This window comes from Balaenoptera musculus, chromosome 14 (genome assembly GCF_009873245.2).
Source record: "Balaenoptera musculus isolate JJ_BM4_2016_0621 chromosome 14, mBalMus1.pri.v3, whole genome shotgun sequence".
In the NCBI taxonomy this organism is placed as follows: Eukaryota; Metazoa; Chordata; class Mammalia; order Artiodactyla; family Balaenopteridae; genus Balaenoptera; species Balaenoptera musculus.
This window is the reverse complement of record NC_045798.1, coordinates 64,174,058-64,312,421: the sequence shown is the minus strand read 5'-3', so window position 1 is coordinate 64,312,421 and position 138,364 is coordinate 64,174,058. Positions and strand designations below refer to the sequence as shown.

At 37.4% G+C, this 138,364-nt stretch overlaps 1 protein-coding gene across 5 annotated transcripts; it reads left to right on the top strand.

The window, feature by feature from the left end:
- The first annotated feature begins 27,281 nt into the window (after window positions 1-27,281).
- Window positions 27,282-129,409, top strand: SMAD2 (SMAD family member 2). 5 transcript variants are annotated; one of them, XM_036874876.1, is made up of 12 exons: window positions 27,283-27,598; window positions 27,926-28,009; window positions 54,778-55,066; window positions 86,961-87,050; window positions 88,104-88,297; window positions 89,105-89,239; window positions 91,621-91,695; window positions 115,384-115,437; window positions 116,630-116,842; window positions 119,929-120,066; window positions 120,250-120,394; window positions 123,639-129,409. In XM_036874876.1, exons 3-12 carry the CDS (start codon window positions 54,831-54,833, stop codon window positions 123,760-123,762), a joined length of 1,404 nt encoding a protein of 467 aa, XP_036730771.1. In that variant the 5' UTR covers window positions 27,283-27,598; window positions 27,926-28,009; window positions 54,778-54,830; the 3' UTR covers window positions 123,763-129,409. The 5 variants fall into 5 exon arrangements, with proteins under 5 accessions (XP_036730775.1, XP_036730771.1, XP_036730773.1 ...); XM_036874877.1 differs by having other exon boundaries at window positions 27,595-27,654; XM_036874880.1 differs by lacking the exon at window positions 89,105-89,239 and having other exon boundaries at window positions 27,282-27,598.
- The last annotated feature ends 8,955 nt before the right edge of the window (window positions 129,410-138,364 follow it).

The window sequence follows — 138,364 nt, the reverse complement described above, 5'->3', positions numbered from 1 at the left end:
GCCCAGCACCAGAATGAGCGCTCCTGCTTAGATTGGTGTGCTTTTTCCAGAGTGGGGTGCAGATGAATCCCCTTCCGCCTCCCTTTGTCTGGCTGTGTGCACATCTCTCAACTCTGGTCCCTAAGTCTTTGTTCATACAGAGCTCCTTAGGGCTGCCTAGGCTATGGCCCTCCTCATGCTGTGATCTGAGTAAAAGGCTATCCACTGGTCACCTGGGCAGGTCTGATGTAGGTGTGTCCCTTGTCATCTCAGTAATTATTTAGCTATAAATATATTATATTATTTATTTTATGCAATTTATATACAATTATATATTTTGTGTATTTATATAATCATAAATACATAAAATGTATAATTGGTATATATTTTATGTATTTATATAATCATAAATACATAAAATATATAATTATATCTTATAATATATTATATAATTATATAAATACAAATAGCTATAGCTAGGTGGAGAGACCTCTGTAGTTGGTTATTCTCATCTATCACACATTGATTAGTACCATTTTCACTTTCAGGGAATGATTGTTATCCAGGCTCATCCACAAAATCAGGGGGTGTATTACTGATATCCCTATGAACCAAAGACAAGCAAACATAGATAATCATCACTTTAGCTCTTCCCAAGTTGATATCATAAATTCATATTCTTCACAGAACAACACAACTTCTAATGGTGGCCACACTTCTCCATAAACTTCCAAGAACAAGAGGGAGCCCTTGGGCTGAGTACCAGCCTACCTATGCTTGTGCCTGCTCCTTTCTGCACAGTGGGCATGTCTTCCCCACAGAGCAGGCAAGCATTTGGCTGCTGGCCGATGCATGTACTTTTTGGCCTAGAAAATATGGCTACTAATCCCATGGGATAACACTTGTTCTGGGTGTTTTCAAGGAAAGTAGGGAAATATTTGGAAAAGGTGAGCAAGGTCACAAGCAATATCCTCTTGTCCCTAGGCACGACTCTGTGCCTTTGGTCTGTGTTGGCTAGGCCTCTGCTTTGCAGCCCTGCCCTGGTCTGAGTGCCTCCCTTTCAGACAAATGGCAGCAAGGTGCCTGCCATGGAGGAGGGCAGTCTTGGAGCAGTGGAAGGTCCCAGAGAAATGCAGTCTGAAGATAAGGCTTGAGGTACCATGGCAGCAGCCATTCGATTCCTGAAAGGACCAATAAGAAGTCAAGTTTCACCTTGATGTAAGAAGACCTTAGACACTCTGGAAGTAGAATGGCTTATTTGGGGAGGAAATGGGATGCCTGTGGAGCTTACCTCAAACAGAAGTTGTGTGACACTGTCAGGAAGAATGTGGAAGGAATTCTTTTACTGGGCAAAACATCAGACCATAAGACTTTTGAGGTCCCTTCCAACACTGAGGTGCTAGATTCTGTGGCTTGATACTATGGCAGTTTATCGGACTTGTATGTGGAAAGTATCCAACACTTGTATGTGTGTGTGTGTTTGTATATCCTGACCATTCACTGTTAAAAATCCTCCCAATTGTAATCTTGAAAGGAATAGAAAGAAAAGTTTTGGTTGAATGTAAATGAACACAGAATATCATGGTTTTAGAGGTAGATCTTTAAGCACTAGGTATATTTGGCATTGAAAATAGAGCTGCCTTGTTACATATGTGCTAACATGGAACAACAGTCAAGAAATATTAAGTGAAAACAAAGAAAGCAAGGGGCAGCAGTGTAAGTAGCATACCTCCATCCATTTTTAAAATTTTATAAATATAATGTATAAAAATACATACATAATATAAAATATATATGTTATCTATATATAATATAAAATTATATATATACTTGTGTATTCATGGAATAACTCTGTAAAGATACCCAAAAATCTGTTAACAGCAGTTGTGTCTGGGGAAAACTGAGAGGCTGAGTGTGTGAAAGACAATTACTTTCCACTGGATTTGGGCGGGGTAGACAGGATTTTTTTTTACTTCTGTGCAATATGCTTGTATTACCTATCAAAATAATAATAATAACAAAAAAAAACTTTAGCTGCTCTACTGAGAAACCCCAGTTAGTGGCAGGTGCAGGGGGCTCTGAAAAGGGCAGCCTTTGGGGGTCCCAGGGAGGTGAATGGCTCTTATTTAAATACAATTCATCCCTGCCCAAGTTTAGAAATCATCTGTGGTGAATTCTGGGTGAGATCAGATTAGTCTGAATTTAAGCCGCCCTCAAATGGATCATAAAAATGTAAAGGGTTTCATGAGTGCTGATAAGTAAACAAGTGGTGTCACCGTGGGTTGTGAGCATTTTCCTCGAATTCTTGTACACCTGGATGAGCAGCCGTGACACCCGGGTGGGGTCCTCATTCTGCCACCAGCCAATGATGTGACCTTGGGCAAGACCCTCTGCTCCTCTCGGCCTCCTGGAGAAGTAACGAGCTCACAAGTTCATTACCTAATTCACTCTGTCTGAACTAGGGTGTGTGTGGAAAAACCACTGCAAGAGCAATAAAAACCGAAGGTTGGTCTTGGGAAATCAGAGAGCATATCAAGGAAACCACAGGGGAGTTGGGCTAAGCCTCGAGAGAATAACCATATCCTGTTTTCTGTGAGTCTCACCGGTCTCTTTATCAGGTCCAGTGAATCACCAGATCTCTGTCCCTCTCCTTCCTCCAGGCACAGCTCACTGCACAGATGGCACTTGGAGCTTCGCAAGCCTCGCGAGGCGGTAAATCTCTTCTCCGGAGCTAATCCTAGTAAGCATATGCTTAATTAAGCAGGGATGTACTGGACTTCCACGATACAGATGATTAAAATCAGTTCAGGAGGTGACTCGTTTTCATCTTGAAATTAAAAAAAAAAAAAGAAGATACCCATATGAGTAAGGTGGGACTAAATTAAGGAGGCCAATTTTGTTAACCTTTGAATTTTTATTTGATCCAGTCGTCCCTCGGTATCCGCCGGGGACTGGTTCCAGGACCCCCGCAGACAGCAAAATCCGTGGCTGTTCAAGCCCCTTATATACAAGGCATCGGACAGTCAGCCTTCTGTATCTGCGGGTTCCGCATCAGTGGATTCAACCTACCGCGGATGTGGAACACGAAGATACCGAGAGCCGACTGTACCTAACTTTAGAGAAATTAATTTTAGCTAAAATACCAGCCTAGATTTTCTTCTGCTTAATTCTCTTCAGTTCTGTTAGATTTCTCTTCCTGTTTGAAATAAAAACATATCTTTTAAAAATGTTTATTGTATTCATTTATTTCAAAGGCAATGTATGCTTTTATAGAATAAAATTGGAAAATACCGAAATATATAATAGAAAAAATAAAACTCAAGAAAGAAAAAAATAGGTGCCATGTTAGCTGGGTGGCCGATTACTCAAGTTACACTTATCCGTGTTAGGAAGTTGTAGTTTCATTGTGCATTAAAAGTGCTCTGATAGTCCGTGTGAGCGCCTCACCCCTGAATGGTGGGAGCCCTTAAGACTTGCCAGTGAACAATATTCCCGTGTCCTTTGGTTAAACACGTATTTTCAGTTGACAAAATCAGACTTTTCAGAAACCAGTTCCCCATTAGGCAGCAGCTGCTCAGGGATTGGAGTGATCTGCTACCTGAACCTGGTACTGCCGAAGGGCACCTGCCCCCACGTGGCCTCTTGGGATGATGTGCTAGCATCCTTTGCTGGGGTCTTTGAGTTTGTTTCTGCGGTCCCCTGACCCTGTCAGCACTGCTGCACTCCCTACCAAAGGGAATGGCTTCACGTGGATCCTTTGCTTGCTGCAAGCTGGCAGTGGAGAACCAGGAGAACACGATTTGTCTAACTGTGCATCTCCTGCTCATCCTGCCTCAGCCTCTCTCTGCGCTCGAAGTAGCCGCAAGTAGGGTTTTTCCTATGTCGCATCCGGGCAAGTGAACTGCTAGCCCCAATGTCCTTGGGCTCCCCCAAATTTATCTGGATGTTTTTAAGTGTCTACCTGGCATAAGTGGAGAGGAAAAAAATCAGTCTTTCTCCTGTGTCCTTCCCTCTTGAGCAGGAAAGGACTGTCTTTGTACCCCTTGCTGTCTTGATATTATATCCTCTTTGTCCTGAAGCCATCCCATCTCAGAGTTTAGTCATCATGGGCAGAAATGGAAGTTTCTTCCACAGGGGAAGAAACTGCATGCTCTGAGCCTTCCTGGGTGAGTCCCTAGTCTGGTTAAATAGGAGCTACAGGAATTTAGAAATCCTGTTTCTTCTGACAAAGTCTGTCTCTCAAGACTTTTTCCACGTTATACAAACCTATTTTGGATATCAGAAGCGAATTATTAACTCTTCCTTCTTCTTATAGTAAGAACTCTATCTGCCCCTCCTGCCCCCTGCCCTCCCAGCTCCTCTCCTTCCCCTTAACCCAACACAGATGGATTTCATAGGCTGCTGAAAGGCAAATGCATAGAACCATTAAGCAAAACAACAACAAACAAACGAAAACCACCACAAACCCCACATAATCAGATACCTAGAAATATTACTCCAGTTACTAAATTTTTAATGTGTAATTTTTTTGGTGACTAGGAAGACTGAGCATTTTAAAAAATGTATCTCATGTTTATATAAATTTGAAATATTTTCTTATTGCTTTAGAATAGCTCTGTATATAATATTAAGTGTATTAATTCTTTGCTTTATTTAATGTACAATGTTTCTACAAAATGTATTTTGGTCTTATGTTTTATGTTGACAGATAATTCATTCTTGCATTTATACTTCTTTCATAATTTTATGCTTAGAAAATCTGTCCCAAGACCATTTAAAATATTCACTTATATTTCATTCACATTTTTAATCACTAAAATTTGTATGATTTTACTTTTTCACTTTAATATATTGGGAATTTATTTTAGGATATAGTGTAAGGTGAAGTTCTAACTTGATTACCACTAAATTGCCAATTTTTCCAGAATCATTTGATGAATATTCTAGAAACATAAATATTTATGTTGCTGTATTTGGTACAGATGCATTAGTTTATGCTTTTCATCACTTAACTTCTTTTAAATGGCAAGCATATACATCCTCTTATATCCAAATGAGTGGTTCCTCTTCTGAGTAATCGCTTTAGAAGATTTCATAACTATTTTAAGGATGCTTTCATTGCTGGAAAGTTTTTGCTGATTTCCTTTGGAAATTTTTTTGGAAGCAGCTTTTGACCCACATAGGAAATCAGTCTTATAACTTAATAATATTTTTTTAAACCTAAAATTGCATACTGCAGCTTGATTTGCCAGATAATGTTGTTGCAAATAACTCCTTCCTGTTCCAAAGAGAAAACACACCTTTGAAGCTCATTGAAGATGGGGAAAAGGATGGACCTCAGCTCTTCTATGTTTGTTTTAAAATTAGTCTTATGACTTTATAGTTGCATTTGATTAGATGTGTGTATGCATGTATACAAATAAGGTTCAATCTTCCTGGTCTGCATAGTTGGCTGTGACTATAAATTAAAGTCCAATCTGACAAGGAGAAGCATAAGAGTCATGTGCACTTGGGAGGAAGATGGCCTTCTAAAGATACTGGCCTCTAAACAGTAAGTGGTCCTCATCTCTCCCTCTGGGAAGAGACTCACTGGACCCTGATCCTCCTAGATTTGAATTCACCAATGGGGATAGCGAGGGATTCTTGGAACAACATGAGCTCTATATGCCAGTAGTAAAACCCATAGTTCTATTTAATTTTTTCTAGGGCCCTACACATGTCTAGCAAAACGCTGACTGAAGAAAAGAAATGCCAAAATTGATATTCCTCTGGATTTTATACGTTTCCCAATTTTCTAATTGCTACAGCTACTGCCAACAAAACACACTGAAAGAATGCCCCATGAGGAGAGGTCTCATAATGCACCACAGGATAGGATTGCAAATTTCAGTGATTACAAACAATTAAAGTGGGCAGCCAACATGTAATTTTCTGTTTAGGCATGGACAGAGAATGAGAAACTACTTACTGGGTTGGAATAGATAGAGACAGAGCTGTTTCCCTTTGTGTAAAAATCATACTTGATCAAGTCGAGATTAAAGCTAATGTGCCCTCTCGCATTAGCTTTTAAAATTGAAGGATGTGGAAATTAGTGAAATTAAATTCACAGCTGCATTAGTTGCAAGTAACAAAAAAATGCTATTTGATCTTGCATAAGCAGAAAAGAGGAATGTTTTGGTTGTGGAAAAATAGAAAGAGTTGAACATCCAAACAATGGGAGAGGCAGGGATGCAGTGGAGCCTCCAGGAACAATTGGAATCATGGTCCCAAAATGACTAGAACCACCTCCCTCTGTTCTGCATTTGGCTTCTTTCCACCAACTGACTTCATTCTGTCTCCCTGCAGACCAGCCTTCTCCACGTGTCAGAGTGGATGTCTGTCCTTGGCTCCTGACTGTTATCATCTCTGCTCTTGGAGAGACACTGCCTGTCATATTGTTTTTAGTTTGAAGTTCAAAAATCCTGCTGGAGGAAGTCACTGCACAAACTCAGGGGCACTGTTCATATCATAAACATTGTAGATTTCAACAATTTCCTCACAGAGGGCCATAAGGTGTCTTGAGGAAGGGACATCTTGTCTAATTTCCACAAAGGTGCCATATGGGCTGGTAGTGGTCCTAGGTAGGGTTCTGATTGGCACAGATTAAGTCAATATCCCCCCACTCCCGGGCTGATCAACTATGGTCATCTAAGAACATGGCAGCCCTTGTGGGATACTTGTAAGTGGAAGAGGAGCAGTTTGTAGAGAAGGGAGATACAGTTCCCTAAAGAAAGGAGGACTTCCCTGGTGGTGCAGTGGTTAAGAATCTGCCTGCCAATGCAAGGGACACGGGTTCGAGCCCTGATCTGGGAAGACCCCACATGCCGCGGAACAAGTAAGCCCGTGCGCCACAACTATTGAGCCTGTGTGCCACAACTACTGAAGCCCGTGTGCCTAGAGCCCGTGCTCTGCAACAAGAGAAGCCACTGCAATGAGAAGCCCACGCACCGCAACGCAGCAACAAAGACGCAATGCAGCCAAAAATGCATTAAATAAATAAATAAATTAGAAAAAAAAAGAGAAAGGAATGTTCTGGGCAGGCAAAATATTAATTGTCCACTATACCACTAAGCCTACCGTACGTTTTCTCTCTCCTTTGAAAAAATTTCTTTTTCCTGTTCTCCTTCTTTACTCTGATAGGGCAATGATTCTGATAGGGCACTGACTGAGGCTCCCTATGTTCCCAGAACCAGGGCAAATACTATTTGTTAAAAGAATACATACATCAGTTCATTTATTAGATGGTTAGTCTGCATATGCAGCATCTTCACTGAATTGATCGACCTATTTTCTTTGGCCTCTATATTATCATATAAGATTCTAACTAGATATTTGTAGTGAGGTGGATGGACCTAGAATCTGTCATACAGAGTGAAGTAAGTCAGAAAGAGAAAAACAAATACTGTATGCTAACACGTATATATGGAATCTAAAAAAAAAAAATGGTTCTGAAGAACCTAGGGGCAGGACAGGAATAAACATACAGACGTAGAGAGTGGACTTAAGGACACGGGAAGGGGGAAGGGTAAGCTGGGACGAAGTGAGAGAGTAGCATGGACATATATACACTACCAAATGTAAAATAGATAGCTAGTGGGAAGCAGCCACATGGCACAGGGAGATCAGCTCGGTGCTTTGTTACCACCTAGGGGGTGGGATAGGGATGGTGGGAGGGAGACACAAGAGGGAGAGGATATGGGGATATAAGTATACGTATAGCTGATTCACTTTGTTATACAGCAGAAACTAACACAACAATGTAAAGCAATTATACTCCAATAAAGATGTTAAAAAAAAAAAAAGATTCTAACTAGATAGCTGCCTTAGGATGGGTACTTGAACTCTCGCTATCTCTGTCTATTCTTCTAAAAAATAGGGAAAATCCTACGTACCCAGACCTATTTTAGAAAGGTGTTGTAAAACCAAAAGAGCAAAATTAATAATGTGAAAGCATTGGTAACATAGGAAATGTGATAATCTGTGCTAGAAAATTAAGATTAATCTTCAGGCATTATTTGGTATCTGACTTCCCTCATCAGAAAATGACAGGTTCTTCTCATTGATTTTGCAATCCAAGTAAGATCCTTAATTACAGGCTTTTATACTTCTATCAGTTGGCTCTTGGAAGAGAACTATGATGTGGCCATTGTTAAGGGGGAATTAAAAACAATGACTGATTAAATTTGATAATCCTATATCACATCAAAAATGTTAGCCTAAGGGGAGATAAATATTTTTCTAGTGCCAACTCATATTGTTCCTGCTGTCATTCTGGACTTGGGTACATTGAAGTACATTTTCCAGCTAAATTCTTTTGTCTTTTCTTCAACTTCATTTATCTTAACTCTGCATCATTTTCTACTTTTTAATCTTATTAATATTATTAATGGCAATAGTTATTTACTGACTCCTACAGGTAATATTAGTAGCTACTTACTGAATATTTTTGATGTGTCCAACACTATGCTTAATGTATTATTCCGATTATTTCTCCCCAAAATCCAATTTGATAAGCACTATTATTACGTTGTTTTAACAGAGTCGGAAAAAGGGCACATAGAAAATTATGGAGCTGGGTGTGTCTGATACCAAAGCACGTGCTTGTCTGGCTAAGTGATGAAGCAAAATCCCTGGTAAACTGTTGCTGGACATCATCATCTTGCACATTTAAAGGTAGGTTCTATGTCACTGCCTTTGTAATTTTTACAACTATCATCATGCTTTGCACATAGCAGGCACTTAGTATGTGCCAGGAACTTTGTTAAGTTCTTTATAGGCATTAACTTGATCCTCATTACAAAACCCAGAGATGTATGTTTTATTATTATCTCTGTTTTGTAGAACTAAAGTAGAAAGCTCAAAGTGATTTGCCCAAAGTGGCCCAGTCAAGGTAGGAGCCCATGTCTTGAGCTTTCCCCCCTCTACTAAATCCCTGTCCTACAATGGGCACCTCTGGGACCCTGCCCTTAAATTCAGAATTTGTAGGCCCAAGCTTGCTGGTTAAGGATGCCCCCATGTCCCAGACCTCAAGCCTCTGAGTTTTTGCTCTAATCTTCTCCCAAAGAGCCTGTTAACCAACCTCCCAACCAGCAGGGTTTTCTAAACAATCTATTGGGTCATATTTCTTACTATTGTTATTCAAAATCTCTATATCCTTTCTAATTTTTTGTCTGCTTGACATAACAATTTCTAAAAGAGGCAGGTTAATGTTCTACATTGTGATTGTAGATTTGTCAATTTCTCCCTATAAATGTATCAATTATTATTTTGTATATTTAAACGTTATGTGGTTAGGTGAGCACAAGTTTATGAATATTATATATTCTTTTTAGATCATTACTACTGTCCTTATTTTCTTTTGGATAGTATTTGCATGGTATATTTTTTCCACCCTTTTATTAACTTTTCTATATGGTTTCGTTTAGGTGTGTCTTATAAGCAACATATAGATGGATTTTTAAATCCAATCTGATAATCTGCCTTTTATTATGTGAATTTAATCCTTTTCTATATATTAAAATTGTTAATATATTTCTTTCTACCATCTTAATTTGTGTTTTCTGTTTACCATATTCTTCTTTACTTCTTCGTCTCCATTCCAGACTTCTGTATATAGATAAAATTTTCTATATTCCCATTCTTAAATCCCCTTTTTTGAGAAGCTATAGATATTATTTTTATTTGTTAAAGTGATCACTCTAAATATTTAATTTGTATGTATTTAACTAATTATTCAATATTTCTACCCTTCTTTAAAAATCATGATAACATGAATACACTTTAGCTATTGCACACTGTGCCTGCAATCTTCTAATTATTGTTTAGAATATTAATTTACCCTCCCTTTGTAAATGTATATAATCAGTTATTTTTATTCTTATTACAGTCAGTATTAATTAAATTTATGCAAACATACATTCTCATTCTGTACTCACCATTTTTTCTTGCATGGGCATACTTCATTTTGTTGCACTTCATTTTATTGTGCTTCACAGATACTGTATTTTTTACAAATTGAAGGTTTGTGGCAACCATGTACAGAATAATTCTATTGGCAAGTCTATCAGCGCCATTTTTCCAACGGCATTTGCTCACTTTGTGTCTGTGTCACATTTTGGTAATTCTTGCAATATTTCCAATTTTTTCATTATTATCATATTTGTTATGGTGATCTGTGATCAATGATCTTCGATGTTACTACTACCACTCATTGAGGGCTCAGATGATGGTTAGCATTTTTTTAGCAATAATGGATGTTTAAATTAAGGTATGTACACTGTTATTTTTAGATATAATGCTATTGCACACATAATAGACTACAGTATAGTGTAAACATAACTTTTAAATGCACTGGGAAACCAAAAAATTTGTGTGACTCACTTAATTGTGATCTCCCCTTTATTTATCAGTCTTGAACTGAATCCGTAACATCTCCGAGGTATGCCTGTGTTCCATGCCTTTGCTTCTCTTTCTTTTAATATTTTCTTCCTTTTTTCTTTCTCGTCTTCATTTTTTACTTCCTTAAATTAAAAAGTTTAAATATCCTCTTTTAGTAGTATTTGTAGATGGTAAACTCTCTCAGATTATGTGGGTGTGTTTATATTTTGTGCATCGTGAATGACAGTTTAGCTAAGCATAAAATTCAGGCTCATCAAATATAGTTTCTTGCATTTTGAGGATATTATTCCATTGTCTTTTGGCCTGTATTGTTGCCAACAAGAAGCATGCTATTAGTCTAATTGTCATTTATTTTTAGGTGATCTATCTTTATCTCTAACAATTCTTAAATTTTTTTCATTTTTTTGATATTTTGAAGTTTTACTGTAAAGTATCTAAGTGTGGATTTAATTTTATTTCTCTTTCTTGATATTCCATACTTGCAAACCAAGAACATGTATCATACCCTAATTCTGGTAAATTTTCAACTACCACTTCTTCAATTATTGTTTCTCCTTCATTCCCTGTGTTCTTCTCTTCTGGAAATTTTATTAGATGTATTGTGTAGTTTCTCAATTTATTCTCCACATTTCTTAACTATTCTTTAAAACTTTTTATGTGTTCTGTGCTGCCTTCTGAGAGAATTTTGTGATACTGTCATCAAATTTACTAATTTGTTCTTTAAAAGTACCAAGTGACCTATTAAGTTTTTAATTTCAAAGTTTATATTTTTATTTAAAATTTTTAAATCAATTCTTCTTGCCATGTACAGCTGTTCTTGTTTTTGTTTGTTTGTTTTTCTGTCTTTCTTTTTATGGATGTGATTTTAGCATGCTAAAATACTTATGTTTAAGTCTTTTTCACAATAGCCTCTAAAATGTATTTCTAATGGAGCAAATTTGTATTTTCATTACTGATTATGATTGTAGTCTTCTTAGCCTTACATTTCTTCAAATGCCTTGCAGTAATTTTAGTTTATAAACTCATTTTGAGAGGGGTATTTGTTTCTTTTTCTCTCTTCCTTATTTAGTAGGTTTGTGATTGCTTCTTACGTTTTCCCCCACCCTCACCCCAGTATCTCAATCTAGGTCTTGAAAATGTGGGTCCTATATATATGTGGTTGGGTTTCCTGCCCTGTAATGATACTGAGGATGCTTCAGATCCAGTCACCAGGCCAGTGAGCAGCTTGTTTTAGTTCCTGGTTGTGGGTCTGTGTTTCTTTCTCCTACCACCCTAGACTTCCCTCCTGCCTTTATAAAAACTATAAGCTCACACATTAGTCAACACAGGTTTCTTTTTCAGCTTCCCTTCATGGTCAGGTAAGTGTTCCTGACTTCAATACTCCATCTCATGTGGAGCACATTTGGTCCTCATTATTCTGCAGGAGTTGAAACCCTAGCCATGGCTACTGCCTCTAGACCAGAAGCCCATCAAGCTGTGGCTTCAGCCCTTTTTATTGCTTGATGTTTCTATTTTGTTTCTGGGTCATGGAGATTTTTATCTTGTTTTTGAACCTGGTTGTGTTATTTTAGTTTTATTTTTTATAGTCAACTATTACTGCTATACTTTGGAGTAAAATGGGTGCTTCAGAATTTGCCAGCTCCACTGGAAATTTTAACTCCGTCATTTTACAGTAAGGAAGGGAAGGGATATTCCTCAGATTGAATGCTAGTGTGTGTACTTATTTATTTATACTTTATTCCATAAATAATTTGAGGAATTTTTATATAGCACCTACAAAATAGTAAAATATAAATAAGGTTTAAGGAAAATATAGACTAGAATAGAATACTAGGATTAGGAGGAAAATATAAAATTCATATATTCACACATGCAGATTATAAGGTCATACACGTTGAGCTGTATTTTTGACTCTGAGCTTCCAGGAGAGCCAAAGTGAACAAACAATTGATTACGTAGTTCTCTCTTTCCATGAAGAAAACCCTTGTCAATTCTTTGAGAGAAGTAAAGTTTTTTCTAGCAACAAATTCTAAAATAAATTTCTTCTGTGTGCATCATCTCCTGTGTGAGCTGAGGTAGATGACGCAGCCAACAACTTGGCTACAACCTAAATTAGCAAGGCTGACTCTTAGAGAGTTTCTCAATGAAATCCCAAGGCATGATGCTCACTCAGCTAGCAAATGGCAGAGTTGAGACAAACTCAGGTATGAGCCTTAGTCAGATGTTCTTCAAATCTCATCATACTTCCTCCTCACTGGGCTCTGAAAAATCTCCATGTATGAACCATGCATTAGATCACTTTGGCCAGCATGAGGCAAGAGGGGAATTCCCTTATTATTTTATTCTTTTATTATTGTTGCCAACAATAGAAACTCCATTCGAACTAGTTGAAGCAAAACAAAATGAAAGTTTTTTTGTTTTTTGTTTTCTTTTTTAGCCACTCTGCTGCATGTGGTATCTTAGTTCCCCGACCAGGGATCGAACCCAAGCTCTCTGCACTGGAAGCATGGAGTCTTAACCACTGGACCACTGGGGAAGTCCAAAATGAAAGTGTTTTTTGGTCATTTATTTAATTTAATTAATTTATTTATTTTTTAACGTCTTTATGGGAGTATAATTGCTTTACAATGGTGTGTTAGTTTCTGCTTTATAACAAAGTGAATCAGCTATACATATACATATATCCCCATATCTCCTCCCTCTTGCGTCTCCCTCCCATCCTCCTTATCCCATCCCTCTAGGTGGTCACAAAGTACTGAGCTGATCTCCCTGTGCTATGCAGCTGCTTCCCACTAGCTATCTATTTTACATTTGGTAGTGTATATATGTCCATGCCATTCTCTCACTTCGTCCCAGCTTCCCCTTCCCCTTCCCGTGTCCTCAAGTCCATTCTCTACGCCTGCATGTTTATTCCTGTCCTGCCCCTAGGTTCATCAGAACCATGTTTTTTTTTTAGATTCCATATATATGGGTCAGCATACGGTATTTGTTTTTCTCTTTCTGACTTACTTCACTCTGTATGACAGACTCTAGGTCCATCCATCCACTTCGCTACAAATAACTCAATTTCGTTTCTTTTTATGGCTGAGTAATATTCCGTTGTATATATGTGCCACATCATCTTTATCCATTCATCTGTCGATGGACACTTAGGTTGCTTCCCAAAATGAAAGTTTTTACAAAAGTTTTATTGAAACCAAACAATCATTGTGAAGAAGGGAGGGTAGATCTAGCTATAGAGAGAACTGACTCTTGGGAATCAAACTGCCAGGATCCTCTCTCCATGTTCTTTCTGCTTCAGTCTTTGTGTTATGCTAACTCCTTCTTTCTCTCAGTGGGGCAGTGTAGGTTGCCATAGGCAGCTGCAACTTTCCAACTCACAACCAAAGAGGAAAGAGAGCACTTCTTCAATGGATTGAGTTGTAACACTCCTTGGGAAGGACTGACTGGTGTGGTTTGGATCACGTGCCCATCTGTGGGCCTCTACTGACATTTATTAAGCACTTAGCATGTGCCAAACCCTATACTAACACCTTTAGGTGGATTATATTTTTTAATCTTCAGAATAACTCTATGGGAGAGGCAGAGGCAAGTGAAAGATAATCATTCTTCCATATGTGATTTTGCCTAGTCTTTGGCCTCTCAGTTCCTTGATCCTTTACCTGCAATGGTCTTACTCTCCACCCCACCAAGTCACACATCCCCATGGTCATACCTTAAACTCTGTCTTCACTGATAACTTCATAATCTGATAATCACTACGTCTGGTACCCTGACTCCAACATTCTTTGATCTCACTGGGTCCTGAAAGCCATTGGTCCTATTACCTTTCACTGTCTTTCAACCCTTTTTCCCCCACCCCCTACATCATGTCCTTAATTCTCTCATTACCTGGCTTAAAAACTATGGTTTGTCATTGTCCTGGTTTGGTTCTCTCAGAAGCTGACCCTCATGTAAGGATTTGAGTGTGAGTAGTATATTTGGGAAGTGATCTCAGAAAGCATTAGTAGGGGTATAGGGACGTCAGAAACAGAAGGGAAGGAACTGAATAAATGGCATTTTTTGAGCAGGTGTGCCGAGCACTCATCAGGGGTTATTCTCCCCTGTCCCACCCAGGGGCAAGGAAACTGGGGGCATCCCATCCAACACTGGTTGAAGATTACTCCTGGGGGCATTGGCTTCCCAGCACTTCTGACCTGCCTGGAACACAGACCAACAGGAAGTTCTCAGATGGAGAGTTGCAGGTGCTTGGTGTAAAACCCAATAACATTCAGTTATGGGGACCACTGGGATTGGGTGGGACATCGATGATGGTTATAGTCACTCTTTTGGATACGCCCCTGCCCAATCTCTGATTGAACCGAACTGCTGAATGTGGCTGGAGAAAAGCATAAAAATGCGCCAATGGGTCTCACATTAAAATGTCCACCAACATAAAGTGAATCATTAGTTAATTCCTTCTAACTTCCAAAACATCAATTTCAAACTTTTTCATCTCCTGTCAAACCTGCAAAATTCCCTTTTATCTCCTCATATTTGATTCTTCTTGTTCCTATTTCACTAAGAATATAGATGTTATCAGAGAGAGCTTCCACGTTTCTTACCATGGCATCTGAACACCTACTATCTATTCATGCACTCTGTCTTCTTTTCAGTTATAATAGATCAGTATTTCTCAATCTTTTTTTTCATCACCACGCTCCTTAAGGAGTTGTTTTAGATATGTTTTCCCCTAACTGTGCCCCCCATGAAATATTAATCCCACAGATATACTGTATATCTGTTTATGTACTATATGTATGTCTGAGCGTTAGACATAAAGAGAGTAAGAACCAATGTTCGTGCCCATGGAGAATGTATACATCAGGTGGACCATCCATGCTGCCATTTTAGGCTAAGCCCTCCACTGTGCACCAGGTCCCATCCTCTCTCACCAACTCAAGGACATCAGTCCCACCAGTATCCTCTCTGTCCTGTACCATTATATCCCCATTTCTACTAGATCATTCACTTCAGCCTATAAAATCTTATATGTTCCATCTTATCTTCCTTCAACCTGAATCTCCCTTCACCGGTCTGTCCTATTTTTCTATTACTCTTTACAAAATAACTCAAATGACGTCTTATATTTGTTGTCCTTACTTTCTCTGCCCCATTCTATCTTTAACCCATTCTAATCAGACTTTCATCCCCATAGCTTTACTAAACCTGCCATTGTCACAATATCAATATTCTCCACCTTGCCATGTCCAAGGTCATTTCTCAGGCTTATCTTTCTGACCTATCAGCAACACTAGGCTCAGTGGATCATTACTCTTTTCTTGAAACAATCATCGCATTCTCCTGGTTTTTCTACTACCATCATACTCTCCTTGGCCAGATTCTCTTCATATGTCTTACTTCCAAATGATAAGAGTATTCTCCAAGTATGTTCCTATGGCCTTTTCCTGCCCTATAATCACTCTCTCTCTTTAAATGAGTTCAACTGGTTCTGTATTTTAAACATGATTCTTCTTTGCCACTTCTCCCATCAAGAGATGGGGCCTATGTCCCCTCTCCTTGAATCTGGGTTCTGTGACTACTTGACCAGTAGAACATGGTGGGAGTGACATTGTGCCAGTTTCCAGGCTCAGGCCTTAAGACACCGGCAGCTTCCACTTTCTCTCAAGACATTCACCTTGGGAGACTTGAGAGGCCATTTAGGCTGCTGGGTTGTGAGGAAGCTGGGCCGCATGAAGAAACCATGTGTGTAGGTGTGCTGGCCAGCAGCCAGCGTGACCCGCCAGACATGGGAGTGAAGATACGTCCACACGATGCCAGCATGAGAGGGATCAGCCCGCCCTCCAACCCTCGGGTTTCCCAGCTGAGACCCCAGATGTCGTAGAATACAGGAAAGCCATCCCCACTGTGTCCTGCCCCAATTCCTGACACACAGAATCTGCGGTTGTTTCATGCTGCTGTGTTTTGAGGTGGCTGGTTACACAACAATGATAAGTGGAAGAAATCATCATTGTAATTACTCCTCATTCCTTTGCCCCTCTCCCAATTCTTTACTTTCACGTGGCAAAAGCCCAACCCTGGCTAATCCTACTATCCCTTTATTCCGCACCTGCAACCTCACAGCTGCATATGCCAGAAATCCTCATCTTACTCAGATTAAGAGGCACAGTCCCTAAAACAGCCCCTACCTGACCCCCCCCAACCCCACCCTTTCCCCACTCTCTCCCTGCTCACTCTGCCCCTCCTTGTTGTGCCTTAACTGGCCTGCCTGGCATGCTCCTGCCCCAGGGCCATTGCACTCACTCTTCCCACTGCCTGAGAGCCTCCTTCCCCAGATCTCCACGTGGCTGGCCCCTTCACCTCCCGCAAGTCTCAGCTCCTATGTTACTGAAAACTGCAAACAGCCCTCCACCCCTACTCCAGCAGGTGTGTTTCCTTCACAGGATAGTGCTTTGCCTGTAATGTTTAATAAATGTGTATTTATTACACTTCCATTGTTCCACCCTGAATTGCACCAGAGGATACAAAGATTTCCAAAGCAAACTTATTTGAAAGACTCTTAGTTGAAGGTCTCTTGGTATAGGGCTCTTTTTAAAAAATTGTATTAATTATAATTGTGCTAAGGAGAGAGATTAGTACTGAGACTCTTTGAATTATTTTGTAGTGCTTGTTGTTCTAAATAAGTAATTCATTAAATATATATGATATATAAAATATCTTTGTGGTTTTTTTCACTTTCTTCATGTCTTACTTGATTTACCATTTAATGCCTGCAAGTGAAGAACCAAGCATTAGGAAACATTTTATAGCCACAGATATCAGAGTAATCTCTTGTATATAGGAGGGTCTAAATCCATATTTATTAAATGATAAAATATAACAATTTAAAACATTACTGTTATTACAGGTTGGTACCAAATTTGAAAATTTTGATTAAAAGGAAACATATTTGCTTCTAATAAGAAAATTGAAAAATAACAAATCATGAATTCTTTTTCATAGTGTATGTTTTTCAACAAGCTCTTGTGTCTGTTTTTTTTTAAGAGGGTCAAACATTGCCTGCTTACTTCTGCTGAATTTTGAACCCTTCCCCTTCAAGTGGTGATCTTTTCTTTACTTGGCATTCTTGTTCAGTGTCACCTCTTTCCCCACCTCCTCATGCCCTCTCCTCTCTCTCTCTTTTCCTTCCTCCTTCCCATCCAGACATGCTCCTCTCACATCTGGGCCTCTGCACATCTACTTTCCTTCACTTTCTTGACTCCCTGCCTGGCTAACTCCTGTCAGTATCATCTTAGCTACAGTTGCCTCTTCTTCTGGGAAGCCTACCCTGATCAAATCCAGTAAGACGCCTCCTCCACAGAATATTAACAGATCCTGCAGGGCAAGGACTGTGTCCTGTTCCTTCTCTTCCCAGCACAGTGCACAGTCCCTAATAGAGGGTTGATTTTCCAGGAACACATAGCTCTGTTGAATGAATGGAAAACTTGGCTCCTTGGCATCATTGAACAGAAGTCACAAAATGTCACTGGAGAGAGAATTGTTTCATTAGTTCAGTGAAATATTTTATATATTGGCAGCCAATTCCAATAGCAGCAAGGCTGTATGTTTGCCAAGCTTTCAATATCCATGAATAATCCTTTATAAAAAGCCTGGCAGAATCTTGTAGACTGATGGACAGCATATTTAGAGCTGGTCAGAAGGGGAGAGGAAATTTTAGAATAAAGTTATGATCTAGAGAGTAGTATAAAAATTTATATAAGAATGTTCATGGCAGCATTATTCAGGAGAGTCGAAAAGTAGAAACAACCCAAATGCCCATCAACTGATGAATAGATAAATAAAATGTGGCATATCCACACAATGGAATATTATTTGCCCACAAAAAGGAATGAAGTTCTGAGGCATACTACCACATCGATGAACCTTGAAAACTTATGTTAATTGAAAGAAGCCAGTCACAAGAGGCCATATACTGTATGAGTCCATTTACATGAGACATCCACAATAAGCAAATATATAAAAGCAAAAAGACCAGATTAGTGGTTGGCTAGGGCTGGGGTAAGGGAAGGGAGGAAGGGGAGTGAATGCTAATGGTATGAGGTTGATTTTGAGGGTGACAAAATGTTCTAAGCTTTGATTGTGATGATCACTGCATAGCTCTGTGAATATACTAAAAACCAGTGAAGTGTACAGTTTAAATGGGCAAATTGCATGGTGTGTGAATTATATCTCAATAAAGCTGTTTTGGAAAAGTCATAGAGAGCATTTGTTGCAAAGTTGTACCTGAGTAGGCTGTAAAAAAATATTTTTCTAAATAATCTTAACTTGTAAGAGTTCTACTTGGTGCTTCCTGGTAAGTGAAAAACCAAATCTCTAAAATCTGGGCCTTTGAACCCCTGTGTGCATAACCCAGGGAGCCCCACTCACTGTGGAGGAGTCACGACTACATGATGCTAAAGATGCCAGCCAAACTGCTACAGCGTGATGAACTCCAGGGAGAAAGCTGTAAGCATAATGAGGAAGAAAACAGCAAAATTACGTGTACAGAGGAAAAGGTAAACGCGTACGTGCAAACTGACAGCTTGCAAAAGCACTATTGTTTTTGTGTAGACTTCTCCTGGCTAGCTGTCCGATTTAGGGAGTCTTCATTTCAGGCACCAATGTAACTGGAAGGAGTGCTGATCTGGGACTTAGGACACCCTTGTTCTAGTCCTGGCTACGTCATTTATTCACCATTCAACAAGCAATTATTGAAAGCCCACTATATGCCAGGCACTGCATCTAGTCCTGTTGACTTAAAGTTCAAAGACACATACCCTACCTCAAGGATCTCACTTTTCAGAGAAAGAGGATAAAAAATATAATAAGTCCTGTGACAGAAAGAAGAGGTAGGACTGAGGAAGAGGCTGATCAGTAAGTTGTATTGTTTCCTGCTTGTTTGCTGTCCCACAAGCATTTCAGCTCCTTGAGGAAAGAGAGCCTTTTCTATCTTAGTCATTTTTTCAAAAACAACTTTATTGAGACACACCATACAATTCATCCATTTAAAGGATACAATTCAATAGTTTTTAGTATATTCACAGATTTGTACAGTCAACATCACAATCTATTTGAGAACATTTTGTTACTCCAGCAAGAAACTCTGTACCCATTAGCAGTTAATCCCTATCCTATCCCCCTCTGCTCTCAGACTTAGCCAACCACTAATCTACTCTCTATCCTTTCAGATTTGCCTGTGCTGGATGTTTCATACAGATGGGATCATACAGTATGTGACCCTTTGTGACTGGCTTCTTTCACTTAGCATAATGCTTTCAAGGTTCATCCATGTGGTTCATTACTTTCCATGGCCAAATAATATTCCATTGTATGGGTATGCCACACTTTGTCCATTCATCAGTTGACAGGCCTTTGATTTGTTTCCACTTTTTGGCTCTTATGAATAATGCTGCTATGAACAATTGTGTATGTTTTTAAGTGAGTATATGTTGCCATTTCCCTTGGGTATACTCCTAGGAGTGGAATTGTTGGGTCATATAGTTACTCTGTTTAATCTTTTGAGGAACTGCCAGACTGTTTTCCAAAGTCCACTATTTTACATTCCTCCCATCAATTTATCTACATCTTTGCCAACACTTGTTATTTTTTGTCTTTTTGACCATACATCCCAGTGGGTGTAGTCACCTCAGTCAATTTTGCATCCTTAGTGCCTCAAAGAGAATCCAGTACAGGCAGATGCCAATTTATTTGTTGAGCAAATTTGAGAACATTTGTCATTTGAGGTTTCCCAAAATCTGACCCCCTTTCCTTTCTGGGGGGTAATCTAACGATTATTGGAGTGAAGCAGATCCCATTTAAAATATAGGTCTCAAAAAATGTCAGCTCCTTACTTTCCCAGACCTGCCTGCAATTAGAGCAAGGAACGTATGTTAAGCTTAGTAAACCGAATGGATCTGCCACAGGCTTCAAAGAGGGAGCCCTAGTAAAACAAAGTAGGTTTGGTGGAGGATCCATTCTGGGGGCAGTAACAGGCACTGCAGTGACATCTGGTTTCCAGGAGCAATAGTGCTGGTAGCGCCAGTGGTGGATGGTACCTGTGTCCAGTGCTACTGAACTGCAAGTGTAAGCCGAGGTATCCTGTTTTGAATGGTGGTGGTCACCGCCCTCAGTGTGTTGTGCTGTGATGTTGGTTGTGATCCTAGCTGCTGCCCGGACTTCCTTGTTCTTGCTTACTGCCTGAGCCTGTTTCTGCAGACTTCCCAGCAACTTTGTCAGCCACCCAATATCCTTTCACAAATTGCCCTTCTCCTTAAGTCAGCAATGTCAGTTTCTTCTGCTGCTTGCAACTAAGAAACTTGAAAGTTGCAATGACTCTTGCATGGGTGAGTGGGTGGGGGATGAATTGATCAGTGGATGAAGGCAGCTACCTGGAAACAGTGTTTTGAAGTATGAGTAGAAGTTCCTCAGGCACAAATGTGTTCCAGGCAGAACAAAGAGCACAACGTAGGCACTGAGGAATGGGAGAGCATGGTGTACTGGGAAAAACGCCAGGAATTCAGCCTGGCTGGGATATAAGGACAAGGTGGGGAGTGGTGAGGTGTAAAGCTAAAGAGACTAGCCTAGGACAGATTGTGAAGGATCTTTTGGGTTACGTTAAAGAGTCTTGATTTTATCCTTTTAAACAAACTATCAGTTTAATCAACATAGCGACATCATCAGATTTGCATTCAGAAAACACACTATAATTTTTAGAAAATTCTGGCAGGAAAGAGAAAGAATTGGAGGAGAGGAAGACCAGAGACGGGAAGACCAGTTAAGGAGCTATAGCAAGCATTACAATGAAAGATGCTAAAGTTCTGAATCAAGGCAGTGAGCTTGAACAAGAGGCATTAGATCTGAGATATATTAAGGAGGTAGAGGAATTTTTGTCCTCAATATAGTAATTAAGAAGGAAGATAACGGATGACTCCAAGATTTTGGCTTAAATAAATCAGAGATGGTGATGCCATTTATGCACACATTCCTTCAAAAAACATTTAATCATCACTTATTGTGGGAGGTGCTGATACAATGCAGCGAATGAAACAGACCTGTTCCTACCATTGTTGTGGTAATAAGTACTCTACATTAGGCCCCGTTTATGTGTCTTCTCAGACTTTTTGGGCCTCTTGCTCCTGTCTCAGCTGCCACCATGAGTGACTTAGTTAAGTCCCTTGTGGTTTGAACGCCCAAGGATGACCAGCCACATACCAGCAGTTTCTTCCCACCACTTCTGAACTCCATGGCAGGGACCTGCTTTCTGAGTGACTATCAAAGAATATGGATAACACAACTGGGAAGTATGGGAAAGTTAGCTCCCTGTGGGACAAGCTTTGACCAATGACAAAGAGACAGGAGACAAAGATAAAATTCCTCTCTTCCTTGAATTGTTCCAAGGCATGAGTCCTCCATATTGTCTGTCTGGCCAAGTGGTTGCATCTGTCAAGAGATTGGCTGTATCTCCTCAAGTTTTTCCATGAAGCAGTGTTCAGCACAGTAATGTATCCCTGTGCATAGCTCTCCATTCTTCCTTGCCTTTTCCCTGTTCCTGCCCTGGGATAATATCTCCTAAAGAAAGGATCAGCATCCTTGCATCAGGGTCTGTTTTCTAGGGAACTGGGCTAAAACACACCCAGAAAGGAAAACAGAAGATGATGAGTTTATTTTTCACATGCTTTGAGTTTGAGGGAAAATTATCGATCCATTCAAAGATATGTATTGAGTACCTCCAGGTATGCTTGAAGTAGGGATAATATATATGGTGAACGAAATAGACATGCTCCAGTAGGAATATTCTGGTGAACAAAACAGACATGTTTCCTGCTCTTAAAGAGCTTACATTCAGCAGGGAGAAGTGACAAATAATAAGTCACAGTACAGAAATAGTGGATATGATAATTCTAGATAATGATAAAGAGTTTTAAAAGGTGGTATGATAGTGTGACTGGTATGTGTGTGTGGAGGGGGTGGTTCTAATCTAGACTGGGTGGTCAAGGGAACAGAGAAGAGGTAGACGAAAAAGCCTTTTCCAGAAGGAGGAGCAGGTCTTCCACAGGAAGTGGCTGGGAGAATAGATGTGGAGATAGACATATTTGTCTAGTGTTGGGGTTTAGGTGCAGAGAGGAAATTTGCCCCATTTTAACTGTGAAATAGTTGGTCAGGACATATGCATAGAAGGTAAAAGGGAGATTGAAGAGAGTAGCAAAGGCATAGGTGAGGCTGTAGATCAGGGACAGGTCAAAGAGTCAGTGGGCAGTATCAGAGCAGGAAAGGTAAGACACTATGTGTATAACCCCTGACACAAAGTGGTCATGGGTCTTTGGAAAAGCCTGGGCCTCGGTTTCTTTAGCTGCAAGGTAAGAGCATTGGTCAGGCTCCATTACTGTATGAAGGCAAGGAGGAGCTGATATGAAACTTCTATGTAACTATGTAATTCACCCCTTGAAAGCCACCATTGAAGTCTTTAGAACCCAGTAGTAATTGCCTCTCTCCCATCATTAATTACATTCTGGCCACTCATCAGCTAACACAATTGTCAGACTCTTTCAGCAAAATGTCTTTTTCATAGCTGAGGACTCCTTACAGTAAGGACAAACAATTGGGGCTCATTAATTCAATCATTAGGACACTGATTATGCATCTATTGTCTACTCTAGTCAGTTATGTTAAATAAGCTCTTCAGTCTTCATCAGAGCAATTATGCTAATAAGGCTGAAATTTTCTAAGAGTATTATACCTTCATACACTTATCCTGCCTAGCAGCCGCCTGGCTCAGTCAATATTGTCACACACAGACAATTATAATCAAGGCATAAGGCCCTATTGTGGACATCTGACTACCAAGTTATCCCTCTCACAATAGAACTTTAAATAATTTGTCCATTGTTCTTCCAGGGTTTAGACATTGGCCCCTGTTTAGTTTTTTCCAAGATATGGAGATCTCAGATACCATTTAAATGCCTTTATGGGAGTGTTCATTGAACTGCATAATTTTCCAAGTAGTATTTGAACAATCATTGGATTAACTATCCAATGATAAATTATCTAGTAATTTTTTATGCTTTTAAATGTACAGACAAGAAATATAATATTAATTATCAGATGCTTGGAGAACGATGAGAAATATAACTTGTTTTCTCCAAATGTTTTTCTCTCAACCAGAGCCAGCTTCTGTCCCAATGTCATTATCTTTAAACTAAAAAACCTATTTGTACGTTTTATTTTCTTGAGTGATTTTGGCCATGGAATGAGGACTTTCCACCATGAAAGACCAATGCTTTTATGATAGGTACGTAACAGATACCTGATAAATATTTGCTGAAGTTAATTCTTTTTTCTTGTATATGCTATATTCTTGTCTCCAGCATTTCCCATCAGATATTAAATATTTTTTATCTTAATAAAAATTACCATGTGAATGAGGACTGTGTGTGTGTGTGTGTGTGTGTGTGTGTGTGTGTGTGTGTAGAGGCAGGTGGACACATCTTCAACATAAGTTCATTTAAAATATCAAATTTCATTGTATTGAGATAAAAATCCAGCTGGTGTTGGGTTTCTTCATTTACAACAAAAGTAACCCCACACATTTGTTCTTTAAATTTTGTACTTAGGTTATCTCATTTAATCAGTTGCAAATAACTGGATCCTTCTTTAAGATGTAGTAATACTCACTGCAACTTAGTTCCACGAGGATGAGCACATATAGAGATTGGATGCTGACAAGATACTCAATAGTTGTACTGAGGGTAACTACAAACTGGAAGGATGGGGCAAAGCTACGTAGAATGCTTGCAGACCTTTGACACACATACAGCCTTTTTCTGCCATACAAATGCTGTATTTCACACTTCTTCAATTACGTGGTATTTTTTATCTTAGGTTGTGGGGAAACAACTGAGAGCAAGATGCTTGCCGTCCTTGTCCTTCAGGAATCTGCAATCTAAATGGTGAGACAAAACACATGAGAAGTTAAAAACCCGCTCAAGACTAAACTAACAGATCAAGACATTACTCAAAGCAAAGTCATGGTATGTAAATCATTCTGACCATGAGAGAAAATTTATAGGTGAGTGATATCCTTCGGGCTGGAGTAACCAGGAAAAGCTTTACAAATTTAGCAGAGAGTTCTAGCTTTTGAATATGAGTTCTAGCTTTTGAAAAATCAATACATGGATATATATATGTGTACATATATATGTGTGTGTATATATAAATACACATATATATCTTCTTTAAAACTCTACAGAAGAATTAATGATAAAATTTAAGTTTTCCACTCATGACTTCAAGGTTCTCTTTCTAGAAGCAACCACCACTACCATTTTCCTTATATGTCTTTCCAGTATATTTTACTACTTTTAAATAGATTCTGAATTGATTTTGATTTGATTTTTCAGTATCATGCACAAAAAAAGGTTAAACAAGGTGTCTATCCACATAAACATAAGACTTACTCAATATAATTTATACAATAGGGACCTACTGATAGGTCTTGAGATACCCTAGTGGATTTCCAAGTTGATTGTTGCCACGGCAATCCCTGCTCCATCTGCCTTCAGTCTCTATCTTGACCCACTTTGGCTTAGATGCATTTCTAGCTGAGAAGGGATGCTCCTTTTCTAAGCCTTTTGGGGACTGCATTGGTAGCCAGATTGCCCCTCCTCCCCTTTCCTCAATCCTACAAATTCTGGAAGGCTTCCTAAATGAAAGAGTTAGGGATCCAAAGTCTGACACTTTGGAGAGATGGTCTTAGACCTCAAGCATATTATCCATTGAATTAATGTGCCCCTCAAAGTACCTAACTCCTGTACTGGGAGCAGATTCTTCTGGAATTCCAGCCAGATCTGCTTCTGTTTCTATTTCTACTCACCCACATAGACACCCAAATGCACACCCTGGTCACACAGGAGAAAATACTTGTGTGACCCAGGGTAGCTTTTTATAGGCCATTTCATATAAAAACTGTTGGCTTGTGTTAGTAGGGAGAAGGACCAAAAACCATAAACAGCCCTCCTACTTCTAAATCGAAATAGCCTTTGCCCTAGAACATCCTCTCTGGTGGCTCTCGGAAGCGGAAAGAGAAGTATTAGGAGGTGAAACAGCTCCACCAATTGGCTTCCTAGATCCCCTTCACAAGCTGTTTTTAAAAAGGGGTGAATAGAGCTGCCTCTAAACTGACAATGGGAGACACCACCCTGGAGGTAAACTTTTGAAGGTAGAATTTCTGCTGGATGGGTTCATCTTAGCATATGTGTTGCAGGCAACAGAAGGGAAGAAAGGATAACGATTATTGGTTTTCTTTTAACTTAGCTCTGTGCTAGTCACTTTCATAATTATTACTTTATTTAATCATCACACAACTATATTTAAGTAGCTATCATTGCAGGTAAGTTTCACTTGCCAAAGGTCACATATTTGGAGCATGCTCTTCATCACAAACTTTCGATGAGAAAAGTACTTCCATGTTTGAGGAGAGAGATGGAGGAAATGCAGGAGATTTTTAACGGAAATTTGGAAAACCTGTAAGACTCAGAGGATGACCAAATATCTCTCCAGATTCAACTGAAGGTACCCTCCTCAGGGAAGCCTTCATTTCGGAAAAGAATATATTTCAAGAAGTCTTACTGTTTGAAGTGGTCACTTGGTACTTCCTGCTTACTGATTTGCATTGCTAGTGCCGCTTTACTTGAGTCGCAGGTTAAATCCACGAAGCAAGGAGTACATGAGAATGAGTGCCAGCCAGGGAACCAAGAAAACCGTGTTCTAGTCTTGTCTCTGCCACCAACTACCTAAGTGAGATCTAAGCTTCTTTTCACCTTCAGTTCTACGGTGCTCTCTGCCTAACACAGTAGGTGCTTAATAAATGCTTGATGTGATTGGTTGGGTTCAATATTTCGGCAGAGGCTCGGGTGTCTGTAAGGTATAAGTGACAAAGTTACCCGATGGAGGTTATGACTCCACCAGCTTTGGGAAGCCACCGGCTTAGCGGCTGTCGTGCAGACGAGCGAGGATGGGGCCTAAGAACAGCGCCTGAACAGTGCAGAAATGCAGGGGAAGGGAAGATAACTCAGCAATTGAGGGGCATCGTGCCAGGCACTTATGTTCTAGATTTCACAAGACCATTCAGAGCATGCATTATTAGCACCATTTTTAACGAAGACAGAATGACGGTTCCGGTTAAAGAAAAATACCTGGCATCCCCTTTCCCTGGCCCTACATCCCAGAAAACATCTCAGCCCTGGGCTTATTTACATCTCGGACCCCGCCCCCGTTTACCACCACGAGGGCCCCGCCCACTCATTCGCAGAAGGGCGCGCCCAGTGTGGGTCCGGTACCCGAGCTTCTGCAGAACCCTCTTCTGCCCGTGGCTCGTCCCGTCCTCTGGGCATCCCCGGGGATGAGCACGTATCCACTCCCGGCTTGACTACTGAAGGTGGGCCAGGCGGCCCCCGACAGGCCCCACCCAGTGGCGCTGGCGAGAGACCGGGAGATCAGGGCCGAGGTAGTGAGGGACGGGTGGTCGCTAGCGCAGCAGGTTACGTGCCTTCCCCTCCCCTTCCCAGAGCCTCTCGTGAGACCGCGCAGGAGACGAAGCCAACCCAAACCACGGACATCACACCCTGCCTACTCCTTCACCACCCCGCCGCCCGCCGGCCACGCCTCGCCTCACGCTCTACGGGGGAGGCGGGACCAATCAGCGAGCGACGTCTCCCTTCCGATTCGAGGCCCCCGACGCGCGGCTCACACCCCGAGCACCCCGTGCGCTGATTGGCTGCACGCGCCGCCGGTCCGGCCGGGAGGGCGGGGCGGCCGAAGGGAAAGGAGGTGGGGAGGTAGTGGCCCGCGACTCTCTGAGCTCCGCTCGTGTCCCGGCCTTTCCCGGGCGCTCGGCCTCCTTCTTTCCCTCCTCCGTTCTCCTCGTCTTCCGTACGCGCCGAGCGCTGCGCTCGGCCGGCGTGCCTCGCGCCCTAACGGGCGGCCGGGGGCGCCAATCAGCGGGCGGCAGGGTGCCAGCCCCGGGGCTGCGCCGGCGAATCGGCGGGGCTCGCGGCCCGGGGTGGGAGGCGGGTCTACCGCTCGGCCGCGGCGGCGGAGGAGCAGCTCCCAGCCAGCAGCCAGCGAGCGCCGAGCGAGCCGCCCGGAGGTGGGTGCGCCGCGCCGCCTGCGGCCGGCAGCGGAGGGCGCAGGGCGGAAGCGGAGGTGGGCCGGCGGGCGCAGCGGGGGAGGGCTCGGCCGTCCAGGTCGCCCGGGGTGGGGGCGAGGCGGGCGCGCGCCCGAGGGGAGGAGGGGCGGTGGCGGGACGCGCGTCCCCACCCCCTCCTTCCCGCGGGCGGCGGCCGGGCCCGCGCCCCCTCCTCGCGCGCCGGGGTCGACTGCCGGGCTCCGGCTGGGGGGCGGGGCGGGTGGCCTGGCGGCCGCGGGAGTGTTTTCAGTTCCGCCTCCAATCGCCCATTCCCCTCTCCCCTCCCAGCCCCTCATCCCATTCGGAAGAGGAAGGAACAAAAGGTCCCGGACCCCCGGCTCTGACGGGGCGGGACCCGGAGCCTTGGTCCAGGTAACGCCGCGGCGCCCGGCGGGCCCACGGGGCTGGGGTGTGTCAATGTGGGGCTCGGGTCGGTGAGGCTCGCCGCGTCACCTGGCCTCGGGGGCCGGGGGCTGGGGTGTGGCGAGGTCGGGGCCGCGGGGCGCCGGGCCCTCGGGGTGCGGGAGCGCAGGGCGGGGCAGCCGGAGGGACGGGGTCGGCAGCCGGAGGGACGGGGTCGGCAGCCGGAGGGAAGGGGTTGGCGCCCGGAGCTGCTGCCCGCCCGCGGCCCGGGGCGGGGGCCGGCTGTGGCCCGTCCCCTGCGCCGCGAACACACTCGGTAGTTTGTGGTTGTGATTTGCAAAGCCCGGAGGGACAGAGCTCTGGTTTCGGGAGTTGTTGAGAAGCCGAGTTAGGAGCGTGCGATACTTTGCTTCCACTTTTTTTTTTTTTTTTTTTTTTGGTGCTGTAACCTTTGTTAACCATTCTGGTCTCGGGGTTCAGAATCGCTTGAGTGTGCTCTCACACAAACACGCACACGGCTGATACTCTGTCCAGGTCCTTCTCTACTCGCTTGTGAAAGTTGCTCTGTGAGCGGAGCCTATTTGTTTTTATCACACGCCTTTAGAAAGCACGCTGATTGATTTCACGTATTTCAAACTTGGTTTTCAAATTTGCAAGTTTGTTTTGTTCTCTCCTGGGGGATACTGCCCTTGGGTTGAGTACTTTTGTCTTTTACTTACTTAACCCTTTTGTGGTTATGGTTTCTTTTTGATCCTAAACAAAAGAAAGACAGTACTTAGGTTGGTTTTGTTATTTCTGCCTCCTGACCCTTTAAAAGCTAAATGCTACCGGTTTGTTGTCAACTAAACCTTTATTTAAAAAGAAAAAAATTACCAGGTAAAACGAAAATGAAGTAGCATTTTCCATCTAAGTCCTGGCATGTTTGTTACAGTTTGGAGTATCCTAAATTTTGGTGTTTTAAACTTTTAAAACGACGCAGGTAAAGTAATTGTCAATAAATAAATAAGTGATCACGCAAACTCCATTTTTCCAAAAATGGTCCCTGAAATTTGAATTAATTTCCAGAACTCTGAATGATTAGTTCCTTTTCTTCTGATTTCATGTGAATTGAACCTTCACCACTGATTGTAAGGGTGCTTTCCTTGAGACTAATAAGATAATACATTTTCTATTATTCTGAAAATACATTAGCTATTTTTCTAGTTTTGATCCCCTTTAAAAAAAAAGTTTTCCTCACATACATGTGTCAGGTAAATAGTTAAATTAAATTTGGGAAGTTTTGATGTGAATAAATAAGCAAATATACACAGAGATGGGAGAAATAATGTAAAATGGAGTTCATAAATGTATCATGGTTGGAGGATTTTTTTTTCATTTGCCTTAAAAAAAACCATACAGGGTATTGATAGAATTTTCTCCACCAAAAGGTCATGTAGAAAACATTTATATTAAATTCAGGAAGTAACACTGATTTTATTTTTAAAGTTCCTTTGTTTTTTTTTTTTTTTGCCGTAAAATTAGCTGTGGTAGTAAGTAAGAATAGTTCAAGTCTATGGGCATATCTAAGGTGATTACCCACTTAAACACTCTTAATGTTAAAATTGAGTTTAAAGTAGTTCATTGGTCTGTTTTAATTAATGTAATGTGATTGGTAACATCCATTTCTGGACTTGTTTTAGTAAGAAATTGCTGTTAGAACTTGGTTTTTATACTTTGTAGCTATACTTTGTACAGTGATTTCACATTATAGGTGTTCAACAAAGTTTGGTTTTTCAAGGTTGTAAGTTAACCTGTGCCTAGTCATAAATGGTCAGATCGCTACACACACAATCTGTAAGGTTCATGAAATAAGAATCTTGTAAGAAACTGTGCAGAGTAATTTCCTGTTGTTTGTGGCTTGTCAGGCTTGGTGTGTGCTTTAACTCTCAAGTAGGAATTTGGGGATAGTTTTGTATATTTCAGCAGAAATTCTCTTTAGTAAGAACAAAGGTTGTTTCTACTTCAAGATGGCAAAAGGTCCCCTTTTCATTTTCATATTGTAGATATTACAAACATGTTGCTAAAATTTTGTTACCTCACATTGGTGGAAAATCCGTGAGTGAAAAATAGTTTAGTTACGTAACCTGCTGATCAAAGACCTATTGAATTTTTACATTTTGCAAATATTTTCAGCTTTGGCTTTTCTAAAGGTGTGAAAGCACTCCTTATTCTTGTTTGGTTTTGATTTTGTTGGTTTTGTACTTTAGGACTTCTAAGGCCTCGTTTTGTAGCAGCTTTTTTATACAGGTGTTTTTGTAATGCATATAAAAGTCATATTTAGTGCAGTCTGGCAGATGGAGTCTCATTCTTATTCTTGGGACAAGAGTCATTTTTAGATGATGGTGAGGGGCATGTCTTTTGATGGGAGTAGAGGAGCCATTTTTATCTGTAAGAGGAAAGATGTTTTCCACTAAGTGTTGTAAAGGTATGTCAGAAAATGTGAAATAAAAAGATTTCAAAACCAGTTCAGGAGAGGTTATGCATTTATTCAACAACTAACTTGTATTTATTGAACAGGTAACATTTATTCATTTATTAAACAGTAAAACAGCCTTTTGCTGTGTGTCAGGCCCTGAACTAGGCAGTGAAGTAACAGGGAACAAGTGTATCCCTGTTCCTTAATGGGATTAGAAAAGTGGAAAATCTTCATATCTCCTTGTCCTGTCCTCCAGTGTTTAGAGTAGGAAAATCATGTTAATGTACAAATTCAGGACTGAGCCAATTCCTAAAGTATGCTTGCACGGCTTTCTTTTGAGTGTAGAGGACAGCACTAGGGAAGGTGTCACGTGTTAACTCATATTGTCACCGGGAACAGGTAGGGTATTTTTGGGGGGTGGGGGAACTTGTCACCATTTTTGCACAATCTCTACAAATTGAAGATATGACTAGTCTTTCAGAAATATATTTGTTGCTGAGCAGGTGAACACTTGTAGAGCTAAGCCTAATTTGGCCTTAGTTTGATTATCCATTGCCTTTTATAGAAACTGGTCAGGGAAAGAAAGCAAACCTGAATCGGTCAGGTTCTGATGAGAGTATGAGAAAGTATAAAAGCAATGAGCTAAACCGAGAAAAAGGATTGGGCTGCAATCTTGTGTAGTGGAAAGGCCCTGGGTTTTGGCGTCAGAGAGACCTAGGCGTACAGTCAGTTTCTCAGTCACTGTATTGGGCAAATTACTTAACTCCTGAGCCTTGGTTTTCTGATTGAAAATGGAGGTAATAACACCTACCTCTTAAGGTTATTACATACAAAGAGTAAATGATTGTGATGAAGGTACCTAAGAACAGTGCCTCAGACTAAGGGTCTTCTCAGAAGATCTTTGTTCTCTTCTGGTTGTAGCTTTCACTTGTTTTCTAATTCAGATGATTTTCCTACACTCTTCTCCTTGACCTATTATAAAATACATTTGAGAAACAGACACTTAGCGAAAAGGCCTAAGGTAGGCAAATTGTCCAAGTCCATACCTTTCAGTTCTAGTCATAGGAGAGCCATTGTGACCCTTAATTAGAACCTGTTGGCATTTATTTCAAATGTTTCTAACAAGCAAAGTTATCTTGCTTCTAAACCCACAGTAGATTAGAGACAAGTAGATTGTGGGTCATGTGGGAGGTTGAGGGGAGTCTAGTGGGGGGTGGGGTAGGAGGATGGGGAACTGTTAGCCTACTGTCTATTTTAAGGAAACACAGATAACAGTCTGGTGAGGATAATGGAGATAATCTACAAGACACAAAAACGAATACTCAGAGCCTAGCTAGCATGTCTGGAACCATTCAGTGCAGGACCAGACCTGAAAACATAGTAATGAAAGTTCATCAATTAGATTAAATCATATTTGGGAAAATCTATTTAAAGAGGGCGGTAATCTCCATAATATACTTTAGATTGTCATTCAGGATGATTAACAAATGTTCTTAAAGGGGTAGAGCATGGTTCTAATGACTTTCTTTATGACAGATCCAAAGTACCTGCTCTGACCAAGGTGCTTTTCATTTGTTTTGCCATTCAGAGTGCCGTGATTCCAGACTGAAAAATCTTTCATGCTAGGCCAGTAGTAAAGAAAGATGATCTAAAGGGTGTCGCACCCCTGGCCACACCTTTTCTTTGGAATAAGTCAGTTTTTTGTCAATCTGCAGGGGTGTCGTGTACAACTTTTCACTCAGGTTTTAGGATAAAGTATGCTAGAGATTTCTAGGACTGAACAAGTGTGGACAGTTGGCTTAGTCTGTCTGTTGAGGGCTTCGTGCTTCTTATATGTGACTTCTATCCAATATTAGCCTTGGTAATTTTTTTGGATCCTCCTCTTTTCTATCTCAGGGTTACTTTCTAAACCATCTACTCCATCAAATATTAATTGGTCACCTTGTAATTTATAGCCTTAGCTATTTGGAAAAAAAAAATGGACTTTTTTTTTTTAAACCAGTAGTACAAAAGTTATCCATCCTTTTTTGTTTAAAAATGCACAGTTTGAGGCTTATTGCTTATCTCTGATCAATTTTTAAAATTTATTTATTTCATTTTATTTATTTTTGGCTGTGTTAGGTCTTCTTTGCTGCGCACGGGCTTTCTCATGGGTTTAGTTGCTCCGCGGCATGTGGGAACTTCCCAGACCAGGGCTTGAACTTCACCGTGTTCCCTGCATTGGCAGGTGGATTCTTAACCATTGCCCCACCAGGGAAGCCCTCTCTGATCAATTTTGATCATTACTCCAGGTTGATATAATTGTGATGTGTTCAATTAGGACATATTTCAATGCTGATTATAGGTAAACATCTCAAGGATAGCTCTGAGCTTCAATTTCAGTAATTTCATGTAGGGAGAATGTAATTTTGCCAAGCCAGATGGATTTAGGCCCTGCCTCTGGTTTGGCTGGTTAGCCTGAAATATTAAGGTAGTTAAGGTAATTGTGGCTCACATATGTGCCTTACATTCTAGAGTGTGTACGCGTTCCTCTTAGATATGTGAGCCACACTGACAGGACAGATGCCTGGTAATTTAGATCTTTAAGTTTGTGCTTTTAAGAAAACAGAAATCCTGAAGTGATTCATTCTCATTAAAATTTGTGAGTTTACTGTCAACTTGTCACGAATTCTTCCAGATAGTTCTGTAATTTTCAAAATCTCAGAATTACTTTGGCCTCAAGACTAGAACAGTGGAAAGTGAGTGCAGACTTGAGTTTTGATCTGTTCAGTACACATGTCCAGTTTGCATCTGAAAACCTGTAGTGCCCTACTGTGACCTCCCTTCTCTTTTGGCGGGAGGGCATAGCTTCAGGTTTAATGTATTCAGCTTGTGAGGAAGAATAACTGGGAGGAGCCACTGGAAGTTCATCAGATTTATTACCTTGAGTCTTTCAGTTCAAAAACTCGATCTGAGGAAGTAGCATAGTAAATCTGTGATCTTGTAGTTTGCCCGTTGAAGATAAAGTACATTTGCATATGCTGCTTCAGCTTTTCCAAAAATTCTATAAAGAGATAATGGTTATGGACTTGTAAATATTAAGGTAATGCTCCGTCTTAATCATCTTTCATTATAAAATGTGGGGCGGTGAATCTGGTTTTCAAAGTTCGCAGAATAAACTCCTGATAAATGGTGCAACGGAAGCTGGGCCCATGGGCTTTCTTCCTTGATTTGAATGAACTATGGAAACTTTTTTGTTGACTAGAGGCGCTCTATCTATGGCAGTGAATGCAAATTTTTCATGTTTAGACCAACCTTTTACTTTGTAGACAGGTGGTTAGGCTGTAGTTCGTGTAAACCGGCCAATTAAACTTTTCTTTATAAAATGTTTTAAGTATCAGGAGGGTTCCACTTTGGCCTGAGGTTTGTGCATTGGCCATTTTTGCTCTAAACCCGTTTTCAAACCTCATGCACACACATACCTGTATGCACACAGCAGCAGCCAGAGAGAAGGCTCCTACCAGCAACAGCAACAGCAACAGCATTATGCAGAATCTCAAAATGTAAGGAAAGTGACAGTTGCTGAAGCCCTGCCTGCTCAGTTTTCCTCTCATTCTTTGGCCCCCAGGAAGCCTTTGAAGCTCTAGAGGAGTAATAGATCGTAGAGAAGAAACTTTCTGTAGACCCACACCATTCAGTATAGTAGACACCAGCCACATGTGGCTATTTAGCACTTGAAATATGGCTTCTGTGACTGAGGAAGTGAATGTTGAATTTAATTTTAATTAATTTTAATTTAATAGAAAGTTGTGTTGGGCAGTGCTACTCTAGCCTTTGCTTTAATTGCACTTTTACACACTGAGGACTTGTACCCAATTGATGGTGTAAGTTGTTGCTTTAGCAGAAGGTCAATACAGACTCTGGGAGTTTTAAGAGAAATTGGAGTACTGAATATTTGTGCTGATTTGAGTCTGGGCTTGTGTAGTCTCTTAATAGTTGGATCCCTTTTCACAGTCCAGGGATGATAAACTAGTATGTAATTTTATGTTTACAAGCTGAATATAGACCTATGGATTCCACACAACTCATTAAAGGTGAAAGGAATGTAACTCAAGTAAAGAACAGATAGACTCTCTTTATACAGCAGTCCCCATATAATGGGGACTTTCACTGAAGTAATGACTTGCTTTTAGGGTTAAATTCAAGCTCTAACATTACGTTTTAACAGTCCATAAAACTGAACACATGAATGTTTTCTCTTTGCTTTTAAAAGGCACATTACCCATCGCTCTCCATGGGGCCAACTTAGGTTTCCAATTGGCAGTCTTTCCTTACTAGCGTACAACTTTGGAAAAAAAGCATAGTTACAGTGAGAATTGAGAAATCTGGGTTTTTTTTGGTTGTTGTTCCTAAAACTAGTTTTTACTTTTTTTTTTTTTTTTTAATGCTTTCTATTGTCGGGGTTTCTTTGACTAAAACAATTGTAAAAATCCAGGTCATTAGTAAACGTGTGATACATGTTTGAATGTGGATTGCCAAAAATCTAATAGTGATTTTATACTATTTCAGCAGGAACTTAGGTGTTCTTTATGAGGCAGCACCATCACATTTCAAGTATTTTATGTTGAAATATCTAACTTGATTTTCTTTTGAAATAAATATTTATATAGGTATTTGGAGAATATTTTGTATTTGCAATTTGAAGATATTTGAAATTTACATTTACTTTCTATACTTAATGACTTCCTTTGTTCTAAACTTGAACCTTGTGAAGTGTTTTTTGCCACTCTTTTTCATATCCACCTTCCTGCTGCCCTTTTAGAAGTCATCACTGAATTCTGAACTGCCAAGTTTAGCAGTCTTTTCTCCATTATCATACTACTTTCTTCAGTGTTTGCATCATTGACTATACTCTCTTTATCTAGATTTCTAAAAAAATCACACAAAGAGACATAGATTAGGCCCATTCCTCCTGCTACAAATGTTGGATAAAACGTAAAACATTTTTGGTTATATATATATATATATAGCTGATCTAGAGAGGGAGGGGTGGGAGGGAGAGAAAAGTCCCCAGGTACCAGAAACTTAGAAAGTCAGTTAGTGTCAAGGAAAAGCTGGCCTTGGGGAATTTATTAGATAATTCAGTAGCTGGGGCTGGGGTTGTAATGCCATTTGGGGAAAGGAGATAAAATTCTGGGAACTGTATACTAAAATATATATATCTATATCTCTGTTCCGATATCATTGAAACTTCTGTGGCCTCTGAGAAAAACAAGCCTCAAGCTTCTCTATGGAAAAACTAGAAAAACACTAGTTTGTAGTGTTTTTGTAGAGGGACTTAAATAGCACATGAAGGCCAAGCAGGGTAAATAAAAAGCAGACACTAGCTAGATGTAGAATAGTGGATTTTTTAAATAGGTGATACATTATTGTATTCAAATTCAAAATTCAAAATTCAGAAGATACAAAAGGATATACAGTGAAAAGTCTCTTTGCCAGCCTGTCCCTGCCACCCAGTTGCCTTTCCAAAGGCAAGTAGCATTACTAGGTTTTCTTGTATTGCTCCAGAGATTTTATGCATATGTGAGCAACTTTGTGCATATATTACCTTTTAGTACAAAAACTGGTCCTGTATTTTGCTTAATAATGCATCTTGTAGATTATTCCGTGTCAGTACATAATGAATACTTTTTAACTTTTTCTTTTGGTTGCACAGTATTCTTCTGTATGGGTGTCTATATTTCATCAGTCCTCTTGTTGATGGACATTTATTTCCAGTCTTGTGGTATTAAAAATAGTGCTGTAATGACTTTGTTGATACATCATTATACACATACATAGGATAGATTTCTAGAAGTAGGTCAGAGGATATCTACATTTGTATTATTTATTTTAGAGAATGTACTTTATTCATTTTTTGAATAGGTAGTAAGAGCACATGGTGCAAGATTCTAAAGGGACAAAATAGTAAATAATGAAAGTAACTCTCCCTCAGATCTCAACTCCTGCTACCCAGTTCCATGTCCTTCTAGAGCTGCTCTGTTCAATAGATAGCCACTAGCCACATGTGGCTCTTGAACACTTGAGCTGTAGCTAGTCCAAATTGAGATGGGCTGCATTTGTAAAATACATACTAGATTTTTAATACTTAGTTAAAAAATAGAGTGTAAAATATCTCCATTTTTAATACTGATTACACATCGAAATAATATTTTAGAGATATAGTAGGGTATATTAATAAAATTATTAAATTATTAAAATGATTACTTTTAACTATTTTTACTTTTTTAATGTAGCTAATAGAAAATTTACAATTATATGTGTGGTTTGCATTCTATTTCCGTTGAATGGCTCTGGCTTAAAGAAATTCCATATATATATAAACAAGTCTGAATGCATGAGAATTCCTCTTATCAGGCCGGGTTTTTTTTCCTTTGCATTATAATCTGTAGCATCAGAAATCTCGACGTTGGTTAAAACATACCAGGCGGTTCTTTCCTGTCACATTTACTCTCAACATTTACCATGATCATAGTGGGTCTCATCAGTGAAAGCCATGCTTCCATTGACTTTTACGATGTTTGCCTACTTTAGAGAGAAGGCTGATATTACTTTTTTTTTTTTTTAATTAATTAGCTTATTTATCTTTGGCTGCGTTGGGTCTTCGTTGCTGTGCGTGGGCTTTCTCTAGTTGCGGCGAGCGGGGACTACTCTTTGTTGCGGTGCGCGGACTTCTCGTGTTACGGAACACGGGCTCTAGGCGCGCGGGCTTCAGTAGTTGCAGCGTGTGGGCTCATTAGTTGTGGCTCGCGGGCTCTAGAGTGCAGGCTCAGTAGTTGTGGAGCACGGGCTTAGTTGCTCCGCGGCATGTGGAATCTTCCCGGACCAGGGATTGAACCCGTGTCCCCTGCATTGGCAGGCAGATTCTTAACCACTGTGCCACCAGGGAAGTCCTCTGATATTACTTTTGCTACATGTTTTTGAACCTGCTCCAGTCTGCACTGGTTGCCTACACCTAGTACACAGCAGTTGTCCTCGGATCCCCCTTCACTGTCATTTTATGGGGTTCACTGTCATGGGGTTCACTGTCATTTTATGGGGTTCCTTAGCCTTTCTCCTTTGTTAGATCTCCTATTCTTTTGCTCTCCTTTCTTTTGATGAAACATATCCTTCAGGACTTCCTTTGAGAGAGAGTGTGTGTGGAAAATATTTGGAGCTGTTACATGTCTGAAAATACCTTTATTCGATCCTGGGTGGGTAATAGAATTCTAGGTTAAAAATAATTGTTTTTTAGAATCATGAGGGCATTGCTCTGTTGACTTCACTTAGTGTTACTGTTGCGAAAATCAAATCCATTCTGATTCTTTTCTGTATGACCTTTCAAAAAATTTATCCCTGGAGACTTTTGGCTCTTCTTAGCATTCAGAAGTTTCATAGCCACCAACCTTGATGTGGATGTGTTTCATCCATTGTTCTGGGGTCTTGATGGGCCTTTTCAATCTGGAAACTCCCATCGAAAGATTTTCTTGATTTATTTGATATATTTCTTGATTTCTTTGACTGATAATCCCCCCCCCCCCCAATCATCTCTGATGTCTTTCTGGAAGTTCTGTTTGGACATTGGACCTCCTGAACTGGCCTTCTAATTTTCTTCATTTTTCTCCACTATTTTTCATCTTTCTTCTTGTTCTGCTTTCTGGGAGATTTCCTATACTGTATCTTCCCACACTTCTGTTGTCCCCCCGCCACCCCCCCCACTCCGTTTCTGCTATCAAGTCATCCAAGAGCTCTTCTTTTACACTTTGAATGTTCCCTTTGTAAAGTATGTTTCCTTTGTAAAACATGCTGCTCTTGCTTCAGGGTTGCTATATCCTCTCTTGTTTCTCTGGGTATAATGATGATTTTGAGGATGTTTTCTTTCTCTGTATAGTCTCAAACTTATTGAAAGTTGCATTTTTCTGTTTTTGCTTGCATTTTTCCTCACATAAACCAAGTAATCGTTGATTAAGAAGGTGGGGTCTAAAAAGCCGATTGGAAACTAAGCATGTGGGTCTTCTTTCAGTTTCACTGTAGAGTGATCTGAGTGGACCGTTTGTTGGTAAACTCTCAATATTAGTATCTGTATGTTTTTCCTCCTGGGTTGGTCAGGTAACCTGGAGAGGAGTCTTGATCTGACTAAATGGGTAAAGGTCTGGCTGTTAGTATCTTGGGAGCCAGAACTCAGTGGAGGAAGGGGTTGGGGAGTGTCTGCTTTTGGCATGCTTATGTTCATTTACCCCCTCTCTTCTCCTAATGGGACCCAGGCCATCTCCTAGCACAGGTAGACTGTTTTACTCTCTGCCAAGAATAAACGTTTAGTCTTCTGGAGAGGGAGAGGAGCAGTTACCCAGTGGCATAGAGTGGGGAAGTGGAGCTAAGTATCTGATTGCTTCTCAAATATCCCTCACCCAGTCCTGCCTATTTTATCTCCTTCCTCCTTCTGGCCCTCAGTTCCTGCTATGACTGGTGGTGTCTGCTACTTAGCCTTTTGAGAATTCTGCTGTGTAGATCAGGATGTTTCTCCACAGGTAGCCTAGAGTTAGTAAGTAGTCTCTGATCTGTTCACAGTTATTACTCATCCATCCATTTTCCAGTTATCAAAATTTTGCTTGTTTTTGTCTTACTCTTCTCCCTATCTTCATGAAATTGTCTTTTCTTTTTTATTTTTAAATTCCTTTATTGTGTGTTGAGTTTGTTTTTGTTTGCTGTCTTCACCTGCAACCCACTGATTAAAGTTTTCCATTAAAAATTTTTAAGGATAACCCTCTGAAAGAATTGGAATAGAATGTATAACTCCAAATCAGTGGGGATGAGGTGGTGGAAATAAAGAATATGTGATCATTCAACTAGAAGGCAGGAAAGGAGAAAAAAGAAGCAAAGAAATTGCTTACGAATTAGAAAACAAAATAAGATGATAGAAAATAAGCTTAAATGTCTCCATAAACCAATGCATAATTTCAGATTAAGCTTGCTGGTTAATGGAGAATGAAAAATTAAAAATTAACTAAATGCTTTTTATTAGTAGATACACTTGAAACTATGATGACACAGTTTTAAAGTAAAGGAAAAAGATGCAAAAAGATGTACTAGGCATAAACTCCATTTGGGCTGCTGTAACAGAATTCCGTAGACCGGGTGCCTTATAAACAATAGAAATCTATTTCTCACAATTCTGGAGGTTGGGAATTCCAAGTTCAAGGTGCCAGCAGATTTGGTGTCAGGTGAGGGCTCACTTCCTACTTCATAGACAGCTGTCTTTGCTGTAACCTCATATGGCAGAAGGGGGCAAGGGAATTCCCTGGGGTCTCTTTTATAAGGGCATTAATCCCATTCATGAGGGCTCCACTCTCATGACCTAATCACTTCCCAAAGGCCCCACCCCCAGATATGATCACAGTGGGAATTAGGTTTCAACATGTGAATTTGGGTGCAGGGCAGGGCAGGTGTGGTAGGGACAGTCTGTAGCAGTCTATACGGTAACATTAGCAGAATTACAAGGATAAGTCAACAAATGTGTAATAATCATTGTAGGAGATTTTAACATACCTCACAGTAATATGAGAAAAGATAGGTAAAAAATAAGGTTATACAGCACTGGAAATGTGCAGTTAGCAAGCATGCAACAATTACAATTATATTCTTTTCCGGTACATATGGAATTATACAAAACTTGGTTATGTACTAGACCTCAGAGCAAATGTTGACAAATTCCTAAGAATTTGTACCTTAAAAATCATGTCCTTGGACCCTAGTGCAGTTAAGTTAGAAACATAACAGGAGGATAGCAACAACAGCTCCCAAATCCATAGTTGTATGCTGAAAAAACATACTTCTAAATTTAAGAGCAACTCATAAAAATTAGAAAATGTTTAGGATGATGAAAATACCGCCAAAACAAAACAAAACAGCAAAAGTTCATTTGTCTATCTGGGAAACTTACAACCTTAAATGTGTATTAAAGAAGTAAGAATGTTTACTTAGTAAAGAAAAATAAGTTAACTATACAATGTAATGAGTTAGAAAAAGGAAGGAAATAAAGTTGAGAAATATTAATAGGGGAAAAATAGATATAACTGGAACAACTAAACCTAAGGTGCTAAGTTGAAAAGACTAAGTTTGATAGAGGAGGAAAAGAAGGCACAAATGTGTTAGAAATGAAAAAGGGATAGGACTGCGGCCAAATTGAGATTTCAAAACTAAGAACACTGAGCAGCTTTTTGCTTTCAGATTGGAAAACAGGTAGAATGGAAATTTCTAGCAAAATAAATTACCAAAATTGGCTTAAGAATAAGAAACTTGATTAAACTTGATTAGATTATAATGTTAAAATTTAAATTCATAGTTAGATATTACACCAAAATGAAATTAAATAAAAATCCCCCAGCAACCCAAACCCCAAGTGAAAATTCCAGATGGGCAAGTTCTATAAAACTTATGAAGAACCAGTAATTCCAGTGTTACACAAAATGTCATAGAAAAAATCATTTTGCTAGGCAACTGTAATCTTGATACCCTCCCAGCCATCGAGACAAGTGTAGTACCAGAAGGGAAACATGTAGGCTACATCTCACTAATGAACATGGCAAGAAAATTTTAGGTAAAAATGTTAGTATTTGCTCAAAACAAAAAAAAACGCTGTGACTATTTAGGGTTTGTCTCAGGAATGTAAAAACGATTAAACATTAGAAAACCTGTAAATGAAATTCATCACATTAACACATCAAAAGAGAAAAGCCGTATGATAATCTCAGTGGGTGAAGGAAAGCATATGATAAAATTCAGTACTTATTCTTGACAAAAATTCTTAGAAAACTAGGAATCAGGGAACTTGCCTAATTTGAGTAAATGGTGTTGGTTTAAAAAAATAGAAGTGTACCTATGGCATGATTCCAACTATATGAATTTCCAGAACAGGTAAAATTACTTTGATAGAAATCATGGGTGTGAAGGGTAGATTGACTCAAAAGGGATCCAAGGAATCTTTTTGAGATGATGAAAATATTCTGTATCTTGACTGGGACGGTGGTTATATGGACGTATATATTTACCAGGACTCACTGAATTATATGTTTAACATCTGTGCATTTTATTGTATGTAAGCTGTGCCTCAATAAAGTTGACTTTAAAAAGAATACAGGGCTTCCCTGGTGGCGCAGTGGTTGAGAATCTGCCTGCTAATGCAGGGGACACGGGTTCGAGCCCTGGTCTGGGAAGATCCCACATGCCACGGAGCAGCTGGGCCCGTGAGCCACAACTACTGAGCCTGCGCGTCTGGAGCCTGTGCCCCGCGACGGGAGGGGCCGCGATAGTGAAAGGCCCGCGCACCGCGATGACGAGCGGTCCCCGCACCGCGATGAAGAGTGGCCCCCACTTGCCTCAACTAGAGAAAGCCCTCGCATGAACCGAAGACCCAACACAGCCAAAAATAAAATAAAATAAATAAATAAAGTAGCTATAAAAAAGAAAAGTGTTTTTAAAAAAAAAAAAAAAAAAAAAAAGAGTACAGTTGACTCTTGAACTGCATGGGTTTGAACTGTCTGTGCCAGTCCACTTCTATGTGGATTTTTTTTTTTCAGTAACTGTGTACTACACTATTCATGGTTGGTTGAATCTTCACATGCAGAACTGATACAGAGGGCTAACTGTAAAGTTATATGCGAATTTTTGACTGCATGGGGCGTCAGCACCTCTAACCTCCTCATTGTTCAAGGGTCAACTGTATATAAAAACCAGTGCATTACTATATGCCAGCAAGAAACAAAATCTAAATTTTAAAAAGCCACCCTTTAAAATGGCAACACAAACTACAGAATACCTAGGAAAAAATAAAAACACGTGGGACCTTAATGGAAAAAATTATAAGACCCATATAATATTCAATTAGAAGAAGATATACTTGTGTTTATGAATAGAAGACAGTATCGTGTCAGTTTTCCTTCACTTATTTATAAATTGTGTCATTCCAGTTAAAATCACAGGTGAAAGAGAATTCACTTTATCAGATTTCAAGACATATTGTATAGCTTTAATGGTTAAGACATGATGGTATTTGTCTCAGATATAGACTAATGGAAGGAAAGAAAAAAAGCCTAGAAACACAAATAGCATTTGTAATCACTAGGGAAAAGATTCAGTATGTGGTGCTGGTGTACTTGATTATTTCTGTTGAGAAGGGGAAGATGCCTACCTCACACCATACACACAAAAAAATTACAAGTGTGAAAAAGCAAAACTTTACACTTTGACTTTTAAAAGGTGACAGCATATGGAAGGATCTTTAAGAAGGTACAAATATATACATATGATTTAAAATACTGATAAATTTGAGCACATTAAAGTAAACTACTTAAGTATAAAAAAGGCCATCAAAAGTCACTTGCTAGGTGAAGATACATGTGATATGTGTAATTAACAAAAGATTATTATCCAGAATATATAAATAATTCCTGTAAATTAAGAAAAAGATGGTGAATGTGAACAAATGATTCAAAGGAATAGGATCCTGAAAAGTCAGTAAATATGAAAATATTCTCAGACTTCTTAGTAGTTGGGGAAGTGCTAAACATCGACAGCCCTCTGTGTTGCACCCCATCCTTTTGACAAAAGTTTGAGAGACCAAATAATGTGTTAGTGATACTGGGTAAAATAGGAACTCATATTTCCCTGGTGGGAATGACAATTAGTATAACCATGTTGATAGTATTTGGTAAAGTTGTATATGTGCATGTCCTACTATGCAGCATTTCAACTCCTTGGTATCCTAAGGCAGTGGTTTTCATATGTTTTTTTACAAACCTATGGTGGGAAATATGTTTTACATGAGACACAGACTGAATTAAAATTTTTGAAATAATTGAATATGCTCTGTTTTCTACTGTATTCTGTTTTCTATTTTTTTTCTTTTCTGTTCTTCTAAAAAAGATACTTCTCAGGATCAACTAAGTTGATTCATATTCGTTAATTGTTCACAACCCTCAATTTAGAGAAATGGCAGAGGATAACATATGGTAAAATGTCTCTTTTAAGAATGTATGTGTGTGTGTGTGAGTGTGAGGTTGCAGTGTAAAATTGTATTTCTCGCTGTGGGGCTTCATTTTTGATCAGGAAGTTCAAAAGTTTCTGTCCTTAAAGAGCTCTCATATACGAATGAGAAGATATATGCCAGACTACTACTCATGGCAGCTTGTGAGAGTGGAAAATTGGAAACTAAAAGGAGACTAGACAGTGAACTGTGATAGAGTCGTGTAATGGAGTGGTATATGACAGCCAAATGAATGCATTAGAGTTGAGGATTATATATTTATAATATATGCTGTATTATAACTATCAGCATGGATAGTTATAATACTGAGTGAAAAAAGCAAAGTTACATGAGCAGTGTTTAAAAGTTTGACACACATTTATAAAATGTGCAAAACTTTATTGTATGGATACCATATGTATCAAAACCCTTTAATGACCATGGGGGAAAGTCAAGATAGTGACTCTCTGAGAAACAAGAGGGAGGAGAGTGGGATCATAAAGGTGTTCATAGGAGACTTCAACTATATCCATCTATCATGTCTTATTTCTTATATCTGATCAAATACTGCCAAATGCTGAGAGTTGACAGAGCTGGATGGGAGATCCAAGGGTGTTTCAATATATTGATTTTTTTTGTATGACTGAAATATTTATTTATTTTTTTAAATAAACGTTCCAGCCACAGTAAAACCCAAGATGGAGGAATAAGCAAATTTAATGAGATGTGCAGAAAATTAGACAACTTATTGATGGGTATTAAGTCCAAAATAAATGCAAATATCTCATTTTCATACACAGGAATACTCAATATCATAAATTAATATAAATTCATCGGACTTCCAAAGTGCTATAGGGTTTTGGTGGAATTTGACAAGCTCAAATTAAAATAACTAACATAAATTTGAAAAATGAGGGAGGGCTCACCTTGTAGGTATCAAAACTTGCTTGAAAGCAGTAGTAGTAGTAATAGTGTAGATATGAACAAGCATACCAATGAACAGAATATAAAGTCCACAATCAGACATTTATTTATAGGGATTTGGTATGTGACAGGAGTGGCATTTTGAATTAGTAAAGAAAAGATAAGCTGTTTAATAAATGGTGCTGATAAAATAGGCTGTCCTTACAGGAGATATTTAGATTGCCATCTCAACCCTTAAAAAGAAATTCCTGATAAGTTAAACACCTAAATGTGAAAGGCAAATCTAAAATATCTACAAGAATATCTAGAGGGGGCAATATCTTTATAAAGTCAGAGTATTTCTTTGTGTCTCAGATTCCTCACTGGTAAATAATAGTACCCACTCCACTGGATTCTTATGAGAATTTAATGAGTTAATGCTTACCAGACTATTACACTAACATGTCATTGAGTAAGCACTCAATAAATATTTCCTACTGTATTTGGGTGCAGAAAGGGATTGTTTTAAAAAGAAGCAAAGTTGTGTCATAAAAGATTTTAGATTAAAATATAAATTTGTATATACTAAAAGACAATGTAAGAAAATGAAAACATTCTAAGGATTTGGAGATTTTTTTTGTAGTACATATTCAGTGATAGGGTTTATATCAGAATAAAAACAGTACGCAAAGAACAGCAAGTTGAAGACTCTGCAAAGAAAATGAACCGTAGTTTAATAAGACACGTAGAGAATGCTATTTGCAAAACTATTTTACAATTATTAATAACTTGAAGGTTTTATTTGCTAGTTCAGGATAATCAGACCTCTTACTTAACTGAAACTTTCCGGTGAGTAATCTTGGAATCCCAATATTACTAAGGTATCACTTGATAAGCTTTCTTACCTAGCTGTAAAGATAGTCTTCCTATTCTGTTGAAACTTGCATTGTGTAAGTATCAGTTATAGCTGGAATTACGAACAGAGTTAGTATCTGAACTTATTTTTCTATTCTTGCAGATGTTGGGAAAACATTTCTAACTTTAGTAGAGAGCTTGCTGCCACACTATTGAAGGAAATCTGTATATTATGTAAATGACTCACATCTTGATAACTTGATCATAAATCTAATTTTCTTATTTTCTTACTCCATTTTGTCTTCAACTTGGAACATGGAGAAATCGATACCTTGTAAAAAACCTAAACTCAGTCTGTTTACATTTCAAAACTATTGGCTAAATATGATACCTTAGCTATTTAAAATGCTCAACTAATTAAAGTGTATTATCAGCATTACTGAAAAGTATTTTATTGCATAATTGAAAAATTCTCCAGGGATAATTAGCCAGGAGTCAGCCAGCCATGATTACTAAAACATGACAAGTTAAGGCTGGTAACTTTAAATGAACACATAGTTCCAAAGTGGTCATAACTGCTCTTCTAAGACATGGGACATTGAAATCATGTGGCAATACTAGGTCATGAGGTTATTCAGATGACCCAGAATAGGCGTAAACTTTTCATGTTTTCATTTCCATGAAGAAAAAAATTTTTAAGATTTTATAGAAAGTTTTCAGATCCCCAAGAATACATCTTAACTCACAAGAAACATTTCTCCTAATAGAAGTCTAACAGAGAACCTGTTTACTCAGATTCTTCCTAACACTGGGAATCCCTTTCATTTTTGCTGCATATATAAAAGTTTAATTTTTATTCATTTTCCTAGGCTGAATTCTCATGGGTGGATTAATTAAACTAAAGTTATAGGCACTTTTAGATAGAGTCTTGTTATATTTGCTTGTTCTGTCAGTTTTTCGCAAGGAACAGGGATCCCTCGTGTAATGCAGGAAGAGTTTTGTTTTAAGGATAAAATCGGTGTGGGGCTGAAACAGTGCCCGGCGGAGCCCTCAGAATCCAAGCCTTCTCCACAGGACTAGCTCTGCCTTGCTTGGGCGTGCTCTCTTGCCCTGACTACCCTCTCTCCTGAGCCTCTGCTGTATTTTCTGCTGCACCCTGGTTATGTGATGAACACAGTTACTTACGTAAAGCCATGTATTAATACTGACCTTGTAACCTTAGCCTTCAGATTTGCTTCTGTTTCTGTGTTCTGAATAGGGATTAGTGCATCATTCCACACTGCTCAGTTACATTGGTTAGTGGCTGTTATCCTCGAATCCTCCTTTTCCCTAAACTGTCCACATCCACTTGGCCAATAACATATGTGAATTGTTTCTGAAATCGCTGAAGTAATACTAACATTAGCACTAACTTGTCTTCATTTTTTTAAACTGGGCTGCCTCACTCTCCCCTCTCTCCTACCACCTTGCTTCCTTGTACTCTGAGTTCTTGTAGTACCTACATCTTTTTTGATAACTCCTAAAACGTTTCCTGTCTCTTGAAAACCTGCTGAACTTTCTGCCTGGTATTCTCTCTCTCTTTCTCTTTCTCTATTCGCACTTCTGCTGTGTGTTGCTTTTGTGATACCTCTCCCTTCCAAAGGTTGAATTAATAAGCATGTTCTCTGTGCTTGGATAAGACTGTCACATGGTATTGAGGTTTATATAGCTGGCTCCACTAGAGCGTGCTTTGTGACACAGAGTAGGAATTCAGCAGAGGTCAAAGGTAGCCAAATACAGCTTTTGCTGCCTGGTAGTTGCAAATGTCTACTTTGGTGGATTATTACATGTGTTTGATGTAGTTTTGTGTGTTTGCTTTATTTTGTCAAGTTGTAGTTTCATATACTATAGTATTTTTAAATTATAGTATTCACTATAGTGTACTATAATATATGGCATTTTTATATATACTTATTTATGTGTGTTATTATAGCATCTCCCACTCTAGACAGCTTAATGGTGCTACCTACTGTCAAGTTCTCGTTGCTGTTCTTTACTTACCTTACAGTTCCTAACTGGGCAAACCTCACTTTCCCACCATTTCCGCTGTATTGCTAAAGAAAGTCACATAATCCTGCTTTTTGGCTCCTTTCAGATTTTTAGCATCTAAACCACAGTTGGGCTATCAGGGGTGCCAGGGCAGCATTGTTATGTGGAATTCCAGAGATGTCCCTATAAAAGGGTTACCATGGCCAAATAAATTTGTGAAATTTGGCATGCTATATTACCTTGTGGGAGACCCTTGGGACAGTCTCCTGAATTGCGGTTGGGACCTGTTAATTGTTTTTCCCTTTTGAGGGGAATGAATATGATTATTAATTAGGTTGTGACCATTATTTTCTAGCAAACTGTACCAAGGCCTAAGTATCTTCAGTTTGGAAGACTATTTTTGAGAATGGTCTTTTGAGAATTCAAAGTCCTTTTTTGAGAATTACACGAACTTTTTTTTTTTTTTTTACGTAAATGTATACCTCTATTGCAGCAACCTTGCCACGGCTGCCCCAGATAAGTTTGTGATTGGATGTCATTTGGGCTCTCACTGTTTGTTCTCAAATAATAAAAAAAATCCCTCCCACATCCCCAGCCCTGTTCCCCAACATATACCTAGATGTGCTTGCAGAGGCTCACCTCCAAGCTGTGGGCAGACACTTGTTGGCTTACTTAACATCTTTGGTCAATTGCCACCTCCTCCCTTCTGAAACTTACAGTATGCGTTGGCATATTGAAGGTCTGAGAAGTTCTTAAATAAAGAAGTCCATTTAACTTTGCTTGTTTGAAACTTCTTAGTGTATTTGTTTAGATCCTTTTTAATTTTTTTGAATTGTAATTTACATTGGTAAATGCCCAAACTTTAAATTTTCAGTTCTGTGAGTTTTGATAATTGTGTACTCACATGTAATTACTTCTCAAAATAAGATAGAAAACAGTCGTATCACCCCAGAAAGGTATTTGTGCCTCGGACCAGGCATTTCTCTGTATGTCCCTCCCCTTTCCTGAGACAGTCATTTGACTTCTGTCACTGTATTAGTTTCCCCAGTTGTTGCAAGTCGTAAGTGGAATCAGTATATATTTTGAGTGTCTTTTTCCCAGCATGATTTTTTTTTTTAACATCTTTATTGGAGTATAATTGCTTTACAATGTTGTATTAGTTTCTGCTGTATAACAAAGTGAATCAGTTATACATATACATATATCCCCATATCTCCTCCCTCTTGCGTCTCCCTCCCTCCCACCCTCCCTATCCCACCCCTCTAGGTGGTCACAAAGCACCGACCAGCATGATACTTTTGAGATTCGTCCATGTTGTGAAGTGTATAAGTAGCTCACTCATTTTTGTTCCTGAGCAGTATTCCATTGTATGAATATACCACAGTTGTTTGTTTTATTTTTTTCAGTTTTCCTGAGATTTGGGCTCTTTCCAGTTTGGGGCCATTATGAGTATGGCTACTATGAACATTCTTGTATAAGTCTTTTTTTGTGAACTTAAGTTTTCATTTTTCTTGAATATGTCTAGGAGTGGAATTGTGATATAGGGTAGATGTATGTTTAACTTTTTAGGAACTTGCCTATTTTCCAAAGGCACTGTACCATTCATTTTACGCTCACATCAACAGGGTATGAGCATTTCCAGTTGCTACATATGTCAGGCTGAATAATGGTCCCCAAAGACATCCAGGTCCTAGTCCCCAGAACCAGTGAATATTATTTATATGGCAAAAGGGACTTTCCAGATGTGGTTAAGGATCTTGAGATGGGGAGGTTATTGTGTAATATCTGGGTGAGCCCAAAATGTAATCACAAGTGTCCTTATAAGAGGGCAGATAGAGGGAGGTTTGACCTGAGATGGAGAAGGCAGTATGACAGTGCAAGCAGAGATTGGAGTGATGTGCTTTGAAGATGGAGGAATGGGGCATAAGCCAAGGAATATGGGAGGCCACTAAAAGCTGAAAAAGGCAAGGAAGCAAATTCTCCCGTCAGACCCTCTGGAAGGAAACAGTCCTGAGTATACTTTGACTTTCTTTAATTCATTGAAACTCATTTTGGTAAATCTGTGGTGGTTTAAAGCACTGAGTTTGTGATAATTTGTTACAACAGCAATAGGAAACTAATATATTCTACATCTTCACCAACATTTGACAGTGTCAGAATATTTTTAAACCATTCTAGATGGTGTGAAATGCATTGTGGTTTTAATTTGCATTTTCCTGAAGATTGTTGATATTAAACACCTCCTAATGTGCTTATTGGTCATTCCTGTATCCTCTTTCATGCAATATCTGTAATTTGTCTTTTGCCTATTTTTTAAAAAATGGAGTTCACTTTTTTCTTTGACTTGCAGTTCTTTATGTATTCTGTATAGTAGCCCTTTATCTCAAATATTTATAGCAAATATTTTTTCTCTAGTCTGTGACTTACTCGTTCTTTAATGGTGTCTTTTGGTAAGCAGGCATTTAAGTTTTGATGAGGTTTGTGTTATTTATATTTCTTTTGTGGTTAGTGCTTTTTATGTCTTAAGGACATAAAAGTATTTTGAGTTTTCCTCTAAGAGTTAAGATTTTGCTTTCCTGTTGAGGATGGTATAAGATAGTGCTTGAGGCTTACTATTTTCCATATTTTTGAAAAGCTGTCGAAAAAATGTTGAAAATAGATTGACTTGGCGCCTTGGTAGAAAATGAGTTGACTGTATATGTATGGGTCTATTTCTGGACACTCTTCTATTTCACTATCTTTATTTTTCTCATGCCCACTCTATACTCTTGATTACTAAGGTTTTTTCAGTTGAGTCTTGAAATAAGGTGATATAAGTCCTCAAAAATCCTTTTTCTTTTTTCAAGATTGGTTTTATTATTCTAGATCTCTTTTGTTTCCATAGGAGTTTTAGCATCAGCATATCAGTTTCTTTTTTAAAAATCCTGCTGGAATTTCAACAGGGATTACATTTATATATCAAACTGGGAAGAATGGACATTTAAATAATATTGAGTCTTCTAGTCTATGAACATGGTCTCTCTTCATTTCAGTCTTCTTTCATTTACCTTAGCAATATTTTGCAGTTCTTAGTATAGAGGTCTTGAGTATCTTTCTTCAGATTGACCTATAGGTTTTTTTGTTGTTGTTGCAGTTTTAACTGGTATTTCTTTAAATTTCATTTTCCATTTGTTCTTTGCTTGTATGTAGAGATACGCTTAATTTTGTATGTTGACCTTCTATCATGAAACCTTGCGAAATTCACTTCCTAATCTTACTAGTGTTTTTGTAGGTTCTGTGCAGTTTCCAATGGAGACAGTCATATCACCAGAGAATATACTTCTTTCTTTCCAATCTTTATGCCTTTTATTTCTTTCTTGCCTTATTGTGCTGGCTGGAACATTCAGTGTGTTATTGAATAGAAATGGTGACAGTGGACATTCTTGTCTTATTCTCACTTATAAGGGAAAGGGACTTAATGTTTCATCATTAGATATGTTGCTAGCTTTAGGTTTTTCATAGATGTAGTTTTCCAGAATGAAGAACTTCTTCCCCTTTTCTATTTCTAGTTCTCTGAGAGTTTTTAATCATGGATAGATACTAAATTAACATTGTCAAATGCTTTTTTTTTTTCCTGCATCAGTTAAGAGAATCATAAGGATTTTCTCCTGTATACTGTAAATGAGGTGCTTGATTTTTTTTTTTTTTTTTTTTAACTGTTAAACCAGTTTTGCTCCTTGGGATAAACCCCACTTGGTGATGATGTATTATTTTTTCTACATATGTTACTGGGTGTGATTTGCTAATATTTTGTTAAGGATTTTTCCTTCTAGTAGTAGCAGACCTTTGCTTTGTATTAGTGCAGGATCTTGGGCCAAAGACAGTTTCTTGCTCCTGGCCCGTTGTCATATCGATAGCTTTGCTTTCTATTCATTCCTTAGCATCAGGGTATGTTTGTCTGCCACTGGTGGTGGCAGTGTTTCCTGCCTTCCTCTAAGGGTAGACTGTGGTTATGTTACATGGTGAAAGGCTTGTTTGTATGTGGGAGTGGGGCAAATAGGTTCTGCTCTCCCCACCCTCCCAAGTAGTACACAGCTTTTGCTTTACTCTTCCCTTTCAGGCAGGGAAACTTTCCTTGGGCCCTGGGTGTGGGAGGCTTTCCTGCATCTCCTCTCCTGGTTGAAGGCTTTTGCTTCATGTTAGGTGCCACTTAAAGGGGAGGAGCTCTCTCCCTTCTCTTGCCCCATGCCATTCTTTTTCAAGAGAACTCATTTGCGAGCCTTTGAAAAGAGCTTGTGAATGAGTGCAGATTCCCCTTTTGTCTGGGTTTTCCAGGGATTCTTAACTGCCATCCTAGCTGACACTCAGCCATTATCTTTATTTTTATCTTTAATATTCAGCAGGTTGACTACTGTATGTTTCCTTTCCATCTGTGGGTTGATATCTGCCATCATTTTTGAAATGTTTTTGGCCATTATCTCTTCTTAAGCTTTTTCTGCCCCATTCTCTCTTTCATCTCCTTCTGGGACCCCAATTACACTCCACTTAAACCCCAATTGACATTTGGTCTTGGATGTTCTGGGATTTTTTCCACACTTTTTTTTTCTCTTCATGTTTCAATCTGGGCATTTTAATTTGGCCTGTCTTCACATTCAGAGCTTATTTCTGTCTGTTTTTAAATCCATCTAAAGAAATCTTTAATTTCTGATATTGTATTTTTCATTTTTAATGTTTCCCTGTGATCTTTTTTTTATAGCTTCAATGTCTGTGATTAAATTCTCCATTTCATTATTCATGTCGTCTTTCTTTTCCATCAGTTTTCATCATGGTTATTTTAAAGTATGTCTGATAATCCCCAAATCTAGGCCCTCTCTGATCTGATTATATTAGTACTTTCATCTTTTGACTTTGGTTTGCTACTCTCTCTGTCTTGTAATTTTTGATTGAATGCTGAATGTTTGTGTAAAATCAGTACAGGTTGAAGTATATATTATCTACTTCCCCAAAATGGCCCATCATTTCTTGTGGGGCTAAGTCAACAAGATGTGTGCATAGTCAGCTAGTTCTGGGCTTATTTGCAACTTTATTTTGATTAATTCAAGTGTTTTGAGAGTAGGATTAAGACTTTACTTTCTGCAATATTTGTTGTCTTAGTGTAATTTCAGTTATCTCTTTATGCTTTGTATCTGAGCCATCAGCTTTCTGAACCGTGGGTGATTTCTCTGCTTTACAGCCTAGCTGCTGGTTTCCTGGTCATTCTGGAGTTCTTTTTGTTCTCTAGTCTTACCCCAGGTTTTTGTGCCTAGTGAGATCTCTCTGTATGAGTAATACCTTCCAGTGCTTTCTCTCAGCAATCCTTTCCTACCCCAGCCTTGGTAGTTCAATTTCCAGAGTATCTGCATGGAAGTTTCTGTCTCAGCTCTCTTGTCCCACCTCCGCCCTTGGCAGCTGAATGTCTGAAGTCTCTTGGATTGATTTCTCTCACATCTCACCACCCCCCCCACCGCACCCCCAACCACCTCCTCAGGGCATTTGAGGAAGACCCTAAGCTTCCTAGGCTATCTCTTAGCTTTCCTGCCCTGTCTTCCAACCTTTGCCATATTTTGGCCAGCTTGGTGCAGATCTGTGGGATTGAGTGGTTGAGTGGTGCAGACTTGCTCTGTGGAATCCTTGGAATTCTAATATGTCTTGTCAGCCTACATGTTACTGTTAAAATGTACTAAAATTTAGGCTGATTTCTCCTTACCTTCACTGTGGTGGGATTATTCCTCCTTAGCCACTCCACCAGGAAAGAGACCATCTGTGGGCTCCTCTTCTATCAAGACTCAAAACTTTCTGGAATTTAGTTTCACTTAGGTTACTTTGCATCTTAAACTTTCTGATGGGTTCAGAAAAACCATGATTTTATAGCTTTTCTGTCTTGTTTTGATAGTTAGGGTGAAAGTGATGGTCTACTGTGACTCTATACCTCCTGATTAGAAGTGGAACTCCTTCATGGAATACTTCCTGATTTATAATCTGGCAAATACCTGATAAAGTTTGTTATTTCACTTCACCCTAGCTGATTTTCTACCGTATTTCTCAGAGCTAGTTTTCGAAATGTTTTCCATTCTTCTCAAATCTGAACTCTCCAGTTCTGTCCTCAAGGGTAAATTATCTTATCTCTTACTTTGAGATTAAAGCCATTGACATTAAATTTTAATTGGGCTGGTGGAGGGTGTGGGAAGAATTTGTAGTAGGTGCTTAGAAAACTAGGCAAATGAAAAACTAACATAATTAGCTCTGGGGAAAGGAAAGAGTTGTATAAAAAGGGAAACATGATTATACAGTAGTTAACTACTAATCTCATCAGGTACAAAACTACCTGGGAGATAATTATTTTTAAGGTTGGAGGAAAGCAAGTGGTTGTGGTGTAAATCCTCATTTTCTGTAGAAAAATCGATAGGTATATCTAAACTTGCTATTTCAAGGGATACCATTACTGAGGTATAAATAGCAAGAATAAAAGTTAAAAGATTCTCTTGGTGTGAGAAGAGGAGCTATACTTGACTTTACTCCCTATGCATGTTGTTACTTAGATATAAATGAAAATATTTTTTAAAAGAGGTTTAATTAAAAGTCTTCTCAAGGGGTGGTAAAAGTGAACCAAATCTTTTTTTCACAGACTCTCTTTACCTTTATTTCTTTATTATTATATTTTTTAACTTTTTTTTTTTCTTTGGCTGCGTTGGGTCTTTGTTGCTGCGCGTGGGCTTTCTCTAGTTGTGGCGAGTGGGGGCTACTCTTCGTTGCAGTGTACGGGCTTCTCAGTACGGTGGCTTCTCTTGTTGCAGAGCATGGGCTCTAGGTGCACAAGCGTCAGTAGTTGTGGCGCACGGGTTTAGTTGCTCCGCGCCATGTGGGATCTTCCCGGACTCAGGGCTCGAACCCGTGTCCCCTGCATTTGCAGGCAGATTCTTAACCACTGCACCACCGGGGAAGTCCCTATGTCTTTATTCTTCTTGTTTACTTCACACTTCATGCCTTTTCCCTTGTTATAACTTTACATTTTACTTTATGATACTTGGTTATGAAACTTTAAAACTTTGGGGATATTGAGCTTGTAAATTTTTAAAAATATTTTTGTTACGTGTTTTGAGAATAGATTGAAATTCTAAAAAGTGAGGAAAACTTTCTTTTGGTGAAGATATTTTATTGATACTATTAAAAGTTAAAAATAAAGTAGTATGGGTAGTGATAAACTTGTCCAGTGTTGATAAAGATAAAAGATTTTACTTGCAAAATTATTATATTTGTCTACTTAAAACACTGTCTTGTTTTTAGAAGGATTTGTTTCCACAGTTCATTTAAATTAGTAAAGTCATTTTCAGGGGTGAAAAAGATAACTTCTGAATGTCTGTTGTGAAAGAAATAATTTGAATTTCTATTGCATTCTGTAATTTGCTTTTGATACTGTGTTGAAACAAGTAGTTGATTGTAAAGTTAGCCTCTAAATTATCCTTTCCATATCTTTTCTAGGTTAGATTAAGGAGGATATTTTCTTAGAGTGGATCGCTGCCTTTGGTAAGAACATGTCGTCCATCTTGCCATTCACTCCACCAGTTGTGAAGAGACTGCTGGGATGGAAAAAATCAGCTGGTGGATCTGGAGGAGCAGGTGGTGGAGAGCAGAATGGACAGGAAGAAAAGTGGTGTGAGAAAGCAGTTAAAAGTTTGGTGAAGAAGCTAAAGAAAACAGGACGATTAGATGAGCTTGAGAAAGCCATCACCACTCAAAATTGTAATACTAAATGTGTTACCATACCAAGGTAAGTGTGGTTAGATCAGGAGTTTGATGGCCATGCTGTTGAAAATTGCTTAAAGGAATCTGAAGGGAAGTTATTGAAATTTTGTTACTTTCAAGTGACCTGTCAATAGTGATTTTTAAAATATGACAGCTATTTTTAACCTGTCATATTAATTTTGTTTGACTCGTTAAGACTTGTTTATTTTACAGAGCATTTTCTTGAACAGTGAGAAGGTTTAATCAAGCAAAGTAAAATACCTAGATTGTATTTTTATCTTCACTGTCTTTATTTACCTTCATTGCCTAAATGCTTCATTGTATGTTATCCTAATTTCTGTGATTGAATGACATTTGAATAAAGATTCAAAGATTTTTCTATCATTAGTGCCGTAGTGACTGACAGTTTTCTTCTCCCTTGGTCAGAACTTCAGTAAGGAGTTAACAGAGGCTGCTAACATTGTGATGAATTTTATATAGTTTTTGCTTGAGTTGCAGCATTACTTCTAACAAAGAACGGTATGTGAGACAGCTTCCTAGGTGTCATAGGTGGTCAGAACCTGTCTTGAAGACCTACCTCTTGTATTAGAAGGACCTATTACTTAAGAGGTTGAAGTTTTATTAGTGTAAATTTAATCATTTACAGATCAGTACCACTGTCAGAAATACTGTTTTTTAAAATAAAGTAGCAAGTGGTTTTTAAGTGTTGTAATGTGTACTACTATAGTTGTGCACATTACAGGGTTTGCGGGAGTGTCAGTTTATAGCATTTTCTAAAAATGATTGTTTTCGGTGTCATACACATAGGCTAGCATATGGCACGTAAAACCATTCTACTTGACACGTTTCTAATGAGTTTTGGGAAATACACTCTGGATGCTTGTTGATAATAGATCCTAATAACACCAGCCTGTCTGCTTGCAAATACTAACAGTAGAATGTTTCCTCCCTTGTTTGGTAGGTTAATTATCCATTTCTTTTACCTCACTTGTTTCATGTATTTCTTAAATAAGAGTCACTTTTCCTGGTTTATTCTTTCGTTTTAGAAGTGTTTATGAATGCCTGCTGTGTACAAGGCACTGGTTTTAAGCACATGGGATAGATACAGTATGAACAAAACTCAAAGTTCCTGCCCTCCTCAGGGATAGATGTACACAGTAAACAAGTGGACAATTAATCTAATTTGAGATGGTAATGAGTACAAAGAAAACGACGACTGAGGGGTAAAACTGCTTTGGATGGGATTGTGACACTTAAGCTGAGCTTTGAGAAGTAGCAGCTAGCTGAGGGAGGTCTTCTAGGCAGAGGAAGGAGTGAGTGTAAAGATGCCAAGTCAGGACATAGCTTATTGTATTGGAGGACTTATTAACTGTATCGCAGTAGAGATGGAGTGATACAAAATGAGTACAAAACTTGGAAAGGGTCAGATCATAGAGGGCATCGTAGGGCAGTTTGAATTTTAGTGTCAGTGTAATAGAAAGCAAATAAGATTTTTAAGTGGATTTTCAGATTTTAATCCATTTTTAAAGAATTTTTTACATTTATATTTTTACAAAGATCATTCTGGCTGCCGGACACACGTGGTTGGGGTTGGGGGTGGGTAGTGGTGTAGTGGTGTGTGTGTGTGCACGTGTGTGTGTAGTAGACTGGTATGGTATAGTGGTCTGCAAGCGGGGAAATCAGGAGGCTATTGAAGCAGTCCAAAATAGAGATGCCAGAGGTTGGGCTGGCATGGAGGCTGTGCTGCCACCGGAAGTGGATGGATTTGGTTGGAAGTTGAACTGACAGGACTTGCTGATGAATTGGTTAAGAATAAGTCAAGTTTTTTGTGTTCATTTTTCATTGTATAGTGCCTGGTATTTCAGCTCAGTAAACATTTATAAACATACAGTCTTTGCTCTTGAGTTGCTTACTTCCTAGTAAGGGAGGTAAACTTTAAAAAATAAGAAAGATAATTTCATAATGTGCAGGAGGTGTTCTGAAAGCTGTATGCTTAGGGAGCTGTGTCCAAAGTGGGGACCCTTCCCTCCTCTGTGGCTTGTGGAAAATTTCCTCCTGGAGAAAGATTGGTGCCTGAGTTGGGTGGAGGTAAAGGAGGAATTTAGTCAGGAGAAGCTCCATTCATCCAGAGTGACCCTGGGGTGTTGAGAGGACTGGTGATGGGGGTCCTGGGAGTGTCAGGTGGGAGGTGGGATATGGCAGGACTCAGAGGCTGTGTAGTAGTGAGGAAGTACCACATCCTGCGCTGGGGGGTTCACACTGAACATGAGTGTGATTGGGTGATGGGGGAGTTGTCAAAGAGTCTTAGGTAAAGAAGTGAGGAAAATGGTTGTGAGACTGTCAAGAGTGGAGACAGGGAGACCAGTTAGTATGTTTTCTCCTCATCCAAGGGAGCTGTGTGATCCAGGAAGACAGGGGGCCATGCTTTTGCACAGCTTCATCTAGGGCTCCGGTGCCAGTGCAGTGAGGTTGTTGGCAGAACAGAACTGAGAGGAGAGTCATGCAGTCCTGTCTCTTAAGGAGATACAGTAGGAAGCAGCCTCATGATTGAAATGTATAGACCTTCTATTTAAACTGTGGAAGTCCCTTTAGTCGAATTTCTTTTCCTTATTTTCCAGTCTTCGTTTTACAGTCTAGTTTTTAGAGATTTTTTTTTTTTCATATTCTAGGGCTTTTTCATCATTTAAAGATTTTTTTCCCCGCACTTTTACCTGAGTAATGAAAGTGAAGTGGCGCTTGTCCAGTATCTTGTTTTTCACTCTTTAAAAGTTCCTTGAAGCTTAGGAACTTGCTTGTCTAATTTGATGGTCTTTTTTTCCTAGTATTTCAAGAAATGTAGATTTGTTAATATTGGCTGTTTATCAAAAAACTTAAGTTTCTTGCACTATATTTTGGAGCCATATATTTTATAAAGTTTGTTTTTAATAATAGAACAGTTATATTGTGTCAGATTATTAGTCATCTCTTAACTACTAAATGTATTTAAACATTCAGTCAGTTCTTAATTACATAGACTGTAAAAGGTGGGGAATGGGTGTGGAAAGGGTCCATTATGGAGGAATCTGAACCATAGCTTAAACAAAATTATTTAAAATGTAATACATGGTGGATTTACTGTAAGCTTATTAACTTAAAATTGCAAATAAGTTGTCAATAAAATACCTTAAGGTATTGATGTATTCATCATGTATTAATGAACATGAAACATAAATTACTTAATTTTTTAAAATGACAAATGTTTTCTGTTAAAAAAAACCTGTTTCATTGACTCTTCTTAACAGTTTCCTTTCCTCCAACCCCCATCTTCTAATGTTAGAGTGGGACTAAATTGCAGATAGAAACATAGTCCTGACTTTATGTCCCTCCCATCCCCCTCACATAATTAACTCTGCCTTCATCGCTTTGTCTCTGAAGGGATAGAAGCTACTACCCATATGTGTCACTGCTTCCTTCTTACTGTTTTATGTGGTGACACAAAGTGATTCATGGGTAGATCTTAACCTATTAAGCTACAATGAGCTGAATAGTATAAAGTTTCATGAAGCTTTTCCATCTCAATTTTTTGAGACTAACAAATGGAGGACAACTCAGTCATAAAATCAGAATGGCAATTGATATTTAGGTAATGAATCAGTCAGAAGAAGAAAAAATGACTTTCAGTGCATTTAATCTACAGTAAAGCAAAATCCAAACAGCAGTGGGGATGGAGTGCTTGTAAAGTTTAAAACAAGTGGCTGTGAGGTCTGAAATGCCAATTTGATAATATCCATTGTACATAAATGTGTAAGAATGAAGAATTTATTTTCATAAACATAAATTATAAGGGCTTTCCTAAGGTGGTACTTTGACCATATAATTACATTTTGATCTTTCATCTTAAGGAAATAATCAGGAATATGGTCCAAGATTTCTGGTGTTCATTTCAGCATTGTTTATAATAGCAAAGAATTAGAGAAACCCAATCCTAACCCACAGTTTCCTTAACTCTAATAATAAAGGAAACTTACCCAACTCATTTTATACCAGAATTGAAAATGAATAGTAAAAGTAAAGTTTATATCAATCTTACTCATAAAAACAAATGCAAAAATTATAAATGAAAAAGCTTGAATTATAAAAACAAAACCACAAAATCATGACTAGGTAAGGTTTATTGCAGGAATGCTAGTATGATTCACCTACAGGAAATCCATTAATATAAGATACTCTGTGTTTATATTTATGAACACTCTGATCTTGGTGGATCTAGAAAGAGCTTTCTATAAAATTCAGTATTCATGTTAACAAATTAGAAATAGGAATTTTCTTAACTTGATAAAGCAGTACTTCCAAAAATGTTAACACTTAATCTTGAAACTTTAGAGAAATACATCAAATTGTTAATAGTGATTATTTATGGATTACCTAAAAAAAGAAATGTCCTGTAATTTTTCCCTAATATTTATCTATGAAAGTATGTTTTACTTTTGCAGTCAGCATAATTAAATGTTTTTTTTATGGTTTGTTTTACTTTATTATTTTTTTAATAATTTTTAAAAATTTATTTTTATTTATTTTTTGGCTGCGTTGGGTCTTTGTTGCTGCGCGCGGGCTTTCTCTAGTTGTGGTGAGCCAGGGCTACTCTTCGTCGCGGTGTGTGGGCTTCTCATTGCGGTGGCTTCTCTTGTTGCGGGGCACGGGCTCTAGGCGTGCGGGCTTCAGTAGTTGTGGTTCACGGGGTTAGTTGCTCCGCGGCATGTGGGATCTTCCCGGACCAGGGCTCGAACCTGTGTCCCTTGCATTGGCAGGCAGATTCTTAACCACTGCACCAGCAGGGAAGCCCAATGAAATGTTTAAAAATAACTTTTGGGCAATACTTAGACTATTCTTGGCTTCGCTTTTTTTACCCTTTAAATTAAGTCAGTTTTTCTGTTAAAGGGCAATTATATTTTCATTTTCTTAACATTCTAATAAATGTATTTATATTTTTTCCTTTAAAAAGTATGTTCCTTAAAACAAAGTAGTATATGTACATGATTCCAAATTCAAACACAGATTATACAGTGGAAAAATGTGTCCCTCCCCCTCTTGTTGTCACCCATCTCCTCACCCAGTTGTATTACTAGTGTCTTATATATCCTTACAGGATATGTTTCTTGTTAATGCTGTTACTAACATTTGGATTTTGTTTTTCATCTTCTAAATTTTTAAATATCAGAGTAATTGAAATAAACTTTATGCAGATTGTCAACTTTTATTTTTGATTTTGTATTACTACCCTTTTACTTCTCTGGATAACCCAGGAAGAATTAAAGAGAAGTCTTTTAAAACCAAACTATAGTATCCTTCAGTTCTTCTTAAATTAGTGCTTTTTTGTTATTTCAGAAGGGAATAATTCTCTCTCCTTCGTTCACACATAGATATAGACTGTGTGTGTGAGGGTGTGTGTGTATGAGATAATATATATGGAATACTATGACAGAAAGAACTCTGAAGTTTGATGACTTGTTTTTGAGTCAGCTTCTTCAGTACTGATGAATGTGAATCCTGAGGCATGTGATTATACTTTTGACTGTTTCTTCATCTGTGAAACGGGTGGTATTATTTGAGTTCTTTCACAGTACTATTTTTGGGTCCTTTGAAATAATGTTAAGTTTAGTTTGTAAGCTATAAAGCACTATAGCCATGAGTATGATTTGTTTGAAATATTCACAGATATTCCATGTCTTCATTTTCCTTCCAGGTTTTCTAAAAGAACTCACATTAAATTGTATTGTCTATCTTTGCTTAGTTAACATTTCTGCCAGACAACTATCATAATTTAGTATAACATTTATTTATAAAATCAATTCATCAAAACAATGAAACATTTTATAAATGCAAACTAGAACTTTGAGATTATCAGCCTCAGCATCCAACTTGTCATTTTCTTTCTATATGTTCTGTGTATAAGTTGTGAAGGCGCTTGTAATGAGCACTTCACTATGGTCCTGTGAAACACAATTTGAAAGACACTTTGGTAAGACCCTTAACCTTCATCTGGTGCCTACATTTACAGTTCTTTTTTATTGAGGGAGCTCATGCTCTAGGACCCTGGTATTCAGAGCCCTTTTGTGTATATGATATATTCTTCCGTAGGGCATTTTTATCATTTACCTGATCAGGGAAAACATCCATCTGCCCTAGGACCTAGGTTCCTTTATAAAATTATAGGATTATTACCCAGATTAATTAATATCTATAATTTTAAATTTAACGCTCGATGCAACAAGCGTCATCCCCACTTTTCTTGTCCCATTCACGTAACGTATTGGCTTTAAAGAATTCATTTCTCAACTTAGAATCAACCTAGCTAAAATAATAAGCATTTAAAAAATTATAACCATCTTTTATTTTCTCAGCATCTTTGGTATCTTTCCAGTCTTATCTGGAACCATTCCAGCTTGCCCAGACTATGTGACTAACCATATTCTAGGAAGATCATTATTATTGGGGACAACATTGAACTATATTGTTTGCTCCTTCTCCTGCCTGTCTTGTAGTAGAGTGTTTCCAGGCCTATGTCGTCCCCGCTGGTGATACGAGTAAATGTACCACTACCATCTAAGGCAGGGGTCCCCAACCCCCGGGCCATGGACTGGTACCGGTCCATGGCCTGTTAGGAACCGGGCCGCACAGCAGGAGGTGAGCGGCGGGCGAGTGAGCGAAGCTTCATCTGTATTTACAGCTGCTCCCCGTTGCTCGTGTTACCGCCTGAGCTCCGCCTCCTGTCAGATCAGCGGCGGCATTAGATTTTCATAGGAGCGGGAACCCTACTGTGAACTGCGCCTGTAAGGTATGTAGGTTGTGTGCTCCTTATGAGAATCTAATGCCTGATGATCTGAGGTGGGGCTGAGGTGGTGCTGGGGAGCGGCTGCAAATACAAATTATCATTAGCAGAGAGGTTTGACTGCACAGAGACCATAATAAATTGCTTGCAGACTCATATCAAAACCCTATCAGTGAGTGTCAAGTGAAAACAAGCTCGGGGCTCCCACTGATTCTGCATTATGGTGAGTTGTATAATTATTTCATTTTATATTACAGTGTAACAATAATAGAAATAAAGTGCACAATAAACGTAATGCGCTTGAATCATCCTGAAAACAGCTCCCCCACACCCCCACCCCGGTCTGTGGGAAAATTGTCTTCCACACAGTGGTCCCTGGTGCCAAAAAGGTTGGGGACCACTGATCTAAGGGACCTGAAATTGACAGTACCACACATAGACTGTGAAGATGGAAACTAGTAGTAAAACACCAGTTTAGGATATTCTTCAATCTTGTGTTAAATCTTACCTGGTAATTGGACTGAAATGACTGGGTCCACATGTCTCTTATGCTCTGTTCTTTACATTCTTTTTGTTTTTCCTCTTTCAGTTCGGATATTTTCTATTGACCTAAGTTTGAATTTACTGCTCCGATTTTCTGCTATGTTCAGTCTTCTGTTAAACATATTCAATAAGTTCTTAATTTAAAATACTATATTTTTCATTTTTAGTATGTTCCTTTGATATTATAGATTCTGAATCTATTGAAATTCTTCACCTGTTTTTTCTATTTTCCTGAATTTTCTTTAATATATTTATAGTAGTTATTTTATAGTCCCTGTCATCTGTAATATCTGGATCATCTTTAGGTCTGCTTCTGTTATTGTCTGTTCATTCTTTTGATTATCATCACATTTTCCTGTCTCTTCACGTGCTGTGTAATTTTGATTGTACGCCATATATTGCATACAAGAGAATTATAGATGCCGCAAATGATGCTTTCCCCTGTCAGGTAGATAGGCTGGATCACCTTAATCTTCTCAGGGACTGAGCTGGGTTGAGGCTTGGTTGCCATTTTAATTTGATTTAGTCTACACTGGCACGTACCTTTTCTGCAAATAAGATTCTCCTGCGATTTTGCTTAAAAGCCTGGCAGGTCTCTGTCATCCACTCCCTCAAACGCTGTGGGAGATTCACTTCTACTCTTCCATAGTTTGAGTTTGGCTCTTGAGCCTCCTGATGCTTGCATTTTTAAAATCAGGCAGATGTCTTTGAGGAAGGAGAATCTTGTGATTGTCAAAAGTTTGACTGTGTTATTTTCTTCAGTAGAGTTTTTCTTCCCAGACCGAGCCTGATGCTCAGCGTGTACCTAGAATCTGCAGGTGACCCCAGGGAAGGAAATGACAGACAATTGTCAGTTCACCAGAAAGTGTTCTCTCTTCTTGCAGTCTTTGTTCATTTGGATCTCATTACTTTAATATCTCTCCATTGTCTTTGAATAAGTATTTTTTGTTATTTTTTTCCCCCTAGTTGTTGCAGTAGGGAACATTAGCCTGCTATGACCTGCTTATGTCTTACCTGGAAGCAAAATTGTAACAGCTTTTGAAAGTGGGACTCTTCTGATATTTATTCAGAGACCCGAAATCTGAGAACAACTGATTGCAAGTAACCTACACTGAGAATTGAGGTGCTATACCATTCATGCAGGACTTGCAGAAAGGATTAGCTGAGACAAGTATTGCTACAGTTAACCCATCACTGACCTCTGAGCCATGTAAATAAAATACAAGAGTTTGTGGAAGGGATCCCATGTGAAAACTTGGGAGAGAGGAGGGTATTCTGTGGCATTTCCCCTTTCTTCATCCAAATTGAGCGGCTTCAGGGAACTTCTCAGTTTGACGTGAGGTTTGGGAGATAAATAGACTGGTACCTGACTGTCACCGGAAAAAGGCTAAAAAGTGAGAGAGCAGCTGGAGCTGCTCCTGCATCAGTAGAATGAAGGAAGGGCACTGTTGGAATGGTCTGCACGTTCACAGTGCAGTGCATCAAAGGTGCAAGAATTTTCCCATGGGCCAGGTGGAGTTTACTAAGGTAGTTGAAGTTGACTTCTCTTGAAAAGATCAAGAGGCTCAACTTGGAAAGTCAGAGTGACCCAAGCCAAACAGCCAGAGAAATTCCTGCAACAGGAACTAACTACAGGGAAGAGGCTGCATGTGGGCTTCTGACCTTATAAGGCTGTTCCCTCTTCCCCTAAAACCCCCTCTTCTTGATGTTCCAGAACCTACAGGGCCCTTAAAAGTAACAGAGAGCCCTGGAAGAGGTGAAGTTAGCAAAATTGAATGAGAGAATAAAGTTTTGATTTAGATCAGGGTAGTAAAATTTTAATTTCTGCCAAGAGGTTTATTGTGTTTTATATATATATATATATATATATATATACACACACACACACACATATACACATATACATATATATATATATATATAATCTATTTGGGTGTGACTAGAACAGCCATGGGGTCTTTTTGAAATTTAACGCAGAAAGGAGGAAAACAGTTTGACAGGCGCTTGCTTGAGGGTAATGATATGGGAAGACTCAACAAATCCAGCTTTTTAAATAAGCTGTCTATATTCTCCTTTTGAAAACTTGGGAATCCAGATTTAGTGGTGCTGGGGACAGGTAGACTATATGGGGAGAATGGAGGAATGTTACATCTGCATGAAGTATGTAGCATTTTAACAGAACTTTTTTTCTAAACAGAAACCATCTGACCATATACCTGTTAAATTATCCAATGATGCTTTATTTCCAAAGAGACAATTTTATTACAACTAGAGTCTTCTTCTATTACCATCACATTTTTTTCCCTTGAACTGTTAGTTTAATCTCTGTTCTCAAAATCCAACATTACTTTAGCTTTGCTTTTGGGTTATTATGGGAAGCACTGTGAAATGGTTGTCTTGAGACTCTTACGAAACTATGATCATGAATAGTGCTTAAATTAGAACTAAAATATATAAGTTTTGATTAACTCCTGCATCTCAGACTTTTTTCTTTTATGAACTTTGCTTATCTTTATCGCTTTTTAACTTACGTAAGAAGAGGATATAGTTTTTCGCTAACTTAGTTTACTCCATGTTCGCTAGGCCAGTGGGGGAGAGGAGGTTAAAGGGAGGCTATATTTGTGTTAAGGATGCTGTAAAAGTTCAGAGTCAGATACTGAACAAAAATTTATAATGAAAAGTAATTTAAGTAACTTAAAATAATTTTTCCCCATAGTTATTATGTGATGGCTTGTATAATTTGCATTAACTTTATAAAACATTTTAACTTCTTCATGTGAAAGAAAGCACATTGTCAACTTCAAAGTGCTATACAAATGTGAGTTAATTTTTATTTTGTAGGATGCTAATATTAAAATTGTCAGATTAACAAACCTTTCCTTTATAAAGCAGAAACTAACACACCATTGTAATGCAATTAGATGCTTTACATCCAATAAAGCAATTTAACATCCAATAAAGATGTTAAAAAAAAAAACACCTTCTTTTACAACCAACTACAACATTATAAAAATGTGTGATTAATAAATTGAGTCTTTACAGAACTCTATTCTGTAGTGCGATCCTTGTTTTATGTTTTATGCATTTAATTTAAGAGATTGGAATGACCATGTACTTATATTTTCTCTTAGGATTTCTTTTGTCTTTTAGGATACTATTTAATTGTTAAAAACAGAGAATATATATTAAAATAAATTTAGAAAATCCATCAGCTATATTATTAAAATAAATGTTCCTGAGCCTATTTTGGTGTTAGCTTTTTTTTTTTTTTCTTCTTAAGTAAAAGTTTCTGTTTTTTGGAAGGACTTGAAATATTTTGAGCAACTATTTTTAGAACTGATATTTAAATCTTTTCAATGATAGGGACTATTTTATTTGTGTGGGAGATATTTTGTTATTTTTCAAAGGCAGTAGAAACATCTAGCAAGATCTCAAAGTAGTGTTTTCAACATAACTTTAAAGGGAAAGGTAAAAATTTTTTCCAGTCATTACTTGGTCCTTTCTTCTGCTTCTAAAAAGAACTGTTCCAAACCGAAGAAGAAGAGTATCAGTTTTATCTTATTGGACTCTATGGAAATTTTATTGTCTCCCCCTATTTTAATTTGGGAGTGGCTCTACTAATTTCCTTGTCCAAAGAGTTTTCCTGAGAAATTATAACTCTTACAGTGAAATCTCTAGTTTTTATAATTAAGCACATTCTATAATGCTTTACTTATCAGAGATTCTATACCAAAGTTATTGTTTTAATTTTGTCTTGCTATGTTTTTATTTTTAGTAAACTATATGAGACAGAATAGTGTTGGTAATTAAGAATGCAGCCTCTCTCCCCGCCACTTGCTAGCTGTGTGACCTTAGACATGTCACTTGATCTCTGTGCTTCCATTATCTCATTTGTCAAATGGGGTAACTGCCTAAATTGTGGGTTGTTGGAAGATTAAGTAATTCAATATGTGTACGGACTTAGTGCTATACTTGATATATAGTATGTGCTTAATCAGTGTGAACTATATGTGGGGTGGATCCCTCCCCAAGTTTGATTTTGATGTGAGACTGATGAAGCCAAACATATACTGAAAGGGCATGAAAAAGATTATTGCTCATATGATGAGGCTTTCTGGGGAAAGCAGGGCAGGCTCCCAAAGTGGTCCAAAAATTACTTGAGAAAGGAGTGACAGGAGACGTGGGGCTGGGGTGATAATTCCTGCACTCCTGTGTGTGCCCAAACTTGCCTGGTTTAAAATTCTCACCAGCCCCAAGGGCTTCCTTATCAGCTTGCTCAGATTTGAGGCAGAGGGGATGAGGACATGATGGGACTTGAAACTCTTAACAGTCATATATCAAGAATGGAGTCAGATTCCTCATTAAACTCAATAAGGATAAACGAAAAGTAAACCACACCTAGGTGCATCATAGTCAAACTCATGAAAGAGAAAGTCTTGAAAGCAGCCAGTGAGCAATGACATGCTACATACCGGGGAATGATGATGTGAAGGACAGGTGACCTTTTGCAGAAGCGAGAGGGTCAGAAGATTATAAAACGATATCTCTGAGGAGCCATAACCATAAATGTATATCTACTTAATAAAAAAAGCTTCAGAATACATGAGTAAAACTGGATAGAATTAATGGGTCAAAATGACAAATTTGTGGTAATAGTTGGAGAGTTCAATTAGACCAAAAAAGTAAGTAAAGGCATAGAAGATCTAAATCTAAAATCAGTATAATAACAGTCTTTTCAAGTGCTCTTGGTAACATCACCAGGAAAGACTATTTGCAGGGCACGAGTCTCAATAAATTTTAAAGGATTGAAATCAACAGAGTATGTTCTCTGCCAACAGTAGAACAAAATTACAAATTAATACCAGCAAGACATATTAAAAATGGAAATTATTATAATTCTTTGACCCGTGGGTCATTTAGAAGAGAACCATGGACAAAATTAGAATATATATCCAACTGAATGATAATCAATTTATACCATATCAAATAAGTGGGATGCAGCTAAAACAGTGCTTAAAGGGAAATTTATAGCTTTAAATAATTATACTAGAAAAGAAAAGTTATCTAAGACGTCACCTAGGGAACTAGGAAAAAAGGTCAAAGAAAATGGAAAGTAAGTAGAAGGAAGAAATAATAAAAATAGGAGCAGAAAATCAATGATTAGAAAAGAGACAACAGAGATGATAAATCCAAAAGCTGATTATTTAGAAAGATCAATAAAATTGAATAAACTCCTATAATGCTGATGGAGAAAAAAAAAGAGTGCCCATAACCATAAATTAGCTATGTATGAAATGAAAGAGATATTATCATGCTAGATCCTACAGGCATTAGAAGCATACTATGGATATATTTTAAACAACTTTATGTCAATAATTTGTAATAGTCAAATTTCTTTAAAAACATGTTACCCTGGCTGGTGCAAGAGGATGTGGAAGATTTGGATAGCCCTATAATCAATTAAAAAACTTGAATTCATAATCAAAATCTTTCCCACAAAAAAAACTCCAGGTCCAGTTGGTTTTACTGGTAAATTCAAGCATTTGAGCAAGAAATAACATCATTCTCATAGAAACTCAGAAAAACAGAGTTATTTTATGAGGTCAGTATAACCCTGATAGCAAAACCTGACAAAGATGGCACCAAAAGGAGAATATTTAGAGACTAATACTTGTCATGAACATAGGTTTAAAAAATTGTTAACAAAACATATACTCCAGCAATATACAAAGAGCACATCATGATCGAGTGAGATTTAGCTCAACAATGCAAGGTTAGTTTATAATATTCAAAAATTAATCAGTGTAATGCACAGCACTAACAAAGGAGAGAAACAATCTTGATCACTTTACTTGGTCAGAAGCATTTAACAAAAATTCATCCATTCATGACAAACACTCCCAGCTAATGAGAAATATAAAGACGTTTCCTCAGTCTGATAAAGGACATTTAAGAAAAACTGACGGCTTAAGAATATACTTACTCGGACTTCCCTGGTGGTGCAGTGGTTAAGAATCTGCCTGCCAATGTAGGGAACGCGGGTTCGAGCCCTGGTCCGGGAAGATCCCACATGCCGCGGAGCAACTAAGCCTGTGAGCCACAGCTACTGAGCCTGCGCGTCTGGAACCTGTGCTCCGGAACAGGAGAGGCCGCGACGGTAAGAGACCCGCGCACCGCGATGAAGAGTGGCCCCTGCTCGCCGCAACTGGAGAAAGCCCTCGCACAGAAACGAAGACCCAACATAGCCAAAAATAAATAAATAAATAAAGTTAAAAGAGACTGTCAAGCTGTTTCACAGAGTGGCTAAACCATTAAAAAAAAAAACAAAACAGAATATACTTACAATATGTTTTCCCTAAGATCAGAAGTAGGACAAGCAAGGATGTTCATTCTTGTGTCTTCTTCAATTCATTATTTTAGTAGAGGACCTAGCCAGTGCAGTGAGGCAGGAAAATGAAATATAAGAGGCATAAATATCTGAAAGAATGGGTCAAAACTCTTGCTTTTTGTAGATGATATGATTATGTAAGAAACCTTAAGGAATCTACAAAAACAGTCACTAAAGTAAACAAGTAAATTTAGCAAGGCTTCATTTTACAAGATCAGTTGTATTTTCATAGATATTCATAAATATTAACAGCAGACAAATGGAAGTAATATTAAGAATTCTATGAATAGTAGCACCAATAAAATTAAAATACCTAGGAATACAGTTTTTTAAAGACATAAGATCTGTACACTGAAATTTCAAAACCTTAATGAGAAATTAAAGAAGACTAAACAAATGGGGAGAGAATTCTTCTCATATAGCCAGATATGCTTTTATCAAACTTAGACTCCCTCAGATAACAATTATAAACTCTGCACAAAAGAAAAAGAAAAAAAATAAGGCACTAGAGAATGAACAAACAAAATAGACATTTTGAAGGAGAGTTGACCCTTGGAAGAAACAAGTGACATGAGGTGAATTTTCTGTTCTTATAGCTTTTATCCATGCAGAATGTGCAGGGTAGCTACAATTTCAATATGAAACCCGCCTTTTCTGTCCTGAAGAAGCAGAGATCAGAGTTTAGGACAACCACAGTTGATGAAGAGTGAGAGGAGAATTCTGGCATGAAGAGAGCCACAGAAGGGGAGCCCCAGATTTTCCTTAAAAACTTTGCTGAAATCACTAGGCTGGTGAAAAACTAATTGGAATTGTTCAAAGACAGAGTTTGAGTGCGAACAAGTTAATTGCCTGCCAAAACAGGAACAGTTAACACTTAGAGGAATATAACAGAATCTAGCATCTCCATCATGTAATGTTCACAGTGTCCAGCGTACAGACTTTAAGTTACTCAACGCATGAAGAGCAAAGAAAATGTGACCCTTTCTCAGGAGGAGACCAATGGAGACCAACCCTGAGACAACCTTCGTGTTGGAACTACCATACAATAAATTGACAGACATACCATGTTTGTGAATTGGAGCACTCAGTAGTATTAAGTTAGTTCTCTCCCAGTTTAATCTGAATCAAATCAATCTCCATCAAACCCTAAAAATATATTTGTTTTTCAAAGAATATACAAACTTATCCTAAAATTTAGGACCTAGAATGTCCAAAGCAATCTTGAAAAAGATCAACAAAGTTAGAAGACTTAAATTATCTGACTTCAAGACTTTCTGTGAAGCCACAGTAATCATACATTGTGTTTCTGGCATAAAAACAAACAGATAAATGGGATAAAATAGAGTACCTTAAAATAGATACTTATATGGTTGTTTGATTTTTGACAGATTTGCCAAAGCAATCCAGTAGGGACAGGAAATTCTTCAATAACTAATACTGGGAGAACTGGATTCTCCATCTGGAAGAATGAACCTTGGCCCCACCTTAAACCATTCAAAAAAATTAATTCCAAATGGATCATAGTTCTCATCTAAAAGTTAAAACTATCAAGCTTGTATAGGAGAAGACGTTTGTGACTTGGAAGTAGGCAAAGGGTTTTTAAAGGATATGGAAAGCAATAAGAGGAAGTTGTTAAGTTAGACTTCATCAATATTAAAAAGTATTTCATCAAAAACCATTAAGAAATGAATAAACAAGTCATGGAGTGGAAGAAAATATTTGCAAAATATATTTCTGACAAGAGGATTGTATCCACACTTTATAAGGAATTTCTGTAACTCAGTAATGAGAAGAGGAATAGCCTGATTTTAAAAATGGGCAAAAGATTGCCCATTTCCATCACAATAGAAAGGGCCACTGAGCAAATGGAAAGTGTGCAGTATTGTTAGTCATCAGGAAAATGCAAATTGTGAAGCAGTGAAATACCACTGCACAGCCACCAGAATGGCCTATCATGGGAAAAAAAACCACATCAGTGATTGCCTTTGGGGGTGGGGGAGGGGATTACAGGGATTAACTGAGAAAGGGGTAGGAGGGAATTCTTGGCAGGACGGAGGGTTACCCGATTTATGTATTTGATAAAACTAACAAAATGGTACCATTAAGATTTGTTTGACACTATGTAAATGTTACCTCAAAAAAAGAGTGAGCAGTGAGCTCTAGTTAACAATATACGCATTCTTTAAGGTCTAGATTGGAAGTATCTACGACTTAATTTTGAATGCATCAAAAAATAAGATGGATTGATAAATAGATATTGGGGCAAGGACAGCATGGCTCAGAGCCTTTATTGGAGTTTTCCAGGGAAGGAATGACAGTGCTGGGTAGATATGCTGAGTTAAGTTTAGGATTAGATAGTTTTAGTAATTTTGGCCAGTCTCTGGACTGTAGGGGTGGTTCCTAGTTGTCCAGTACCTAGCCCTAGGGTGATTTAGGGCAGGAAGAATATTGGCTTGGTGTGTGTCAGAGTTTGATTAAATAGCTAGGGGTGTGAGCTCTGGATCGGTTGGTTTGTATTCAAAGGTGAGTTCTCAAGGAAGTCCCTTGCCATCTCTAGACCTGGGAGGGGTAGTCTCTCCAGGATCAAGGCTCCAAATGCCAGAGTATCAAGGATACAGAAAATAAGAAAACATAGTTAATACATGTTCCTATAAAATTTTGAAACTACAGATTTTAAACCATCATTTTGCAGAAGTATACCTTGAAAAATTCAGGCTTTTAAGCCAGCCAGAAGTGGATGTAAATCCTGGCTGTTACCTCAATAGCTTTGTGACCTTTTGAGTTATTTAGCTGCTCATATTTATTTCTTTATATGAAAATAATGGTCATGTTAATTCACTTTATAGGGTTGATATGAGTGTAAATTAGATAATACATATGAAGCACTTTGAATAGTGCCAGGTACATAGCAGATGCTTAAAATAAATGTTGGCAATTTGCTTAAGTTTTCTGTAGCCAATGAAAATTTCTTAATTGTTCACTTGTATCCTTTGCTAATTCGTTAAGAACAAGGTTGTACCTAAAGCTCCTTTCTTGGTGATGGAGTGAAGGTTAAAAACTATCTGGAGGTAGGCATTTTCTTTTTTTCCGTTGCCCATCCCTCAGCTGTATAATGGTGATGAAGTGAAGTATACAGACACACGTAGTACGTATACTTACAGAGACTTTATTTTTTTATTACAGCTATCAGCTCTTGATTCCTGAGGTGATATAAACTTTTAGTCTTGCTAGTCATATACAAAATGGAAGGACTGATCTGTTATAAGTAGAAATAATTTTGAATGGGTAGGGCTTTCCTGGTGGCGCAGTGGTTAAGAATCCGCCTACCAATGCAGGGGATACGGGTTCGATCCCTGGCCCGAGAGGATCCCACATGCCGCGGAGCATCTGGGCCCGTGGGCCACAACTACTGAGCCCGTGTGCCACAACTGCTGAGGCCCACGCGCCTGGAGGCCGTGCTCGGCAACATGAGAAGCCACCGCAGTGAGAAGCCCGCGCACCGCAACGAAGAGTAGTCCCCGCTCGCCGCAACTAGAGGAAGCCCGCGCGCAGCAACGAGGACCCAAAGCAGCCAAAAATAAATAAATAAATACATTTTAAAAAAATAAATAAAAACAGGAATGCTTTAAAAAAATTTTTTTTTTTGAATGGGTGGTTACAGATTATTCCGTAGAAGTCCGTATTTCATGAGTACATCAGTAATCGAGCTGGAGCCTCAAGTGAAGTTTCTTTTGTTGAACCCTTTCATTTTACTCAGTGTTCAGCATTGCTTATATGGGTTTCCCCAGTGACAGTCTAGATCCTACTCCTTTTGATTTGTAGAAGAAATATACTCTTTAGACAAGAAGTTCGTGAAAAATAATGAATTAGTAAAACATAGTGAGGCTTATTACTTTTGACACTGGTGGTTTAACTGCTGCAGTAAATTGTGCAAATACTATAGGGACAGTACAACTTGTTTAATGGTTTATATGCTTCTGTGGTATGAGCCTTCAAAGTCAGTGTTATTTTCTTGAGCTTAGTTCACATTACTTTTCTTCTATCTCCTGATAACAAGTATACAAATAAATATACGTCCTTAATTCAAAAAGTATATTAATTAACAAACAACGTCTGTTTGAACCAAAGTTCAAAATGTTAATGTAGATGTGTGTATAAAATACCTATACATATATATGGTTGGTAAATTGTACACTAGATTTTAAATTTTAACTTTTTTCAAAGGTTTATTCTTAGATGAAAAAAAGCTTTAATGTTTTGGTTTTGCTGATAATTATTGTAAAAGTGATTATTAGGGCAATTCTATAAGGATTTCTTCCAGGTTTACTACAAAGTCATCTGGTTAGTCCAGTGGTCAATTAATATACTATATGCCATAGAGTTTTTTTTTTTTTTTGGCAGTTTAGTGTCCTGATGATTTTAATAGCTGTTCCAGCCTCTTTTTCCCAGATTTTTAAAATTCAGTCTATGTAAGCAAGAAAGTTTCACAGTTGATAATCTGCCTTTAAGAAATTGTGTTCCATACAAAGGATTGCAGGACTTTGCATGATATTCTAACATGGACATGCTTGCTCATCTGTCTGTGAATTGATGCAGGGACAGCATCGTAGATGACTTATGGTCTATTACGTCTTATTTCAACATAAATTTATGATATTCTATGTTAATTGCATTGGTGAACAATATCAAATTTTGATCAGGCAGGTAGAATTTATCTGAGACCAATTTTTGTTTTTAACCAATTAGCATGGTATTTTTTAAAACTAAAGAGTTTTTAGACTGTCCTGAAGTCAGATAGTCAAATTTAGGAGATGTTGAGCTAATGTGTATGGGATAGTGCTATCACTGTAGTTAATTTTGTAATTAATAAAGTGTAATACTTTCTTTAGGATATGTGGATTTCACCTAGCAGGTATTTTTATGAGTTTAATGTTTTCAGACCCATCCTTCTCTTCCTTACTACTTGTCAACAGCTTGGTGTTGTGCAGGTTGATACGTTTCACGTTCAAGTAATGTACAGACATTTCTTGTGGACTTCTCAATGTTGTTTAAATGCTTATAAATTTATTTATTTATTTATTTATTTTTGGTTGCATTGGGTCTTTGTTGCTGCGCACGGGCTTTCTCTAGTTGCGGCGAGCGGGGGCTACTCTTAGTTGCGTTGCGTGGGCTTCTCACTGCGGTAGGCACACAGGCTTCAGTAGTTGTGGCACGCAGGCTCAGTAGTTGTGGCTCACGGGCTCTAAAGCGCAGGCTCATTAGTTGTGGCTCACGGGCTTAGTTGCTCCACGGCATGTGGGATCTTCCTGGACCGGGGCTTGAACCCGTGTCCCCTGCATTGGCAGACGGATTCTTAACCACTGCGCCACCGGGGAAGCCCTGTTTAAATGTTTAGAAACATAATTTAGTGTAAACTTATGCTTATCAAAAGGTTGATTTATACTGAGTTCTATAACCAAGAAAATTCTAACATCAAGTTAATGATTTATTAATATTGATTTTCTGTTTCCATTGTGATTGTGCTGCTGAATGACTAAGGTTCTTTTGAGGCCAGCATACTACCATGTGCCCTGTGTTGCTAAATTCTCTACCTCTTTTCTCTAAGACTACTATGAAACATAATTTATTTAGCACATCCTGATATCATTTGGCCTTTTTGGAGTGATCTCATCATTTACATGTTAAGTCAATCTCTCTACTTACCTTTGGTGCTGAGGTGATTGTCAAACCCAGATCCAAACCCAGACACCGAGATGATGCAGCAGAACAAGACTAGTGCTTACCAGGTTATCCAGAATATGTGTTTAGAAGATTTATGTAAAGTTACTATTTACTCAGAATAAAAATGTAACTTAAAAAGTTATTGTAGGAACCAAACAGACCCTTGACACAAGTACTATATTTGAGGTGCCCAGGGATCCCCAGGTTTTAGTCACAGAAATGCTGATGTAGGTGGTGAGAAAGTAAAAGCTCAGAAAGCTCTTGGTGGAGTGGACAGCATTGTTGGACAAGAGTGGGCTGGAATCCTGGCCCTGCCACTTGTTAGGAATCTGACCTTGGTGAGATTGTTTTACTATCCCGCTGAGGCTCGGTTTCCTCAAATTTAAAGTGAGATAATAATGCACAGCTTACAGGTGATTATAAGGTCCATAATATATTTAAAGTCTTACATAGTACCTGACATGTAGTGGCTAACTTATGAAGGTAATTGCTATTACATATTTCATTGGTTTTAAGATGCACATTTTTTCACTTTGAGATGCATCATATAAATAAATTTGGAAGTTTTTCCTTTTAAGTTTAACACAAGATAATGTTGCATTTTAGATTTATTGAAATAAGGAATGTGCAAAAGACTTTTATAAAATAGTTGTTAAAATCAGTGCTATTTCTCTAACATTTTTCCTGTGTTCGTTTCTTTTAATATCTTTTAGGAACTGTACATACTTGCAGTTGTAACTTGCCACTCCTTGTGAACAAACTGAAAACCTGAGAGGTCATTTTCCCCACTGTTATTTAAAGTATTATGATTTAGTGTGCCTAGGAACGTTGTGGTCCAGTTTTTATGCTATAAAAATATTAATTTAGTCACCAGATACCTTGCTTGCTAGGTAGTAGGTATACAAAGACCTTTGGCAGCTCAAGGTCTTATGGGGATTATTTTCCCCATAAATAAAAACTTTGGTTAGTAAGAATCTTTAAGGAAGAGGGAATGATTAAAACCACCTGATTTAAATCCCCTAGACTACTAGGTCTTAAAAATTGACCTGGTTTGCTAGGCATACCTAAAAAAGAATTAGTAGTTAAGTCAAAAGGTGGCTAGGAAGGGGCCGTTGACATAAATGCACGTGGAAGAAAATGGGTACCAAAGGCCGATGTTATATAGAGAGGACATTTTGCTAGAAGAGAATAAACAGGGCTCAGGCTGGCATTTTATTATCTCCTTTAGTAATGCCCAAAGTGAGCTGAAATGATGCAGAATAGGAAATAACAATCTGTACTTCTTAGTTATCTAAGGTTAGAAGCATATCTTTTAATAGAAATGTCAAGACGACTTGACTTACATTTTATTCTGTGGCAGTATTCTTTTGTTTGATTTGTTTAATTTGGTAAAAGGCAGTACATTCACGTGGTTTAAAAATCTGTATATATTTTATGTGTACATGCATACATAAAAACAGAACAAACAGACATCGAAAAATTTACCCTTCCCTCCCTCTCCCCACCTCAAGTAACTCCTGTTCATGGTGTGTGTGTGTGTATCTTTCCCATATGCATGTGCAAATACTTAAAGATAGTTTTTTTTTTAAATTTATTTTTTTATTATTATTTATTAAGTAGGCTCTTATCTATTTTTTTTGGCTATGTTGGGTCTTCGTTTCTGTGCGAGGGCTTTCTCTAGTTGTGGCGAGCGGGGGCCACTCTTCATCGCGGTGCGCGGGCCTCTCACTATCGCGGCCTCTCTTGTTGCGGAGCACAGGCTCCAGACGCGCAGGCTCAGTAGTTGTGGCTCACGGGCCTAGTTGCTCCACGGCATGTGGGATCTTCCCAGACCAGGGCTCAAACCCGTGTCCCCTGCATTAGCAGGCAGATTCTCAACCACTGCGCCACCAGGGAAGCCCCTTAAAGATAGTTTTAATTGTCCTTTTTTACACGGAGTAGCTTACTAAAATATTGTACACTTTTTTCACTTAATTTATATTTTAGAGATCTTTCCTTATCAATTCTTAGGGAACTTTATTGTATACTAAATAAACATGAATTTTTTTTTGTTGCTACTTTCCATTTTGATTATTATTTCATTGTCTGAAGTTCTTCTTTTTCCTTGTTTGTATTTTTAGGTAAAATTTTCAAATGGTAAAGTACACAAATCATAATGCTTAGTAGGATTAGATCTGACAAATGCATATACAGTGTATCAAGATACAGAACATTTCAATCACCCAGAAAGTTCTTTCATCCTCTTTCCCCCTAGAGGCAACCACTGTTGCAATTTTTTTCACTTGCAATTTGTTTTGCCCCTTCTAGAACTTTATGTAAATGGAATCATTCAGTATCTAGTCTTCCATGTTCAGCTTCTCTTCGTCAACTAAATATTTCTGAGATTCATCCATGTTGTGTTCTTTTTCCAGATGTTTTGCTTTTCAAGATCTTTTGTATTTCCATATACGTATTAGATCAGCTTGTCAGTTGCTATAAAAATATCTTGCTGAAATCATGATTGCAATGGATTTGAAAAAAATAGAGCAAATATTATTGGGGAATTAGGGAAAATGGATATCTTAAGTCATTTAATCTAATATATTGTATTCCTTTATATATTTAGGTTTATTTAATATCTTTCAGCAAGAATTTTAGTTGTTAGTAAACAGGTCTTACACATCTTGCATTAAACCTTTTGTCTAAGCATTTTATGTTTTTGACACCATTGTAAATGGAATTTAAATTTTTAATTTTCAAATAGTTTATTGCTGTAATAGAAATATAATGGATTTTTATAAGTTGCCATTAAATCCTACAACATTGCTAAATTCACTAATGAGTTCTAGAAGTTGCTTCAGAGACTTTCTATGTAAACAATTATGTCATTGTTCAGAAAAAGGGTTTTTATTCCTGCTTTACTGAGATTATTGACATATGAAAAATATAAGTTTAAGGTATACAATATGATGATTTGATACACATATATATTGCAGAATGATTACCACAATTAAGTTAGTTAACACATCCATCCCCTCACATAATTACCTTTTTGTGTGTGTGTGGTGGTAACTTTTAAGATCTACTTTCTTAACTTTCATATATATGTTACAGTACAGCCATACCTTGGAGATACTGTGGGCTTGTTCCAGACCTCACAATAGGACAAATATCTCAATAAAGTGAATCACTAGAATTTTTTAGCTTTCCAGTCTATACAAAAAATTACGTTTATGCTATGTTGTAGTCTGTTAAGTGTGCAATAGCATTATATCTTAAAAAATAAAAACAGTGTACGTACCTTAATTTAAAAATACTTTATTGCTAAAAAAAAATGCTAGCCATCATCTGAGCCTTTAGTGAATGGTAGTCTTTTTGCTGATGGAGAGTCTTGCCTCGATGTTCATGGCTTCTGACTGATCAGAGTGGTGGTCCCGAAGCTTGGAGCAGCTGTAGCAATTTCTTAAAATAGGACAACACTGCAGTTTGCCACATCGATTGACTCTTCTTTTCACGAACAATTTCTCTGTAGCATGCAATGCTATTTAATAGCATTTTACACACAGTAGAACTTCTTTCAAAATTGGGGTCAGTCCTCTCAAACCCTGCTGCTGCTTTATCAACTAAGTTTATGTCATATTCTAAATCCTTTGTTGTCATTTCAACAACCTTCAATGTATCTTCACCAGGAGTAGATTCCATCTCAGGAAACCACTTTTTTGCTCATCCATCAGAAGCAAATCCTTATCCGTGAAAGTCTTATGAGATGGCAACAATTCAGTCACGTCTTCAGGCTTCACTTCTGGCTGTTTCCACCACATCTGCAGTTACTTCCTCCACTGGAGTCTTGAACCCCTCAAAGTCATCCACGAGGGTTGGAATCAAATTCTTCCAAACTCCTGTGAATGTTCTTAATGGCAGCTAGAATGGTGAATTCTTTCCAGAAGGTTTTCAGTGGACTTTGCCCAGATCATCAGAGGAATCACTGTCTATGGCAGCTACAGCCTTACGAAATGTATTTCGCAAATGATGAGACTTGAAAGTCAAAATTACCCTTTGATCCATGGGCTGCAGAATGGATGTTGTGTTAGCAGGCATGAAAACAACATTAATATCGTTGTACCTCTCCATCATTGCTCTTGGGTGACCAGGTGCATTGTCAGTGAGCAGTAAAAATTTGAAAGGAATCTTTTTTCTGAACAGTAGATCTCAACAGTGGGCTTAAGTTATTCAGTAAAAACTATGTTGTAATCCAGGCTTTGTCATCCAGGCTTTGTTGTTCCATTTATAGAGCACTGGCAGAGTTGATTTAGCATAATTCTTAAGGACCCTAGGACCCTAGAATGGTAAATGAGCATTGGCTTTAACTTAAAGTCACCAACTGCATTAGTCCCTAATGAGAGAGTCATTAGGAGAGTCAGCCTATCCTTTAAAGCTTTGAAGCCAGGCATTGACTTCTCTCTAGCTATGAAGTCCTAGATGGCATCTTTTTCCCATATAAGGCTGTTTTGTCTACTTTGAAAGTCTGTTGTTTAGTGTAGCCACATTCATTAGTTACCTTAGCTAGATCTTCTAGATACCTTGGTGTCCTTTTTACAGCAGCACCTTCACCTTGCACTTTGATGTTACAGAGATGACTCATCTCTTTCCTTAAACCTCATGAAGGAACCTCTGCTAGCTTCAAACTTTTCTTCTGCTATTTTCTCACCTCCTTTGGCCTTCACAGAGTTGAAGAAAGGGCCTTGTTTTGGATTAGGCTTTGGCTTAAGGGAGTGTTGTGGCTGGTGATTCGTATCAGCAGTAAGGCTGTTTTTGCTTTTTTTTTTTAATCATTTTTGTGTTCACAGGAGTAGCACTTTTAGTTTCCTTCAAGAACTTTTCTTTTGCATCCACCATTTGGCTTACTATTTGGTGCAAGTAGCCTAGCTTTCGGCCTATCTGGGATTTCAACATAACATTCTTCATTAAGCTTAATCATTTCTAACTTTTGATTTAAAGTGAGAAATGTACGAATCTTCCTTTCACTAGAACACTTAGAGGCCATTATAGCGTTATTAATTAGCCTAATTTCAATATTGTTTTGTCTCGGGATAGGGAGGTGGTGGGGGCAGAGATGGCTGGTAGGTGGAGCAGTCAGAACACATACAGCATCTTAGATGGGTGTGATTCATGGTTCCCCCAAACAATTGCAATAGTAACATCAAAGATCACAGATCACCATAAAAAATATAATAATAATGAAAAAGTTTGAAATATTGTGAGAATTACCAAAATGTGACATAGAGGCATGAAGTGATCAAATTCTGTTGGAAAAATGGCACCACTAGATTTTGCTCGACTCAGGGCAAATCTTCAATTTGTAAAAAAAAAAAAAAAAACCAAATACACAGTATCTGTGAAGCACAATAAAATGAGGTATGCCTGTATTGTTAATTATAGTCACCATGTTGTACGTTAGATCCCCAGAACTTTTAGTTCATCTTTTGACCTACATCTCCCCATTTCCCCCATACCCCTGGCAACCACCATTCTACTCTGTATTTCTTTGAGTTTGGCTGTAAAAAAGCAGTTTTATTTCTTCCCTTTCTAATATTCTTTCTTTTTCTCGCCACTGGCTACGACCTCCAGTACAGTGTTAATTAGAACTATATCATTGTTGACTAAACTTAAGTCATTAATTTAAAATATTTCTTCTTTCTAATATAAACATTTAAGCAATAAATTCTCCTTTAGCCCCCTTTCCCCAATTTTTTATATTGTGGAGTCCTTATCATATAAAGTATTTTCTACTTTATTTTGTCATTTCTTCTTTAACCCATGGGTTACTTAGATGTATGTTGTTAATTTCCAGATATTTGGGACTTTTGTAAGTATCTTTCAATCACTGATTTTTAATTTAATTCACTTATGGCCAAAGAACATAATCTATAGGATTTCAAAGTTTTAAAATTAACTGGCCTCAGCATGTGGTCTCTCTCGTATTTTTTTTAACCAAGGACTTCACAGTATGTAACTCAGAAGTAAACTCAGTTTAGATCTCTGTAGATTATTCATTCATTTAACTTTCAGTTGATACCTAATAATGCAAACCATTTCTCTGAAATAGTTCATTGATCTTAGATCATTGGCTGTTGACTCCAGATAATTATTGATCAGTTTCTCTTGGATCCCAGTGTTAAATAGAGGTGCCTCAGGCCTAAAGGGAAGGCAAAGGAAGTAGTACTCTTGTCTCACTCTTATTCTGTGCTTCTGTTTAATGCCTACAGTAAGCATAGAACCTTTCTACTTTTATCTGTTTTATATAAAGGAATTTCCCATAAAGTTCACTCATTTATCAAGTATTTTTTGAGACATTGTTATGGTGCTAGATCCTATCTTGTCCTTTGACTTTGTTCAAAAAACACTGATTATACCATAGGATCCATGGATGACTTCTCATTACATGCCATTCTTTTTTAAATACATAATGATGAAAACTGATAGAGTTCCCTTGGGAGGTCTTGAACTACATGTCCCCATACACAAAGACTTAGAAGGGAAGAGAAAATTGTCCTAAGTTTGGTCTGGTTTTTTGAGTGATGTAATTTGAAAGCCATTTCTGGGAAGAAATTATCATTTCTAGAAAACTTTAGGCAGTTTTCTAGCCTCTTCTAAAGAACCAGGCACCCACCCACCCACCCACCAGCTGATTGTCAGGCACTGTTTTGCTCTCTTTTTTAAATATTCCATGTGCACTTGAAGAGGATTCTATAAATGTCAGTTAGAAGGTGGTTGATAGTATTGTGCAGCTCTTCTATGATACATAGATTTTTTTTTTGGGTAGTGTGACTGTCCAAAGAGTTACTGAGATTACTCTGATGGCTGATTTGTTCATTTCTTCCTTTAGATCTGTCAATTTTTGCTTCATGTATTTTGAAACTGTATTTTTAAATGCTTACAGGATTGTTAATGTTTTCTGATGAATTGTCCCTCTTAATGTCTGTTTTTACTTTGGTAATATTCTTAGACTTGAAGTCTTATTATTTCTGGTACTGTGCTTTATTAAACTTATTGCTTGTATGAACTATGTATTTCCGCTCTTGTATTTTCAGCCCATCCATATATTATATTTAAAGTACATCTTTTTTTGTAGACATTTTGCATCCTGTATTCATTCTGACAAGTCTCCGGCTTATTGGAGTATGTGGTGTATTTATGTATAACGTTATCATTGATGGGTTGGACTTACTCTTTGTTTTACTCTTTACTCTGTTTTCGGTTATCTGTTTTTTGTTCTTTTCTCCTTTCTTTCCTTTGGGCTTATTTTTTAGTATTTCATTTTAGTTTTCTATATGCTCTTTAGTTACATCTCTTTTGCCCTTTGTGTGTGTGGGGGGGAGTTGCTTTCACAGCGACAATATGCATCTTTAGCTTTGCAATAATGTAGTGGTTTTTAAACACCTCTTGTTGCTTCTGCTGCCATTGTCATAAATTACATGCTTTTAGAGTTACAGTTTTTTTCTGTAGTTGGTCATCTCCTTTTTGTAGAAATTAAGAGACGAACAGAATATTGTCTTTTATATTTACTTACATACCTATACTTTCTAGTTTTTTAAAAAAATTTCCCCCTGATTTAGAGTTTTCATCTGTTGTCATTTCTCTTTATCCTGAAGAATTTTCCTTTAGGCATTTCTTTGTGCAAAGTCCGCTAGAAGTCTCTCAGTTTTTGTTTATCTGAACACATTTTTGTTTTGACTTCTTTTATGAAGGATATTTTTGTTGATTATAGATTTTAGGTTGAGGGTTTTTTTTGTTTGTTTTTTCCTTGCAGCTCTTTAAAGCTGCTGTTCCATTATCTTCTGGCTTCCATTGTTTCTGATGAGAAATTGTTATTCACGTCTTTATGCCTTTACATGTATAAATTGCTCTGGTTTGGCTGCTGTCAAAGTTAAACAAAACTGCACATTGTTGGTTAAAAGTGGTAAAAACAGATTTTATTTAGTAACCATTCCAGTAGGGGTAAGATCTGAACCCAATTCCAGTTTGCACAGAGGTGACTGGGAGAATGAGGGAGTAGCAAGGGGGTGATGAGTGGGGTCTGGAACAGAGTCAGGGAAGTGAAAAATTACCCAAAAAGTGGGTACGAGGTTTGGTCAGTGTCCGTGTGATTTAGGCCATCTGTGTCTGCTAAATGGCATTTATCGGAAGTTAAACTTCTGCCTTCCCTCAGAGGGCAGACTGGAAGATGGAGACCCCATTTTTTCCTGGTGATTGGTTACATTTCAAAGGAATGGTTTTCAGGTCCTCCACTCCTGAGTTGTAGGAGTCATGTATACATTTCAAAGAGACAGGAAGGATTTACAATTGTAAGCTTTTTAAATAGATGCTCTAGGAAAAGGAGGTCAGGGGCCTATGGACCAGTATTGGCTGGAGCAAATGGTAAATTCTTTTGGCAGCCTTGAGCTTTTCCAGGCAGGAACTCAGAAGGGTCTGGGTCACACCAGGGACGAGGCTTTAGGTTGCTAGAAACCATGTTAGAGTTTGGTCACGTCTCTAACTGCAGGGGTTTGGATGGAGTCCTTTGTGCCAAGAGTTTTTATGCTTCTCACCAGCTTAAAGATTTTCTTTTCATCTTTTGTTTTTAGGAGTTTGACAGTGATATGCCCAATATGTTTTTGGTTGTTTGTTTTGTATTTAAACTGCTTGGTATTCACTGAGTTTCTTGGAAGTTTAAGTTTAGTTTTTCACTGAAGTTGAAGATTTTTCAGCCATTATTATTTCAAAATGTTTTTCTTGTTTGTTCTTGCTTCCCCTCTTTCTGGGACTGCACATGTTACTGAGACTGTTTATTTTGTTATTCAGTCTTTTATTTCAGTTCTGATAAGATAATTTCTATTGATCCATCTTCAAATTCACCAACTCTTCTGTCTTCTCCAACCATCAGGTTAATTTTTAATTTCTGATTTTGTAATTTTCAGTTCTAGGGTTTTCATTTAATTTGTTTTTATAGTTTCCATTACTCAGCTGAGATTCCCATCTGTTCATTAAGTCCACGAACATATTCATAATAGTTACTTTAAAATTCTTGTCTGTTAATTCATCTTGGGGGTCTGTTTTTACTGGGGGTAACATTTTCTTATTTCTTCACATGTTTAGTATTTTGTGATTTTTATACTGGATATTTGGGACAAAATATTTTAGAGGCTAAATTCTCTTATCTTTCTCTGAAGAATGTTGATTTTTGTTCTAACAGATAGTTTTGGGTGACCTCAGAGTCCAAACTGCCTCTTAGAAAAGGAACAGCTGAAATCTCAGCTTAGTTCTTTCAGACTTTCGAACACTGGTTTTCAGCAGGCCTCCACAGTCTCTCCCACATGCATAGTTTAAGGGTCTGGGCAGAGTTCATACTCCTATTCAGATTTTTTTTTCCCTTCGTGGCTTCCTTCATTATGGGATTTCCCTCTTCTCTTTCCAGCCTTTCCGGCAGCCCCAAATCCACCCTCTGATTCTGCAGGTCCTTAAAACTGCTGTTTTCTGCTTAAGGTCTAGTTGCCCTGGGTAGCTTACACTGTGGGGTGCCTTTGGATATAGAGCCACACAAATGCAGCTCTCATCCAGTGCAGTTCCCCCCTTACAAAGGCTGACTTCCCTTCAATTTGTATCTGTTTTTGGTCTCTCTCCACTGTTACCAAATAGTTGATTTTATTGTATTTTCAAATAGTTAATTTTATTATATTTTGTTCAGAGGCTCTCATTTTTATCCAAAGGAAGATTTGCCTAATTGAGGCTACTCTACTGGCAGAACCTCTATTCTGTTTTGTTTGTGTATTCTTTTGTTAATTGCATACTATTTCTATTACTGAGGATTTATAATGTGTTTCAGGATCTGGTACGGCCAGTTTCTTCTTTGTCAGAGTTTTCCTGGTCATTCTTGTTTATTTTGATACATTATATTTCAGGCAGTTTTATCAGGGTCTTAAGCAATTTTTTTTTTAATTTATTTTTATTTATTTATTTTTGGCTGTGTTGGGTCTTCGTTTCTGTGCGAGGGCTTTCTCTAGTTGCGGCAAGCGGGGGCCACTCTTCATCGCGGTACGCGGGCCTCTCACTATCGCGGCCTCTCTTGTTGGAGAGCACAGGCTCCAGACGCGCAGGCTCAGTAGTCGTGGCTCACGGGCCTAGTTGCTCCGCGGCATGTGGGATCTTCCCAGACCAGGGCTCGAACCCATGTCCCCTGCATTAGCAAGCAGATTCTCAACCACTGCGCCACCAGGGAAGCCCCTTAAACAATTTTTTAAAATTTTTATTGAGTGCATCAAATATATAAATTTGTCAGAACTGATATCGCTATGATGTTATCTTCCTGTCTAGGAAGATGTATGTTTTTCTCTTTGCTCAGTTGATTTTTCTGTTCTTTAGTAATAATTAAAATGTTTCTTGGTGTAGTTTTGACACATTTCTAATTACATTTATTCTAGGTGCTTTGTATATTTTGTTATAAATTGATTCTTTAAAAAAATTTTTTTATATAAACAAGGAAAAATTTTACTTGATAGAAGCAAATTTATTATTTTTAAATAAACCTTCCAATTTGTGAGAGAGAGATTATAATGATCAATAGAACTGGGGCTTAAATATACCCTGTGATGGCAATGGGAAAGTGGCCGAGTTAGAGTTGGGATTTAGGTCTTCTGCCTCTAAATTAATTGCATGTTTTTAACAACTACTGCGTATTGTTCTCTGATATATTTCAAGGCTTGAATAAAGCACAACTTAAGCTCTTCATGCCCTATTACATTCTGGTTCTCATGTCAGTTCCAGAGTTACTTGAGTGAAATGTTCATTTTAGTCTCATAAGAGCAGAATAGCCTCATTATCTTCTCTTTTATCAATCTTTTTCCTCAAATTATTTTCAAAGAGAGAAGAGTAAGATGCATACTGTTCCTTCTGAGGTTTAAATACAGATTCATGAGACTCTAGAATTTAGTTGATTTTATTGTGTTTTAAACTACATGGTGCTGTATGTTTCCAGTAGATATTTGATAAATATCCGAATTAAAGAACCATTTATGTCATGGTTGTTTAGTCAGTACACCTTTGGGAAAAAAGGAAAGGTCTGAATTATCCTCCAGTTTGTTTTTTTCTGACTTTTGTAGTCTGAGAAGTGTAAGTTAGAAGCCTAAAAACCAAGAGAATCTGTAAAATGTCTCAGAAAGCTGCTGGAAAGTGTCTAAAAATGTATTTTTAAAAACCATCCAGTATTATACTTACTGTAGCCTCCAAAGTATGGCGTGAAATGTTTCTGCAGCCCAGTGACTGTGCAAAAGGCCCTGTAGCGCTGAAGCCCTGAAGCCCTGAAGCCCTGAAGCCCGGCAGCCCACTTGATGTGTTGTCCAGCCACAGGAAGACAGCAGTTTTCACCAGTGCCCTTTGAAATGCTGATTGAGTTAGCTCATTAGCAAAGTATACATCTGGAATTTAACCAGTTGTTTAATTTGATTTTCAGAAGTTGTTTTGAAGTATTTCTTTCTCTTCCTTTAAATTTAGATGATTTTGTAATATGTAAGAAATGGAATAGAGTTTCAGAAATTATCTTTTGACTCTAATTTTAAAAGTATGACTTATAACTGAGACCCCTTTGGCTGTCATTAGTTCCATTCCAGACTGTTTTTAAGCTCCTGTTCTTTTCTCGTTTTCTTCTCTTCTCCCACAGATGAAGTGGTGGCAGGGAAAATAGGCAGACTTATCTCTGGGCTGCCCTTGTTCTGGAAAGAAATGTGGAAGAAAAATTTTGAGGTCTTTCTGGTGTATGCCTTTCAGGTGTATTAATGAGAAAAACTGGATATAGCAACTTTGTCATACTCATACTATCTTTTATGAATTTTGTCCTTTCATGTATCTTTAGTCCTCATAGCAATTTCTTAAAACTTTTAAGGTAGTATGCTGTGCTAGAATGACTTCAAAATCCATTTCCTTGTCCTTTACAGTAATAAGAGAGCAATAATAATTTTCAGTAAAACTGAATATATATGTATCTCAAACAAATAACCTGGAAATCTTAACTGTGGGTATATGTCTATTTCAATTGGAATTTTACCTATATTAAAAATACTAGTTGACATCCATTTTTAGATAAGTTTTTTTAAAAAACTGGGTTATAAAATGAAGCACTGTTAGTAAGGCTAATGGCATAGGATCCTTTGTTGTGAGTAGAAGAAATTGGAAAAGGCATAGGTATGATTTCATTAAGCCAGAGAGCATTGGTGTTCACATTTTAAAAACATAATCATAACTTATCTGGAGTCACATGTTCCATTTTATTGGCTTCCTTCATATAGAAAATATAGAAACCAGCACTAAATGCCTGTGAAAAAGTGAAGCAATGTATATTTTCTGGGTGAAGGAAGTATTCTGTACATTTTCCATGTTTTACATCATGGTAATTTGAATAACCATGCTTCCATGTTCACATCAATTTTTTGTTTTTCAATTTATGCACAGCACTTGCTCTGAAATTTGGGGACTGAGTACACCAAATACGATAGATCAGTGGGATACAACAGGCCTTTACAGCTTCTCTGAACAAACCAGGTGAATATTCTGCCCTCTATCGAATCCTAGAGATCTTGTGGGAGGGAGGGTGTTTTGGAAGACCTATAGTGGGTTGCTTAGTATAATTTTGCCTTGGATGTTTCCTTAATGTAAAATAAGGCATGGCATTTAAAATAACTGCTTGCCAGTATTAAAAATATCTTAAATGTTTCAGCTGATGTTTTATCAATGAAATTCTAGTTTTGAATCTTTTTTAAATTATTGCATCCCCTAAAGAATAGAAACTTTGATAACTATATTCTCATTTTAGTGTGAGGTTAGATTATAATCTGTTGTTGGCCTAATTTTTAAGTAGATACATAACCAGTTTTTGCTAAATTTCTTGCTATCATCTAAATCTCATCTGTATACTAATAAGTACATACTTATTTACTGAACCCCTTATATCACAGTTAATGCCAGGCGAACTCGTTTTTATGTTTTCTTTTTTTTTTATCACCTTATTCTCTTTTTTGAGCATATTGGTATTGGTCCATTTCATCTCATCATATTCATCACCATCTGCATTTATGTGTGAGCTGTATAGAAATATACCTCAGTACTCAAAACAGTCACAACTGGGTAATGAGTTACATTAGTTTTATTAGTAAGTTACTTTTACATCATTGTTGGTATTTATCATTCTTCACACTAGTTCTTTTTTTTGATAATTCTGTCACCTACAGAAATAATGCCCTTAAAAGCCTCCCTAAATAAGAGTTTGATTCACTAAAGATGGAAGTTGTTGACAGAAGTTTTTCAAGTATAGCTATATGATACTTTTTTTAAAAAATCACTTTTTCCCTAAGCGGTTACCTGTTCATTGACATTTGAGTCATTTATGTAGCATATTTATAAGAAACATACCCTAGTGTTGCTGCTTACTTTTATATGAGATCCATTAGATAACACATTTTTCTTCCTTGTACTCACTAAAACTAACTAAACGTCTGTCATTCCTTTCTTTATGCTCTTACTGTACTAATTTATCCCAATTGAGTACATTTATTTTTTTTAAAGTTCCCACCTTTCTTTTCCCTTGCTTCCCAATAGGTCTCTTGATGGTCGTCTTCAGGTATCTCATCGGAAAGGACTGCCGCATGTAATATATTGCCGATTATGGCGCTGGCCTGATCTTCACAGTCATCATGAACTCAAGGCAATTGAAAACTGCGAATATGCTTTTAATCTTAAAAAGGATGAAGTCTGTGTAAACCCTTACCACTACCAGAGAGTTGAGACACCAGGTAGGAAAAGTAGATTTTTTTCCCCTTGTTTTAATTAAATGCTTGAACTTAAGTTCAACTTAAGTGTATTAGGTACTCTTATACCTAATTGACCCAGGGAAATTTTGGTATAAAACTCTAATAAGTTACCTTAAATTCAGTATATTTTTTGGCAGTAATTAAAAATACTTTAAAGTTTTTTAACACGTTATGGGAAAATATATCTTAGAGGGAGAGATATCTTAGTTTCTTGGAATAGCAAGCATTTCACATCAAAGTACATATCTAGGAAATTCTAATCCCACAGATACACAGTCTGCTTAGAACTGAGTGATATGTCTTATTACTTGTCTGCTGCACTACCTGTTTTCAGTAATTTTGCTCTTTGTTTTTTTGATGTACTTTAATGACATCATTTGCATCTAAGCAGTTCGATAAAACTCATAGCAGGACTTTCAATTTACTTAGCTGTATACTTGAAACTTTCTAAAAGAATACAGCTATATTTTCAAAAAATACCCCAAATCTGATTTTACAAATCTTTCTGCAACCTTCCCAGTGAGGATTTATGAACTTCTATAGTTCTATGGTAATATAATATTACCAGGATCACTTTGTCCCCAAAAGTACAAGATAAATTGGGACTTGGAGATTTAGATTGTGGACTACATGACAAGTTAAAATCATAATCAGGTTTGTCAATTTCTCAATAGCCAAATAATACCAAGTAGGTGGATCCTAAACTTCAAAAATTAATGAAAACTTTTAATACAGGTGTCATCCTCCCCTTTGCTCTGCCATTGACTTGGATTTCTTTTACTCTTTTAGTTTTGCCTCCGGTGTTAGTGCCACGGCATACTGAGATCTTAACAGAACTACCACCTCTGGATGATTATACCCACTCCATTCCAGAAAACACTAATTTCCCAGCAGGAATTGAGCCACAGAGTAATTATATCCCAGGTATTTTTGCCTCAGAATCTCCTAAAATTTGGGATAGATACAAATTTTGTTCATAAACGTTCAAGTATTAATAAATTATTGTTTGGCTTTTTAAAATTTTTAGTTCTACAGACATAGCAACACGTATGTTGTGCTGAAAATCAGAAGACCTCTATTTTAGTTCTTTTTTCATCTGGGACTCAGTAATGCTGATAAATAAATGAACTGCATGGTTCTCACATTCTGCTCTATTATATTATATGTCCAGTAATATTCCATGATATGGAAACTACTCTTTTAGTTTTCACTGTTTGTTAGGAGAACAGCTAATAATTTCTTCCTTTTTTGTCTGTTTCCTTTTTTTTTTGGTTTTTTTTTTCCTAGCACAAACTAAAGATATAAGACGGAGCATTTAGCTATACATTGGATTTTTTTAGTGTCTTTTTTCTCCTTGTGTAATATTTATCTATTCCACTCTTATGTTTATTTTATACAACTGAAAATATGTAAGGAACTTGGAGTTTCAACTGCATTTAAAAAATTGCTTTGTCTCATCATGGAAATAATGCTTGTTCATTGGAGATAATTTTGAAAACATAAGGAAAAGGAAGGATTTTTAAAAATAGCTTATTTTAAGGTTAGAAAGTGTTTTCTGATTATTTTAATGCCTTTTTCTTTTATTACTGTTTTATTCCAAAAGAAGATTTAAAGCTGTTTTTTGGGTAGCTGGGAAACAAACATTTTGAGAAGTTAGGAGGTCAGGACAAAGACGTTGTTGTGGAGAATGGGGGCCAGGGTGAGGGGAAGGAGGATGAACAAAGGGCATTTTGTAGGGAGAAGAATTTGACTGGAAGTGGTTACGTGTGGGTAGTGTTTTGAGTGAGGGGGTACTTAAGTCTCTGATGTGGGAATTAGTATAATTCAACAATACTTAGGAAACTGAGGTATAAGCATACACTCTTGTAAGACACCTACCCAATAATTATATGGAGGATGTTAGAATGTTTAGTGGCTTTCACTTGTGGAGATGTTTGGGCTTATTTTCCCTGTTATCTTTACTTGTTTAGATTTGGGCATTTTACAGAGTAGAAAATCACAAGTGGATTACACCTATCTGCTTTTCTGGACAGTGGGGCTTTACCCGCTCCAACTGACAGCAAAACCTTGGGATTCACTTTTTATTCCATTCCGAAAGAAATTTTAACATTTCCTCCAAAACACTAGTACCTTTGTTGTCTATTATTTTATAGATAACTAATAATGGAGAAAAATGAAAAAGGATAACATATTTATCAGTTCAGTATTCCTTCCTCTTTAGACCTTTGAGAGATGGGTGGTTAAACGGGCAAAGTTTAGCTCTTTTTTTTTATTTGCTTTAACTTTTGCAATAGCACGTAATGGTATGTATTATTCTTATTTTTGTATTCTTTGTTGTTTGAGTGTATGAAGGAATTTATTTTATTCTTATATTAAAAATTTGGGGGCACTGACACTTAAAATGAAAAGTTTGATACTTAACTTAAAATTTATAGTTAGCTTATTGAAGAGAGATTGTAAAAAGTTTATGAAGGAAGCCTTTATTTAACCCACATCATTTAAACTTATTTTTTCCTCCTTGAAATTATAATTGGTAATATTGTATAAATGTTTTTATTTTACATGAAGCTTATTCAGATATTCAGATGCTTCCTGAATATAAACATTTTGTTCATAAACCATATTGGAAATGACACATTAGAATCTTAAGTATTTTCAGGAAGTAGTTTGCCTCAGTTTTGTGTAGTAGTCTGTATTTGAATTTAATTTTCTGCCTCAAGCATTCAGGATTTACTGGTTAGCAATCATGGAGCAATACACTTTTTAGGTAGAATTCAAGCTAGACCATTCCTGAACTATATTACCATATTTTGCCCTATAGAACCTAATGTAAGATGTAAGCCTGTATTCTTTTGTAATCCAAAATCTTGTGTGCCTGTGTTGTGTGTCCTTTAATCATCTCTAAGTACCCATCCATGATGGCCATTAGGTTAAAAAATAATAATAATTATGGGTACTACTTTCTTTGAAACATACCGATCGGAACTGAGGCATCTTTGAAGTTATATTTTTGGCTCTTGCCCCAGAAAATACACATACGACAATGAGCCAAATATGTAAATAATAGCTAAGAAAATATGCACAGAGAGCTCAATTATATTACAAGTAAGTTTTAAGGTTTCACCTATAAGGTTTGGATCAGAACCTGAATCATAAGCCCTCAGTATCCAATATTGCTTTTTATAGAGATGTTATATAACATTGGTATGTTATTTGGAGTGACTTGTTGGTTGTCTTTGGTAGCTGGGAGAAAAGGCGATGAGATTAAATTGAACCTGTACGTGATTTGTTCTAAACTTTTTTAGAAACGCCACCTCCTGGATATATCAGTGAAGATGGAGAAACAAGTGATCAACAGTTGAACCAAAGTATGGATACAGGTAAAAATATTTTTCAAAATTCCTCAGTAATTAGATACACATTTTTGCCTTGTTGGAAACTCACTAGAGTTATTCATAACCCTTACATTTAGAGAAGTTGGGACATATCAAAAAAAAGAATCATCGTGATTTAATCATATTTGAATCTTCAGAGAGAGGAGTCAGTGAAAGATTAACGTATGCTACTCTGCAGAATAATTGTTAGAATTTTCTCTTATTAGAGTAAACAAATAAAAATTGGAGAACACTCACTTTTCTTTTTAAAATATTGATATTCTGTGCTTCTGTTTAAAGTTTTAGGTACTCTATGAATAAATGTCTTTGTGATGAAAGATTCTAATTAATTAGCCCAATAACAGGCTTTCAGAGGAACTTGGAAGTAAGAGATGGGGATCAGCTTTTCAGTGCTCTTTTAACTTACTAGTGAGTTCTGAATTATAGTAGATTGTTTATACAAAATACCTTGTATATTGTACCTGACCTAATGCAATTAATTTCTAATATTTAGCTACCAACTTCAAACACAATGAAGAAAAAATTGACGTGTAATAGATATTACACACATCAAAGCTTTTTAAAACAGTTGTTATGTAATAAAATGTATATAACCCATCAGAACTAATAGGTTACCAGTGAAATAGCTGTGATGTCATTGTAATTATATGTTTTGATCTATTCCACCCTGGTTATATCTTAAGGATTGGACACCTTAATATCACAACCTCCCAAATTATAGCATCCGCTTTTCTACACAGTTTATACTAAAGCATTCTGCAGTTATGATAATTTAAGTTATTTTTTGCATGGCGGGGGGCTGGGGTGGTTGGCTTTTACAATAATTCTGTTGTTTAAATTCTTCCATTATTTAGACTCCCAAGTGAAGAAGTTTCTGCTATAGCTAATCATACTTATAGCTTTTCGAAATAGTAGATAACCAAGAAAAGTAGATGATGATCATTAGAAATAACATATCGTATGTTTTTAAAAAACATTTTTTTTTTGGCCGTGCAGCTTGTGGGATCTTAGTTCCCTGCCCTCAGCAGTGAAAGCGCAGAGTCCTAACCACTGGACCTCCAGGGAATTCCCCATATTATACATCTTAATGCAAATATCTTACTGCAAATGACGTTTGGATTTCCAAATATATCTTCCTAAGACATGCATGTGTGTCAAAGAACTGTATTCCTAAATCAGTCATGTTCCTTTTTGCCCCATGATGGACAGTTGCTACTGTGACACTTAGAAATGAATGCCAATAAAAATACGCCCTAATGACATCATTAATCATCAGGGAAATGCAAATCAAAACCATAATGACATATCACTTCACACCCTCTAGAATGGCTATAATCAAAAAAGGAGGAAGTCTCAATGAAGATCGGAGAAGTTGGAGTCTTCATATGTTGCTAATGGGAATGTAAAATGGTTCAGTTACCTTGGAAAGATTTGCTATTCCTCAAAGTTAAATATAGTATAACAATATGACCCAGCAATTTCACCCAAGAAAATTGAACCCATGTCCACATTAAACTTTTAAACAAATGTTCATGTAAGCATTATTCATAGTAGCCCAAAATTGGAAACAGCCCAAACTATCTATCAAATGATTAATGGATAAATTAAATGAGTTATATCCATACGTTGGAATGTTATTCCACCATATAAAGGAATGAAGTACTGATGCATGCTACAACATTGATGAACCTTGAAAGCATTATATTAGGTGAAAGAAGCCAGGCGCAAAAGGCCATAAGGATTCCAATTAGTGCACAAATGCCTATTCTATAATATAGCTGAAACATGGGAAGAACAATAAGATGAATATAATCATTGGTTATGATAATGGTCAAAATCTAAAAGTGGATAATAAGCTGAATCAACTAAAATGAATTCAGTGTTTTGGGGCTAGCTTTGAACGTAACCTAATATTTCTAATTCTGTTTCAGTGGGGGAAATGTTACTGTCTTTTTCAAAATGACACATTTAAAATTATTTACTGTAATGACAGTGACAGTGTGAATATTTGATTCATGAGATGCTAAAAGTTGGTTTAAATACCAGTCTTCTACCTGCTATCTATTGTTCTCTCAGTGCCATGGGAAGAATTTTCTGACTGATGCAGGGTCCCAATTTAGAACAAAATTAACCTGTTTTTAAACTCTGGTCCATACCTTCCCTGAGGGAAGGACATAATTAAATTGATCTTTCAAGCTCTGCTTGAAATAGAAGGAGTTAATATTTTTTAAAAGGGTAACCAGAGGGGCTTCCCTGGTGGTGCAGTGGTTGAGAATCCACCTGCCAATGCAGGGCACACGGGTTCGAGCCCTGGTCTGGGAGGATCCCACATGCCGCGGAGCAACTAGGCCCGTGAGCCACAACTACTGAGCCTGCGCGTCTGGAGCTTGTGCTCTGCAACAAGAGAGGCCGCAACAGTGAGAGGCCCGTGCACCGCGATGAAGAGTGGCCCCCGCTCGCTGCAACTAGAGAAAGCCCTCGCACAGAAACGAAGACCCAACACAGCCAAAAAAATAAATTAATTAAAAAAAAAAATAAAAAGGGTAACCAGAGGAGAATTCTCTGGCGGTCCAGTAATTAGGACTCCGCTTCTACTGCAGGAGGCACGGGTTCAATCCCTGGTCGGGGAACTAAGATCCAGCTGCGTGACCCTCCCCCCCCCAAATAAATAAATAAGAATAAATATAAACAAACAAACAAACAAATAACCATAGGACAAATAATGCAGAATACAAAACTGTATGAACAAGTACCTGTTATTTTTTGCTTTGCTTTTTCTTTTTTTTAAAATTTCTCTGGCCAAGCCTTCATTCTTTAAAGTTTGTGGACATTAAGGAGTAGGCTGAACATCACAGGAAATATAAGTTTGATTTAGTTCTAATTTTTTTTTCTTGCAAGCCAGTCATTTTGTATACCCGTAGACAAGGTTCACATACCCCACTTAGGAGACAGCTTCTCTAACCAAATGCATGGCGGCAGGATAATATGGTTGGACTCTGAACTAGACTACCTGAGTTTGAATTGTCCCTCTACTATATACTAGCTAGATGACCTAGGCACACAGTTTCCTTATCTGTAAATTAGGAATAATTATAGTACCAAACCCATAGCGTTGTTAATAGTTAATTTTTGTAAAGAAGTTATATGTTCCTAACTTACAGTAAATACTATGTGAGTATATTTAAAGAAAATATAAAAGGATGAATTAACCATTAAGAAAAAGGAAGAAAGTTGATTGCATGAAAATTAGAAGTAAATTGAGGGACTGAGATCCAGAAGCAGAAGCAGTTTCATCTTCATGATTAGGATCTTCTAAATAAAATAGGAAAATAAGGTTATTTGTCAAGAACGGAGGGTCAGGTTTGAGAACTTTAAGGTAGTGGTCTTATTGGCTATGCCATCTGTGCCATGTTTTACAGTTTTTAGCATAGATATATAGCATTTCTGTCATTAGATGCATTCTTCACTGTTTTAACCTTTTCGTGCTATTGTAAATGTTTCTTTTTTCAATTTTATTTTTAATTGTTTTTTCCTAGGATATAGAATAAAATTTGATTTTTGTATGTTGGTCTTTTTTCCTGAACTTTGCTAAAATCACTTTTTGTATCTAGTATTCTGTAGATTCCTAAGATTTTCTATATATGCTACCTTGTCATCTCTTAAATAAAGACAGTTTTACTTCTTGCTTTCTAATCTTTAAGCTTTCTTCTTTTTCTGTTCTGGATAAGACCTACAGTAAACTGTTGAATAGAAATACTAAGAATGGATATTTTTGCATTGTTCTTGATCATTGGGGGAGTACATTTAATAATTCCCCCAATAAGTAAAATGTTAATTGTAGATTTTTAATAGATTATCTTTATCAGATTGAGGATTTTCCATTCTGTTCCTAGTGTTCTGAGTGTTTGTAATGAGTGGCTGTGGAATTTTGCCCATAATTTTTCTGCATCTATTGAGAGGATAATACAGTTTTACTCTTTTTGAGTGAATTCCACTAAATGATTTTTCTAATAACCAATTTTGACCTTATTTGGTTGTGATAAATTATACTTTTAAAATATTTACAAATTTAATTTGCTAATGTTCTTAAAAGGATTTTCACATCTATGTTTATGAGAGATTTTGGTCTTTAGTTTTCTTGTAATGTTTTTCTGTAGTTTCAATATCATAATTATGCTGGAATCAAAATATATTGGATGAGGTTTTCTAATGTTTTCTGAAAGACTTTGCATAGGATTGGAATTAATTCTTCCTTAAACACTTGATAGCTTCTACCAGAGAAGCCATCTTTTATAGTGAAGGGTTTTTTAAATTGAGAGTTATTTAGATTTTCAATTTTTTGTGTTGGTGTGCTAACTCGTGTCTTACAAGATATTTTGTTCATTTCATATGAATGGTAGATTTTATTGCTGTAAAGTTATTTCTAATATTCTGTTATCCTCTTGTCTGCAAGATCAAGTAAATCTTGATGACCCAGTTTTTACTTAAAATGTTGATAGTTTGACTTTTCTCTTTTATTCTTGATAAGTCTTGCAGGGGCTTTATCAGTTAATATTTTTAAAGAACCAGTTTTTGGTTTCTTAAACTTTTCTCTTGTGTTTGCCTTTTTACTGCTTGATTTATTTCTATTCTGCATTGTTTTCTTCTACTTACGTTTCATTTAATGTGGTCGTTTTAGACCCTTGTAGTTTAAATTTAGGTCATTGATTCTTTTGTATTTTTTTCCATTGATTCTTTTTTTTTGGTCTGAGCGTCTATACATTATTTATTTATTTTATTTTATTTATTTTTTTACACAGCAGTGTCTTATGAGTTATCCATTTTATACATATTAGTGTATATATGTCAATCCCAATCTCCCAATTCATCACCCCTTCCCGCCCCCCCCCACCACTTTCACCCCTTGGTGTCCATACGTTCTCTACATCTGTGTATCAATTTCTGCCCTGCAAACCGGTTCATCTGTACCATTTTTCTAGGTTCCACATATATGCATTAATATACGATATTTGTTTTTCTCTTCCTGACTGACTTCACTGTATATGACAGTCTCTAGATCCATCCACGTCTCTACAAATGACTCAATTTCGTTCCTTTTTATGGCTGAGTAATATTCCGTTGTATATGTGTATCACATCTTCTTTATCCATTCGTCTGTCGATGGGCATTTAGGTTGCTTCCATGTCCTGGCTATTGTAAGTAATGCAATGAACATTGGGGTGCATGTGTCTTTTTGAATTATGGTTTTCTCTGGGTATATGCCCAGTAGTGGGATTGCTGGGTCATATGGTAAATCTATTTTTAGTTTTTTAAGGAACCTCCATACTGTTCTCCATAGTGGCTGTATCAATTACATTCCTACCAACAGTGCAAGAGGGTTCCCTTTTCTCCACACCCTTGCCAGCATTTCTTGTTTGGAGATTTTCTGGTGATGCTCATTCTAACTGGTGTGAGGTGAAACTTCATTGTAGTTTTGATTTGCATTTCTCTAATAATTAGTGATGTTGAGCAGCTTTTCATGTGCTCTTGGCCATCTGTATGTCTTCTTTGGAGAATTGTCTCTTTAGGTCTTCTGCCCATTTTTGGATGGGTTGTTTGTTTCTTTAATATTGAGCTGCATGAACTGTTTACATATTTTGGAGATTAATCTTTGTTGATTCGTTTGCAAATATTTTCTCCCATTCTGAGGGTTTTCTTTTCGACTTGTTTGTAGTTTCCTTTGCTGTGCAAAAGCTTTTAAGTTTTGTTAGGTCCCATTTGTTTATTTTTGTTTTTATTTCCATTACTCTAGGAGATGGATCAAAAAATATCTTGCTGTGATTTATGTCAAAGAGTGTTCTTCCTATGTTTTCCTCTAAGAGTTTTATAGTGTCCGGTCTTACATTTAGGTCTCTAATCCATTTTGAGTTTATTTTTGTGTATGTTGTTAGGGAGTGTTCGAATTTCATTCTTTTACATGTAGCTGTCCAGTTTCCCCAGGACCACTTATTGAAGACACTGTCTTTTCTCCATTGTGTGTCCTTGCCTCCTTTGTCATAAATTAGTTGACCATAGGTGCGTGGGTTTATCTCTGGGCTTTCTATCCTGTTCCATTGATCTATATTTCTGTTTTTGTGCCAGTACCATATTGTCTTGATTACTGTAGTTTTGTAGTATAGTCTGAAGTCAGGGAGTCTGATTCCTCCAGCTCCGTTTTTTTCCCTTAAGACTGCTTTGGCTATTCGGGGTTCTTTGTGTCTCCATACAAATTTTAAGATTTTTTGTTCTAGTTCTGGAAAAATTCCATTGGTAATTTGATAGGGATTGCATTGAATCTGCAGATTACTTTGGGTAGTATAGTCATTTTCACAATATTGATTCTTCCAGTCCAAGAACATGGTATATCTCTCCATCTGTTTGTATCATCTTTCATTTCTTTAATCAGTGTCTTACAGTTTTCTGCATACAGGTCTTTTGTCTCCCTAGGTAGGTTTATTCCTAGGTATTTTATTCTTTTTGTTGCAGTGATAAATGGGAGTCTTTCCTTAATTTCTCTTTCAGATTTTTCATCAATAGTATATAGGAATGCAAGAGGTTTCTGTGCATTAATTCTGTATCCTGCAACTTTACCAAATTCATTGATTAGCTCTAGTAGTTTTCTGGTGGCATCTTTAGGATTCTCTATGTGTAGTATCATGTCATCTGCAAACAGTGTCAGTATTACTTATTTTCCAATTTGTATTCCTTTTATTTCTTTTTCTTCTCTGATTGCCGTGGCTAGGACTTCCAAAACTATGTTGAATAGTAGTGGTGAGAGTGGACATCCTTGTCTCGTTCCTGATCTTAGAGGAAATGCTTCCAGTTTTTCACCATTGAGAACGATGTTTGCTGAGGGTTTGTCGTATATGGCCTTTATTATGTTGAGGAAAGTTCCCTCTGTGCCCACTTTTTGGAGAGTTTTTATGATAAATGGGTGTTGAATTTTGTCAAAAGCTTTTTCTGCATCTATTGAGATGATCATATGGTTTTTCTTCTTCAGTTTGTTAATATGGTGTATCACATTGATTGATTTGCGTATATTGAAGAATCCTTGCATCCCTGGGATAAATCCCACTTGATCATGGTGTATGATCCTTTTAATGTGTTGTTGGATTCTGTTTGCCAGTATTTTGTTGAGGATTTTTGCATCTGTATTCATCAGTGATATTGGTGTGTAATTTTCTTTTTTTGTAGTATCTTTGTCTGGTTTTGGTATCAGGGTGCTGGTGGCCTCATAGAATGAGTTTGGGAGTGTTCCTTCCTCTGCAATTTTTGGAAGAGTTTGAGAAGGATGGGTGTTAGCTCTTCTCTAAATGTTTGATAGAATTCACCTGTGAAGCCATCTGGTCCTGGACTTTTGTTTGTTGAAAGATTTTAAATCACAGTTTCAATTTCATTACTTGTGATTGGTCTGTTCATATTTTCTGTTTCTTCCTGGTTCAGTCTTGAAAGGTTATACCTTTCTAAGAATTTGTCCATTTCTTCCAGATTGTCCATTTTATTGGCATAGAGTTGCTTGTAGTAGTCTCTTAGGATGTTTTGTATTTCTGCGGTGTCTATTGTAACTTCTCCTTTTTCATTTCTGATTTTATTGATTTGAGTCCTCTCCCTCTTTTTCTTGATGAGTCTGGCTAATGGCTTATCAATTTTGTTTATCTTCTCAAAGAACCAGCTTTTAGTTTTATTGATCTTTGCTATTGTTTCCTTTGTTTCTATTTCATTTATTTCTGCTCTGATCTTTATGATTTCTTTCCTTCTGCTAACTTTGGGTTTTGTTTGTTCTTCCTCCTCTAGTTCCTTTAGGTGTAAGGTTAGATTGTTTACTTGAGATTTTTCTTGTTTCTTTAGGTAGGCTTGTATAGCTATAAACTTCCCTCTTAGAACTGCTTTTGCTGCATCCCATAGGTTTTGGATCGTTGTGTGTTCATTGTCATTTGTCTCTAGGTATTTTGTGATTTCCTCTTTGATTTCTTCAGTGATCTCTTGGTTATTTAGTAACGTATTGTTTAACCTCCATGTGTTTGTGTTTTTTACGTTTTTTTTCCCTGTAATTGATTTCTAATCTCATAGCGTTGTGGTCAGAAAAGATGCTTGATATGATTTCAATTTTCTTAAATTTACTGAGGCTTGATTTGTGACCCAAGATGTGATCTATCCTGGAGAATTTTCCGTGCACACTTGAGAAGAACGTGTAATCTGCTGTTTTTGGATGGAATGTCCTATAAATATCAATGAAATCTATCTAGTCTATTGTATCATTTAAAGCTTGTGTTTCCTTATTTATTTTCATTTTGGATGATCTGTCCATTGGTGTAAGTGAGGTGTTAAAGTCCCCCACTATTATTGTGTTACTGTCGATTTCCTCTTTTATAGCTGTTAGCAGTTGCCTTATGTATTGAGGTGCTCCTATGTTGGGTGCATATATATTTATGATTGTTATATCTTCTTCTTGGATTGATCCCTTGATCATTACGTCGTGTCCGTTTTTGTCTCTTGTAACATTCTTTATTTTGAAGTCTATTTTATCTGTTATGAGTATAGCTACTCCAGCTTTCTTTTGATTTCCATTTTCATGGAATATCTTTTTCCATCCCCTCACTTTCAGTCTGTATGTGTCCATAGGTCTGAAGTGGGTCTTTTGTAGACAGCATATATATGGGTCTTGTCTTTGTATTCATTCAGCAAGCCTGTGTCTTTTGGTTGGAGCATTTAATCCATTCACGTTTAAGGTAATTATCGATATGTATGTTCCTATGACCATTTTCTTAATTGTTTTGGGTTTGTTTTTGTAGGTTCTTTTCTTCTCTTGTGTTTCCCACTTAGAGACGTTTCTTTAGCATTTGTTGTAGAGCTGGTTTGGTGGTGCTGAATTCTCTTAGCTTTTGCTTGTCTGTAAAGCTTTTGATTTCTCCATCAAATCTGAATGAGATCCTTGCCGGGTAGAGTAATCTTGGTTGTAGATTCTTCCCTTTCATCACTTTAAATATGTTATGCCACTCCCTTCTGGCTTGTAGAGTTTCTGCTGAGAAATCAGCTGTTAACTTTATGGGAGCTCCCTTGTATGTTATTTGTTGTTTTTCCCTTGCTGCTTTCAATAATTTTTCTTTGTCTTTAATTTTTGCCAATTTGATTACTATGTGTCTCAGCGTGTTTCTCCTTGGGTTTATCCTGTATGGGACTCGCTGCGCTTCCTGGACTTGGGTGGCTATTTCCTTTCGCATGTTAGGGAAGTTTTCGATTATAATCTCTCCAAATACTTTCTCTGGTCCTTTCTCTCTCTCTTCTCCTTCTGGAACCCCTGTAATGCGTATGTTGTTGTGTTTAATGTTGTCCCAGAGATCTCTTAGGCTGTCTTCATTTCTTTTCATTCTTTTTTCTTTATTCTGTTCTGCAGCAGTGCATTCCACCTTTCTGTCTTCCTGGTCACTTATCCGTTCTTCTGCCTCAGTTATTCTGCTATTGATTTCTTGTAGTGTGTTTGTCATTTCAGTTATTGTATTGTTCACCTCTGTTTGTTTGTTCTCTAATTCTAGGTCTTTATTAAACATTTCTTGCATCTTCTCGATCTTTGCCTCCTTTCTTTTTCCGAGGTCCTGGATCATCTTCACTATCATTATTCTGAATTCTTTTTCTTGAAGCTGGCCTATTTCCACTTCACTTAGTTGTTTTTCTGGGGTATTATCTTGTTCCTTCATCTGGTATATAGCCCTCTGCCTTTTCATCTTGTCTACCTTTCTGTGAATGTGGTTTTTGTTCCACAGGTTGCAGGATTGTAGTTTTTCTTGCTTCTGCTGTCTGCCCCCTGGTGGATGAGGCTATCTAAGAGGCTTGTGCAAGTTTCCTGATGGGAGTGACTGGTCATTAATTCTTTGCTAATGTAAGCATTTAAAACTAAATTTCCCTCTAAGCCTTACTTTAGCTTCATACCAAAAGTTTTAATAAGTTATTTTTCATTATTATTATTATTATTCAACATCTTTATTGGAGTATAATTGCTTCATAATGGTGTGTTAGTTTCTGCTGTATAACAAAGTGAATCAGCTATACATATACATATATCCGCATATGTCCTCTCTCTTGCGTCTCCCTCTCACCCTCCCTATCCCACCCCTCTAGGTGGGCAAAGAGCAACGAGCTGATCTCCCTGTGCTATGTGGCTGCTTCCCAATAGCTATCTATTTTACATTTGGTAGTGTATATATGTCCATGCCACTCTCTCACTTCCTCCCACCCTACCCTTCCCATGTCCTCAAGTCCATTCTCTATGTCTGCGTCTTTATTCCTGTCTACGTTCTTCCCTACGTTCTTCCAGTTCCTTTTTTTTTTTTTTTAAGATTCAATATGTATGTGTTAGCATACGGTATTTGTTTTTCTCTTTCTGACTTACTTCACTCTGTATGAGTCCATCCACCGTGGTACAAATAACTCAATTTTGTTTCTTCTTATGGCTGAGTAATATTCCATTGTATATGTGCACCACATCTTCTTAGTCCATTCATCTTAGGTTGACACTAAGATGGACGCTTAGGTTGCTTCCATGTCTTGCCTATTGTAAATAAAGCTGCAGTGAACATTGTGGTACATGACTCTTTTTGAGTTATGGTTTTCTCAGGGTATATGCCCAGTAGGGGGATTGCTCTGTCGTATGGTAGTCCTATTTTTAGTTTTTTGAGGAACCTCCGTACTGTTCTCCGTAGTTGCTGTATCAGTTTACATTCCCACCAACAGTGCAAGAGGGTTCCCTTTTCTCCACAGCCTCTCCAGCATTTATTGTTTGTAGATTTTTTTGATGATGGCCATTCTGACCAGTGTGAGGTGATAACTCATTGTAGTTTTGATTTGCATTTCTCTAATAATTCGTGATGTTGAGAATCCTTTCATGTGTTTGTTGGCAATCTGTATATCTTCTTTGGAGAAATTTCTATTTAGGTCTTCTGCCCATTTTTGGATTGGGTTGTTTGTGTTTTTGATATTGAGCTGCATGTGCTGCCTATATATTTTGGAGATTAATCCTTTGTCAGTTGCTTTGTTTGCAAATATTTTCTCCCAATCTGAGTGTTGTCTTTTCATCTTGTTTATGGTTTCCTTTGCTGTGCAAAAGCTTTTGAATTTCATTAGGTCCCATTTGTTTATTTTTGTTTTTATTTCCATTTCTCTAGGAGGTGGGTCAAAAAGGACCTTGCTTTGATTTATGTCATAGAGTGTCCTGCCTATGTTTTCCTCTAAGAGTTTTATAGTGTCTGGCCTAACATCTATGTCTTTAATCCATTTTGAGTTTATTTTTGTGTATGGTGTTAGGGAACGTTCTAATTTCATTCTTTTCCATGGAGCTGTCCAGTTTTCTCAGCACCACTTATTGAAGAGGATGTCTTTTCTCCATTGTATATTCTTAACCTCCTTTATCAAAGATAAGGTGACCATATGTGCATGGGTTTATCGTATATTCTTACCTCCTTTATCAACGATAAGGTGACCGTATGTGCATGGGTTTATCTCTGGGCTTTCTATCCTGTTCCATTGATCTATATTTCTGTTTTTGTGCCAGTACCATACTGTCTTGATTATTGTACCTTTTTAGTATAGTCTGAAGTTAGGGATCCTGATTCCTCCAGCTCCATTTTTCTTTCTCAAGATTGCTTTGGCTAATCTGGGTCTTTGGTGTTTCCATACAAATTGTGAAATTTTTTTATTGTATTTCTGTGAAAAATGCTATTGGTAGTTTGATAGGGATTGCATTGAATCTCTAGATTGCTTTGGGTAGTATAGTCATTTTCACAATGTTGATTCTTCCAATCCAAGAACATGGTATATCTCTCCGTCTGTTTGTATCATCTTTCATTTCCTTCATCAGCGTCTTATAGTTTTCTGCATACAGGTCTTCTGTCTCCTTAGGTAGGTTTATTCCTAGGTATTTTATTCTTTTTGTTGCAATGATAAATGGGAGTGTTTCCTTAATTTCTCTTTCAGGTTTCTCATCATTAGTGTATAGGAATGCAAGAGACTTCTGTGCATTAATTTTGTATTCTGCTACTTTACCAAATTGATTGATTAGCCTAGTAGTTTTCTAGTGGCATCTTTAGGATTCTCTATGTATAGTATCATGTCATCTGCAAACAGTGACAGCTTTAATTCTTCTTTTCCGATTTGGATTCCTTTTATTTCTCTTTCTTCTTTGGTTGCTGTGGCTAAAAATTCCAAAACTATGTTGAATAATAGTGGCCAGAGTGGACATCCTTGTCTTGTTCCCGATCTTAGAGGAAATGGTTTCAGTTTTTCACCGTTCAGAACAATGTTGGCTGTGGGTTTGTCATATATGCCCTTTATTATGTTGAGGTAAGTTCCCTCTGTGCCTACTTTCTGGAGGGTTTTTATGATAAATGGGTGTTGAATTTTGTCAAAAGCTTTTTCTGCATCTATTGAGATGATCATATTGTTTTTCTCCTTCAATTTGTTACTGTGGTTTATCACACTGATTGATTTGCGTATATTGAAGAATGCTTGCACTCCTGGGATAAACCCCACTTGATCATGGTGTATGACCCTTTTAATGTGCTGTTGGATTCTGTTTGCTAGTATTTTGTTGAGGATTTTTGCATCTATGTTCATCAGTGATGTTGGCCTGTAGTTTTCTTTTTTTGTGGCATGTTTGTCTGGTTTCGATATCAGGGTGATGATGGCCTCGTAGAATGAATTTGGGAGTGTTCCTTCCTCTGCTGTGTTTTTGAAGAGTTTGAGAAGGATGGGTGTTAGCTCTTCTCTAAATGTTTGATAGAATTTGCCTGTGAAGCTGTCTGGTCCTGGGGTTTTGTTCATTTGAAAATTTTTAATCACAGTCTCAGTTTCAGTGCTTGTGATTAGTCTGTTGATATTTTCTATTTCTTCCTGGTTCAGTCTTGGAAGTTTGTGCTTTTCTAAGAGTTTGTCCAGTTCTTCCAGGTTCTCCATTTTATTGGCATATAGTTGCTTGTAGTAATCTCTTATGATCCTTTGTATTTCTGCAGTGTCAGTTGTTACTTCTCCTTTTTCGTTTCTAATTGTATTGATTTGAGTCTTCTCCCTTTTTTTCTTGATGAGTATGGCTAATGGTTTATCAATTTTGTTTATCTTCTCAAAGAACCAGCTTTTAGTTTTATTGATCTTTGCTATCATTTCCTTCATTTCTTTTTCATTTATTTCTGATCTGATCTGTATGATTTCTTTCCTTCTGCTAACTTTGGGGTTTTTTTGTTCTTTTTTCTCTGCTTTAGGTGTAAGGATAGGTTGTTTATTTGAGATTTTTCTTGTTTCTTGAGGTAGGATTGTATTACTATAAACTTCCCTCTTAGAACTGCTTTTGCTGCATCCCATAGGTTTTGGGTCATTGTGTTTTCATTGTCATTTGTTTCTCGGTATTTTTTGATTTCCTCTTTGATTTCTTCAGTGATCTCTTGGTTATTTAGTAGTGTATTGTTTAGCCTCCATGTGTTTGTATTTATTACACATTTTTTTCCTGTAATTGATATCTAGTCTCATAGCTGAATTCATTTAGCTTTTGCTTATCTGTAAGGCTTTTAATTTCTCCATCGAATCTGCGTGAGATCCTTGCTGGGTAGAGTAATCTTGGTTGTAGGTTTTTCTTTCATCACTTTAAATATGTCCTGCCACTCCCTTCTGGCTTGCAGGGTTTCTGCTGAAAGATCAACTGGCAACCTTATGGGGATTCCCTTGTATGTTAATTGTTTCTTTTCCCTTGCTGCTTTTAATATTTTTTCTTTGTATTTAATTTTTGATAGTTTGATTAATATGTGTCTTGGCGTGTTTCTCCTTGGATTTATCCTGTATGGGACTCTCTGTGCTTCCTGAACTTGATTGACTATTTTCTTTCCCATATTAGGGAAGTTTTCAACTATAATCTCTTCAAATATTTTCTCAGTCCCTTTTTTTATCTCTTCTTCTGGGACCCTGGTAAGTCGAATGTTGGTGTGTTTAATGTTGTCCCACAGGTATCTGAGATTGTCCTCAATTCTTTTCATTCTTTTTCCTTTATTCTGCTCTTCGGTAGTTATTTCCACTATTTTATCTTCCAGGTCACTTACCCGTTCTTCTGCCTCAGTTATTCTGCTACTGATTCCTTCTAGAGAATTTTTAATTTCATTTTTTGTGTTGTTCATCACTGTTTGTGTGTCCTTTAGTTCTTCTAGGTCCTTTTTAAATATTTCTTGTATTTTCTCCATTCTGTTTCCAAGATTTTGGATTATCTTTACTGTCATTACTTTGAATTCTTTTTCGGGTAGACTGCCTGTTTCCTCTTCATTTGTTTGGTCTGGTGGGTTTTTCTCTTGCTCCTTCATCTGCTGTGTATTTCTCTGTCTTCTCATTTTGCTTAACTTACTGTGTTTGGGGTCTCCGTTTCGCAGGCTGCAGGTTCGTAGTTCCCGTTGTTTTTGGTGTCTGCTCCCAGTGAGTAAGGTTGGTTCAGTGGGTTGTGTAGGCTTCCTGATGGAGGGGACTGGTGCCCATGTTCTGGTGGATGAGGCTGGATCTTGTCTTTCTGGTGGGCAGGACCACATCCAGTGGTGTGTTTTGGGGTGTTTGTGAACTTATGATTTTAGGCAGCCTCTCTGCTAATTGTTGGGTTTGTGTTCCTGTCTTGCTGGTTGTTTGGCGTAGGGTGTTCAACACTGTAGCTTGCTCGTTGTTGAGTGCAGCTGGGTCTTAGCGTTGAGGTGGAGATCTCTGGGAAAGCTTTCCCTGTTTGATATTGCATGGGGCCGGGAGGTCTCTGGTGGACCAATGTCCTGAACTTGGCTCTCCCAGCTCACAGGCTCAGGCCTGACACCCGGCCAGCGCACTAAGACCCTGTCAGCCACACGGCTCAGAAGAAAAGGGAGAGAAGAAAAAATAAGAAAGAAAGAAAATAAATAAATAAAATAAAATAAAGTTATCAAAATAGAAAAAAATTATTAAAAATAAAAAAATTAGGAAGTAAAAAGAAAAAGAGAGAAAAAGAAAGCAGAGAGCAACCAAACCAAAAAACAAATCCTCCAATGATAAAAAGCGCTAAAAAGTATATTTAAAAAAAAAAAAAAAGGACAGTCAGAACCCTAGGACAAATGGCAAAAGCAAAGCTATACAGACAAAACCACACAAAGAAGCTTACACATACTCACAAAATGAGAAAAAGGAAAATACATATATATTAAAAAAAATTTTTAAAGGAAGAGAGCAGCCAAATCAGTGAACAAATCTACCAATGATAATAAGCTGTAAATACTAAACTAAGAATAACGTAAAACCGGAGACAAATTAGATGCGGAAAGCAAACCCCAAGTCTGTAGTTGCTTCCAAAGTCCATCGCCTCAATTTTGGGATTATTTGTTGTCTATTCAGGTAATCCAGAGATGAAGGATACATCAAGTTGATTGTGGAGATTTAATCCGCTGCTCCCGAGGCTGCTGGGAGAGATTCCCCTTTCTCTTCTGTGTTCGCACAGCTCCTGGGGTTCAGCTTTGGATTTGGCCCCGCCTCTGCGTGTAGGTTGCCTGAGGGCGTCTGTTCCCCCCCCAGACAGGACAGGGTTAAAGGAGCGGCTGATTAGGGGGCTCTTTCTCACTCAGGCTGGGGGGAGGGAGGGGTACAGAATGAGGGGCGAGCCTGTGGTGGCAGAGGCCAGCGTGACGTTGCACCAGCCTGAGGTGCACCGTGTGTTCTCCTGGGGAAGTTGTTCCTGGATCATGGGACCCTGGCCGTGGCGGGCTGCACAGGCTCCCGGGAGGGGAGGTGTGGATAGTGACCTGTGCTTGCACACAGGCTTCTTGGTGGCTGCAGCAGCAGCCTTAGTGTTTCATGCCCGTCTCTGGTGTCCGCACTGATAGCCGCGGCTCGGGCCCGTCTCTGGAGCTCGTTTAGGCGTTTCTCTGAATCCCCTGTCCTCGTGCACCCTGAAACAGTGGTCTCTTGCCTCTTAGGCAGTTCCAGACTTATTCCCGGACTCCCTCCTGGCTAGCTGTGGTGCACTAGCCCCCTTCAGGCTGTATTCACACAGCCAACCCCAGTCCTCTCCCTGGGATCTGACCTCCAAAGCCCGAGCCTCAGCTCCCAGCCCTCACCCGCCCCGGCAGCTGAACAGAGAAGCCTGTCAGGCTGGTGAGTGCTGGTCGGCACCCATCCTCTGTGCGGGAATCTCTCCGCTTTGCCCTCCGCACCCCTGTTGCTGTGCTCTCCTCCGTGGCTCTGAAGCTTCCTCCCCGCCACCCGCAGTGTCCACCAGCGAAGGGGCTTCCTAGTGTGTGGAAACTTTTCCTCCTCCACAGCTCCCTCCCAGAGGTGCAGGTCCCATCCCTATTCTTTTGTCTCTGTTTTTTCTTTTTTCTTTTGCCCTACCCAGGTATGTGGGGAGTTTCTTGCTTTTTGGGAAGTCTGAGGTCTTCTGCCAGCGTTCAGTAGGCGTTCTGTAGGAGCTGTTCCGCATGTAGATGTAGTTTTGATGTATTTGTGGGGAGGAAGGTGATCTCCATGTTTTACTCCTCCCCCATCTTGAAGACGCCCCCCTTTCATTGTTATTTAATTATTATTATCATTTAAGTATTTTTGAATTCCTCTTGCGATTTCTTCTTTGATCCATGATTATTGAGAAGTTTGGTCTTTTAGAAGTATGGGGGTTTTCTAGATAGTTCATTGATTTCTCACTTAATTCCATTATGATTCAAATACACTATGTATGATTTCAGTCCTTTGAAATTTACTAAAAATTATTTTATGCCACAACATGGCTTATTTATCTTGATGAGAGTTCCATTTATAGTTTAAAAAATGTTGTTCAATTGTAGTGTTACTCTAAGTGTCACTTAGGATCATTGATGGTATTGTTTAAATCTTGACTCTGTCTGATTTGTTTCTACTTGTTATACCACTCACAGAGAGGAGTGTTAAAGTCTCTTAACTGTGGCTTTGGATTTGTCTGTTTTTCCTTTTAGTCCTGTCAGTTTTTGCTTCATGTATTTTGAATCTCTGTTATTAAGTGGTGCACGTTTAAATTGTCCTTCTGATGAAGTGACCCTTGTTATAAAATGTGTCTCATATAAACGTCACCATATATTCTTATTTCACAGGTGGCATGGTATATTTACTTTTACCATCCTTTTACTTTTGGTCTACCTGCATCTTTATATTTAAAATGTGTCTGTTGTGGATACCTTTTTATGTCTTACTTAATCTAACAATCATTGTCTTTTAATTGGAGTATTTAGTTCCTTTATAATTAATGTAGTTCTTGATAATCATTGGGTTTGGGTTACCATTTTGCTATTTCTTTTTTGTCTGTGCCATCTGGTTTTTGTTCCTCTGTTCCTGATTTCCTGACTTCTTTAGATTAATCGAATATATTTATATTTGAATCCACTCTGTTTACTCTCTTGAATTTGTAGCAGTGTCACTTAGTATTATTTTCTCAGTGAGTGTTCTCATGATTACAGTGTATATCCCCTATCATCACCTTCTACTTAGAATGTTACTTAAATTGTAATATTTTACAACTTCATATGAAATATAGGAACTTTACAACACTATAATTCCATTCACCTACCTCTGTCGTTTGTGCTACTGTTTTCATATATTTTATTTATAAATATGTATAAACCCCCAAATGTTATTTTTTGCTTTAGACTTTGAGGTTTTTAAAAAAATTATTTTAAAGAATTGAAAAGGAATGTTTTTTATTTACCTACCTTTTTTTTCCATTTCTGCTCTTCTTTTCCTGTAGAAATTTGTCCAGTTGTTTTAGCACCGTTAGTTGAAGATACTTTTCTTTCTTCATTGATTTACCTTGGTTTCTTTGTTGAAAATCAAGTGATAAGGTATATGTGTGTCTAACTTTTGGTCTTCGCTATGCCAGTTCAGTGACTTCATTTCAGATAGTCTGTTTTTCAGTTTCATAACTTCCATTTTAAACTCTTTATCTGATAAGTCCAGTATCTGGTTCATATGTAGCTTTGCTTGTGTTAACTTTAAAGTCTTGATTATGGGTCAGTTTTTCCTACTTCTTTGCATGTCTCATGTTTTTTAGTTGGATGCTGGATATTGTATATAAAATAATACTAGAGTGTAATATAGATAATATTTTCCTTATGAAAGACTCACCCTTTTCTTTCTCTGGTTGCTAAGTTGGGGATCTAATCTCTTCCATATATTAGGAGTTGAGTTGAATAGGTGATGATTTAATCCTTGACATCAAATCACCTCAGGTCTGAAGGAAGGGCAGTCCCCTACCTCAGCAGGTCTTTCAGATATGAGTATGGTGAGACTGTAGGATCTCTCACTGCTTTGCAGCCTTTGCCTGAAACTTCCTGTGCTACCATGTACTACTCAGCTAAAGACATGAGGGTTAGAATTGTCTAATGAAGAAGACTGTGTCTGTGGTTGGGCTTCTCAGATTCCAGTTGCCAGTGTGTGGCCATTAAAATTTCAGCCAGTTTCTCCTTTGGCAAGTACAATCCTACATGTGTCTATGTCCTAACTTGTCAGATACTCCCAGCAATGAAAATGGTTACCACTCTCTACTTAAATAGGAGGAGCTCATCCTTCTCTAAACTACTTCACTTAGACTTAAATGGATCTACAGTTTTTGGGTCACTTTTTGGTAAAAAATATAATTTTTTTTAGTGTTTCTGATATTTTCTTATTGTAGGAGCAAGGTTTTTTCCAACAGTCTTCTACATTCTAACCATAAGGGGAACCCTATAGAAGGTACTAATAAAAACAGAAGAGCAACTGTATTCTCATTATGAACATAATTCATGCTTGTAGAAAATTTGGAAATACATAGAACATAATAAAGAAACATGAAGGAAGTATGTATTTTTAAACTGGAATTGACATAGTACCTATTTCTTTTATTTTTGCTTAATCTCATATTTTTACCATTCTATGTCAAATAAAAGTTAAACAGTATTTTACAGGTTAAAATTATGTTGCAACATTTTGAATTATGCAACAAGTGGATGTTCATTATAAAAAATTAAACAGGTAAAACAAGAAACTTTAAACATTATATATAATTCATAAAAAACAGTACTGCAATGAACATCATAGAAAGATAGGTAGAAAGTGACAGAGGAATTTGCACCTAGGATCTCAGATTCTAGAAATTCTGTTCTTAACTACTGCACTAGACTTCCTCTGGCTCGTTTCAGATGACATGGGGAGAAATGCCAGCTTTTGCAATATATTGCTGAGGTAAGACTTGTTTGGTGATTAAGTAGGGATATGGTTGAAGGAATAATCCATCATGATTCTCAGTTTTTTGAAGGGTTTGTGAATGTGATTCGTCTGTGTATTCAGTAAATGAGATTTTTTTAAAGCATATGTTTAAGCCTTTTTTGGTATAAAAACAAAATCGTAGATAATTTTAGTTCTTCGGGATTATCTCTGTAATATGAATGCAAAGATAAAACTAAATGATTTTAAGGCCTTTAACTTTCCTGTCCTTCCATATATGCCTTTTGAAAGAATAAGTCTATTTTTATTTTCTTATTTGAATGATAATAACTTATGGTTAGTTAACACACTGAAACTTCTAAAAGTAAAATATACATTTCTTTGCCATTAATTTTGCTCAAGAAATTCAAAGTAATTTTAATATTTCTCAAAAAGTTATAAAATAGATACTAAACATGTAACATCTCATACCAAAATGAATTCCATTTGGAGAAAACGCTTAAATTAAAAAATGAGACTAATTTCTAGGACATGTGTTGAAGAATTTTTTAAATAATCTGAGCAAGAACTATGCAACATATAAAACCATAGAAGAAAAGGTTGATAAATTTGAATATATAAAATTGAAAATGTTACCACTGCACACCTGTTAGAATGTTCAAAATATGAATTCTGGCAAGGATGTGGAGCAGCAAGATCATTGCTGATGGGAATGCAAAATGAATGGTACAGCCACTTTGGAAGACAGATTGGCAGACTCTTACAAAGCTAAACATACTCTTAACCATGCGATCAGCAGTCATGCTCCTTAGTATTCACCTAAAATAGTTGAAAATTTATGTACACACAGAAACTTGCACATGGATGTTTATAGTGGCTTTATTCATAATTGCCAAAACTTGGAAGCAACCAAGATGTCCTTCAGTAAGTGAATGAATAAACTGTGGCATATCCAGACAATGGAATGTTATTCAGTGCTAAAATGAAAACTGCTAAATAAAGGCATGAAAATACATGGAACCTTAAATGCATATTACAAGTCAAAGAAACCAGTCTGAGAAGACTATATACTTTATGATTTCAGCTATGTGATGTTCCAGAAAAGGCACAAACAACTATAGAGACAGTAAAAAGATCAGTGATTGCTAGGGGCTAGAGGGCAGGGAAGGATGAACAGGTAAGCACGGAAGATTTTTAGGGAAGTGTAACTATTTGGTATGATACTACAATGGTGAATACATGTCATTATACATTTGTCAAAATTTGTAGAATGTACAGCACCAAGGATGAACCCTAATGTAAATTATGGGCTTCGAGTGAAAATGATGTCTATGTAGGTTCCTCAGTTACAATAAATGTACGTTGTGGCACGCGACACTGATGGCAGGCGAGGTTATACATGTATGTGTACATGGGTATATGGGAACTCTTGTACATTATGCTTAATTTTGCTGTGAACCTAAAACTCTAAAAAATAATGTTATACAAAATTTTTTTTACCTTGAAAGACCTACCAAAACAAACCAAAAAAACTTGGGGAAGTATTTGTAAATGTATGACAAGCCTAATAACTGATTTCTAAATTTAAAACCTACAAATAAAGAGGAAAAAGACAGTAGTTAATAGAAAAGGGACATGAAGAACATGAGTGCACTATTTATAACAAAATAAAAATAAGTAAAATTTTAAAAAATCAGAGTTGCCCCATTTAAACCTTTCAAGTTGTTATATGTCAGAAGGTAGTGACATGGCATGAAGAAACACTAGCTCATAAATTGTTGGTGGGTCTAAACATTTTGGGAAGGTACTTTGGTACTTATAAAAGTTTAACCTCACGTTCCTTTTGATCTAATATTTCCTTGTTGAAAAAATGTATCCTACAAATATCTGCGAACTTGTATGCAAGGTTACGTGCACAAGGGTTTCTCTAGATGTTTTAACTGCAAGTAATATAAACTAGCTTTAAATAGTGAGATTATTACTTCTCATAACTGGAAGTTCCAGACTTCAGTAGAAGCATGTATATACGAATAACTAATAGGTTAATCCTCATTTTACCTGGCTCTGTTCAAGAAAAAAGTTTCTAGAAAGTTCTGTTAGCTAATACATTTTTAGCTTAATTTAAGTTCTAAAAATTTTATATATGATTATAATCAACTTTTCTTTTCATAATATATAGTTGTAACTTTTATCACATCTGACTGGACTCCTTTTAGTCTAAACTAATGAACTGTGACTCTACTGGTCACGTCTTACAAGTATTTAATAGAGGGAGTAAACAGTTAAAAGATATGAAAAATTGGGCAGTTTCCTCCATTTCTAATAGTGGCTTTGTTTATTTTATCTCAGCTTCAGGAAACAGCAGTGAGTTTTAGTTCATTGTTCTAAATATATTTTGACCTTTCATAGCTGTACCTGTTGTGACTTGCCAACAGATTTTTCAAACTGAGGAATAAAAAAAGAACATAAGAACTTTGTTATGGAAGGCTGTTCTGTCTTCTCAAAAATCATTATCACCTGTTCTTTATTTTTGATTCATTAGTTTATGTGGGAATTGCTGTTTCACCTGTGTTGCCTGGTATTTTAGGTCATGGTTATAGTGTGGAGAGGGGAGAGGTCTACAGGGGGCATCTGACCTTATTCTACATCTATGCCATTGCTATATTTTTAAAGCTTGGGAGCTGTAAGTCATGCTTTTTTGGGTAACATTCTCAAAATATGTAGAGAATAATGATAAGAAAACAAAATTTATCCTACAATTATAATATGATTACTTAACAACAGTTTACAACAAATATGTTTTAAAATTTAGTTGCATGAAATTGAGTGAAGTAATCTCTCAGTCACTGTTTTTCTTGTGTCTGTGGTTCTTCCTTCTTTTTCTTATTTTATGTGTTTGTGCCCCCTCCTCCCTTATTTTCTTGATTAGATTTAGCCAGTTTACCTAAAACTGGAAGAAATGAATACTTTTCTAAGAAAATATAATTTACTGAAACTGACTCCAGGAAATAGAGCTGTCTGAACAGTCAACCTTCATAGAAGAAATAGAGAAGTGTCTTAGAATAAACCCTAGAAAATTTTTAACTGCAAAGAATTTCACATGGGAATTCTACTGAAATATTAAAGAATATGTTATTCCAATGCTAAGTAGTTTAAATAAACTGTTACAGAGCATAGAAAAGACTTAAACCTTTTAGCTTGTCTTTATGAGACAGCGTAATATTTGTGCTTGCAACATAGATCTACAGACCAGTATTGCTTACGATTATTGATGCACAATTCCTAAATAAAGAATTTTCTCTCTCTCATCCTCACAGCCAGCATCATACTTAATGGGCAAATACTAGAAGTAGTTCCTTAAAGTTAAGAGTAAGCCAAGAATTTCTGCTATCACCACTGTTTTATCAAAATGTGACATACCCCAAAATGATTGATAAATTATATCACATAAAAGTTTTTTTGACACTGCTTAATCAAAATTGGGATGAAGAATCATAAGCCAGATGACCAAATATTTGCATCCCATACCATGAAAAGACTAATATCACTAAAACATAAAGAGCCTTCTGTAAATCAGTGAGAAAAGTGATCAACACCACAATAGAAAATTGAGCAAAAGAAAAAAACAGACTATTCACAGGAAGGAAATAAAATATAAACAAGTATACAACTGCTCAATGTCATTTATAAGAGAAATACAAATTAAAACTATACTTGTTAAGACCTTGTTCTTACTTATCAACAATAGCACATGAGCCTCCCCTATTTATGTTGTTACTGGGAATGTAAACCGGTACAACCTCTATAGATGCCAATTTTGGCAAAATTTATCAAATTACAGATGGACAACCCTTTGATTTGGCAGTTTCTCTTTTAGAGCCTACCCTTCAGATACAATTGAGAATATGCATACTTGTGAGATTAGTTATTAGAATCTTGGTTCTTAAAGCAAAAGATTGAAGATAACCTGAATATCCATCAATATGGGATCATAATATTCCATAATGTAATGTTATGCAGCTAATAGATGGATAGATGGATGGATAAATAGATACGTAAGTAAAAGGGAAAGATGTCAACATCTCTGATAGAATAAGTAATAATAAAAGCAAAGTTCAGAACTGTGTTACCATTTGTACATAAAAAGCAGGAGGCACAGAACACAATATATTTGCTTATATGGTTTGAAGAATATTTCTGGAAAGGTACACAAAGAACTGGCAACATGGGATGCCTTTGGAAGAGGGTAGCTTGAAGCCAGGACTTTTTTGTATCTTTTATGTATTGAAGCTTCCAAAATTAAACTTCCATTAAGCAGTTGTATATTTTGAATTCTTGGTATGTAAATTATCTGTATTATCTGTGACCATTACAACCAGATACAATCAATTTTATTATTATTTGGTCAGAACTTATGGAAGTACTTTTACAGCTGTTTTAAAATTGAATCTTTTGTTTCAGGATCTCCAGCAGAACTGTCTCCTACTACTCTTTCCCCTGTTAATCATAGTTTGGGTAAGTTGCAAATACTTTTCCCCTACTGTTTTTATACCTTTTTAATTAAATGTCCTTTCTGGTAATTATTTTCCATATATATGAGAAAGAGATCCCAGTGAATAATCAAATGATTGTTCAAATTAGTGCTTTCTAAAAATGATACTGATAATGTGCCTCGATATTACTACAACTCTTTTCTCCCGGCACATATAAGAAGTTAATAATCTTTTTATTCATGGAAATCATATTCATTATTCATGAAAAATTTTCTTATATGGCTAGATTTTTATGTATATATTTAGTTTTTGATATATTTTATAATAGCAATTATTCATATGAGATGTGTGTATAAATATATATAGACATATATCACTCACATATGTACATGTAGTATGGGAGATTATATATATGTGATAGCTAATACATACGTATATACATGTATATACGGTCTGTAGTTTATTCTTGGTCTTCATTTTACCTATTTCACGATTTCTTTTCAGTTTCTACACATTGGAATTTATTCTACAAAATTGTCATTTTTTCCCCATGATATTGCTTATGATGAATTTTAATCAAAATTACAACACTTTAATACATGTGATCCTCGTTTTCTCATGAAATATGTAGATTCTTTTGATTTATATTCTGTTTCCACTTGCATGCTGTATGTTTTCTTTTTTTTTGTATGTTTTATTACTTTCTGTTTCTTGTGTATATTTGGGTTTTCTATTTTTGTAACTAGGGTAACTCAGTGAGAATCTCATGTTAAAATAGACAAATGTCAAATATATGTCATATTTTGTATCCTATCATGACATTTTTTTTTCCCCTGTGGCTTTTGACTCATTAATCCTTGCTTCAGCTTTGTTCTACTCTGTCCTAGCCAAAATTAACTTTATAATGCAAATTGACTGTGGCACAAGCAGGGTAAAACTACTGTTGGAATAAATGATTCACCATAAAGTCTAAGAAAGCTGTTTGAAGATTAGAATAACTTAATGAGATAGGGGAAATTTGAGAAATTGAAAATCCGGAGTGATCTTTGGAATCTGGAGTTCGTGATGTAGATGTTAAGTCTGTTTCCTGGGCTGTTGCCGGTGTAGGCTGGCATAGAACATGTAAAAGTGATGATATTCAGTCTATTCTTGGCTTGAGGTGGCTTGAATTATTCACACACATTTCTTTTATGTGTTTGTTTTTTCTGCCCCAGATTTGCAGCCTGTTACTTACTCAGAACCTGCATTTTGGTGTTCAATAGCGTATTATGAATTAAACCAGAGGGTTGGAGAGACCTTCCATGCATCACAGCCCTCACTCACCGTAGACGGCTTCACAGATCCATCAAATTCAGAGAGGTTCTGCCTAGGTTTACTCTCTAACGTCAACAGAAATGCTACAGTAGAAATGACAAGAAGACATATAGGTATGTTTTTTTTCCTTATGTGAAAAACCAATGCCATATACTCATAATGTGAGCATTATGTGGTTTACCACATCAAGAGATTGTGTGCAAAAAAGCCTGCCTTCTCTCTCTCACCTTAAGGGCAGTCATGTTTAAGTGCACAGCTTCACAGCTTTTAGTAGATCCTGGTGATCATTCCATCTGCGAACTTTTATCTTGAGCTTCTGTTAATTTGGCACCCTCAATACTGGGAAGTCCTTCAATAAATACGTGTTAAAATAACTTTACTCTGCTGAGCCTCTACCAGTCATAAAATTGTCATGTTCAGATTTTAGGGATGTAATTTTAACAAATCATGAATTTTTTTTTTTCGGTTTGTTTACGTCTCCTAGTTTTTTCCCCCTTTCAGTGAATTCATATATCAGATCTGCACACTATTAATCTGAAGCAGGATATCTAAAACAAGAACTACCATTTAATTTGTTCAAAAATAATTCATAGAATCTGAAAATGTGGTAATCCCAGGCACCCTTTCAGCAAGTTGGTGAGGTGAAAACAATTTTCACAGTGGTACTAAGATGCTGTTTGCCATTTTCACTCTCGTTCTCTCTTGACTGTACAGTGAAGTATTCCAGAGGCTTACAAGGCTTATGATTTTGCAAGGAATTAAACGTAGACTCTGATGAGAATTCTACTGTCTTCTCTTAAGCCAGACATTAAGGATATTTGCAAAAATATAGAACATTGCTACTCTTCTCACTGATTTTTTCTTTGGTTTGCAAAATAGTTATTTTTCATAAACTTGTTTATGTTAATATGTAGTGGGTTTATTATTTTGATTTTCAAATGAATTAATAAATTTTTTTGAATCTCAGTTTTCACACATAATATGGTAAGTTTGCATAGATGTAATCCACATAAACAACAACTCTTTGGGTCATCAGTATTTTTTTGACAATGACGTAAAAAATAGTTTGAGCGCCACAAAAATAACTGAACATAGTTCTCATCACCTTAAAGTAACTTCTTTTAATAATAATTAGCTTCTGTTCATTTAATTAACCGTCACTCGTATGAGAAATAATGCTGATCACTAAAGAGTCAGTGTGATATTGCAAGTACTAGTGACTTCAGAGGTCTGTTAGTTGGCTCCATGTGGAATTTCTCAAATCTTGCTTGATGTATAAATTTTATATAATCTTTCTAAGGTACTCAGGTATCTTATAGGTGAGGAAGGCCTCTGAATATCTGCCCTCTTTTAACTAAAACAGTTCTGAATTTTCCATGTTCTAATTAGGACTCTGCATAAAAATTTAACAAAACGTTTACCCTACCTTATTTACTTCTGTACAAAATTTTAGATTGCTGTAATTATTGGATCATCTCTTTTTACTTTTGATTTCTAGTTTATTGGGTGCTTTTGATCAGAAACTATAGCCTGAAAAATCTCTACTTTTTGGACTTAATGTTTTCCTAATGGTCAAGTGAACAACTTTATTTTTTATATAAGTATTCTGTAGTCATTAAGAGAACAGGGCACCAGGTTCCATATTTATGTAGTAAATCTGGCTTGTTGGTTTATATTAATTTTCTTTTGCTGCATAACATATTACCACACATTTACCAGCCTAAAACCACACAAATTTACTGTGTCACAGTTTTTGTGGGTTAGGAGTCTCCTCAGGGTCTCACAAAGGGAAATCAAAGGGTCAGCTGGGCTGTGTTCTCATCTGAAGCTTGAGGTCCTTTTCCAAGCTCACAGGTGATTATTGCAGAGTTCACTTCCTTGAAGTTGTGGCACTGAGATCCCCATTTCCTGCAGATTGTAAGCTAGAGGCTGCTATCAGCAACTAGAGGCCACCTGCGTGGCCCCCTCCATCTTCACAGTCAGCAGTGAAGACTCTGTTGTGTTGAATTCCTGTTGCTCACACTTTGAATCACTTTCACCAGGGCCAGCCCAGTCCCTTTTAAGGGCTGTCACCTGATTAAGTCAGGCCCACCAAAGGTAGTCTTAGTTTCTTATGGTCAGTTGATTTGAGAACTTAATTACATCCGAAAAATCCCTTTAAGCATATGTAGATTAGTGTTTGATTGAATAATTGAGAAGATAAATACACCAGGGTGAGAATCTTAAGTGCTATCTTAGAATTCTGCTTTTCACAATTTTTTCTTTAATCTTTGTATTGCTAATATTTTATGTATATTTGATCTGCTAATATTTTGTATATATTTGATCTGTCAAATTCTGAAAGAGGTATATTAAAATCTCCCAATATAATTTTTTCTTATCTAATTCTGCTTATATAAATAGGGAGCTGGTTGCCCCCATAATATATATAGTTTCAAAAGGGGCAGATGACTCTAACCTCTTGATAATTTTTATTACCTTTTTTTTTTTTTTTTTTTTTTTTTTTTTTTTTTTTTTTTTAATTTTTGGCTGTGTTGGGTCTTCGTTTCTGTGCGAGGGCTTTCTCCAGTTGTGGCAAGCGGGGGCCACTCTTCATCGCGGTGCGCGGGCCTCTCACTGTCGCGGCCTCTCTTGTTGCGGAACACAGGCTCCAGACGCGCAGGCTCAGTAGTTGTGGCTCACGGGCCTAGTTGCTCCGTGGCATGTGGGATCTTCCCAGACCAGGGCTCGAACCCGTGTCCCCTGCATTAGCAGCAGATTCTCAACCACTGCGCCACCAGGGAAGCCCTATTACCTTTTTTCTTAACCATAGTGGGCTCTTTAAAGAAATACTGTTTATTATAATAAAGGCATATTAATCCAGACATTAGTTAATTCCTTCAAATGAATTCTTTTATTTATTTAGAAATAACTATAATTTGTATGAAATTCTTTATTTTGCTATCCATTCACTTTTCTGCATTGCTTAAGTATTTTTGATAAGCATGTACTATCTTTACAAATCAATAAAATCATTTTTAAAAAATACTTGGAAAAGTGTACAGTGGTATGTTTCAAAGTTAGATTTCAGAAAAGCATAGCTATGGAAAAAGTCATCAAAATACTTTATGTCATTTTACTATCCTCTGAGAAGACTCTTTGAAAGTCATGCTGAAATAGTAAATGTTGTAAAACTAATTCCATATATATTTTGTTTTAGGAAGAGGAGTGCGCTTATATTACATAGGCGGGGAAGTTTTTGCTGAGTGCCTAAGTGATAGTGCAATCTTTGTGCAGAGCCCCAATTGTAATCAGAGATACGGCTGGCACCCTGCAACAGTGTGTAAAATTCCACCAGGTATGGATACAACAATGTAAATAAACCTATTGTATCAACTTGCTGAGTTTTTCTTTGCTATTACTTTTAGGAATCAGGAGATGATTTGCATGCTCATATTCTAATATCTGTAGCCCTTTTAAAATGATTTTCTAATAGTAATATTCTTTTTACATAATTTTTAAATCTTTTTCTCAATCGTAGGCTGTAACCTGAAGATCTTCAACAACCAGGAATTTGCTGCTCTTCTGGCTCAGTCCGTTAATCAGGGTTTTGAAGCCGTGTATCAGCTAACTAGAATGTGCACCATAAGAATGAGTTTTGTGAAAGGGTGGGGAGCAGAATACCGGTATGAAATACATATTTGGTTCTTAAATTTCCACAACGTAATTCTTTTTTCTTTCATTCTTTGTATCTTCTGAAGTTCATGTGTATTTATTTTCCTTGAGGTTTATAGAGTTAGCAGATCTTTATGTAAAATAACAAAAGAAAGTTGGGGGCCTCTGGATTCAAAACTATTGCAAATTCCTGTGCTGGCATTATGGAACAAAGAATTAAAACATGTATGGATGGGTACTGTAACAGAATGCAGAGTGTTAAGTACCATAAATGGCATATTGGAAGGCTTATGTCAGTTCATGGAAAGAGATGTTTCGCTGGGGCTGGGGGAGGTAGTGATGACACAGGGTCTGGGTTCTGAAAGATGCCTAGGATTTCAGTAGTCACAGGTTTGTGGGGTGGAAAGTGATGATCCTGGCAGTAGAGTACAGTTCAGTTTGACTGGAGTATAGAAAGTAAAGAAGAATAAGGCTGGACAAATAAGTTGAGACAACTTCAGTATAAGGGTAAAAGGTGGAACTTCATTCAGTAATAGAAGGGAGTACTTGTTAGGTGCCAGGCACTGTGCTGTGTTTTAGGTGCAGTATCTCACGCCTTTCAACATGGCTAAGAATTACTGTTGCTATTTTTATCCTTTCTTTATAAGGTTGCAATCTTTCTAAGGTAAAAAATTGTCCAAACTAATGTTTATTTGGAAATAGGCTTAGAAAAGATTTGATAGTTTGCCCAAGGACACATTCTAAGTGGTAGAGACGGGACTTGAGGAAAACTCTCCTTGACTCTTAACCTCTTCTCTAAGGATAGTAAGTAGCAGTTACGTAATTGAGTTTTACCAAAGCTAATCTGTCATCAAGGGATAAGATAGATTACGCCATTGATAAATTAAACAATTGATTGGATTCCACAGCAAAGATAGGGAATACTTCATCAGCATATTAAAGAATGAAAGTATAAGTAAAATACTTAGTCTTTCTTCAGTTCACATTACTTACTGTCTGAATGTCTGCTTAAGAAGATATTCATATAGAATAGTAATAGTACTCCTGTTTCATTCAGCAGTTTGGGCCCTTCTTCAGAATTTATTTCATTGCATTTGAGCTTGATTCCCTGTCTTAAGTTTTGTGAGGTGTATGACTTTTGTGATGGTGAGATTTGAGATCTACTGGTTTGAGTACTTTTGTAAAAATATATTATGTGTTATATATGTATATCCTAGAATGAAGACTTGTCACTATTTTGTCCAAGTTATGTTAGTAGAAGAGTTCACTTTTTGACTTTGCTGTAGCTCTCTTTTGTTTTAATCATTTCCCCTTTGAGATGTGATAACTTTAAAGAATGCTGAGCTTCATTTTCCCTTTGGACTTGGATTGAGTTGATATTAAAATTAGATTCAGATAGTACCATCAGATACCAATTTATTAGGTCAGACATTTTTTTTTCTCTTCAAAAGATCATAATGTTGAAGAACATGGTAGAAATTCAGTGGAATTAAATATGAATTGCATAGGTCAGGGAGAATTCCATGTGTATCTGTGGGTCTCCTGTTAAGACCAGTTTTGATTGGTAGAGAGAGATACTGCCCTTCATTCACTGTGGACTGTGCTGTTCTTTAACCCAGAGCTAATTTAAAATCTGTATGAGAAGCAGTAATATACAGTATGTTTTCATGGATAATGGAATCAGGTACATCTACTTTGGATAATAAAGTAGTTTCCTTTAACATTTACAGATCAAAATAAATCAAATACCCATAAATCTGTGAACTGTGGAACCTTTTATCCTTAATGACACTGGTGCTAAGGAGATAGATCTAATGGTTGGATTTCTAAAACTTATTTTTTAGTTTCTTTAGTGCCAGCTTGATTGCTTAGCATAAAAATCAGGACATGTAGTAAGCAGGAAATATAGATGTGTAAAGAATTCATAGTTAATTGAGAAATATGTCTCAGTTAAGTGAATTAGTACTGAAGTGAATTAACAGGTGGGGGACACATAATGTGTGTCTCAGACCCTGAGACAAGGGTTTGCATGCAAGAAGTTTATTCAGGAAATGGAGGGAACACTGGTCAGGAAGGAGGAAGTAGGGAAAAGAGGGAGGGAGGAAAGGCAGCCAGTACCATTCTTAACCCATCTACTCTAGTGGGTGGGTCACTAGAGCTATTCCCTTAGGAAAACTTTGGAAAACAGTAAAGAGCACACAGAATTATCCCACCTAGAGAGAAGGGAAACTGGACATTTAAATGCCAATTCCTGTGTCATTGCTTGAGGTCTGTTCCTGGGGATGTTAATTTCCTGGCACTTCTGATCTGCTATATATGTGGACAGAGCAGAGAAGTTCTCAGGCACAGAAATGCAGATGCCTACAATTGGAAATTGGCTAGAGAACACTGAAAATCTGAAGGGTATAGTGGGGCACTGACACCATCTGCTACAGAAAACCACATCCTTTGAAATACAGTTTTAAATTATACTGAGCATGTGTCACATGGAGGTGAAGAGTTGATAATGGCCTTTTCTCATGTTTGAAGGGCTGTCATGTTGAAGAAGCAAGCAGACTTACTGACTTATTGTGTATAATAAATAAGAACTAAAATCAGTATGTGGAAGTGACAGGATGTCATTGAACAATTGTGATTCCCAGAGGGTAGCTCATTTTCTTTGAAGTACTAAAGGTGTTTCTTATTAAAAAGCCTGCATGATTTTGCTAAAAGGGATGTTGGTTGTTGGCTTTGTCAGGGAAAAGTTGAACCCCAACTCTTAACATTCTGTGATAAGCTTGGGTCAGAATTCTCTTTTGTTTTGATATACTTTAAATTTGAATCCTGTTCCATTTGGACTTCATTTGCTATTTGAGTATCTTCTATTCTGTGGATGATTAATAAGTAGGGTGACTTTATATATTCTGGTTTGCTTGGGACAGTGCTGGTTTATGTCTCTTGCCCTGGCAGTGATTATTTATAGTGACTACATTCTCTCTTAAAGGTGTCCCATTTTGGACGGTAAATATAAGGTTACTCTACTAATTTTAATTTGAGGGGAAAACAGTGTTTTTTTTCTCTTTAAAAGAAAAAAAGTCACATAAGTACTTTGAGGATTAAACAGTTTTCAAAATAGTAGATATGGAAACTTGATACTCGTTCAGAAAAGAATCTAGGTTTTAGTATATATTGATACAACCTTTTGATTTATCTAAATTCTTCCATAGCCATGTTATTCTTTTAATTTCATAATATTTTCTTGCATTCTTTTAACAGAAGGCAGACGGTAACAAGCACTCCTTGCTGGATTGAACTTCATCTGAATGGACCTCTACAGTGGTTGGACAAAGTATTAACTCAGATGGGATCCCCTTCAGTGCGTTGCTCAAGCATGTCATAAAGCTTTGTCACCAGTCAAGTCCCATCAAAAGACTTAATGTACCAACTCTTCTGTCATAGTATTTGTGTGTGGTCCCCGTGGACTGTTTACTATCCAAAAATTCAAGAGAAAACAGCACTTGAGGTCTCATCAATTAAAGCACCTTGTGGAATCGGTTTCCTATGTTTGAATATTAGATGGGAAAATTAATGTCTAGAAATACCCTCCCATAAAGGAGGAAGAGAAGATTTTAAAGACTTACTGATGTCTTGTTGGGCATAAAACTGAGTGTCCCAAAGGTTTATTAATAACAGTAGTAGTTATGTGTACAGGTAATGTATCATGATCCAGTATCACAGTATTGTGCTGTTTATATACATTTTTAGTTTGCATAAATTAGGTGTGTGTGTGCTGCTTCTTGATTTAGGCAATCCTTTATAAAGTTACAGTACCTAATCTGTTATTCCCACTTCTTTGTTATTTTTGTGTGTCTTTTTTAATATATAATATATATCAAGATTTTCAAATTATCATTTAGAAGCAGATTTCCCTTGTAGAAAAACTAATTTTTCTGCCTTTTACCAAAAATAAACTCTTGGGGGAAGAAAAGTGGATTAACTTTTGAAATCCTTGACCTTAATGTGTTCAGTGGGTCTTAAATATTCATTCTTTTTGTGTTTGTTTACTTACTGCTAAAACCTTATGGAAATTTTTCCAAACCTCTCCTCCATTTATTTCCACTTTTGTCCTGATACCAAAACGGTGTAGCGTGACATCCATCACCAATAATGGTTGCACTGATACCGCCAGCACCAGTTAATTCTGGGGTACGGTAACAAATCATATGGAGTAAGTCCCTTTGTCTTATACCAAATTTCAGTTTCAGCAGATGATAATAGACTTGTGTAACCTAGCAGTCTTTTGATTTATCTTTACACCTCATAAAAAATGCACAGGTGGCAGTATAATTATTTTCAGGGATATGCTACAATTATTTCAATATATTTATCCTTTTTAAAAATTCAGTCTATAGATATAAACACTCTTTAAAAAGGTATTTTAAAATATTTCAATAGCAAACCTAGTGCTCTTTGAGTTGAGTTTCCTTTGATTTAGTTACCAGATTGTATTATGAAATGGACCTTTTGTAAATGTAACTGCTTCAGCAAAATACCTAGAAAAGTAATGCTGAGGTATGATCAACAGGTAAAGGCCATCTGTTTTTAAGGTATGTTGTATTAAATTTATACAATCTATGTTATTTTACATAATTATGAATTCTGAATTTTAAAATTTGGGGGAGAAGCAGTTTAGCAAGTTTTTTAGCTTATAATTACCTACAGTCTGAGCTGTTCTTAACTAATCCTGAATATGTGGTGACTATTAGAACCAACCATGCTTTATGCTCTACAGTGACAGGAGATGTCAGAAACTCTGTTGGAAGTCCACCCTGCAGCAGATAATCCTAATGTTTATTGTTAACTCATTGCAGTTTAAACATTTCTTGTTTGCATCTCAGTAGAAATGGAAAGTAACCACTCCTGGTCCCCTTCTAGTAAGTTTTCATATTTTTAAAGACAGATTATCTTTGGTACTTGTTTTTTGAAACGATATTCACCTTTATCTACAGGTGTTATTTTCAATACTTTCAGCATTGCTTGTTTTCTATTAGATATTCCCCATTTTTCTATATTTGTGTATGCATGTATGTGTTCATGTAAACTTGGTATAGTAATTTTTTATTCATTCAACAGATATTTATTGTTCACCTGTTACGTGTGCCAGGAACTTTCTTAGCCTTTGGGTAAAGGTGAACAAGACAGATAAGGCCCTTGCCTTTGCTGAGATAGCAGATTCTATAATGCTTAATTAGCTTATTTGTCTATGAAGGAGATAAAACAGGGTACTGTGATAAAGCATAGCAGGGGGAATGCTTCTGTAAGGTAGTGATGCTTGAGCTAACACTTCGGTGAGAAAGGAGCAAGCCATGTGGAGAGAAAAATAGGCATTCTTGGCAAAGAAAATGGCATCAAATGCAAAGGCTTATTTTAAAGGAAACTCATAATTTACTAGGTGTTTATGCTTTATACAAAAACCTCTACACAGGTCCAAACTTGAGGATCAGATTAGTTCTACAGTTTATAATAGTTGAAGGTGGCCTTACTTTGTAATAGATTGCTTCATGTGTCATTCTCACTAATATTTCCTCTTCCTCACGTCCTTACTGTAAAAAGTTTACACCAGGTCAGTACCATTTAATTGAACAACCCTTTCTTCAGTTCTGCCTTGGGCAAATTTTCACCATTGTAGTGACTGGCTGCTTGCTTCCAGATGTCCTGCTGCCCGATAATTATTACTTCTACAGCCCATCCTGTGGATAGAGTAAATGTCCCAGGTATTACTGCTGTCAGACCTGTTGGAAATGTGGAGGCTCTGCCCTTTGGAAGTGTTTACTTACTAGAGGACTTGTAGTGATGTTAGGGAACACTGTTCTTTGTCTGGGGGTAAAGAACAACTTTGAAAGTGGTAGAACATCCTGGCAGTTGCCCTTGCATTGATATGTTAAGCAAAGCAGTACCATCTGTAACATTTCAGTAGTGGATCACATCTCTACAGTTATGGTGGGATTCTTCTGTACAGTATGAAACTGGGACTCACCTCTTTGGAAGCACCCATGTATTCAGCGGTTAGACCTGTCAAGCAGTTGACTTTGTGGTTGCAGTGGTTACATTTGTATGAGTGTGTTCAATGGTCTTCCTTCCTTTTTAATGTGATGCTGGTTTTGCATTCTATTTTGGCCACTGTAGCCTAATTTTTGCTGATTGTTTTTTCCCTTTATAGGGTTTGTTTTCATTCTTCTAAGTGATAAGATCTCCTCTCTGTAGAATTTAGTCTTTTTTTAGATTAGCAACATCATTTAGAATTTCTTCTACACAGTGCTGGTAATTTCCTCAGTTTAACAACATGAGAACTGAATGATCATGCTTTCTATCACATTTCTAAGATAAATGGTGATTTTCACAGTGGATTACATACACCTTAGGGCTGGTTTAGGGAATTGGAGGCTGGTGACATTCCCACTGACTTTGGCCTGGCCAGTGGCAGCTTCATTTTTATTCTGTGTTGGAGTTCCACGTAGGAACTCCAATAGAAAGATTTCTTTCTTAAAAAATTTTTACTGCTTAAAAAAAAGTTTGACTTTCCTGACTAGATTTGAACTATACCAGTTAGTGTGCTAATTGTACATTATGATATACATTCATTCAATAAACATTTATTGATGCCTGTTCTTTACCTACCCAGTGTGATAGATGTTGAGTAATAAAAAGATAACTGGGATTTGGTACTGACTCTCAAGCCATCTTAGTCATGTGGGGTTACTTTCTCTCTCAGGACCTGTCACTTTGCCAGAAGAAAATCTGCCTAATTTTTCTTGAAAGCTATATATTCTTACTCTGTACTCTTATTCTGTATTCTAAGTATATATTTGCAACTTGTTAATATCTGGGTTTTTTTTAAACCTCATATCATATCTAGTTTTGCTTGGTTCATCTGTCCTTTAAACATTGCCAGATATTCTCCTTTGTTGAAATTATTTTATTGGTAATTTCACTTTATTTGTGCCTTTATTGTCAGTTTCATCAAGACTAAGATTTTGAACTTGAAAAACAATCCGTCTAGTCTCTTGCTAGTTGAAATCAAATAAAAGAGTATATATACCCAGTTGGTTTCTCTACCTCTTCCAAAAATTGTCCAAATATACCTTTAACATCTTTCTTTTTTTAAAATAACTAAACACTTTGAGCATTTACTCAATAATCAGTGCCCTCCTGGTCTGGCTGATGGTGGGATGTAATGTAACGCAAGACAATCCTCACTGTACTTAACATCTGTCTTTATGTCCAGCCTTTACTTTCATAGCTAAACATTCCAGCTTCACAGTTTGCCACCCCTCCACCATTCCCCAGTATCTCTTTAGATAACTAAGTAGACTGTGGACATAAGCAACCCGTGATCTTGTCTCTTACTCTGGTGCAACACGTTGAGGTTTAGACATAACACATTATTGCCCATTTTCTTTCCTTCGTGAACTTTATTTTGCTAAGTCCTTTATATTCATCAGCTGAATTTTATTCTTCCTTCCCTTCTCTTGACAACATGTATCCCTAGTGGTTTTGCTAGTTGCCCTCTTCCTTGCCAACCATGTTGTTTCTGCATACATCAGAATGTTTCTCCTTTGAACTTTACTAAAGACCAAAAAGGGCGGTGCTGTTCAATCCCAGGGTCCTAATTTCTTCACCACGAAGGTTGACGTTGTTCAGATTGGTCAGTCACTTAAATCTTACAGATGGCTCAGAAATTCTATCCAGTTAAATGTTTTTGTGACGATAGCATACATTGTCAGATTCTGTTGTAAATTATGTTCAGGATTATGAACTTTTCCGGTAGTTAGTTGCAGCCAGTGATTTCCTCATAATACTAGCCCTGTTTCCACCTTGGGGCATATTGGGTGGTTGTATTTAGTACAATCAAGAGTAATAATGATAGTGTGTGGTGTCTAGAGGTTGTCAGAGTCCTATTGAATTCCTTTTATATCTTCCTTTTCAAGTTTTCATAAATATTTTGTCTGTTCAGACTACCTTTTGTGTGTGGGGATTGAGGGACAAATTATCTCTTGTAGTGGAATTCCTATGTTTGAAGCCTCAACCAGGAAATGTGAGCTATACTAGATATAGATAGCCTCATGATAGCTTTTATGATGAGAACTTGTCTAATGTGTTCACATAACTTCTTGAGTAGAAACTGTTTTAGCTTGGATATTATAGCTAACTTTATATATAGCATAACTGCCTTAAATCTTTTTAGTAGGAAATAAATTATAGAATGTGTATGTATGGATTTATATATACATATACACTTCCAGAAAAATCTTAACAGTAGGGGTCATTTGCATACATTTTAACAGTGTTCAATGATTCTATTGTTTAAATCTCATATCAGTAAAAAATATTTAAGTTTCTTGCAGACATTTTCCTTTCATGGACAGACCATCAGGGTAAATTTTTTATTCTGCCAGGGTCCTAATTTGGCGGTTCAGTTAGTATGCCATTTTTAGGCAGCTTGACAATTAAGAATCATAACTGGAACATCAAAAAAAAAGCTCTGAGTGGTCTCTGGAAGGTACTTGCTTAAGGTTACCCTTTTTTTTTTTTTGAATAATGTTAGATTGTGTGTCCGCCACACCTGCTCTTTCCCCCCCGCCCCCCGGCATAAGACTGCTGCTTAAGATACCCTGGGAAGCACCACTACCAAGTCAAGTTTTCCTGTATTGAAGGGTAGCCTCAGGATGACTTTCTTAGCTGTGCTCAACAGAAATGGATTTTCCAAAGTTCTTTGGGCCATTTCTGAGTCACAGAGTATCTGACCAGAGTATATATTAGCCTGAGTTAACTTCAGTGTTAATTGGTTTGCTGCCATGAGATCCATAATAGACCCAAAATTTCACCATTGATTGAGATGTAAGGGCCCTTTGAAAGAATAGTACCACTGATGTTAGGAGTGAGGATTCATTAACTCCACACAAAGGACTTTTAGATTTTTCTCCAACCAAATTTCCCCCCAAATTATATTCTTCTATCCTCTTTAAAAAAAACAAAACAAAACAAAAGCTCATACTTTCTATAGAATTTCCAGTTTGCTCTTTTGGGTGGGGAGTAGGGATTTACTTTCTCTTTCTAATTAAAGATGCTAATTTATTGAACCATGAAATCCATAATATATTGATTTAAGGACAAAAGTGAAGTTTTAGAATTGTAAAAGTACTTAACTATTACATATTTTTCATTTCACACTTGACTGTTCTTTCTCCCTATGGCTTTAAAGCTTTTGGCTGTTTTACAGCGTTAGTCACTAGGTAACTTGCCATATTTCTGGTTCTGTTAGTCCTACCGATTACAATGCTGTGGCATAAAGTTAGTTCTCAGCACTTGTCTGTAGGAATAGAAGTCTTACTAAAGTCTTTTTCTTCCAAAGAGATTTTCCTTTCTCAGTAAGTTCCTAAGAAAATATTTGTTTGTCACTCTCTTTATTCACGTTCTTTGATTGTTCAAACAGCAAAAAAAAATGTTGGTGAAAACGATTAGGGTCCTTTTCTGATGAATGTATGTACCTGCATTAAGAATGTAGTCATTTATTGGTTTTATGTAACTAATATACACACAGATTAATTTTAATCAGGAGAAAGAATTATCACATACATAGCAAGTAGGTAACATGCATGGCTTTTACATTTTTTAAAAATACCCTATTTTTTGGCAAAATGTAGAACCCAAAATGGTCATTTCTTAGACCAACTTTACCTCAGGCTTCATTTTTGCTGTTTTGACCCTGGCCTTTAAGGCATTAATATTTATATCTTTTTATTAGTGATAGTGAAACTGTGACACTAACCATTTCTATACAAGACAGCAAAACAAGAAAAACTATAAAGATTAAGATGAAAGCAGTTGTGTGGTTGTTGAGCTAGATCACAGCATTTGTAGGCAAAATAAAAACGTTCATATCTGAGAATTTTTTTTTTTTTTGCCATTTTTTCCCAAGGCCAGACCTTCTGGTAGAGCACAGTTAAAAGTAACATAATTCTGGGCCTTTGTAATCTGAGGGAAATAGCCCCAGTTGGCAGTCTTCATGTTAATATATGAAACAAGAATGTAGGAAATAGTTGGCGTGTTTTCACCTAAAAAGAAAAGAATATGAAAAGATATAAAACTATTATTTAGCTCACAAAATCTCAAAAAGAGACAGTAAAATGCTACACAACTGGACAAAACCAGAAGAACCTATAGAGGATTTGTGGGAAAACAGGTTTCAAGGATGCACTTTTATACACTGCTCACCAATTTGCTTACGTTCTACCAACTATTCTTAAAATTGACACTGTTAAATAAGATACGGACTTCTAGGAACTAACGATTAGCAAATGTCCTAAAAATATTTTTGAGCCAATTCCCTCATAAGTAGCCCTATATACTCTTGAAAATTCTTACCTTTTCTCTAGCGATACTAAGGGAGGAGTGAGTAAGTAGTGTTCTTAGGGTGACCAACTGCCCTGGTGTGCCTGGGACTGAGGCAGTCCCCTGGATGCAGGACTTTGAGTGCTAAACCCAGGAAAGCCCCAGGCACACCAAGGAGGAGCTGATAGCCTTAAGTGTTCTTGTGACTTACCCTCAGCTTAAACACTGTAATAGTTGCAATTAAATTCAGCTGCCCTATAGCATATGTGTCCTCCAATCACTTACTATTGTGTATGGAATGTGAGATGTATACCAGTAATAGCTAATGGCACCAATGTGGTAGTGAGACTAACACAGTCATCCAGGGAAGATAACTGGTGGTTTAATGAAACAGAAGAGGCAACTAGCTAGCAAAGTTCTTCAGAACCTGTGTGTATATGTAAGTACAGATCATGTCTTTATGGGGTTAAATTTAATCTGAAATTTAAATTTTCACAGTAAAAGAAAACTGAGTAATGCTGTGGATTTCTTCTCTCTTGAGGGAAAATATGGCCTTTGATGCTCTGTCCTCTACTACATTCCCCAGACTGTCCTGCTCAAGAAGCCAGAATGTGGCATTATTATGTTTATTCTCAGTGAATGTTGTATTGAGATTACTAAATGCATCAGCCAGTGGCAGGTGAAGGAGTCGGGTGTCCTGATCCAGACTGAGCAGCACCCTCAGTTCTGATGGCCTCCTACCCCTCAGGTGCTTACCAGCTGCAACACCGACCGCGGGAGGTGAGATTTTTCTAAGACGGCATTAATTTTGTAATGCAATATGCTGGATGCAGAGTCTGTTATTGTTTCCCTGTGGTAGTCCTCAGGCTGCATCCTCTGTGCACTGTGATGTAGATGGTAGATGTGTTCTTTGTAAGCTTTAATCCTATGATTGTCAAAATACGATGTGTTTCCTTTTTTTTTTTTTTAATTAAACAATGAGCTGAGGCTTTATTTCAGCTGGTTTTCAAGTTAAAATTGTGAAATACTGATTTCCTTCCCACCACCCACACCAAATATTTTAGTCTATTTAAAGTACAAAAAAAAAGTTAAGAAAACGTTGCTTAAATGTCCTGTGATTTCTGGTCAAATTTTATATATATTTGTGTGTGTCTGTGTATGTGCTTTCACTTTTTACCTTGTTGGCTCTCTACCTGTGTTAATAGTACTGTCACCATTGAAAGGTGAACATTTTTCCTAGCATTAAAAAAAAAGCGATTTGAGTTGTTTACCATGTTATTACGGGACTAATTTTTAATCGTTTTCATTGATTTTGATTTAGACTGATCTATTTTTAGAGGGGATTATATTTTGCTGACCACACTCTAAATTGTACAGAAACAAAAAAAATTTGTTGTGTGTATTTTCACATAATGGAATTATGCTATTGAGTGCATCTTTTTATTTTTTAAGTTTGGTGTTACATAAAAAGATTATCCCACTCCCCTGGCAGACAGATAACGCACTGCTTAGTATACATACACAAAACACACCTCATAGTGCTAGTAGGTTAGGCATTTTAGTTTACTTCAGAGCTTGCCTGTACCAAATAATGATCTAATACACATGATCTGTGCTGTAAACGGACTAGAAAGTGAAATTCACATTTACCCTCAAAATGTACTCTTAGCAAAAACAGCAAATGGTATTCTTTTAAAGATTTCATTGAAAAATAATACATAAGACGTACTCATAATTAATATCATCATGAAATAATTGAAAAACAAACTTTTTAGATCAACCAGACTTTCTTCGTGCCTTGCAGGAACTCAGTTCCTAGGATGAATCAATACTTCTCTCGTTAGCAGACTGCTTTCATTAGACCATTTAAGACACCTACTTTAGGATGCAACAAAAGGGACCTCAAAATCTAAAATACACTCTGCTACTTGGCATTGAACAGCCCAGTGACTAGCTTGATTTCGTTTTGTGTTGGTAGGAAACCTACTTAAACAAATCCTACTTAAATTGCTACACCATACAACTCTGTAAACAATCTAAAAGGAGCCTTCCAGCATTGAACTGCAACATCACTTCAGTTGACAGATGACTAGAAGAGATCCTTTTCCATCGTCACTTCACCCTGGGAACTTTCCTGCTTGTTACCCTGCTGTTAGTGACACTGGTTATCTGCGCCGGAAGATTTTTATAGCAACCCCAGTGTCCATAATTGTGCATATTCAAGGGGCTGAAGGGTAGGAGAGAAGTGTTATTTGTATGTTTGGGCTTTCTCACCAGTTGGCAAATCCTTTTTTCCCACTTGCTTCAAAATAAATTGAAAGCCCTAGTGTGGGAACCATGCCTATTAATATCAAACAGATGTACTCCAGTGCCCTCATTCTCAGCATGAGGTGTGCCCAAGAACTAGGGTGAAGATCATGTTCATCCGCTGCTCAAGAATATATTTGCACCATGCAGTTATCCAGCTTCTTTTTAACAGACTCTCATCCTTTTCATCAAAATAATACAAGATGAGCCCAACCTAAAAATTAAAAGTTTGCAGATGTAGGAATCCAAAAGAAAAAGTCAAAGGCATACATAAAAGCTGTTTTCTGCTGCAATGAATATGAAAATACTTGTAGAATTGATCTGATGTTAGTTTGCACGTAGACTTAATTACATTCTTAAAGCGGACCACATTAACTGAGGGCAAGAACATTGAATCAGACTTACGGGTAGCAAGTTCTGGGATAAGCCAACACGATCTTTAGGAAGCTATGAGAGAATAGAGTGTGTTACTGTGCTCCAGTCCAAGCTACATGACCTTATTTGAGATAGGGATTTGCCATAGTTTTTATAATCTTTGATTTTTTTTGTACCTACTTTAATGCTGTGCAGCAATAAGTTTGTTTAGAAAGTTTAGAAAGTAGTTCAGGAAAGAGATAAGATCACAGAGGAAGGAGAAGTTGCTTCTGAACAGTGTGGTGCAGGACGAGGAAGGACAAGATAACGATTTAAGCACAGTGTTCAAGGATGCATTGAATTTGGATAGATGGAGAGGACTTTTGGGGCCAAAATGAGGTCTTGGAACAGAACTTGTGGATCTGAATGTGCATGAAAGCTGGACAACTTTACTGAGCTGCTATGTATGGTGAGCAGAAAACTGACAACCACAAGCTAGGTAGGTGCTACTGTGAAGCCCACATCTAATAATGGAACCTAGATAGCCAGGAGATAAAAGCCATACATAACTCTACACTTTGGGTCTTGTAATCTACACAGAGATTGTGCTACTGAGCTGGCTGGCTGGGGCAGAGGACATGAGAACACCAGCCGTAACCCCAGCCGAGGATGGACTGCTTGTTTGGGGCGGGGGGAGTTTAAACATGTACATATACGTGTGTGTGTATTAAGTGAAATTTAACTTTCTGCTCACAGCTGGAGATGATTAATCTAGAGAACCCTCTGAAATTTTATGCAGAATTTTGTGTACTTGTAGACTTTTATGGTGAGAAGTAGCAATCATCAGAGAGGCCTTAACCACTGCCCAACAGTGATTCCATTGAGACCCCCCATCTTGAACTTAAGCTAGAATTAACTCTGATTTTCGATCTTGTTAAGGTTTTTTCCATGAGAGATCTTATCTCTAAGCTATTTTAACTTGTTATTGGCAGTATTTGATCACACTATTTTAAATATAAATGCCATGTAAATAAGATTTTAATATAACTGATGACCCACTTTTAAATGGTTGCAGTTTTTAAGTATGTTTGGGCTGTAGTGGGAAAAAACGAAGATTTACACAAGCCTAGCCTAACGTCTGGAATAAAAGTATTCTAGGTTGCCTTTTTATATTGAAAATATTTTTATATTGAAAAAACAGATTAATGTCTTTGTTTTACCCAAGAACCACAAGTTACTTCGTTCCAACTTTTAAATCAAAATCTTGAATAATAGCATGTGGTGTCACCACATTTTAAAAACGTACTTAGTCAATCATAAACACATTTTCTAAGGAACTGAATTTTATAGAGATAATTGAATGCTTTCATCTGTAACAGAATTAGTGGCCTGCAAACCACTGTGGTTTCTTGCTTTGCTCTGAAGTTGTTAAAGGGGGAATTTTCTGCTCCAAGTTACATGCATAAAGGAAGTAAGATGCAAAGTAAAATTCAGTTTTTGAATTCTAAAGCAACAGCCACTGACAAAATGTTATCCTCTAAAAGTTTAACTACTTTTTAACTAAACAGTTGTATTCCTCTCTTTTATCATTCCAGTATCTAGGTGCTTAAATTAACATAAGTATAAAATCAAATATGTTAATAAAATCAAGCTAGACTTGGTAAACTAAATTTGGAGTAAAGTTTCTAGCAGTGTCTATATAACATCTCATATGGTGTGATTTTCATTCACCAAAATGTTACTTAATTCTCTATGTTCTGCTTCCCCCTATTTCCATCCTACCCCTATAACCTCCTGCAATTAACCCTTAGAAAACTGCCTTATCTTAGAATATTTAATTGATTTGTTTCTATGTTTTTTAAGAGCCAAAATCACAAAAGGGAGAGATGGCTAAGAATCTGGCTTGTTATTACATCCTCCAGAAAATCACCTTTTAAATGGGTGCATATTTTGTGTATCCTCTCTTAATTTCTATTTTTGTGGGTGTACTTTTATTCTATTGAGTATTGCCATCAAGGAACAACTAATCTTCAAATTTACAATTTACATAATTAGTGATTGGCTGAAAAGGGGTATTGAACATAAAATCTAAGATAAAACTGAGAAATGGGGGAAGATTTATATAATTTAGTCTCTTGGTTGTTTGGCTGTTTCTCAACTGGGAATAGCAATGTCTTAAAGGACATTTAAGCAACAAAAAATGCTAAGGGTGGAATGCTTGAAGAAAAGAGCCCTGTAACGGTCAACTACTTCAGTTATCTTGGATAATGGAATAAAACTCAGTTGCCTTTTTAAAACAAACTTTTTCTGTCTTTAATGACTTTGGACAGAATCACATTCTGCTAGTTTTAAGCCTTGGTTATCATTTCTGATGTAATGGAAAATACAGCTGAACTCAGAATCAGAGGTCTTCCGTTTGGGCCCTGATTCTGCCAATTTATGGTGACTTTAGATAGATAATTTCAACAGTCTGCTTCAAGTTCCTCATTTCCTCCAATTCCCCAAAATGACGAAGTTGCTTTTCAGGGTGGTTATGAGGATTAAATGAGAACACTTTACACAGAGTAGAAGCTTAGCGCTGGAGGACTGAATCCACAGTCGAGGGAGTGTCAGGAGGTGGTGGCAGCAAAGAAGGTCTTTGCTACCAAACCTGCCTCAGAAAAGCGGCAAGAGATACCACACTGAGAGATGTCAAGTAAATGAAAACCTATGGGAGCAGCTATCCGTTGCCACAGAAGTAATGCATAACAACCATAAAAGCCCAGTGGCGTGCAATTGTAAACATTCATTTAGTTTACGAGTTAGGTCAGTGATTTAGATGGGGTGTCTCTGGGTAGTTCTAGTTTTGCCTGGCTCGCTGGGGAGGTGGCCTTGACTCAGCCCTTTTCTGTGTCTCATCCTCCTGCAGCTACCCCAGGCATGTTTCCATGAGGTGGCAGGAGGGAACGGCAACCGAACCCAGTCCCACAAGCCCCTTTCAAGTCTGCACCCTCCCTGCCGACCGATCGGCATTCCCCAGAAGCAAGCCCCAAGCAAAGCTCAGAGTGGAAAGGCACCACACAGTGAAATGGCAAAGGAGGAGGGTACCAGGAGGGTGAAGAGTTGGGGCCCTAACAGCAATCAATCCACCATGCCCATGCTTTGTTCTGTCTTACTGTTGTACTTGTTTGCCAGTGAAGAGTGGAAAATGTGGGGAAGCTGAGGAGATCCCAAGCTGGGATCTATTTGGTTCAAGTGTTTTCAATCCATGGAGCATTAAGTAGAAGCCTCTTCTAACACACGCCATGAAGGTGAGTTAAAACCAAAGCAATGTATTTTCTGTCTACTCTAGGTTCTTCCTTGTGGTTGCCCCTGGCCATTATCATATGATCGGAATTAGCACCCTCTAAACTTTGAGCCTGGCTTGTACAGAACTAGGAGAGTCCACCTCACAAATGAGGTAAAAAGAAGCCTTTGATTCCGAGAAACCTTTTCTCTTAATGATGAACTTTACATTCATTAATGCCACTTCCAAAACCTTTCTGGGACTTCTTACGTGCAAAGAAGCTGTATGCCTGCTGGACCTTTCTGGAGGCCTGAAGTGCCTTAGGAAAGATTCACCAATAATAATGATGGATCACGGTATGTTGTAACTCTGACACATTTTAAAAAAGGAAACACCACAATTATCTGTGTCCTGTTTATTACAAGTATCAAAATTGTCTGGAGGGGCTTCCCTGGTGGTGCAGTGGTTGAGAATCTGCCTGCCAATGCAGGGGGACACGGGTTCGAGCCCTGGTCTGGGAAGATCCCACATGCCGCGGAGCAACTAGGCCCGTGAGCCACAACTACTGAGCCTGCGTGTCTGGAGCCTGTGCTCCGCAGCAAGAGAGGCCGCGATAGTGAGAGGCCAGCGCACCGCGATGAAGAGTAGACCCTGCTTGCCGCAACTAGAGAAAGCCCTCGCACAGAACCGAAGACCCAACACAGCCAAAAATTAATTAATTAATTAATTAATTAAAAAAAAAAAGTTAAGCTCCAAGTCCCCCTTTGATGATATTTAAAAAAAATTGTCTGGAGGGTCTGAGTCTCTGCTGTCGAAGTTGGGAAGCAAGCGTTTTTTTTTTTTTTTTTTAAATCATTTATTTATTTATTTATTATTTTTGGCTGTGTTGGGTGTTGTTTCTGTGCGAGGGCTTTCTCTAGCTGCAGCGAGTGGGGGCCACTCTTCATCGCGGTGCGCGGGCCTCTTACTGTCGCGGCCTCTCTTGTTGCGGAGCACAGGCTCCAGACGCGCAGGCTCAGTAGTTGTGGCTCACGGATCTGATTGCTCCGCGGCATGTGGGATCTTCCCAGACCAGGGCTCGAACCCGTGTCCCCTGCATTGGCAGGCGGATTCTCAACCACTGCGCCACCAGGGAAGCCCAGCGAGCATTTCTTTGGTGACATGGCTAGGCTTGGTAGCCCTGGAAAGTGGAATTGACTTCAGCCTTCAACCCTTAGGTGCCCAATGTTTCCTTACCACATTTTTCAGAGAACTGAGTATATTTCTCCTCGAATATATGTTTAAATGAGCTCCCCTTCCCCATATTCGTCTTTAATGGTCACACAACTCCTTTTGTTTATCACATTCATGGAAATACACAAAAATACTCTGTGGTCTTTTACGTGCGGCACAGTGGATGAAACTCTTTATATTTAACTTCATAATATACCCATTATTTTTGTAAAATACAAAAGCACCAGCAAAAAAATCATCCAGATTACAACAACCAGAGAGAACCACTGTTTGGTGGTGTAATTTTTTCTTCTCCTTGCTTTGGATGTATATGTATTTTTAACGGGAAATGTTTGAAGCATCTCCAGCAGCACATTGAGTTAGAGAAAGCTATTACAAATCATAAGAAAAATCTCTAAAATGCATTAAGCCATTCAGCAAGCCATAATGGACAATTTTTTTTTAACTTGCT

What these genes read in the sequence shown, in the direction of transcription:
- SMAD2 (XM_036874878.1), top strand. Translation starts at nt 54,831, where the DNA reads ATGTCGTCCATCTTGCCATTCACTCCACCAGTTGTGAAGAGACTGCTG. An exon ending in ACAGAGTAATTATATCCCAG is followed by an intron (nt 89,240 to 91,620) that starts GTATTTTTGCCT and finishes AAACTTTTTTAG; the next exon opens with AAACGCCACCTCCTGGATAT. An exon ending in GAACCAAAGTATGGATACAG is followed by an intron (nt 91,696 to 115,383) that starts GTAAAAATATTT and finishes CTTTTGTTTCAG; the next exon opens with GATCTCCAGCAGAACTGTCT.